We start from the raw sequence: 144,179 nt of genomic DNA, 5'->3' as shown, positions 1-144,179 counted from the left end.
ATACTTGTTTTTCTATCTTTTTCCCATTGATTTTGGGTTGTTTTTTGGGCTATAGAAACTCTATTTTTTGGGGCTGAAACTTGTGGTTTAAGGTCAATAAGGGTTGAGGGGTGGATCATCCTTCTTTACACCTTGGTTTCAAGGCCTTTACCCTTGTGTTTCCTACCTTTACACTATCTTTTTTTGAGCTTTTAAACACTGATTTTTAGAGTAATTTCAGTAGTGAAAATCATGTTCTGAAGTCCAAATTTGGAGGGGTTAGCGTCCCCTCCTTGTGTCTTGTTTGCTAGCCTAGATAGCTCTATGTGTTAGCTTAATTTTCTAGCCTTTTGTAGCTTAATTCTATCATGTTTTAGCTTCTGATTTGGACTATTTTAACTCTATTTTGAGTTGGTTAAGTCATTTGAGTCTTGTATTACATGCTTGTAGTGTAAGTCGCCTTACAAACTTGGTGTTTTAGGCCTTTAGACACCACTTGTTTGAGTTGATTGTATTGTTTTAGTGTTTTTGTCACTTAAATTCAGCAAGCACAGTCTCCACAACCTCCATCATTTCTTGACTTTTTGTTTGCTTTGAGGGTTGTTTCAACCTTAGGATTGTTTAAGCTTAAGATTGAGGTCCATGCTTAATGGTTTAATCCTCTTTTGGGGGTTCATTGTCAATGGCATGATATCTCTCTCTTGCCTTAAACTACCCCTTGTTTGACACTTCCTTCTCTTTTAGAGGACTCAACTCACAAATGGACTTAATTGGTTAAAGAATGGAAAGGTAAATTAAACCTTAGGATTGTTTCAACCTTAGGATTGTTTAAGCTTGAGATTAAGGTCCATGCTTAATGGTTTAATCCTCTTTTGGGGGTTCATTATCAATGGCATGATATCACTCTCTTGCCTTAAGCTACCCCTTGTTTGACACTTCCTTTTCTTTTAGAGGACTCAACTCACCAATGGACTTAATTGGTTAAAGAATGGAAAGGTAAATTAAAATGAGTAACTAAAACTTGGGACTAAAAGTGAGCAAGATAATAACTTGTTGTGTTCAATTGGATGTTAATTGAACAAATGGAAGCTTGAACCATTTCATACTCATTAGTGATGAAATGATTCAAGGTTCCAAGGTCAACTTCTTCCCTTGATTTTTCATGAAAGAGAAGAGGTTTGTGTCTTGTTTTGTATTTATTGAAATTGCACATCTTGAGTCACAAGCCATCATGTAATGAAATTGCTTGAATTGGTGTTTTATGGCTTAAGTTCACCACTCCTTGGATTTGCTCATGAAAAGAAGGGGTGAATTATGCAAAAAATCCTTGAAAATACCTTGTATATGCTCTATTTGTCCTTTGTTGCAACAAGATGAACCTGTGCATCAGTGGCTGGCAGGCCACTTTCATGGCTGGCAGGTGGCCGACAGACTTTACCAGTAGCCAGCTGGCCACTGATGCAAAGATCAATAATGAGTTTGTAAAGTAGAGTAGAGTGGGCAACAATGTTGGTGTTCAACTCTACAAACAGAGGCATTTAGAAGCAAAACGGTGGTGTTTTCGGGTGGAAATCGTGCATGCGCATGAACATCTCTCATTTCTTGAGGTGGAGTAGTTAATTGTTTAGTTTAATTTTTAATTGCAATTGTGTTGTAATTATTTTATTAGTTAGTTTAGCGAGTAATTCAATTTCGTGTTGTAATAATTAGTTAAGTAGTTTAGCTAAGTCCATTTGTTTTGTAATAATTAGCTTAATTAGCTTAGCTTAGTTAGCTAGTTAGCTTAAATCATTTGGACTCTCCTTTAAAAGAAAGATCATAGAAATAAACTAGGGGCATAGATGAGTCAGGTGCTCTTGCGTCCCCCGTTTCTGATGCCAAAGTGGGCCCGGTTTGTGCCTCATCCTCAAGCTAAGCTAGGCACTCGCCAGAAAGGGCGCAGCTGAAACTAAGGGCAGGGGCTAAAAGCTCTCTCGTCCTCCAAGTAGTGAAGTACCTAGCCAAATGTGAACCTCGGATGGGGAATGAAATCGAGTACTCTACCCCCTCCTCTGGGCGAGTCTGGTCATGCCCAAACTGATGTCTGAGCTAGAAAGGAAACTGACGTCTGAACCAAAAATGGAAGTAGAATACACAGTGTGTAAGGTCGATCAGCTAAATGCCATGTTGCCAAGTCAAGCTGTAGCTCATTTCAGCCAGGTTAAGCTAGAGGCAACGCCAATCAATGTCAACAGCAGACCTATTACACATCTAGTGGCACCACCATCTCTCATTTGGGAAATCCACTAGTCGGTGGCGGAAGAAGTATGCTCGAGCTGAGTATGCAAGGCAAGAGTCCACTACCTTCAGCTTATCCATTAGCCACACTTGGGGAGGGATGAAAGAAAAGAGAGATTCAAGAATAGAGAGATGTGTATTGAGAGAAAAGTTAGAAAAGGACTTTGAAAGAAAAATAGAGCATGAGTGTCGAGCGATATGAGAAACACATATGAGAAATGATGGGAAACAATACCAGCAGAAGTAGTGGGTTTCTTGCAAATTTGGTAGTCTCTCGCCGATGGAAGGCGTCTAAACCCATCAAAGTCTCGGCCAGTACCGAGCCAATGCAACTCTTGACTTCTTTCAAACCTTAGGCCATTTCAATCAGCCGAATGCTAGACCTATCAAAACTAGGGGCAAGAAGGAAATGAGCTCGCCTAAAACCCCCAAAAAAGGTCGCCTCAGTCACCGACGTCAAAAAATTGATGAATCAGGCTGAGAATATCCAGCTCTCCATTGTGAACCAAAGATCGAGCCTCGTGTAGACTAAGCCCACACATCCGTCCTAAAGCTTGGATGTGGCCGAAACGGGGTTGAGGTATGACTTCCTCATCACGTCGGGATTCCATTAGTGCTTGAGATTCTTCGATTGTTGGGCATATCTCTTGTTTCCCGAAGCTAAAGACATGTGTAATCGAGTTCTAGTATCTAGCCGCGGCATGAAGGAATGGAAAACAAAGCGGAGAATGGCTCAGCGGAAAAAGTGCATTTATGGCGAAACCCCAGAAATTTAACTTTTCCAAGCCGTCTAAAGTCGTAATCCAATCCGAGAGTGTTTCGGCAAAAAATGGCTCCATTTGTGAAGAATTTGCAGTTGAAATGAGGAAATCACAAAGCTTAACCTTTTGTAGAAGATAAGGCAGTGAGTGGAAGCCAGGTGTCAACAATCTGGAGGTCCTTCACATTGGTGGCCGACAAGAGACATTGGTGGCTGGCAGGCCACCTCTCATGGTCGGCATGTGGCCAGCAACCCCTATTTGTGGCCGGCAGTCTCTCACTTTGACTTGCTATCCACCTGTGCGTTAGGTAGTGCTAAAAGCATATGTTTTGTTTTGATCTTCGAGTGTTTTAAGGTCTTGTTTTGATTCTTTTTGGCTTTAACAAGTTTGTTATTTTGTATTTAAGTTGTTGCGTTGTTTTTTTGCTTTATCAAGTTGTATGTTGTTTTGTTTATCATGTTGTGTATTTCTTTTTGTATTTCAGCTGTTGGTCGGTTCATTACTCGATTAAGATTTTGTTTTAAATCAAAAGTGTTATCTTAAACAATTCGATTTCATGTCCATTTCATGCTACGTGGTGCTCATGATGCATAAATACAACTTTTCTTTTATAAAAACTGCAAGGTTTTTATTCTTATCATGGTTTTTACAAAAGAGGAGTACAAGTTTTTAAAGCAAATGGAACCTGTCTAAAGCTATACAATGTGCTAATGCTATAAACAAAAAGAAACTAAGCAAAAATACAAAAAATCAATGCTGGTCGCCCTAGGCTCAAGAAGCCCTTCTCGTCCTCTTCCTCGGAAGAGAAGACTCTAGGGCACTATCTGAACCTAAACCAGAACCCGAGCCAGCGTCATCTCCGCTCTCCACCTCAAAGCTCGCCTCGGCGTCACCTCCACTCTCGGAACTCGAGCCAGCATCGTCTCCACTCTCAGATGACTCCGAATGCTGACTCACTGCCTCCTCAGAGTCGCTCATCTCAACATCATCATCATTCAGAATGGGTTTTGAAGGGCTGCTCTCATCTCGGGTGCCCCTAGCTCTACCTCGGCCGCGTGTTGAAGCCTGTCTCTCTTCCCTCCTTGCTACTGGAGGAGGTACTATTGGTGCAGGTGTTATAGCTGCTGCTGGTGCCGTCGGTATGGGTGGGACTTGAAAAGACAGTTGTCATATATCAGTTACAATGTGTGTATCAGATGCAAGCATGATATGCAAAATGAGTGTATGCAAAAATCAGATACAATGTATGAATACAGTGTGTAAATACGGTGTATCGATGCAATGTATCAGTGTAGTTTGGGAAGTTTTCAGTTGAAATGTCAGTGTCAGTGTGCCAATGGAAATTTGATGCCTGGAGTGCAAACTGAAGAACTTACCAGGATACTGTGGAGACCGAGCAGCGTCTCCCTCCTTTGTACCATCCCCATTAACAAAGCTATCAGCTCGAGAGAGCCTCCTGTGTACTTGATGGATGCCTGCAAATGTATTTGAATGATCAATGTTCGCAGTAAACATATCTGAAATGAAATGTTGGGTGCAAATGTAAAGAATGGTCCAAACCTGAGTCGAGCCTCGAACCCCGACAAGCTCATGCCTAGCCGCTATGGGCGTAAGCAAAACCTGGTAAGCATCCCCAGTATGCCGTCAGCATGTTAGCGTGGTCGGAAACTCTGGCCAACCGGTCCTCTGTCTCGCCCGGGAAGCCCCTCTACCACAGGCCCTTGTCGTCCTGGTCACCCGAGTCGCTCTAGGCACCTCACAAGCAGCAGAAGCTCTCACCTCCTCACCTCTACGAGCGCCTGTCAAAGGTGGTATGAGATGCGTCTGAATGAAGGCTGCATAGTCTCCCTCTGCTCGGATGTAGTCGGCATCCAGGCCCACTATAAACTAAATGACCTCCTCAACAAATAGGCTATCTGCTGATCGCATGGACTCTGGTAGAGCCATCAGAATGATCGGATCAGGTAGTCCCACAGTCTGGTACATGAATCGCTCGCTCAGGAACTAGGCCCGGCAGACTAGGCCCTCGAGTAGAATGCAAAAGTAGGAAATGGCCCAAGCCCTAGCATACTGGTTCCGAACCCCCGCCGGCATCATAGCCCATGGTTGCCACATGATCTGCAAACATAAGTTGTACAGATGATTAGTTGTTGTCAATTGCTAAATGTGAATCAAAACAACGTTAAAGCAAAAATGACTGTGTTTTGGGTCACCTCATGAGCAGCCACGGTGTCGAAGTAGTGGCGGCAGAAGGTGAAGGGCTCGCGGGTCCTACGCTGGAGCCGACTGTGATACCTCTCTGAATAGGGAACTGCCAATGGAAGCTCCTCCATGGGCTCTGGGGCTAGAATCGGAAAATATGCATAGACCCACAGCTACAGAGAAAATGTAGTGATATGTGATCAATACAGTATGAATAGGTACAGAAAGTGCAAAGCAGAAAGCACAATGTATGAACAGATGCTGAAAGCATAAAGCAGAAAGCACAAGTATTGAACAAATGTAAAGCAGAAAATATAAGGTGCAAAGAGGAAACTCAGATGCATACCTCCTAGGCTCGCCAGTAGCCTCCAATCAGGTCCCCTATCAGATGGGAGGTCGAGCTCATGTAGCCATATAAGGTGGCAAGGCCGGCTCCGCCCCAATCATAAAAACGAACCCGAGGAAGGGTCACCAGGGCACTCAAGAGATATAAGTCGACGATGTTCCACCCGTTCGAAAACAAGGTGGTATCGAAGACGAACATCAAAAAGCCCCTAGCATACTGCTCTATCTCCTCTACCATCTCGGGCTCGCTCCCTCTAAATCGCTCAGCAAACCAAGTGTATCTGAACATCCCTATTCAATATATGGGTGGATGTGCTCCCAACAGCTCAAACCAGGCCACATCCTACTCCTCCATGTCTGTATCGAGAAGGATTGGATCACCCTCTACATCTAAGCTGGTGATCATGGCAAAGTCATAGGGAGTTATCGTCATCTCCCCTGTAGTAGAAAAGTGAAAGGAGTTGGTGGTGTCCCACCACCTCTCTGCCAGCACTCCCATGAGAGGACGACTCACAATGACCTGCGTCAGGCCAGAGTAGAAAAGGCCAAAGCCAGCCTCATCTATGATGTCGCGAACTCTAGTGAGGAGCTCATCATACCAGTCTCGGGCGGTCATAGCACCGTATCCTCTGAAGGCACGAGACTCGGCCTGTGCCAGAGAACAGATGCAATAGATAAAGGATAGATGGATTAGATAAAGCAGTGATCATAGTATAGTTGAATAAAAGTCAGTGCAAGAAATGCAAGTAAAGAAAGGCAGAAATGCATGAAAACAGAGTTCATTCCTCAACAGCAATGGCTGACAGGTGAGAAGGTGGCTCCCTCAACAGAAGAGTCTCCAGTGTACCGCGAGCAAACTCAGTGAAGCGTCTGATGCCTCCGACAGGTAAGATATGTGTTTGGGGATGGTATCTCTAAGGATCGAAAGGCCGTACCCTCAGCAGTAGAGGCTTTGGCTCGACCTCAGGCTCAAACTCTGCCTTAAGGTTGGCCTCAAGGACAGCTACCGACTCCTCTACCTCAGGAACAAGAGGAAATACTGGGGGAATCTCTGGAGGAGCCTCTTCATAGGGTACATCATCCACCATTTGAAGAATGGGTGCGAAGTAGGTAAAAAAAATGAAGAAAAAAGCTTAAAATAGGGTAAACTTGGAAAAAGTTAACCCTAGGAGAGAGAAAATGGTAGAAAAAGTCAAAGCCGAGAAAAGTGCACTAAACTCGAGAGAAACTCGAAGAAAACAAGCCTAGAATGGTGGAAATGAGAAAGAAGGGTTGAAATCAAATTTCAATTGGTTCAAAAGAAAGAGAATTAAGAGGGTTTAGCGAATAAAGTTTGCGTGGGTGTTGGAAAAAGCTTAAAAAGCTCAAATCTAGAGAGAAAAAGTGTCTAGAGAAAGAGAGAGGGAAGAATTTCGGGCATGAGGTTATGTGGAAATGAAGTGGCAAGACCTATACTTAAAGACCCGAGGCAAAAGGTCCAAAATGTCCCGAGTTTTCCATCGGTGGCCGGCATAGGGCCGGCAAGGCTCACTGGCGGCCAGCACATGGCCGGTGGCCTCCTCTTGTGGCCGGCCAGAGGCCGGTGGCCTCCCTTGGGTTCCTGGTGCTGTTTTGTGTCCTTGGTTTCCAAGAAGTGCAGGGATGGTTCACTGTTGGGTTCAGATTGTCTCTACGAAAACCCAAAACTGTGTTTTCAGTGCACGATGCTCGTCACTTGTGAACATGAACAAAGTGTATCCTTTAAACATATTGTAACTCTTCCGATAGGTAAATTGGAAGTTTTTACTGAATTTGTTTTTGTCAAATTATGCTTTTGTACCTTGCGTAGAATATGCATTTTACTTTGTTGCATAAAGCATGCATGCCACTTTGTTGCATAGAATATGCATTTCACATATGTTGTTACATAAAATATGCATTTCACAATATATATTGCATATGCATCTTGCATCTATTATGAATCATGCATAGAATATACTTCCGCTCATGTTTCACGCATAGAATCCACTTTGTTTCTCGCATGGGACGTGCCTTCGATTAACATTTTGTCTTGGTTGTTTGTCTTGCATAGAACATGCATTCTTACTGTATCGCACTTGTTAAGTTTCTTTCTTACACAGGCAAACAATGTTATATGTATGGTTCATTCAGAGGAGTTCCAGTTGAAGACTTTTGTGCATCTATCGCACTTGTTCACTTTTGTGTTTCTATTGCACTTGTTCACTTTTGTGCATCTATCGCACTTGTTCAGTTTGTGCATCTATCGCACTTGTTCACTTTGTGCATCTATCGCACTTGTTCACTTTTTGCATCTATCGCACTTGTTCACTTTGTGCATCTATCGCACTTGTTCACCTTCGTGCTTCTATCGCACACCCTCTATTGTTTTACCTCAAGAAGTACAAAGTACGTACCCGAGTGGTTGTTTCTCAAGACGCGTGCAACACGGCCCTAGACAGGTTCTACCTCGGGATATACGAAGTACGCACCCGAATGGTTGTTTCTTAGGACGCGTGAAACGCAGCCCTAGGCGAGTTTTACCTCGGGACGTACGAAGTACGTGCTCGAGTGGTTTTTTCTCAGGATGCGTGAAACGCGGCCCTGGGCGGGTTTTACCTCTGGACATATGGAGTGTGCGCCCAAGTGGTTGTTTCTCAGGATGCGTAAAACGCGACCCTGGGTAGGTTTTACCTTGGGACGTATGAAGTATGCGCCCGAGTGGTTATTTCTCGAGATGCCTAAAACACGGCCCTAGGCGGGTTTTACCTTAAGACGTACGAAGTACGCACCCAAGTGGTTGTTTCTCAGGACGTGTGAAATATGGCCCTGGGCGAGTTTTACCTCGGGACATACGAAGTACGCACCTGAGTGGTTATTTCTTAGGACGCGTGAAACGAGGCCCTAGGCTGGTTTTACCTCGAGACGTACGACGAACACGCCCAAGTGGTTGTTTCTTGGGATGCGTGAAACGTAATCCTGAGCGGTGTTTTCTTTCCTTGTCCCGTGTCTTGGCATGGTTAGAGTGTGTTTTGGATATTTTCGTTTTTAAGCTTGAAGTTGTTCATCCATATGTCTCTATCATATTCTTGATTATTATACATGCTATTGCATATTGCATCATCTCGCATGATCATAAGATTTCAAAATCACTAGCTTCGTGTAGCTTGTGAGTCCAGCTTTCAAAGTTGCATTGTGCATGTCATTTGCATTTTGTCCAAGAACTACACTGGTTTGATTCCTTGCAAAGGGATACGTAGGCAGCTTGGGGTGCAACCATTTATTTCTATTTTGATTGTTTGTCCAAGTCTTATAGCCTTGTCAAAATGAGTCATCTTCGGGCTTTGACATTCACTCATGTCATTTCATGACTCCGAGTTCTGTCAAAGAGGGGCAACTGTAGACACCCCATTTTTTTCGGCCCTTTCGACTTGGACGTCCTCGCATGCACACCCAATGATGAGTCTGTTTGCTCGCTAATTGCTCGAAGTCCTCAACGAAATGCCACAACTTTGAGCCTTTCAAACCCTGAATACTTGTTGCCTCATTTTTGGACCATGCCTTGGTGTTTCTAGCCTACAGCTTATGGTGGCCTGCTGACCATCCCTAGAGGCTACCAGCCATCACTTTTGGGCTGGCGACCACTGATGGCTGGCTGACCACCAATGTTTTCTGCAGAAATTTTATACCAGCTAGGCCAGCTGTTTGCACAGATGCATTCATCTATCCCCACGTGTAGGGCTAGATCTCCTTGAGGGAATTTCATGTTTTCTATATATAGAGACCCCCTCTCTCTTGTAGCAAGGTTAGAAAATTTTGAACTCAAAAATTTTCCTCTCTCTTTACAAATTCACTACACTTTAGCCTCCAATTTCTTAACCTTTGCCTGCACATCCTTAACCAAAGTTGATCATCTTTGAGCTAAGGTTTCTTGAGGCCTTCTTGGAGCTCTAGAAGTTGGTTTTGGTTTGAATTGTTGCTTAGAATTGAAGTTTGCTTCAAGAGGTATAATACTTCCCCTTTTACTTTGCTTTGCATACTTGTTTTTCTATCTTTTTTCCACTGATTTTGGGCTGTTTTTTGGGCTACAAAAACTCTATTTTTTTGGGCTGAGACTTGTGGTTAAAGGCCAATAAGGGTTGAGGGGTGGTTCACCATTCTTTACACCTTGGTTTCAAGGCCTTTACCCTTGTCTTTCCTACCTTTACACTATCTTTTTTTGAGCTTTTAAACACTGATTTTTAGAGTAATTTCGGTAGTGAAAATCATGTTTTGAAGTCCAAATTTGGAGGGGTTAGCGTCCCCTCCTTGTGTCTTGTTTGCTAGCCTAGATAGCTCTATGTGTTAGCTTAATTTTCTAGCCTTTTATAGCTTAATTCTAGCATGTTTTAGCCTCTGATTTGGACTATTTTAACTCCGTTTTGGGTTGGTTAAGTCATTTGAGTCTCGTATTGCATGCTTGTAGTGTAAGTCGCCTCACAAACTTGGTGTTTTAGGCCTTTAGACACCACTTGTTTGAGTTGATTGTATTGTTTTAGTGTTTTTGTCACTTAAATTCAGCAAGCAAAATCTCCGCAACCTCCATCATTTCTTGACTTTTTGTTTGCTTTGAGGGTTGTTTCAACCTTAGGATTGTTTAAGCTTAAGATTGAGGTCCATGCTTAATGGTTTAATCCTCTTTTGGGGGTTCATTGTCAATGGCATGATATCTCTCTCTTGCCTTAAACTACCCCTTGTTTGACACTTCCTTCTCTTTTAGAGGACTCAACTCACCAATGGGCTTAATTGGTTAAAGAATGGAAAGGTAAATTAAAATGAGTAACTAAAACTTGCGACTAAAAGTGAGAATGTTAATAACTTGTTGTGTTCAATCGGACGTTAATTGAACACATGGAAGCTTGAACCATTCATACTCATTAGTGATGAAATGATTCAAGGTTCCAAGGTCAACTTCTTCCCTTGATTTTTCATGAAAGGGAGAAGGTTTGTGTCTTATTTTGCATTTATTGAAATTGCACGTCTTGAGTCACAAGCCATCATGCAATGAAGTTACTTGAATTGGTGGTTTGTGGCTTAAGTTCACCACTCCTTGGATTTGCTCATGAAAAGGAGGGGTGAGTTGCGCAAACAATCCTTGAAAATACCCTGTATATGCTTTGTTTGTCCTCTATTGCAGCAAGATGAACCTATGCATCAGTGGCTGGTAGGCCACTTTCATGGCCGGCAGGTGGTTGGCAGACTTTACTAGTGGCCAACTGGCCACTAATGCAAAGATCAGCAGTGAGTTTGTAAGGCAGAGTAGAGTGGGCAATAGTGTTAGTGCTCAACTTTGCAAACAGAGGCATTCAGAAGCAAAATAGTGGTGTTTTCGAGTGGAAACCGTGCATGCACATGAACATCTCTCATTTCCCGAGGCGGAGTAGTTAATTGTTTAGTTTAATTTTTCATTGCAATTGTGTTGTAATTATTTAATTAGTTAGTTTAGCTAGTTATTCAATTTCGTGTTGTAATAATTAGTTAACTAGAATAGTTAGTTAATTCATTTGTTGTAATAATTAGTTAAGTAGTTTACCTAAGTCCATTTGTTTTGTAATAATTAGCTTAGCTTAGTTAGCTAGTTAGCTAGTTAGCTAGTTAGCTTAAATCATTCAGACTCTCATTCGTGAGAGCGTAATGTAATAATGTGTATGTTTTCCAACCCCACGTCTTTCTCCCTTTTATTTATCCATTTTTGATGGTTAGATTAGGGACATCACGTTTCAATTAGCATATCGCATGTTTGCATTCATTCGTATTGCATGCACTGAGGCTCGGTTCATCATTCTAACTGCATTGTCGTTTCAATACTTCTTTGAATACGTGCTTAGACCACATGCTATCAAATCAATTCATATGCCATGTTAAGTAGCCGAGCCTATTTTAGTTGCATATTGCATGTGTTGCATTAGTCATATCGCATAGTTAGGAATCATGTATTTTTCTAACTCTTTTGTTTTATCTTAGCTTGGAGTAGTAGGTGAGTTTTAATGCTTTAGCATACGTGTATGAGTGTAAGTGACTGCCATGATTAGCATGCTTGCCATGAGGCTAAATGCTTATTTGCTAAATTGTTTGAGTGCCTGTGGATGAAGGCTTGTTGCTTGAATTTGAATGATTCAATGAATGTACGTTTTAAGGCCACTTTGTCAAGTGGCAAATTCACAAACTTTAAGCCCACTTTTGTTAAGTGGCAAAATCAAACTATTTTCGAAAAACAAACATGAAATTGAATTGTTCCAATTCGGGAAAACTAGTCTATACCTTGTGTGTGCGTATCACATGGTAAATCCTAGCCTAATAAATCGGAACAAGAACATATAATGTTGATAAAAATCATATCATGATTAGTAGAGACCGATCTTTGATCGGGTGAGCGGGAGTACTCAATTCATGACCTTCCTCTCTCATACTTAAGTTTCTGAGCCAAGACAATGTTGGTGATGACAGACACGTGGCCTTTGACATGAGTTATGGGTTTCTTAAATTTCTCCAAAAAAAATATTTAGGCGGCGACTCTGTATCTGGCAAAGCAGTCCATTTTTGGCATTTTTGATTCAAAATCAATTTTCCAAATGATTTGTCGAATTTGGACTCTTTGGTGTTTATCTATTTCACATTGCACTTGTCACAACCTAAACATGCCCCTAAAAGTTTGGTCCATGACTGGCGTATACTTAGGCCTCAAAACAAAATTTCAATGATATGCATTCGACAGCGGGGCCTAAAGCGGAAACAAACAAATTACAGAACGTCCATTGAGCAATGCTTACATGCCAGGATTTTAATTATACACAAATTATACGTATATATACATGTCCACATCATATAAGTATATACAAGGAGTTAGCAACCAAAAATTTACATATTACTCAAGGGTTTAACAAAGGCCATCAAAAATCTGACAAAACATGCAACATCTAAGAATCAGTCAAAAAGCTTCGATTGTGGAGGCTTAACACAATAGACCCACCAAAAAGGGCTCCTGAAGTTGACCTAGGGTTGTCCTCCAAGCTGATCACCTACATAAACATATAAAAATGAAGTGAGCAAGGCTCAATGAATAATAATAATGTAAAGAGTTTGGGTGAATATGCACATGTCTTGGAGAATATTTATCTAATGTTTACATGTCCCCTTCATTATATTCCAAAATGGCCTCGAGCCCAACATAATACAAAATGGCCTCGGGCCCAACATAATACAAAATGGCCTTGGGCCCAACATAGCAACAGCTATTCTAAGTTTATAGGGTAGATGGAACATCAACATGTCTCCACCTCCCTCGGCCTTAGAGCCATTATTCATAACACATTATTTCATGATAAGGTAAATGGAACATCGACATGTCTCCACCTCCCTCGGCCGTAAGGCCACCATATATAACGGAAACAGAACAACCTTAAGTCCATTTCTTATGTCATTGCTCATACATGTATTATTACTCAATCGTTTCCATTCACTTTAAATTTATTTAACGTATGCCACTCATAAGTAAAAATAAATGGATCATAGTATTATTTATCCCACATATGTCATACACAATCATATTGCATAGACCATAGTATAATTTATCACGTTTGCGCTAAGTACAATCAAGGCACATAAACTATAAACAGAAATACAAAAATAAATATACATCATTACATTATTATTACTCACAGTGGCTCAAGTGAGCATCGGTCTCTTCCCGAAAGTGACCTACACATAGCACACATACACAAACGGATAAATAATGCATTCTTTCCTTAGTTTATCTCCTTAGTCATTTGTTCGATTTGTTAATCCATATGGAATTTTATAAGCATTTTATATGGATCAAATGTACATATTAATAATTTTAGAGGGTCAAACAGAGGCAAGAAAAGTGACAGAAATCTTTCCCATGTGCCGCATGTTCGGAAGTCTCCCACTTCACGTGCGGGAAGGTGCACCGCACGTGCGACCCGCACGTGCGTTTATTGCAGAATGCTGAAGTTGTTTCCCTTGTTATCTGCACGTGCAGCTGTGAGCCCCACACGTACGGCAGTGCCTCCCGCACGTGCGGCCATGAGCCCCGTACATGCGCACCTAGCCCTGTTTGAGCAGTCCGAAAATCCATTAAAGGCAAGCTTTCTAAACTCATTTCTACGGCTCAATTCATGTAAATTTACTTCAAAAACATGATGTATGAACATATTAAACATGAAACACAAGCTCAATGAGATCAAACTTCTTTTAATTTGACATACAAATTCTTAATGTTTATCACCCTCCATTTTCTTCATCCTTTCATAATATATATGATTATATATATATACATACATACATAGGCTCATAACATGTAAGGGCTCAAGATTAAATGACAAAATCAACTAAACATAATGGAATTAACTCTTTAATCAAACAATTATGAGAAGTCTATAGTAATTTCATACTATTTGCTCAAGCAAGGGCATACTCATAAACCTTAACTTTCAAGAGTGACAAAGCTTCCTTATAGGTCTTGATTCTATCAATTGGAGGAAGATGTAAGCTGTTTTAGTTGATTTACACTTACCTTGAGTTATATTCCTTGAATCCCCTTTCAATTTCTTAGATTCTTAAGCTCCAAGTAGAGTTCTTTCCTTCTTCTCTCTTTTCTCTTCTCTTCTCACTCCCCAGGAGATATTTTTGGTGTTTGGTTGATTATGTAGAACATAGAAGGCTTCAATATATATATATATATATATATAACAAGGTCAACCAAACTTAACTTAACGAATCAGAAAAAAATCAGTCCTTAATTAAACTGCTCGAAAGGCTCTAAAAATTTCCATTAACATATTCATATACCCAATTTCAATTTTTGAACTCATTAAAATCGTTAATTTTAGTTGCAAGTATGAACTCTAGGAGTTTAAGTCAAATAATGCTAATTAATTCATTACGAATCAAATTTTTACAAAACTTCATATAATGTCCTAAAAATCATGCTAGTCATAATCTTAAGGTCAATTTCGATTTATCGCACCTCTAAGGCTTTCAATTTGCAATCCAAAGGTCACAATTTCAACAGATTTCTTTATAACCGATAGATACTAATTGAGAAACATGTAATTTATTCACTAAAATGTGGAATTTCACATCAAACACATAATCATACGTATAATAACACATATAATGAGGGATTAAAATATACGGAAGATATAAAAGAGTAAAGTTGTTATAGCACTTGTGAGATTAGATTCAGAACCGCAGGAGTCCAAATTGTAGGGCTTCTTTCGAGTTTCCGAAAGGGGGCACGAAAAGGCGGAGCTACAATGGGTCATTGGTGATCTTGTCAAACATGTTGCCAATATGTATAACTTTATATTTCTTGACGTTTTGATTATACCCCATAAAGGGGGGCTTGTATATATTTATATATACATGTGTGGACCATGTATGTATTATGATATGTGACAAAATGTTTTGAGCTATTGCTCAATGGGCGTTCCAGTTTGTTATCATTTGCTTCCGCTAGGCCCCAATATGATATAGAATATATGTTGCTTTTGAGTTTGAGGCCTAAGTTCGGGCTGGTCATGTCCAAACTTTTAAGGGCTAGTTTGGGTCGTGACAGTTGGTATCAAAGCATGAGTTGCTATCTCATACACGAGTCCATTGAGTTTTAGGGAGTCTAGAAAAGACTTAAGTTACATGCATGTGACTTCTTGGTGCATGCAAAATGATATATAGCAACGAGATTTGTATATGCAATAATCACTAACATGCCTTTTGAAATGACTATTATCTACGTCTACTTGTGTCTCTTTTCTGTGTATTATAATTAATTGCTATGTAGATCATGGTGAGGACAAGGATGGATGATTCGAAGGATTCTACCTCCGTACGACTAGATAGAATGGAAAGGATGATTATAGAGATGGCAGAAACTTTGAGGCAACAGCAGCAGCAGCCACCACCTACACCGACACCTATACCACCGCCAGTGGTACAAGATCATCAAGCTGAGGACCGAACAATTATGCTCACGAAAGAATTCAAGAAGATGAAGTCGCCCTTATTTAAAGGGGGAATTGAACCAATGAAAGTGGAAGTATGTGTGTTGGGTATAGAAAAGCTATTTGAGGTCTTTCCATTCACCAAAGCCCAAAAAGTACAACTTGTTGCCTTCACTCTTAAAGACGAAGCACGGAGGTAGTGGATGCTCACAAGAATTGAACACCAAGGGTTAACATGGACTCGATTTTTGGAGCTGTTCTATGATAAATACTCTCAACAATGTATGTGAGACAAGAAAGTGACCGAGTTTGAGACCTTGAGACAAGGGAATAGGACTGTTGCAAAGTATGAGGCTCAATTTGCTGATTTGGCCCGTTTCGCACCACATATGGTGGATACGGACTACAATAAGGCAAGAAAATTTGAAGGAGGATTACGGACTGCTATTCTCGACCGGATCAATGTGTTGAAATTACCTATATATGTTGATGTGCTGGAAAGGGCAGTAATAGCTGAGGGTAATATTGCCACTCAAAACCGGGCCTCATAGTGGAAAGGGAAGAGGCAGAATACCCAGGCCCCAAGGGGTTCAGTGGCACCACTGAGCAAGAAATTGAATCCAGGAACTTCCAGTACTTTCGCCTCTACCCGTGACTTTGCACTAATTTGTCCAGATTGTGGAAAGAGGCACCGTAGAACTTGCTACCGGGAAATGGGGGCATGCTTCAAGTGTGGCAAAATGGGTCATTTAGCAAGGGATTGCCTGCAAAGAGATTGACAGAATGAGAATAGAACTACCACAAGTTCAGCCAATTCAACTCCAGCTCCAACCGCAAAGGCAGCTACGAAACCCGCCAATGCTAAAGATACCACTAGGCAAGGAAGAGTAATTGCGCTAATTCCAGGTGACGTGCAGAATGCCGAGGTTGTGATATCAGGCACATTTTCTGTTAATGGTTACTCCGCACGTGTGTTATTTAATTCGAGCTCTACCCACTCATTTGTGTCAAAAGCATTTGCTAGACATTTAAATAGGCCTATGGAACCACTACCTTATGTCTTAGGTGTGTCCTCACCATCGGGGGAGTCTATGGTATGTGCGTTTATTTATCTTACATGTGAAATCCTAATTGGGATGTTCGAGTAGATGTCAATTTGTTACCTCTTGATATGGCTTACTTTGACATAATTTTGGGGATGGATTGGTTAAGTGAATGTCATGCGATTATTGATTGTATGTCTAAAAAAGTTACTTTCCAACCTCCGGGACAGTCTGAGTTTATTTTCAAAGGGCAGGGGGTGATTTCTTCACCTTACTTGATTTCCGCAATGAATGCGTGCAAATTATTACAAAAGGGTTGTCAGGGGTATTTATGTAGCATCTTGAGTGGACAACTAGCAGATGGAGGCATTGATACAATTCCAATCGTTAGTGATTTTCTGGATGTTTTTCCAAATGAGTTACCGGGAGAGCTAGTTGATTGCGAAATTGAGTTTACAATTGATGTAGCGTCGGTAACTCAACCCATTTTCAAAACTCCTTATAGAATGTCACTGGCCGAGATGAAAGAGTTGAAGGTCCAGTTACAAGACTTACTCGACAAAGGGTTCATTCGCCCAAGCACTTCTCCTTGGGGCGCACTAGTTCCTTTCGTAAAGAAGAAAGATGGGACGCTTTGGTTGTGTGTCGACTATAGAGAGCTCAATAAAGTAATCATAAAGAATAAGTATCCTTAGCCTAAGATCGATGATTTGTTTGATCAACTACAGGGTGCACAAGTCTTCTCCAAAATAGATTTGCGATTCGGGTATCACCAACTAAAGGTCAAAGCCGAGGATATTGAGAAGACGACTTTCCAAACCCGTTATGGACATTATGAATTTTTGGTTATGTCGTTTGGGGTTACCATTGCTCCAGCAGCCTTCATGGATCTAATGAATCGTGTTTTTAAACCTTATTTAGATGACTTTGTAGTTGTGTTCATTGACGACATCCTCATTTACTCCCAAAGTGTGGAAGCCCATGAGAGCCATTTACGATTAATTCTTCAAACCCTTTGGGATAAGAAACTGTATGCAAAACTGAAGAAATGTGAGCTTTGGCTGCATGAGGTAGGATTCCTGGGACATGTAATAACGAAGGAGGGTGTTTCTGTTGATCAACACAAGATCGAAGCTATTGTGAATTGGCCGACTCCTACTAATGTGTCAGAGGTGTGTAGCTTCTTGGGTTTAGCCGGATAGTACCGAAGATTCATTAAAGACTTTTTCAAAATTGCTGTGCCGCTTACCCAATGGACCCAGAAGGGTGTTTTGTTTGAGTGGTCAGAATAGAGAGAGTCTGCCTTTCAAGAGTTAAAGACAAGGCTAACTACAGCATTGGTTCTTGCCTTACCATCCGGCACTGAAGGATTTGTAATTTACAGTGACACTTCTTATAAAGGATTGGGTTGTGTACTCATGCAAAATGGGAGGGTCATCGCATACGCCTCTCACCAACTTAAGCCTCATGAAAAGAATTATCCTACACATGACCTCAAGTTAGCTGCAATCGTCTTTGCTTTGAAGATATGGCGACATTATTTGTATGGTACTACATGCGAAGTCTACACCGATCATAAGAGCCTCAAGTACTTCTTTAGCCAAAAGGAGTTAAATATGCGACAAAGATGATGATTAGAACTTATCAAAGATTATGACCTGCAAATTCATTATCACCCCGGTAAAGCTAATACCGTTACTGATGCTCTTAGCCGAAAAGGTATGGGAAACTTGGCAAGTTTGCTCACAGGATGGAAGAAGTTATTACTTGAGTTGGAAATGATGAATGTGGAAATTCTGTTGCATGGTCAAGAAGCAATATTGTCGACAATGTTAGCTCAACCGACACTTCTTATAGAAATTAAGCAACGACAAGTAGAAGATGAGATTTTAAAGAAAATCTATGATGAAATAGAAGTAAAGCCAAAACTCGGCTTCATAATTGAAAATTCGGTGTTGAAATTTCAAAATAGATTATGCATTCCAAATGTGCCAGAAATTAAGAGGAAACTTATGGAAGAAACGCATGCATCGAAATTTACAATACATCCTGGTAATACCAAGATGTATCAAGATTTAAAGCAAAATTTTTAGTGGATGAACATGAAGAAGGAAATTGCGAAATTTGTTTCAAAATGTTTACAGTGTCAGCAAGTAAAGGCAAAGCACCAGAGACTGGCGGGTTTACTTCAACCCCTTCCAATCCCAGAATGGAAGTGGGAACATCTCACCATGGATTTCATTGTCGGCTTACCCCAGACTCCTTGAGGCATGAATTCCATATGGGTTATTGTTGATAGACTAACTAAATCAGCCCATTTCCTACCTATGAAAACTCAATACAATGCAGATAAACTTGTTACCGTTTATATGAACGAAATTGTGCGACTACATGGTGTTCCAGTTTCAATTGTGTTTGACAGAGACTAGAAATTTTTGTCGAGGTTTTGGCGGAGCCTACAGGATGTTATGGGAACGGAGCTAAAGTTCAGTACGGCCTTCCATCCTCAAACAGACGACCAATCTGAGAGAACAATCCAAACACTAGAAGATATGCTTTAGATGTGTGTTTTAGACTTCCAAGGAAGTTAGGAAACTTATTTACCGTTAGCGGAGTTTGCATACAACAATAGTTACCACTCAAGCATAGGAATGGCACCCTATGAAGCTTTACATGGAATAAAATGTCCCTCTCTTATGTGCTAGACCAAAGTCGGTGATAAATCGTTGTTTGGACCTGAGATTGTTCAATTGACAACAGAGAAAATTAAAACTATTAAAGAAAGGTTAAGACCGCTCAGAGTAGACAAAAGAGTCATGCACACCATTGGCGAAGGAATTTAGAATTTGAAGTGAGTAATCATGTTTTTGTAAAAGTCACACCAATAAAGGGACACCCAAGATTTGGCAAAAAGGGTAAGTTAGCACCCCGATATGTTAGTCCGTTTCAAATTAGGGAAAGAGTGTGTCTGGTTGCCCATCGTGTTGCTCTTCCGCCAAATATGGAACAAGTGCACAACGTGTTTCATGTGTCTATGTTACGAACTTACTTACAAGATCCGTCTCATGTCATAGACTACCACCAGATTGCTTTGCATGACAACTTGGTTTATGAAGAGAAACCTATTCAAATTTTGGACCGACAAGTGAAGCAATTACGAAGCAAAATGATTCCAATGGTGAAAGTGGAATGGCAAGAACATTATGGGAAAGAAGCTACTTGGGAAAGAGAAGAGGAAATGAAACACTAATATCCAGAATTATTCCTGACTTAAGGTAAAGCAAGTTTGAGGGACTAAACTTATTTAAGAGGGGGAGAGTGTAATAACCCAACCCTCATATATGCTTTAAGCCTTTCATTATATGTGTAATTATATGCTTGATGTGAAATTTCATGTGAAATTGTGTTTAATTATGTGAATTATATGATTATAGAATTATATCTGTCGGTTGTGAGAAAAATCTGTTAAAATTACAACGTTTGGACTAGAAATTGGAAGCCTTAGAAGCGCGATAACTCGAAATTGATTTTACAGTTTTGATCAACATGATTTTTAGGCCATAATATGAATTTTTGTAAAAAATTTAATTTGTAACGAATTAAATTGATTTAATTAAGTTAGCTATAGATAAACTTGATTTTGTAGGCGTACTTAAGTTTAAGCCTTGGGTATAAGAGATACATGGATTAGAGGCAACACTTAGAATTAAAAACATAAAATATCTCCTGGAGAGGAAAAAATGAGAAGAGAAAAGAGAGAGAAAGAGGGAATCAACTAAAAGCTTGAAGAAATTAAGAGAGTTTAAAGATTGAAACTCCAGGTGAGTATAAATCAACTCAAATACCCTAAAATTTCCTTCAATTGATTGTCATTAAGCATTTAAATGAAGTTTCTCACTCATATAAGTTAGGGTTTTGATATAAAGACTTTGTTTGAGAAAATGTCCATGGAAATCATCAAGAGTCATTAAATTTATGTAAATTAAAAGTTGATTATTGTATTTTAAGAGTATTTTGAGTTGGCTTTAAAGGACTCATCTTCTAATCTTTAATTCTTGCATATTGTGAACTCTCTATATATATGTGTGTGTGTGTGTATCTATTTTGCTTACCCATGAGAAGATGAGGAATTGGATGGAATATAATTGTTTGAGTCGTACATGTTTTACTAAAATGGAGTTATAATATATTTAGGGTTGAGAATCATGTTTAATATGATCCTATGTTGTGTTGTTGAAAGGAATTTTGGTTGTATTTGAGCCTTGAGATGCCTTTGAAAAGTTAGATTTTTGATGAATTTTGGATTGCTCAAACAAAGCATGCGACTGCACGTGCGGGGCCCATGACTGCACGTGCAGGATGTACAGCAACACGTGCGGGGCTCACAGCCACACATGCGGAAAACAGGAGAGACAAATTGGAGCTTATTGCAATAAAAGCACGTACGGCGCACCTTTCCGCACATACGGTGGGAGACTTCACCACGTGTGGCACATGGGGAAAATTTCTATCACTTTTTTTTGGCTCTGTTTGACCCTCTAAAATTATTAATATGTACATTTGATTCTTCTAAAATGCTTACAATTTCACGAGGATTAATGAATCGAACTTTGAGTAGAAACAGAAAGCTAAAGGGAAGTGACTTACTTGTGAGTTGTATATTATATGTAGGTCACGTACAGGATGGGACTGTTGCTCATCCACATCACTGTGAGTAATAGTAGTATAACGATATGCTTTATTCACATATTGTACTCATATGTTTTATTCAATTCCTAATCTATTTTGCTAGTGAATGGCATATGTTGTATGAGTTGTGTTTGATAGAATGATTGGAATGATTGGACAATAGCGTATGAGATATGGACCCAAGGTTGTCTTGGTTCTGTTATAAATGATGGGCCCTGAGGCCGTTCTGATATGGACTATTTATGACTCATGGCCTTAAGGCCAAAAGAGATGGAGACATGCCGATGTTCCATCTGCCCTATTCGTTTCAAATAGCTGTTGATATGTTGGGCCTAAGGCCGTTCTGTATTATGTTGGGCCCGAGGCCGTTTTGCTATGAATTCATGACTGAGGCAAACAAATATCCTATGAAATTATATGCTACGTATCTTATGCCTATTCACACGAATCTCCTTATATTGCTATTATTCCCTGAGCCTTGTTCACTCTATATTTGTGTATGTTTATGTAGGTGATGAACCTGTGGGCCAGCCCTAGTTCAGTTCTGGTAGCCTTTTGTTGACCCTATTGTGTCAAGCCGAGCAAAGTAGAGTCTTTTGCCTTTTGCGGAGTTCCCTCTTATAGCACATGGATCATTGGTGATCTTGTCAAACATGTTGTCAATATGTATAACTTTAAATTTCTCGACGTTTTGATTATACCTCATAAAGGGGGGCTTGTATATATTTGTATATACATATGTGGACCATGTCTGTATTATGATATGTGATAAAATGTTTTGAGATCATGGCATTTAGATATTGCTCAATGGGCATTCCAATTTGTTATTTTCTTCCGCTAGGCCCCAATATGATATAGAATATATGTTGCTTTTGAGTTCGAGGCCTAAGTTCGGGCCGGTCATGTCCAAACTTTTAGGGGCTAGTTTGGGTCGTGACATTGTTCTCCTACATGGATGAAAATTAAAAAAATGAATGATATGATACAAATTTCAGTGACAAATGTATCATTGGTTGATTCAATATGTTGGATGAAACTAAAAATGTCTAATTCAATTCATTTTGGGGGATAAATTTATCAATACGAAAACCCAATCAATTCTAGTCTAATATAAAGTAACACAAATAAAGTAAATATGAAACAAACTCATGCACAATAGAGAAATAGAAAAACAATCACTGCATAGAAGAATTTATCACTCAATTAGGTAAACTAAGGGAAACTTGTCGCTCGATTAGGCAAATTAAGTAAATTTATCAGTGTGAACAAAAATTTATCACTGCATAAGAAAATCTATCATTCGTTTAAACAAAAGAAAGGTTAGCAATGCATATCACAATATTTTTCAGATCTTGCAAGGATGAATTTGCCAATTGTTGTACCATATGTGTGATGTTCCATTTTGCAAATCTTGGGATTGCATTATTGTCATTTGGTTTGATGATGCTTGTGTGCTCGCATATCCAATACTGTTGAGGACAAAAAAATTGTTATAAATAATTATTTCATAAATGTAAATATTATGTCTTATAACTTGTAAGTGAGGTATTTACTTACCAAAGAGACCATCACACATCCGAAGTCTTTATCAATTTGGTTCATGTTGTTTGCTATTGATCTTGTGAGCTGTTGTTTTGCTGTGCCACATCAATCATAAAACTTCATTTTGTCAATAGCTTCGATATATTTCATGAACCCCCAATCGATTGTAGTCCCAATACCCGAATATAACAAAAGCAAACAAATCAAGAGGCACACAAGCCTGACAACATCTTCTCTATCCTTCTTCTTGTTGCTTATCAAAAGTTTGGTTATCAACTTTTGGATTGATGCACTTGTCATTTTACTCTCTGTTATTTTCCTTCTATTAACCATATCTATCTCATTTTTTCTTCCATATGCAAGATTCATCTTCTTTTGTCCATATGCAATCCCAAAAATCAACTTAAAGTCATTTCTTTTCAACTTCAGCTTCTTCTTACCAATTTCAAATGTGGTTCCATCCATTTGGTAAGTTTGCAAGATTTTTGCAACCACATCATCATATTTCATTGAATCTATTTTTGCACCTTCTTCTTTGACAAAATGTCAACTAGAAGGAAGAAGGGAGTTATAGCTCAACTTTTTCGCGCCCCCTTTCAGAAGCTCGAAAGAAGCCCTACAGTTCGGACTCCCGTAGTTCTAAATCTAATCTCACAAGTGCAATGTGAAATTGATAAACACCAAAGAGTCCAAATCCGGCAAATCGCTTGGAAAATTGATTTTGAATCAAAAATGCCAAAATTGGACTGCTTTGCCAGATACAGAGTCGCCACCTAAATATTTTATTTTTGGGGGGGAAATTTAGAAACCCATGACTCGTGCCAAAGGTCACGTGTCCATCATCACCAAAGTTGCCTCGACTCGGGAACTTAGGTGCGAGAGGGGAAGGTCACGAATTGAACACCCCTGCTCGCCCGATCGAAGATCAGCCTCTACTAGTCATGTTATGACTTTTATTTACATTATGTGCTCTTGTTTCGGTTTATTAGGTTAGCATTACTATGTGATGCGCACAAGCAAGTATAGTTTGCTCAAATTAGAACAATTCAATTCCTGTTTGTTTCAAAAAGAGTTTGAATTTGCCACTTTAACGTGGGCTTAAAGTTTGCAACTTTGCCACTAGACATAGTGGGCTTAAAACGTACATTCGTTGAATCATTCCAATTCAAACAACAAGCCTTCATCCACAGGCATTCAAACAGTTTATCAATTAAGCATTTAGCCTCATGGCAAGCATGCTAGAAATGGCAATCACTCACACTCATACAAGTATGCTAAAGAACTAAAAACTCACCTAGTACTCTAAGCTAAGAAAAATAAAGTTAGAAAAAAATGCATGATTCCTAACTTATGCCAAATGACTAATGCAACACATGCAATAATGCAACTAAGATAGGCTCGGCTACTTAGCATTTTATTTGCAACAATTTGAGAGCATGCATTTTAAACATGTATTCATCGAAGTATTAAAACGACAATGCAGTTTGAATGATGTGCCGATCCTCAGTGCATGCAATACAAAATGAATGGATATAAGCATAAGGTATGCTAATTGAAACGTGATACTCCTAAACTAACCATCCAAAGCGGTTAAGTAAAAGGGAGAAAGACGTGAGGTTGGAAGACATACACATTATTACATTACGCTCTCACAAAGGAGAGTCCGAATGAATAAAGCTAAGCTAACTAGCAACTAATTAAAGCTAAGCAAATTAAGCTAACTATTACAAAATCGAATGAAATAAATAGCTAAACTAATTAACTAATTATTACAACACTTTGAATTTAACTAACTAGTAAGCTAATTAAATTACACAAATGCAAGTAAGCTAAGTAATTAAAGCATTTAACTACTCTAATGGATGCAGGGCCTCGTCCACCAGAGGTTGCAAGCTGGAAAGATCAAGGCCTCATCCAAAAACGAGACAAAATGGATGCAGGGTTTGAAAGGCTCAAAGTTGTAGCGTTCCACTGAGGACTTCGAGCACTCGACGAGCAAACAGACTCATCATCAGGTGTACCTACAAGGATGTCCAAGTCGTATGGGCCGTCAAAAATAGGGTGTCTATAGGAGTTTTTTTCAATATTTGGAAATGCTCCTTTCCAAGTTTTGTTACATTGAAAAATTTGAAAAGAGATTGTATGTTTGAGCGGTACACATACTTTGCTTCATTGTCGTGAATTTGTTCAGTTCTTGTTTTTCTTCCCTCTATTTTCTTCTTGCCTTTTGGTTTGTGCTACTTTGGTTCTTGTTTCTTTTGTTAGAGTTTGCTTCTTGTTATTCTTGTTTCTGCTTGTTTCTGTTGTTAGTGTTTACTTATTCTTTCTTTTGCTTCTCCTTGTTTTTTAGCTTCATTCGCAGGCTCATCCTTCTACTGTCCTTGTCTTCTTTCTTCCTTTGTTGCTGTTTGCTTGTTGTTTCTGTTGTTACTGTTTTCTTTTTATTATCTTGTTGCTTTTTTGTGTCGTTGTTATCTTTCTTTTCTTGCTTTTGTCTTTTTGCAGTTACAGATCTTGTTTTTGGCCTAGATAATCTCTTACGAGAACTCACAACATCTATATGAAAGAAGGATATCAATGAATTAGGCAAACCATGCAAAATTTATGGATATACGACAAAATTTATCAGTTAATTAAGCAAAAAAATGTTATACGCTGATAAAACTTCAATATATCCATAATTCTTCTGGATTCATGAGTATTTAATTATCAATATCCCAATTCTCTTTATCTTTTTTTGATTTCACAAATGAATGCTAGTAATTTTCCTCCTTTCCGTTCTACCATCCATATCGTGGCAAGTAGTGTTTCATATCTTACATGATGATTTAATAATGAAGACATACCAGGAACACCCACCACCGGTATGTTCTTATAATGGTTCGATGGTTTTCTCAACCAATTAATTAGAACTTCTTTAATTTTCTTATTCAAAATAATCATTGTTGTAAAAAAACTGAAAGCTCAATTTTACTTTTGTCAACCCCATACAAATAGATTTCTATTAAGCTGCTGATAAATTTGGTTAATGAAGCCTTGGAAACTGGCACCACAAGAATATTTATTTATCTACCAAATATGTGAAAGCAACTGAAAGGCCTACATCATTGGAACAAGCCATCTGATGATCAGAGAAGGCACAAGGATCAGTTATCTCTTAATCCAAAAAGAATGCCGCTTTTCCTTTTTTAAAAGAAGGTCTAAAAGGAATGAGACATTAGCAGCATACCACTGCTATAGTCCTCTCAAATTTTAGACCACTGACATGACCAAAAGGAAAAGTTGAAAAAGAATATCAACACACCAAGTTCAAAAATCTATAATTTACATCCTAATCTTTCTCTCTGCTTCAAGAAAATGACTTCGGGCTGAACAATTAGGCATTAGCTCTCATATGTTGATTGCGCCCTTTGAGGGCAATGTAACGAGCTCAATTGTAAAACCTTATTTTGGTAATAAAATGACTTACCAAGAAAAAGGAAGTCCAAGTGGTAAACACCAACCACTAGTTCAGTGGTTAAAACTCGGCTTACTAACCTTGAGGTTAAGGGCTTTGAACGTAAGGGCAATCACTGATCACTTTGTACAGATTATGCAAAAAGTTAGGTTTGTACCCAAAAATGGACAATTTATGATATAATTTACTCTCTCTCTCTCTCTCTCTCTCTCTCTCTCTCTCTCTCTTTCATTCTTCATTTTGGTTATCTTTGTAAGCCGAAAAGGATACTGATGATTAGGAATTAAAAAATCCTAGTTCTGGTATTGCCTCTGGATCGATTCCAATTTGCCAGAAACCTACTTTGAGATCAAATTTGGGGAAAAAAAAGAAAAATAGACTGAGGCAAATTCTTTCCCAAAAGAGATCAAATTTGTTCAAGTTGGTGCGTCTATTGACTATTGTGCCAACCATGTTCTCCCTACATCAAAATTTTGTAAATGTATCACTACATAGAACTGGTGATGAATATGTAACTGATAAACTTATCAATTGGTTTGGTATGTGAACAAAACTTATCAGTTGATAAACTTATCAGTTGGTTTGATAAACTTATCAGTTGTATATATATATATATATATATATGTATCTATGGTTACTGTTATGTATGTGAACAATTCATTTTAGTTTTTTGAAACATACTCTCTTCTTTTGTTAAGTGAATTTTTTTATATCAAAAATAAAAAATATATATATTTATAAAGTGAAATATACAAGATTTAAACCCAATCTTGAACTTGAAAACCAACATCCTTATCAATTAAAAAACAAACACTACATATATTTCACTATATATCTATATAATAAAGTATAAAGTTATGTAGATGTGGATGGCACATTTTATTTTCTAAAAATTCCCTAATATAATTGAAATTTGCAAGTGGTAATTGAACCATATCTTCATATTTGCAAACTCAATGACTATATATTTACCATTCTAACATTAAAAATGAAAATCAACATCTAGGGTTTCGAAAATGTGTTTGACTAGGAAGAGAAGTTAGGGTTTGAGTTCCTTACATTTTACAGGCATGTTTGGTTAGAATTTTTGTTCGAATCTCCTAAGTTATCGGATTCACTGTTCGAATGGCCTGAGTTGTTGGGTTCGTTGTTCCAATTGCCTGAGAATGGAAGGGTTTCAATTGACGGTGAAGAATGGCGCCTGAGAATGTGGCTTCAAACCGGTGGAGATTCAATCATAATATGGCCTGAGAATGTAAGGATTTGAAATTGAAAGGGAGTGTGGAAGTGGTCCGGCTCAATCGATGGCCATGAGAGTCAGAGTGGCAGCGGGGAGTGGGAGGGTTTGAATCACATGTGACTCACGCTTTTGTTTCGGTGCATATGGCAAATATTTTTCCAGGAATAATATCAGTGATAATTTTGTCAGTGATTATTATCAGTTAGTTTTTATTTAAAAATAAATTTATCAATCTATTTTTGAGACCTAACATCTTGGGTTCAAATTTTGCTTATGCCTTTCAATAATAACAGTGATAAATTTATTAGTCAAAATTTTTAAATAAATAAGTCTACGTAAATAATAACAGTGATAAATATTTTTTTTTTTTGTATGAGTGATAATTTTGTCAGTGATTATTATCAGTTAATTTTTATTCAATGATAAATTTATCAGTCTCTTTTATTATTTTAAATTAGTGGGTGGCAGACATGAAGCATGTGTAATTTAGATAAGTAAGTATAAAAATAAATAATAAAGAAATTAATATCATAATACATATGTTATCTAAATTGTGGATTAATATCATAATACATACAACCATTGTTTTGTAATTTGGACAAATGTCGTAGTAGGACAAATGTGTGTGACATTTTGAAAAACCTTCTTGTCTTATAATATAGATAGTACTACATTTAGTATTTACAACAATAATGGCCATGTAACCAGTAGCGAAGAGAAGGCTTCCCCTAAACATGTTGGGAACAAAGAGGGGGAGAGAGATAAAGGGTTTAATAAGGTAATGAAACCGTAAATTTCTCAATTAGAAAAAAAATATAACTCCATTATGCTTAATAGTCATATATTTATTAGTGAAAAAATAACAAAAAGTAAAAAGGTGTTCTTAACAATCACGGAATTTTAAGCAAAATATTTGCATGTTTCATTCAAGCATCCAACCTATAATCAATCATGAATATATCATTCAAGAAGTAAAAAACTATGAAACTATGAAATACTATTAACACCAAGTAATGTATTTGCAATCTTCTACTTGAAAAAGGAGTTCATAATTCACGAAAGAATTGTCAACTATCATATCATTATAATTCCATTTTGTTCCAACAGTGATAAATGTATCCCAAAAACCATGAAATACTATACTGTTATTTGTTTCTACTTCCAACCATATACTTGGAAAGGAGTTGGTGTTTACTCAAGTATTGTCAACTATCAAATTATTCTACTTCATTGTTGTCATTGTGTATTATGTTCCAAAAATCTTTGTCCTCAAGCACTGCTTCTATTGCGTCATCAATAATTTGTTGTGTGTCTGTCTGTTTGTCAGTCAACAAAGCATCTATGATATCTGCTCTGATTTGTTGGCACTAGTCCTTTGTTAGATTAGGGAAGATGTCTTTGTTACAGACATATTCTCTCATGAGGTAACAAACTATGACACCACAATCAAGTCTGCAATAATATTGGAAAAACAAAGTTAGTAGTCATCAATGATAATTTTATCACTGTAATGTGTTTTGGTTTTCAGACACTTACGAAAGATCAACTTGTTAGGGACAATTCATTGCAATTTATGTTTCTTTATGAAACTTGTTACCTTCAATCAGTTTGGAATTACGATGTTGAAGGTATTTCTCAATAATCTTTCTTTGCAAAACAAATGCATAATTAATTGGTTTTTGACAAATAAATGCATAATAAAATTTGTTACTTTAAAATTTTCTTACCACTTTGTTTGCCTCATTTAAATGGTTATCTGTTTCTGTGGTTGGTCTCGTTGAATTGTAAAACTGCCATGAGTCATTTTCAGTATCAAGTACCAACAACGTCCAATGCTTTTCGTTGAAAATTGGGAAAAGAAGATATCTTTCCTTGAGAGCTTCTAACATCATTGTGTTCAACAATTGATTTGTTTGTCTCAGTGGTGAACAAATACTGTTTTTTGCAAATATATCGGTTTGATTACAATGCAATTTAGTAATAGTAATTTTATCACTATAACACTGGATGAATGAGAACTTATGCACTAAATATAGAAAAGGGGAATGGATGACATCATAATGAAAAACTTATATATATATATATATATTACTTACGTGGCATGATGTAGTAAATATATATTGTTCCTGCTTGCGAACTCAGCTAAACTTTGGTTTCGGTTGCTCTTCTCTCATTAAGATTTCCTTGTAGGCATTTATTGCCTATTTTAAAAGCAAAAGCAAACAAGGTTAATAAGAGAATTATTATTGTGTATTACAATTGATATGTGCACAAATAGGTATTTGATTTTACACTTCCAAAAAGTTCTTCACATTTGACTATTTTGTCAATATCATCCAAGTACAAATAGCTACCTATTTGCTTTCCTTGTAAGATTGGATCACTGCAAATATCAAAACAAAATTTATCATTTTATAGCAAAATTTATTGCTCAATTAATCAAAGAAAGGTTAGGGGAAGAAATTGAGCGTCAAATTTTACTTGATGTATCAAATCCCAATAATGAACTCAAGTACACAACATAAATAGAAATGCCCAAAGAATTTCATACCATCGATGAGACACCATGAAGATTAGCAAAATATATCACTCAACTAAACAAATTAGTAAAATTTATCAATGAATTAAGTAAACAAAGGTTATACATTGATAAATGCATGATAATATACTCAAATTTAGATTCCAAATTTGGAAATTTTAGGACCAAATCATGTTCTTACCTATTGGTTTTTGTTGTCCAAAGACTAGTGAGTTTTATCCTTGTTCTCTTTGGCAATTTGTGAAACATTGGATAGGAAGTGTCCATGTCTTTTGTTGGATGTTGTTGGCGTGTCTCCTCTTCTTTTATGGTATTTGCCTTTTCTTCAACCATTGGTTGTACTTCATCAATTGTCTTGTTTTGGTTTGCTTGTTTTTTTGTTATGTACCAAAAATCTGGATCCTTGTGCTCTCTTCTTGTTTCTCTATTTTTCACCCTTTTTATCATTGAGCTCAAGAGGCAATTTTTTGGGAGTAGTGGCTTTAACTTCAACTGCAATTTGTTGTTCTTGACTGTCAAGGTAGACATTTGATTCAACCAACATTGCAATTCTCTTATTAAGTAGCATTATTTCCACATCTTTCACTTACATTTGTGTCTTTGCTTTGTTCCTGCCTTCGTCCATTTGTTTATTGAGCTTCATGAGTTGGTCCTTAAGGTCATCATTTTCTGCTTGGATTCTTGCCTTCGCCATTTCTAGTCTTCAGATTATGAACATATTTTCTTCTAGTTTCTCAAAAGTGTGTTCATTAATTTTGACATGGTAGAGATTTGTTTCATAGGCAAGTTTCCTTTTTGGTTTTCAACTGGTGTTTGATGCTTGAATCCCGGTGAATTATTGGACCAACTTTCTGTTTGATCATTGTATCTTCTTCATCATTTTCTAGATGCTCAAAAGAATGCTTACTTCTTTGCACATGGACCAGAATTTCTTCAGTTTCATGCTGAAACTTGGCTTTCCTTCTTGCATTCTTTTCTGATTGCAATGTTGTTGATTCTCTCTTTTTTTGAGCAGCTGTTTTATGCTTGGGTTTCGGTGAATTTCTTTTTGGACTGAGACTGAATATCTTTTTGATAATTGGTTCTCCTTCCTTTGTAGATATTTCTGTGTGCTCTTGTTCCTCAAAGTTAGATGAAGTTAGGTCCCTACTTGTTGCCAATTCCGCGAACAAACTTAGTTTCATTGAGTTATAATTTTTCCTTGGTTTTTGATCTTTCTGCTCGAGTGAAGTTTGCATCTTCTCAGTTATTTGGCTTGTCTGCAAACATACTGAGAGGCATGTTGTTGCGCTTGAGAGTGAGTTCCAGCGCTCAAGCGTAGACCTGTTTAATCGCACGCGTTTTAGTGACTCCGCTCTAGCGACAAGTCTTGCGCTTGAGCGGGGTGCGCGGCCCCTGTTTTCTATATATATGTGTTTTAGTCCCTTTTTAGGTTTAAGGCTTTTAGATCTGTTTTGAGGTCTCTAGGGTTTTCTTTTGGGGTTATTTTGCTAGTTTTCCTTTGATGCTTGCTTGAGTTTTAAACTCACGTAGTTGGATAATACACATCAAAGGGTTGTTTGAGTGATCATCTTTAAGAGTGTTCTTTTTCGGTGGAATCTGGGGATTCAAGCGTGGAGTGTTTGAAGGTGTTCGAAGCTGTGTGCGGTCGTTGAGTCGACGTAGATGTTATGGAATCAACATCAATCTAATCAATTCTAAGACGAAGGTTGCGGTAGAAGATATACAAAGCGTTGAAGACAAATTGACAGAGTTTGGGTAATTTGTTTGGGTTTTTTTGTATTCTTTCTTTCCTTCATAGTGGATTGATTTGTGGCGTTTCACCCGTGGTTTTTTAATCACAATTGGAGGTGCTCCAATAGTGATTTTTTCCACATAAAAATCATTTGTGTCTATTTATTGTTTCTGAAACAACAATCTAAATCACTTTCGTAGGTGTTTATGATTTAGATTGTTAGTTTTAATTGTTTGGGAATTGGTACAATTAAATCTTGATCTAATCACGAATCACTTAGGTTTTTTAATTGGTATCAGAGCAGTTTTTATCAAAACTATAGGAGTGTGATTTTGTGTGATTGGTGATATGGATTCAATTCGCAAAGGTAACTCGACCCATAGACCTCCGTTATTTGATGGTACAAACTATTCTTATTGGAAAGCTTGTATGAGAGCGTTTTTAAAATCTATCGATGAGAAAGTTTGGCACTGTGTGATCTATGGGTGGAGTAAACCTTTTGTCACCATTGATGGTGTTGATATTCCCAAACCTCTTGATAAATAGGACGTATTCGACTATCAAAACTCGAGTTGGAACAATAAGGCTCTCAATTCTCTCTTTTGCACCGTCACACCTGAAGAGTTTCGCCGTACTTGCACGTGTGAGGTAGCAAAAGAGACTTGGGACATTCTTAAAACAATTCATGAGGGTACTACTTCTGTTAAAAGGTCAAAACTTCAACGTCTCAAATCTTCTTTTGAAACTCATTTTATGCGTATGTAGCTTGGCTTTTTTGCGCCCCCTTCAGAAGTTCGAAAGAAGACCTACAGTTCAAACTCCTACGGTTCTGAATCTAATCTCACAAGTGCAATGTAAAATTGATAAACACCAAATAGTCCAAATTCGCAAATCTTTTGAAAAATTGATTTTGAATCAAATTGCCAAAATTGGACTGCTTTGCCAGATACAGAGTCGCCACCTAAATATTTTTGGGAAATCTAGGAAACCCATGACTCATGCCAAACGTCACGTGTCTGTTATCACCAAAATTGTCTCAACTCAGGAACGTAGGTACGAGAGGGGAAGGTCATGAATACTTTTGAGCACCCCCGCTCGCCTGATCAAAGATCAATCTGTACTAATCATGATATGATTTTTATCAACATTATATGCTTTCATTCCAGTTTATTAGGCTAGCATTACTATGTGATGCGCACACACAAGATATAGACTAGTTTGCCCGAATTGGAACAATTCAATTTCATGTTTGTTTTTTGAAAAGAGTTTGAATTTACCACTTAACAAAGTGGGCTTAAAGTTTGTGAATTTGCCACTTGACAAAGTGGGCTTAAACGTACATTCGTTGAATCGTTTCAATTCAAGCAACAAGCCTTCATCCATAGGCATCCAAACAGTTTATCAAGTAAGCACTTAGCCTCATGGTAAGCATGCTAATCATGGCAATCACTCACACTCATGCAAGTATGCTAAAGCACTAAAAACTCACCTAGTACTCCAAGCCAAGAAAAGAAACTAGTTAGAAAAATGTATGTTCCTAGCTAGCAAGATGGCTAATGCAACACATACAATATGCAACTAATAGGCTCGGCTACTAATATGACATATGGATCAATTTAAATAGCATGCAGTCTAACCACGTATTCAAAGAAGTATCGAACTAACAATGCAATTAGAATGATGAACCGAGCCTCGGTGCATGCAATACAAGATAAATGGATGCAAACATGAAGTATGCTAAACAAAACATAATGCCCCTAATCTAACCATCAAAAGCAGATAAATAAAAGGAAGAAAGACGTGGGGTTGGAAGACATACACATTATTACATTGCGCTCACGAAGGAGAGTCCGAATGAATGAACTAGCTAAGCTAAACTACTTAACTAATTATTACAAAACTTGAATAAATAAATTAACTAACTATTCTAAGCGAATTAATTAAGAATTTAACTAGGCTAAGCTAATTAAATATTACAACACAGACTACTTTAATTAATCAAAACTAATTAAACAAGCACAAAAACAAACTAATTAGCCATAACTAATTAAACACGGATTAATTAACTAAGTACAACACTTTACTAATTAGCTACAACTAATTAAGTACAACAAATAAATGACTAATTTAAACTAATTAACTAGTCCAGGAAGCGAAGAAGGCCCATGCATGCTCGATTTCCACCCGAAGAACATCCACTGTTTTGCTGCTGTATGCCTCTATTACACAACACTTACACTTTTTCCTTCTCCAGATCAACTCTACCATGCTTCACAAGCACACTGCTCAAAAATCACTGGTCGCTTGCAGTCCAAAAGTGGTGGCCGGCAGGCCATCATTGAGGGGTTACCGTCCAACACTGGTGGCCTGCCGGCCAGTAACAGTGGTCGGCCAGCCACTGGTGATGCACAATTCCATGCTACAACAGAGAGAAAATAAGGCAAAGAGAGGGTATTCTCACAGATTGTTTGTACTGTGTATCCCTCCTTATCATCAAAACATCTCAAATGAATGATACACTTGGTCCTCAAACTATCAATCAAGCAATTTCATTGCATGATGGCTAAGGAACCAATGTGTACAAGTTCTATAAGTGCACAAACAAGACCAAAACCATCACCCTATCATGCATGATCAAGGGCAATGGAGATCTAGGAAACTTGGCACATTTCATCACTTTGAGTATGAAATGCCCCAATTTTCCCTGTGTTCAATTAACATCTAATTGAACACACCCAAAAAAAAAATCAAATTCTTATCTTGGCTCACTTTAAGTCCTAAGTTTTAGTTAATCATTTTACTTTACCAACCATTCTTTAAGCAAATTGAGTCAATTGGTGAGTTAAAGTCCTCTAATGGAAAGAGGGCTCAAAAACATAAACTGCTTTGGGTATGAAAAAAGAATCATACCGTTGGTAATGAACCCCCTAGGGGATTAAACCATTAAGTATGAAACCTCAATTTCATGGTTAGGCAAACAAGTGACTTGAAACCACTTTCAAAGCAAAATAAAAAGCCAAGAAAGGAGGGAGATTGCAGAGATGATTAATGCTGAAATAAAGTATGAAAAGCCCAAAATAAGTGTTATCAACACAAATAAGTGATGTCTAAAGCCTAAAACATAAGGCTTATGAGGACTATTACACTAGAAGCATGCAAAACAAGACTCAAATACAACAACCAACTCGAAACAAAATTCAAACAGTCCATAATAGAGCCTAAAACAAGCTGGAATTAAGCTATAACAAGCTAGAGAAATATGCTAACACGTAGAGCTATCTAGGCTAGCAAACAAGACACAAGAAGGGAAGGCTAACCCCTCCAAATTTGGACTTCAAAACATGATTTTTACCACTGAAAATACTCTAAAATTTAGTGTTCAAAATCCCAAAAAAGAAGGTTTAAAGTTGGGAAACAAATGTGGAAAAGCCTTACAAGCAAGGAATAAAGAATGGTGAACCATCCCCTAACCTTAAATGGCCAAAACCACCAATTTCAGCCCACAAAGACAGTTTTTTTATAGCTCAAAACAGTCCAAAAAATAGTGGGAAAAGATATAAAAGCAAATATGCAAAACAAGTTTAAAAGACAAGTATTATACCTCTTGAAGCAAAGATCAACTTTAGGCAACAATTCAAGCCAAAACCACCTTCAAGAGCTCCAAGGAGGCTTCAAGCAACCTCAACTCAAAGATGATCAACTTTGGTTAAGGAGGTGTAGGCAAAAGTGTGATGTATGTAGGTTAATATGCACAAATTTGCAAAAGAGAGAGAGAAATATAGAAAAAGAGAGAGATTTTTGTTCAAAATTTTCTAACCCTAAAAAATGGGGGAGGAGACCCCCTATATATAGAAAAACATGCATTTGGCTGAGATAAATCCTTACATACACGTATAGGGAGATGAAGCCAATTGTGCCAACAACTGGAACAGCTGTCAACAAAATATCTGAAAAAAACGGCCACCAGTGATAGCCGGCAGGCTTGGATGGCTAGTAGCCCCATTGGTGGCTAGCAGCCAACAAGGGTTACAGGCTTAAAGGTTTTTCTCCAAAACAAGGCATAGAATGAACAGGGTGTGAAGGCTCAAAGACAGGGCATTCCATCAAGGACTTTAGGCACTAAAACGAGCACATATAGTCATAATCATCGAGTGCACAATCGATGACGTCCAAGTCTTGAGGACGATCAAAAATGGGGTGTCTACAGCGTGATGATAAGACATTTGATGATTTTTATGCTAAACTTAGTGGCATCATGAATTTGTGTTTCACACTCGGTGAAAAAATCCTTGAAGCTAAGGTTGTTGGAAAAATTTTGAGGTCTTTACCCGAGAGGTTCCAATCAAAAGTTACAGCTATTGAGGAGGCTCAGAATGTTGATACCCTCAAGCTTGATCAGTTGGTTAGAAACTTGCAGACTTATGAAGCCCACCAAATTTCTAAGAAAAAACAAAAAAAAAATAGTGTGGTTTTTACTAGTGCTCATGAGACTGCAAAGACCCCTGAGATTGCGTTTGATCTAGAGTCTGAAATAATGGCTATGTTTACTAAATAGTTCAAAAAAAAATTAAAGAAAAAGAAGCTTAATTTCAAGGACCCTATTTCAAAAGATGAGAGTAATGAAAAACCCAAAACTTTTCCACCAAAAATTGCTCCAAAAACTTAAAAGAAGACTGTGAAGGGGCAAGGTGTCAAGTGTTACGAATGTCAAGGGTTTGGACAAATTGCTCTTGAATGTCCTTCGAAAAAGAAGCGGAAGAAAGTCTATACAGTGACTTTGGATGATGAAAGTGGGTCAGAACAAGAACCGAAGAAACCGAATCCGGTGAAGACGGAGATAGTACTTACATGGCATTCTAGTCTACTATCACTCAACCTTCTCCAAAGCCAGTGGAATTTGCTCATGGTCAAAATCAGCACCGTGCTTCTACCTTTAATGGGAGTAATTACTTGTTCTGGAATATTAGGAGGATGTTTCTGAGAGCTTTGCAAGCCATTGAAGAGGATGTTAAAAGCACTGACAATCCAAGTAATCAAACAGTTCTGACTACCATTCGTGAAGCAATTTCTGCCGAAGAACAGTAACGAATTGCTCACTACACAAAGGCCAAAGATGCATGGGACATTCTGAGTTAATTTCATGAAAGAGGAGAGTCATCTTCACTACCATCTATCAATTTTCATGCCTTAGTTGCTCGACTGGATGAGGTCTAAGAGAAAGAGGAGCAAAAAGAAGAGGATGAAACCTTGGAAGACAATGATCAGATTGATGGTGATGACCTACAACAAGCTTATGAAAAGCTTTACGATGAATCTCTAAATTTGTCCAAGATCAATGACAAACTCACTCTCAAGCTCAAAGCATGTGAAAACGAGAATGTCAAGCTAAAAGGAGAGATTGAAGCTGCAAAAAGGGATGTCATCAAAATCTCAAATGACAGGCATGATCTTTGCGGAAAGCTTCTAGCTTGTGAAACCGAAAGGAATGAACTTCTGAGCATCTATGCTACATTTGAAGAGAATATTGGAATCCTTGAGATATCATAAGCCACGTTGGCAGAGCTGATTGGTCAGAAAGAGAAAGAACTCAAAGTTGTTAGAGCCACAATTGATATGTGGAATAAAGGGTCAAAGACACTTGAAGGCATCATCGGGTCTCAACAAATGAGTAGTGATAAAAGTGGGATAGGCTATACTGCTATAACACTCCAAAAGGGACAGGCCTCTACATCACATGACCTGAAGACTCAAGCAAAGGGAAAGCTCAAGGGTGATACTTCTCTTCATCAACCCAAAGGGAGTAAGATTGACAAACTGGAGATAAAACCTGTGTTTATTTGTCATCATTGTGAGAGGTATGGCCACATTTGTCCTTATTATTTTTGAGTTATTTGGTAAAGTGACTAAAAATGGTAGAAATTCTAATACTCTGTAGGTTAGGAGACAACCTTACATGTCTCGGCAGAACACCAAGACTCATGAGGTTGCTCACAACGCTAAGACGTCTACCAAGACTGCCAGTTTTGCTTCCACTAAGACCAAAAAGATATGGGTTGGAAAGATCAACTTAACGTGTTTCGTTGTTCACACTGCACTAAAAGCACATGACTCACACATGTGGTATCTTGATAGTGGGTGCTCTCATTAAATGTCTGGTGACAAATCCTACTTCACATCTCTTGATAAATATAAAGAAGGAATTGTTACCTTTAGATATGGTGCCACTTCTAGAGCCATTGGCATGGGCACTATAAATGTTGCTGGTCTTCCTAAACTTAAAAATGTTTTGCTTCATTGACGGCCTTTGTAACAACCCCGACCCGTGATTAGCACTAATTCATGCTTAAGTATACCTAACAAGTAATTAAGAAGTAATCCTGAGTTAATTACACGTGCATTGCATTATCTTGTGTTTATATCTGTTTAACGTAGAAAGATCTATTCATATTTTTATTTGGTTTGCGAATTGAAGGCCTTATTGGCATCCGATTCAGAAATTGACTTGATTTATGTACTATTTGGAATTTTTAGAACATTATGGTAGGTTTAATCAAAATTCGAGAACGATTAAATTAATGTCCACTTAATTAACCTTAATTAATTACTATTAAGTGAGCCTATATAAGGCTTCTTATATGCCTTCACCCTTTTCTTTTCTTGATATTTTTAAATACATTTGAGCTCACACACACCCAAGCAAAAACGAGAGAGAGAGAGAGAGAGAGAGAGAGAGAGAGAGAGAGAGAAAAAAGAAAAATTGGGAGCAAAAGTTGGGATAGGGTAGAATTGCTAGGAATTATTGGAGATTTGCAAAGAATTCGGGAATTGAAGCTTCCTCACTTGTGCAGTCTAGACTCTAGGTAAGAGTTGTCTTTGGCCTTGTGATGTAGTTGAATAATGTATAAAAACCAGTGAATTAGATGAATTCATGTAAGGATTGAGCTAGAAAAGAAGAAAGATAAGTCATTTCATACATGCATGCATATTTATAACATTTTGAAGTTATTTTCAAAGATTTTCTCCATGCATGTTGTAATTCTAGCATAAGTTGAAGAATTCATGACATTCCTCATCAATGGATCACATTTGATCATGTCTTAAAAGCCATAAACTCAAGTGAACACAAGCATGTCTTGTTTATACTATGTTTTTACATTTCAAGTTGAATTGTCGCATGTTTGACATACTTTTGGGCCTTAATTTCATGAAATGATCTTCAAACCATAATATTTTACAAGTTCCTAGATGTTCTCCAGAATTTTGGCCCAATAAAATGAGTTTTGGGGTGTAGAATTCGAGCTTGGAGCTAGGGAGTGCAATCTGGAAATTCCAAGTTTTGCACTTCCGCTCGAGCGTCGGATTCTACGCTAGAGTAGAGACCTTGTAATCTTGCACTTCCACTGGAGTGACCAGAAGTCCGCTCGAGCGTGAAATGCATGCTCCCAGAAGTTCATGTGTTTTTACAGATCGCTCGAGCGAAGGTCAGAGTCTCACGTTCGAACGGGGATCGAGCGTCCGTCAAGCATGAAAATCAAGCAACCAGTACTTTTTCAAAGTTTGCAGATCGCTTGAGCGAAAGAAGTTGCGCTCGAGCAAACCCTCACATTTTTCATGTATGCTCGAGCGAGGAAAGCCACGCTCGAGTGTGGACCCTGTTTTCAACAAGTTTTGAAAAATGTTTTCAAGCACATTTTTGCATCCTCATTCCATCCTAGGCATTCCTAGGCCGAGATTAAAACACTATGATGAGGATAAATGTTAGAAACACACTAAGAACAAATGAAATAAGTCATGTACAATCCAAGCGTGTGTTCCAATGTATGTATCTGTCATGTTATATAGGTCACACACCTCAACTTAAGTGAATTGCCTACTCTACTCCCCTATTTGGAGCCACCGGTTATCTGTGAGTAATAACTTAGTAAAGCTATGTTCAAGTTAAATTATTTTCTGTATATAGAATAAGATTTGTTCCATGCAATGTTATGTTTTGTACTATGAATGATTGTCCAACTCTAATAAATATTTGTGGTATTTATGCTGTGATTCAAGTATGTTATCTGTACCCAGACCGGAGGTTCCTTTATGGAATTGGCAAGTTATCTGTGCCCGACTGGAGGTTCCTTTATGGAACTAGCAAGTTATTTGTACCCAGTCCGGAGGTTCCTTGATGGACCTGGCAAGTTATCTGTACCTAGCTGGAGGTTTGTTTATGGAATAACAAGTTATCCGTACCTAGTCCGAAGGTTCTTTTATGGAATTGGCAAGTTATCCGTACCCGACCGGAGGTTCCTCTATGGAACTGACAAGTATGATCTATGATGTTCTATATATACTCTGTTAGCGCTAACGGATGAACTATGAATGATTAAGCATGATTCCTGAACTCTATATATGCATTGAATGAGAACACGGATATGAATTGGTTCTATGTACGGACTTAATTATGGGGCATCATTCATTTAACCCTTTACTCTGTTATTATTCACTGGGCTCCCACTAACTATTTATATTATGTATATAGGTGAACAGGCACGTGACTAGGCTCAGAGTTGAAGACCTGGGGTTTAGTTTTGACGGCCAGCCTTCGTTCCTCCTGAAGAGGTTCCAGTTTGAGTCAAACCTCATGGCTGTGTTTTGGGGATGTATAAGTTTTTGTTCCTTTTGATTTATCAACAAGTTTTCTGTTGTGTATACATGAAGTGACTTAATTGCTGCATTTTGTTTTGATCACACATGTGGTTATGAAAGTTCGAAGTTATCAGTCCCATGTATGTCTTCACAGCTCATTGGACTATGTATATTTCATGTATTTGCTTCCACAGCCCCTATTTATATGCTATTATGTTAAGAGGCCTTCGGTAATCCAAGGATTACTGGCCGGTTACGACACTAAACCTATAGGGGCGGGTTTTGGTCATGACAGCCTCAAAGCTAATCTGTTGAGCATTAGTCAAATGTGTGATTCCCATCATGAAGTATTATTTTCAAAAAATAAATGTGAGATTTTGGATAAGAAAGGAAATACTGTCATGCATGGGGTTTGCATATCTGATAATTGCTATGGAATTGTTACCACTAATGATCTTGCTTGTCACTTGGCTGTCATAAGTAACATTGACCTATGGCATCAAAGATTAGGTCACATGAATTTCAAAAACCTAACTAAGATTGCCAATAAAGAGCTTGTGAGAGGAGTACCCAAAATGGGTAAGAATGTGAACCATGTGTGTGGTCCGTGTCAACTTAGGAAGCAAACTCGTGCTCCTCATAAAAAGGTGAACAGCTTCACAACCAAACGTCCTCTTGAATTGGTTCATATGGATCTTATGGGGCCCACTCGCACTAAAAGCATTGGAGGTAAAAGATATATTTTTTTAACCATTGATGATTATACTTGTTTTTCATGGGTAAATTTTTTAAGAGAAAAATATGATACGTTTGATGCTTTCAAGGCCTTAGTCCTTAAAATCCAAAATGAACCGGGTGTTTCTATTGGGCGTGTCATAAAAATCTGAATTGATCATGGTCGTGAGTTTGAAAATAGTTCGTTTTCGGACTTTTGTGATATGTATGGAATTAAGCATGAATTTTTTGCACTGATTGCTCCACAACAAAATGGAGTTATTGAGAGGAAGAACAGGGTTGTTCAAGAGATGGCTAGGGTCATGCTCCTTAGTAAAAAAGTTCCTTTAAGGTTTTGGGCTGAAGCCTTAAATACCGCTGTTTATGTTGTAAATCGTGTATATTTAAGACTCGGCACTTTACAAACTCCATATGAATTGTGGAAGAGATTGAAACCTAATGTAAAATACTTCAAAACTTTTAGGAGTAAATGTTACATTTTCAAAGATACAGAGCCCTTGGGCAAATTTGACTCCTGAAGTGATGAAGGTATTTTTCTAGGGTATTCAACCTCTAGTAAAGCTTTTCGTGTCTATAACCTGCGTACTTTGTCTTTAATGGAATCAATCGATGTGGTTATAGATGACACAGGTTCTCTTACTTCAGCATTAAATGAGGAAGAAAATAGTGAGTCTCCAATCCTAGATACTGAACCACAAAGTCAAGGAGAAGCAAAAGACCAACCTCAAGAAGGTGAGCCAGCACCAACTTCTAAGGTAAGTCCGAGTCCAAAGAGTGCACAAAGAGACACCTCTTCTGATGCTCCTGTCACTACAAGTGCATAATTCAAACTATCGGCAAGGGTGAAACCGAATCATCCGACTCAATAAGTGATTGGAAGTGTCTTAGATCGAATGAAAACCCGAAGACAAATTCAGGAAGAGGTATCTCATATGTGCTATGTTTCCGTAATTGAACCTAAGAATATAAAAAAGACCTTACTAGTTGATAGTTAGGTCAATGCTATGCATGAAGAGTTAGGTCAATTTGAACGTAACAAAGTTTGGACTCATGTTCCCAGACCTAGAGACATAAATGTGATAGGTAGCAAGTGGATCCTCAAAAATAAATCTGATGAAAATGGCACTGTGGTTAGAAATAAAGCTAGGTTGGTTGCTTAAGGCTATACTCAAGTAGAGGGTGTTGACTATGATGAGATGTTTGCCCCAGTTGCACGTCTCGAATCTATTCATATTTTACTTGGTGTTGCATGCTTTCTTGGGTTCAAATTATTTCAAATGGATGTGAAAAGTGCATTTGTCACGACCCGAACCCGCCCCCATGGGTTAAGGATGTAACCGGCCAGTAATCCTAAGATTACCTACGGCCTCAAACCAAAACAGACTTAACACATCAGAGTAAAGGGGCCAAAAGGGAAGCAAAATTTAAAACTTTGTCCATAGAGCTGTGCTTACATGGCACATCAAAACAAACCATACATATGTACGTTAATAACTCACAACAGAAACATAGCGACATAGGTTCTGTACAGACAGGATCATCCAAAACTAAGTCAACCCATAAAAACTATAAGCAAACATATACAAAACTTCGCCAACCTGACAAAATGTAAATACATAACAAAAGGGCGAAGACAGGTCTCGTGCGTGAGACATAAGGGCTGACTCTCTCAAAACCTTAGTTGTTCCATACAGACTTCACTGAGACTGGGTCTGGACTTCTCTTGGCTCACCTAAAAACACATGAATGAGCGTGAGCGATAGCCCAGTGAATAATATCAAATCAAATACAGAAGTTACATAAAAATGTAGAACAACATGCTCCAAACGGCCTTAGGCCCAATTCATATTTCCATTTAACAGATATATAACTATACGAAATTCAAATCAAGTGACTGTAGTTCTAAATATTCTGGCCTTTGGCCCATTCAGATTTCCATTTATGTCAAAACGGCCTTCGGCCCATTCATTTATGTCAAAACGGCCTTCGGCCCATACATTCGTGTCAAAACGGCCTTTGGCCCACTCATTCATGTCAAAACGACCTTAGGTCCATTTATTTCTATCAAAACAACCTTCGGTCCATTTATTCATATCGAAACGACCTTCGGTCTACTCGTTTACATCAAACGGCCTTCGGCCCATACATTCGTGTCAAAACGGCCTTCGGCCCACTCATTCATGTCAAAACGACCTTAGGTCCATTCATATATGTCAAAACGACCTTCGGTCCACCCATTTCTATCAAAACGACCTTCGGTCCGTTCATATATGTCAAAACGACCTTCGGTCCACCCATTTCTATCAAAACGACCTTCGGTCCGTTCATATAGGTCGAAACGACCTTCGGTCCATTCATATAGGTCAAAACGACCTTCGGTCCGTTCTTTTGTTATCAACACGACCTTCGGTCCATTTATGTTTATCAAAACGACCTTCGATCCATTTATGTTTATCGAAACGACCTTTGGTCCATTTATGTTTATTCCTGTCAGACTTTTGTCCACAATCCCAATTAGCAACTTACAAAGCATATAAGGGAATAATAATTGGTCATTCACAATCATTCAAATATCGATATTACTCACAGTGATCGGCTTGTGGATTTGCCCTAGAGCTTGACCCTACACATTTCATGAACACAAAAGGGTCACTAACAGTTCAATCCGTTCTCTAATTCACATATTCCTCTTTAGGCTTTATTCTTAACTCGTTAACTCATTTACAATGCTCAATGCATGCCTAAGAGTGCTTACAAGTGAAAGAGGACGGAAAAATTATAACACAGAATGCATTTTCAAAGTTTCAGAAAACAGGGTCCCCGCTCGAGCGGGCCATTAAGCCTGCAAAAGTGCTGGTTACATCAAAAATACGCTCGAGCCTGAAATAGGACGCTCGAGAGGAAAGCCTGTCAAAATAGCTCCCCCGCTTGAGCGTGAATTACCCCGCTCGAGCGGACATCAAGTCTGCAAAAAGTACTGGGAGCATGCATTTCCCGCTCGAGCGTCAGGTTCCCCCGCTCGAGCGGACCTCAAAATTCTGGAAAATCCAGAACTGTGTTCTTGAGCTCCAATTCGATTTTTCAGCTACATTACTTGCATGCAATGGCTCAAATCTCAAATATAATCATACCAACATGGTACCAATGCAAGATTATAACATTATGAAGCTCAATTTCTTGATTTATCTACATGCATGGCCCAAAATATGTCAAACTCAACACCAACATAACAAATCCATGCATTCAAGCTCATATCTTCTCAAATTGTACATGCATGTGATGAATTAGCCACATTCTCAACTTGGATAACCCAAATGGTGATCAAAACATGAGTTTCCTTTAACATTACATATGGATTACACACATTTGTGCTCAAACATGCAATTTCACAGTAATTTCTTACATGCATGCACATATAAAGCTTCAATTCAACAATTCCAACACAATTTCATTTCAATCTTACTCTTGATCACCAAATTAGCTTGAACACACAAAATTACAAACTATAATTCAAGAATTACTCACCTAGAGGTTTTGATCTTCTAAGCTCTAGTCAATTCTTGAGCTAATCCCAAAATTTCCAAGCTTTAAGCCAAATTGCACAATTTCTCTCCCTTTCTCTCACTAACGCCGGCCCTCACTCTCTCACAATTGAATCCCTCAGATTTTTGAGTTCATAAGAGTTAAAGGGGAGTGTAGTGCTATCATACAACAAGCCCCACTAATATAATATTTTAATATAAAATATTTTGGCACTTAATTCATCAATTTAATCAGTTTAATCTGACCAGAATCAATTTCTAATTAAATTTCACCGTAGGCTCTAAAAATTATGCCAATCACAGTGGCGTAATCAATTTCGGGTTCTGTGGCCGATAAGGCCCTCAATTTAATTTCCAGAGCAGATTATTCAAACAGATATTCCTACGGCGAACAGGTAGAATTCCAAAGTCGCATATATTCACATAATGGCATACAAAAATCATATCAAAACATATAATCACATACGTATTAGGGACCAATTAGCATATTACGAAACAAGGGCATCACAGCATTTCTAAATATGTACTTGAAAGAAGAGGCTTATGTAAAGCAACCAAAAGGGTTTGAGGACCCAAAATGTCCAAACCATGTCCACAAGTTAGACAAGGCTTTGTATGGGTTGAAACAAGTCCCGCAGGCTTGGTATGATAGACCTACTACCATTCTTCTTGATAATGATTTTCCAAGGGGTAGTGTGGACAAGACTTTATTTGTGAAACATACTAAGTCTCGTATACTTGTTGCTCAGATTTATGTTGATGATATTGTGTTTGGATCCACTGCTGATCATCTTGTGAAATATTTTTCGGATTGCGTAACACATGAGTTTGAGATGAGCATGATGGGAGAGTTGTCTTATTTCTTAAGTCTTCAAATTAAACAGTCTTCTTCGGGTATGTTTGTTTCTCAAACTAAGTATGCCAAAAACCTTGTGTTAAAGTTCGGTCTAGAGTCGGCCAAACATGCTCGTACTCCCATGAGCACCAGTCTTCACCTTTCCAAAGATTCATCTGGTACTGATGTTGATCCTACCCTATATAGGAGTATGATAAGGAGTCTTCTTTACCTCACAGCCAGTCGACATGACATTGCATTTAGTGTAGGTGTTTGTGCCTATTACCAAGCTTGTCCTAAAGAGTCTCATCTTCTTGCAGTCAAGCGCATCATTAAGCATGCTAATAGGACATTAGATTATGGGATTTGGTTCTCGACCGACACTACAGCTGAAATCACTGGTTTTTTTTTATGCCGGCTAGGTAGGGTGTGCTGATGATTGTAAGAGCACATCTGGAGGGTGTTTTTACCTTGGGAATAATTTGGTTGCCTGACATAGCAAAAAGCAAAATGCCATCTCTCTTTCGATTGCTGAAGTTGAGTACATTGCTGTAGGGAGTTCTTGTGCCCAAATGTTGTGGATGAAGCAAATGCTTCATGATTATGGTATAGACTAGAACACTCTCATCCTTTTCTGGATAATAATAGTGCCATTAATATTTCTAAAAATCCAGTCCAACACTCTCGCACCAAACACGTTGACATTCGTCATCATTTTATTCGAGAGTTAGTGAAAGAGGGCCTTGTTGTTCTTGAACACGTATCTACTAAGCATCAAAAGGTTGATATTTTTTCAAAACCCCTTAATCTTCTTAGGTTTGAGTTCCTTAGAAAGACCTTGGGTGTTGTGCTTAGTCACTAGGTTGTGACCTATTACTAGAGTGGGTGAGAGTGATCGGCTTTATGTGTACTTGGATGATATAATCTCATTGTCATTGTTTCTGTCATCTTTGTATTAAGACTCATATGAACACCTCTCATGCTACTTGCAAGATTTCATTCTTCTTTGTTCAAAGCTCATTCTGAATGCCCATGCTCATTGACTTCATGATCTCATTTTGTACACATTCTTGAGATAAGTTGTAGCAAGGGTTTCTGCACAAGTGATCAAAATTCTCTATGGACCTCTAAAAGTGTCGCTTATACATTCTCAGAGGAATGGACCTATATTGATATATCATGGATGATGTTGAGTCTCTTAACCATCTCCCATCATTTTTCACTTCCACAGTTCCTCCTTCGGTTCATTGAAGTCCGGGCATTAGGAAAAGGCTACCTCAGAGGCACCAACCAAGCCATCCTTATTGATTTCATGCTTCTCTGGTTTGGTCTCCATACTCTTGAGCGTGCATGCCACCAGTGAGTGCCCACAAGCAAGAAAAGTTTAAAATAAAATAAAATAAAAAGGGACTCATTGGATTAAGGGGGAGCCTCTGTGTTTACTCAACAAATACCTCTTGATTTATGGTGATTTGACTTTTCTCAGTGGTGTTTAGTTACTCTTGCCGGAGGTCCAGCCATCTGATCACTATGAGGATTAACTCTAGCTCTGTGGTCTCTCAAGGATTGCACACACACACACTTTCTTTGTGTGAGCTCTCATGTTTGTCTTTGAGTTGTGCATTCCCATGTAGTTTATGTTCATTAATCAATTTTTATCTAATTTGCTCATGATATTGTGGTTCATACTGTCAAAATTGCGAGTTTATGGGCTTCATGGTTAATATATTATCACATCTTAGTGTCACATTTTGGCTATTGTACTCACCTCTAATTGTTTCAGGTCCCGCTTGGTAGTGTGAGCTAGTTTTAACTGCTCAGTGTAGACCGCCCGAACTCGCTCCGTGTGCAAGGGCGCGAATTGGGTTCTAGCTACTACAGTTCGGACTCCTGTCACGGTTTTGAATCTAATCTCACCAAAGAGTCCAAATCCGGCAATTGGTTTTGAAAAATCAATTTTGAATCAAAAAGCGCCAAACATGGACTGCTTTGCCAGATTTCAGAGTCGCCACCTAAATATTTTGTTTTGGAAAATTTAGAAAACCCTGACTCGTGCCAAAGGCCACGTGTCCGTCATCACTAAAGTTGTCTCGGCTTGGGAACTTGGGTACAAGAGGGGAAGGTCCTGAAATGAGCACCCCCGCTCGCCCAATCAAAGGATCGGCCTTTACTAACATGATATGTTGTTTTGAAAACACATGTGTTCTTATTCCGGTTTATTAGCTAACCTTACTATGTGATGCGCACAGCATACAACTATAGACTCAATCACAAAAATTGGAACAAAACAACTCATGTTTGTTTTTCGAAAATGATTTGAAAGTGCTACTCGCAAGTAGGCTAAAGTGCGGATTTGCCACCCTCAAGTGGGCTTAAAACAACATGATTTTGCCACTTCAAGTGGGCTTAAAACTCACAATCATCGAATTGTTCCAATTCAGGCAATCAAGCCTCCACCCACAAGCATTCATACAGTTAAACACTTAAGCACATAGCCTCCTGGCAAGCATGCTAACATGGCAAGGATGCTAAAGCGTAAAGACTCACTGAGTACTTCGAGCCAAAACAGAAAACTAATTAAAAATCATGCATGATCCTAGCTATGTTAAGTGCCTAATGCAACGTATGCAAAAATGTAACTAAATAGGCTTAGCTTTCTATGATGGCATATGAATGTAACACTTGATAATATGCTGTTAAACACGTATTCAATAAAGTGTATTGAAATACAATGCAGTTTGTATGATGCGCCGAGCCCGGTACATGCAATACGAATGAATGATGCACGCATGCAAAACATAAGTATGCTAATTTGAAACATGCCCTAAAACTAACCAACAAAAACTGGTAAATAAAAGGGAGAAAGACGTGGGGTTGGAAGACATTCACACACACACGCACACTTATTACAACATTTGCCTTCTTGACGGAGGGTCCGAATGAAAGTGAGCTAACTAGCTATGCTAATGAAGCTAACTATTACAAATTACAACTAATTAACTAACTAGTTAACTAATTACAAACACAAATGAATAGCTAAACGCATTAACTATTAAGTACAGAATCAACGAGTTAACCATCTAAGCAAAATAGTTAAAAGGAGCCTCGGGGCGACGAATGCGTGCATGCTCGGTTGCTTCTTCCCGAAATCCCATCGCCTTGCCACTGGTTGCCTCTATTTGCATTCACTTTGATTCCTGAACACTGAACCAATTCCCAGACTGCTTCTACTCCAGAACCAGAATCACTTTGAACCATCTTCAAACTGGTGGACTGTCGGCCACCAGGGGAGGCTGTAGGCCACTTGTCAGCCACTTAAGGAGGCTATAGGCCACTTAAAGTGGCCGGTCGGCCACTTCCTCTAGCCAGTCGGCCAGTTGCTTCTACATACTCCAGTTTTGCTGCAAACAAAGTTAAAAAGGGGCAAGGCAAGGCATTTGCAGGGTATGTGTGTACAACCACCCTCCTTATCGTTTCTCAAACACAAAGGAGTGCGGTACTCGACTCTCGAGCCACCAACCAAGCATCGCAATGCACAATGGCCAAAAAGCCGAGTTTGTACAAGTTAATGAATGCACAAGTAACACACAAGACTCAAGAGGCCTCCACCCTATCATGCACAATCAAGAGGGACAATAACTAAGAAATGCGGCACGTTTCATCACTTCAAGTATGAAACGTCTCTCGTTTCTCGTGTTTGGATTAACATCCAATCCAAACACATGCAATGCAACACACATGAAAACAACATGCTTATCTATCAATGCTAGAGAGGTATGCACAAGGCTCTATCATGTAAGCAACGCATACAAGACAATGTTAAGGGACCAAGAGCACTAAATCAAGTGAAGAACATTACACATGAGGCATGCGCTATCCATCTCAAATGGTCAAACCAACTATGGACAGACCTACACCATACCAAAATAGTGGCAAAATCATGCTGGAAATGAAGCACCAAAAGCTATAACAACATGCTCAAGCATCGGCTCGCAAGCTAAGCATTTAAACACAACTCTCAAACACAATGAAAGAGTGATAAATAAGAGAGTATGGTAGAGATATAGGCACTGAAATCATATGCCAAATGATGACATATCACGCAAATAATGCAAGGATAGCATGTTAGGATCCTTAAGCATTAAAGCTAGTGAGGTACACAACACTAGGACTATACAATACAATGCTCAATGGACTAAACTAGCAGTAAACAGACCTAAGGCAGGTCAAAACAGTACCAAAAACATGCTAGGCTCACATCATAGATGGCAAGAAAGATATTCTCATGTATTAGCTCACAAACAAGGCATAAAGGCACAACTATTAAACATCATGAAAGAGTGATAAACATAAGAGTATGATAGAAGTTTATGCTCTAAATTTACATGCCAAATGATGCTATGTCACACAAATGTCACAAATAAGGCATGCTAGGGGCCTCAAAACACAAGACTAGCAAAGGCCACTACACTATGGCCATACAAGGCAAGTGTAGATGTCCCCGAACGCCCCGGGAGGACGAGTCCTGTTTTGTTCGTTTTGGGCTCGCTACAGTTCAGGACTCTCAAATTGTCACGGTTCTTAATCTGAACCAAAGAGTCCAAATCCGGTAAATCGTTTTGAGAAAATAGATTTTTAGAAAAGAAGTGCCAAACATGGACTGCTTTGCCAGATACAGAGTCGCCACCTAAATATTTTTTATGGGGGAATTTAGGAAACCCTGACTCGGTGCCAAAGGCCACGTGTCCGTCATCACCAAAGTTGCCTTGGCTCGGGAGCTTGGGTATGATTGGGGAAGGTCAGCTATGAGCACCCCCTCTCGCCTGATCCAAAGATCGGCCTCTACTAACCGTGATATCCGTTTTTGAAAATGTTATGTGTTCTTATTCCGGTTATTAGCCTAGAATTACTATGTTATGCGCACAGCAAATAAGTATAGACCAAATTGCCTAAATTGGAACAAAACATTTCATGCTTGTTTTGAAAATGGTTTGCTACTCGCAAGTAGGCTAAAAATGTAGATTTTGCCACCCTCAAGTGGGCTCTAGAAAAGATGATTTTGCCACTATCTAGTGGGTTTGAAACTCACAGTTTTAATGCGTTATCCCAATTTAGTTAATTCAACCTCCATCCACAAGCATTCAAGCAGTTATATCACATAAGCAGCTAGCCTCATGGTAATCATGATATTATGGCAACACTCACACGCATGCGGTATGCTAAAGCATAAATGCTTACCGAGTACTCCAAGCCAGAACAGAAGCTAGTTAGTAATCATGTGCATGATCCTAGTTCATGTTGAGATGGCCAATGCAACACATACAAGATGCAACTACAATAAGCTCGGCTATCCTAATGATGGCATGTGAAATGCTGCAACTAACAGGTATTCAACTTGGAATTGAAATACAAGTGCAGTTAATATGATGTACCGAGCCCGGTGCATGTAGGACAAATGTATAGATGCACGCATGCATAGCATAAGGTATGCTAATTTAAATATGCCCTAATACTAACCATCAAAAGCAGGTAAGTAAAAGGGAGAACGAATTGGGGGATTGGAAGACATGCACACACGCACCCACACTTATTACAAGTTAGCCCTCACTCGGAGGGACCGAAAGAATAATACAATTTAACTAACTAACAAGCTAATTAAATATTACAGACCACCTAATTAATTAAGCAAATTAATTAATCTAATTTAAGCAATAAACAGCCTCAGGAAGAGGGTCCAATGCGATGCGTGCTCGATTCCGCTCGGAAGTCACTGCCATGCACAAGCTGCCTTTGCTTTGACTGTTCTGCTTCTCTGAAGACTGCACAAGTCCCAGGGTTGCTTCTCTGAGTACTGTGGAGCACCACCGACCAAGTGGGAACACCACCAGCCATGTCCGGATGGTCATCGGCCATTTGTTGAGCTCTCAGCCATCAATAATTGGTCGATCGGCACTCAATGTAGTCGACCGGCCAAATATTCCTGCAGAACCTGTTTTGACAGTAGCAGAGGGCAAAACATGGCATGGCAATGCATTTCAAGCAAATGTATGCATGGCCACTCTCCCAATCATGTTATGGACTCAAGGGAGCGTGGTCCTCGACCCTCAGGCCATCAATTGCACATTTCGATGCATGGTGGCCCAAAAGGCCAAGTATGCAATTTCAATGTAAAATGAAATGCACACAAAACATACAAAGGGGCCCCAACCTCCATCATGTTTGATCAAGAGGGATGGGATGCAAACATGCAAGCAAGACTAATGCAACATGAGCATGTTGAGGTAACAAGTATTCCAAATGCAATGCAACCTAGTCATGCATACAAGATGCAACATGGTCATTCAAGCACGCAAGGTAAACATGTGACGACATATAAAGGATGGACTTAAACTAATATGGGCAGCTCTCAAGCATGCCAAAATTAGTGGCCAAAATGATGCAACAAAGGCATGAAAACACACACACAAATATGCATCAACAAGGGCCTAAACATGAAGCATAAGCCATCAACTCTTCAAAACATGAAAGGGATGGAAAATGCAAGCATATAAGCACATCATGAGGTCTGAAATAACATACCAAGTGATTCCAAACCACTGAAACAAAACAAGGATAGCATGCTAGAGAGGCCAAAGCTTAAGGCATTCAAGAGGGATTGCATGGTAGCTATACAAAGCAAGACATGAATGACTCAAATGACCTAAAACAGTCCCTTAGCACATCAAAATATGCATGTAAGCTTCACAAAGCTTAGCCAAAACACATGAGCATGGTAGTCTAAATGCTATGCATGTATTGAGGCAAATCATGGCATTACAAGGCATGTATGCTAAGCAAGCATGGTGTACCAAAACCAACTAAAAACAGAGCTATATCATGACATAATAAGCATAAATATCAGTCAAGGCATGGCCAACATGAACCTAAACATGATGCTCACTAAAGAGGTAAAAATGGCCCTTTTCAAGGACAACAAGGAGAGGGGGTGGCCATCTCCTTCTTAGGACCTCAAGGCACCATCCTCATCACTGAAATCCCTCAAGATTTCAGTGGTGAGGAGGCCCAAGATTTCAGTGGTGAGGAGGCCCAAACACAATGGTCCCGGAGCTCAACCAAAATGGCACAAAACAAGGGCCAAACAAGCCTTAAGAGGGGTCAAACAACCCCAAAGCTTAAAACACCCTTAAGAAACTATTTAGGCCAGATAAAAACAAGACTTTTCTATGTTATATGTTAAGCTGCAAGATAGGCAAAAAGACTATGCAAGAATGGGGAATAAAGGGTGAAGTTCTTACCCTTGATGACCCTCTTCACAAACAATGGTCCAGCAGCTTCTCTAAGCTCAAAACCAGCCAAAAACTTCAAGAACAGCCTCTTAGTACCTCAGTAGTTAAAAGAAGGTGTGATGGTGGGTGTTTATGCACAAAAGTAAGACAAAACACACACAAAACACAAAAGAGAGGGAGATATAGATATAGGATAGATACACAACTCAAATCCTAAAACTAGAACCCTCTGAAAATATCGTCTCCCACCTAAAAGAGGGAGAAAAAACCTCCTCTTATAGAGGATTCAATCTTGTAAAACTTCCAAGGCAAGCTAACAAGAGGGAGATCCCTCCATACACGTGTATGGAGGGGAGAAAAGTGTATGCCAGCTAGCATAAAATATCTGCAAAAGCAGATGAACAGTGGTCGGCCAGCCAAAAATGCAATTTGGCCAAAATAGATGGCCGGTCGACCATCTATAGTGCCGGCCGGCCAAACTTTTGGCTGGTGGAAGCAAAACATAGCCGGTGGCCTCAAGCCATGGCCGGTGATGTGTGGGGATGGCTTACAAGCCACTCCCTGCCCCTCCAAGGCAAAACACAAGTGTTTGGTGCAAAACCAGACACAAAACAGTCGAGTCGAGAGGTCCCGAGGCAAGGCGCGTAGTCGAGACCTCCGGGAACTCAAGACGAACACAAACAAGGATGATCACCGGGTGTTCAAGCGGTGACGTCCAAGTCTTGAGGACGGTCAAAAATGGGGTGTCTACAGTTGCCCCTCTTTGATAGAACTCGAAGGTCATAACAATGACGGGAGTGAGTGTCAAAGCCTAGAGACGACCTATTTTTGACAAGGCCGAAGGCTTAGACAAACATACAAGCTACAGATAAGGTATGCGCCCGAAAGCGGGGGCAAAATGCAACTGACAATGCAAGAAGCCGAACATAACTTATGATCATGCAAAGAAAGCTGTAACGAAGCATAACATGCAACAGTTTTAAGCAATCAACACAAATCCAACTACATTACAATGCAGAAAGGATGTAAGAGAATCATGTAATTCTCGCTATGTTTCATGCGGAGAATACAATACCTGTCCGGCTCGTCTGGTTGCACCAGCCTCAAATGAACCGTGCATACAATATCGTGCCTGAAAGAGAAAGAAAACTTAACAGGTATGATATCGTTAGCACCATGCATAACATGCAAAATGAATGCAAAATGATATGCAATATATACAAAACTATGTACAATAATGCAAAAGAAAATGCAATGTAATTAAATCATGATCCAATCATGAGTGGTTCAAAACCACACGAATGTCAAATAGATTGATGGAGGTAACAAGTCCGTCTACCATAGAAAAGGTGCCGCAACCCTCAAAGTGCGTACACATACAGAACTATGAGTGATGTAGACGGACGCAAGAACAAGTAATTGGGTGGAATGACATAAGTAGGGAATGATCCGCTAACGAAAGAACATGATCCTAATGCAGGATGCAAAAATTACACTACAATGTAATATGTATGATGGATATGGCGCGCGGGCCAAACCAAATCTTGCCTAGGAAAGGCATGGACACAAACAAACCACGTCTAACATAGAACGGTCATACAGAACTATGAGTGTATAGACGTGAAAAGTATGGGCACATACCAGTCCAAGCTCAACAAGGAAAGGCGCAAACCCTAGATGGAGGTGATGCAATGAATGCATGCAAGCTACAATGCAACATCTACAATATGCAATGGAATGGATATAGTGGATTAAGGCCTACGGCCAAACCGTATCTTGCCTAGGAAAGGCATGGATACAAACAAGCCACGTCTAACATAGAACGGTCATACAGAACTATGAGTGTATAGACGTGAAAAGTATGGGCACATACCAGTCCAAGCTCAACAAGGAAAGGCGCAAACCCTAGATGGAGGTGATACAATGAATGCATGCAAGCTACAATGCAACATCTACAATATGCAATGGAATGGATATAGTGGGATGCATGACATATGCAATATATTACAATGAAATGCATGACATATGCATGTTGTTGTTTTTTGTTTTTTGGTTTTGTTTGAAATGCATGTTGATGCATGCTGATGTAAACGCGTGACAACGCACGTCTTGTGATATGCATGACAATGCAAATGATCTTGAATGTGCAACCACGTGTGTCGCTCGAAATGCTTATGAACTCGAATGCGCGGCGACGCGCATTGCTTGAAATGCATGATAATGCATGTGAACTTGAATATGCGACGACGCGAGTCGCTTGAAATACATGTACAATGCAACTTACCAAAAGTCGTTCGGGCACGACAAGCACCGAAGGACTTGCACCTTCAGAGGATTTAAGGTCTCCTAGACTGAGCGTATTCAAGGTCTCGCCAGACCATGGCGAATGCATAACAATGCAAGCATAATGACGTATAACTCAACATGTGTTTGCAAAACAACGTATGTGGGGCAACTTTCGAATCTTAAAAGAGACAAAAGGATACAAAAGGATACACCTTGCACATATTCGAGTGCCATGCACAGAAGACACGGTCCGAGCTCAAAACGGAGGCCGGTTGAGCTTCGGAAAGGCACTGTCTTGCACTATCTTGAGAGATAAATGCCCCAAACTATACATCTGACCCAAACAAGGTTATAGGAGGCTCACCGGCCATCAGGGGAGGTCACCGGCCATCCACCAGCCATCAAAACATCTCACCGGCCAAATATTTGGCCAACCGGCCAAAAATGTAGCCGACTAGACAAATGTTGTTGAATCAGGGCAATTTTGACTTTTCGCCTTGGGTCTTTTACAATAGGGTTTCAAACCCTATTTTCTTACTTCCCTCTAGCCGAAATTTCATCCCCTCTCTCTCTAGCGCATTTTCCCCTCTTCCCTTCTCCGTTTTCTTGCTTTTCATGCCCGTTTCATCATTTGATTCGCGAAGTTCATCGCGTTTCGAACACTTTCATCCGATCGAAACTTCGTTTCGGTGTAGTTTTTTTTTGATTTCCACCTCTTGGAGTTTGTTTCTCCCAAGTTTTTCTTGATTTCATCACATTTTCCACATTTCAGCTTTTCTGGCCATTTTCCACCCTCCCGGGGTTGACTTTTTGTTGACCTTTCGCATTCTAGCCCTGTTTTCACTTTTCGGGCCATTTCCTCATTTTCTCTGAGATGGCAGACGATATTCCACGGGGCGGGACTCCCCCAGATCACGAGACCAACCCAGAGGCCAAGCTCCTCCCCTTGAGCGTCCGCCCGTTCGACCCGGCGACCTACCAGCCGGCGATCCACGTCTTGCCTCCCGACGGACTTCGCCAGTTTCAGAGCTTTGATAGGGCGATCCCTCCAGAGCTTCTCTTGCGTGAGCCTACATCTCATCTGTCCTTCGGCGCTTCCGAGGTAACATTCCTTCCTCTATTTTACTTTCCGCGACGTAGAACATTTAACCGCCAACTGCCATAGCTGATTATATTCTTTAACTGCTTAGCTCAGATACACTGATGCACTGTATACTGTAGTTAACTGTGAACACACTTGCAACTGATATCTGTTTGAAACTGACACGTGCACACACACTGCATTTGCCCTGAACCACTCAAACACGTTGGCACATCACATGTTGTAGTTCACTGCGAGCACACCAGTATTCGGTACCTATTTGAATCTGAACACGTGCACACACGCTATATCTGTACTGAACCACTCAAACACGCTGACACATCACACGTTGTAGTTCACTGTAAGCACACTGGCAACCGATAGTTGTTTGAATCTGAAAATACGCACACATGCTATATTTGCCTGAATTCTGAATGCCTTTCAAGACTGGTATATTTAGCATCGCTTCGCAATTGTTTGTTTGAAAACAGGGAGATTCCCATACCGTCCGGGGGTATGGGAACATCGCTGCCCGAGACTGGTACGCTAAGCTACCCGATACGGTTCGCCACATCGTAGATCAGGCTGGCTTCGGCGCATTCTGCAGAGGACTATCCAGACTTACCACGAGCAGGCCTCTCCTCGCCACTCTAGCGGAGAGGTGGTGGGACACCACCGATTCCTTCCACTTCTCTGCTACGGGAGACATGACGATGACTCCCTACGACTTCTCGATGCTCACCAGCATTGGGATAGGGGGTGATCCGATCCCCTTTGATACCGACATGGACGAGTGGAAGGCCGCTCAGACATATTTGCTTGGCGAGGTGCCACCCCTCGCACGTCCCGGCTTTCGTCCGATATTCCTGGTTCGAGGTCCAGTTTAGGGTCCAGTCAGCTTTGACCGAGGAGGCTCTGATGACCCAGGAGGCGGTGGAGCAGTACGCCCGCGGCTTTCTGATGTTTCTACTGGGGATGACTATTTTCGCCGACCGGGCGAATACCGTGCCCCTCTGCTTGCTCAGCGCTTTAGTGGATATCACATAGATCCTGCGCTATAACTGGGGTGGCGCCGCTCTGGCTACACTTTACGGCTACATGAGCTCAGCTTCCCGTAGCAGCGGACAATTGCTCGGGGGTTATTGGCGCGCTTGGGAGGTACGTTTCCTTTTTCTTCTTAACATTTCATTTCTGTTTTCTATTATCTGTACTTTGTACTGTACTCTGTACACTACACACACTGTGGTCTACTTTACACTGACTGTATACTGTACACACAGCACACACATACTCTGCTTTACACTGACTGTACACTGCTCACACTGTACACTCTGCTCAATACACTGCACACGGCTCTGCTATCTCTGTTTTATTCCGTATTCTACTTTATCTGATAAGCATACTGGTATTTATTCTACAGTTGTGGGTCTACGCCTACTTTCCAAGACTCGCCCCCGTGCCAGATGTGGAGACCCCTCTCGTCGTTCCATTTTCGCGCTGTTTCGACGGGAGGTGCGTGCGGAGGCCTCGGGAGACGTTTAGCTTCTTCCGCCGCTATTTTGACACCATCACTCCCGCAAAGGTATGTTTTACTTGCAGTTCATTTAAGCTTCGCTTTACACTGTATTGTCAATAATAGTAGATAACAATCTGTATTTCATTTTCAAATCACCTGGCAACCTTGGGCTCCATTGCCAGCCTGATTCGGGATCGGTTTGCCAGTGCTGAGGGGACCTCGCATTTCCAGATTTTGCTAGAGGGCCCGGTCTGTCGGGCTTGGTACCTGGGCGAGCGTTTCCTACGCCAGACCCTAGGGTTACCAGAGCAGATAATCCCGGTTCACCCTCCTGAGCATATGAGGGATACCGAGAGATTCACCGCCGAGCAGATGGCCGACTACACGATCGGCTGGGATGCGACCTGCTTCAGAGGCATGGGCGACTACAGAGAGTACGTGCAGACGTATGTTATGCAGCCTCTGAGCGGCGGCCGTCGAGTTGAGGGAAAGAGGCCCGCGGCGCCAGCAGCTAGGACAGGAGCGGGGGCTGGGGCAGGAGCATCGAGGAGAGCTCGGGTCCGCGGCAGAGGTGGAGTTCAAAGAGGGCGGGAGGGTGGCTAGCCTGCACTGCCCACTTCACTGACATACAGAGAGCAGGGTGGGGCCACCTACCAGATCCCCTTTGCTCCTCCTCCGGCTGACCATGAGTTGGTCGGTTTCCATGACTTGCCTCCAGTATGTATTACTACATTTTATGCATCTTGTATTGGCATTTCATTTCAGTTTATTTGATATTCCGCAGAATACTGATGCATCTGATACTTTTGCAGGCTTCTTCCGAGTATACCCGGCAATCCTTGGAGCTAAATGCCTCCATGATGGGGATTACAGCGGACTTTCGACCTCCTGGCCCTCTACAGTATTCCGGTATGTTCTTCTGATCACGGTCTCAAACCATACAGATAAGCTGCTTCACATAATCTGGTGCACAACACAACACTTGATAAGCTGCTCACGGCATTCATACACTGTACTCATACACTGCATTCTACACTGATAAACTGCTCACGGCATTCTCACACTGTACTCATACACTGCATTCTGCACTGATAAACTACTCACAGCATACTGATGCATTTGCCTCTTATACTTTTCAGCCTTCTTTCCAGATTCCCACTGTGGGAGGTGTTCCAGCCAGGCCTTCTGTCCCTGCCGGAGGAGATGGAGAGGGCAGAGTATTCCCCCGTACCAAGGCGGGCACACTCACGTCGAGAGTAGCTCGCGGGATCCAGTCCCTGATGACAATGACGAGGAGTCGGAGGCGGAGGCGGAGGCAGAGGTAGAGTCGTCGGAGGAGGAGACCGGAGACGGCTCGGACTCGGGCTCAGATGACAGCGCTGATGATGCTCCTAGACCTTCGTCCAGGAAGAGGACTAGGACGGACTCCCAGGCCTGAGATCCTTTGTCATTGATCCAGATTTTTGCTTTTTTTTTTTTTGTACTTTTTTGTTGGTGGCTAGGGTACCTTGTACTGCCGCAGGCAAATTTTGTTTTCAAAGCTATGTACTTGAAACAGACGGTGAAATGAAACAAACTTTTATCTAAAAGAAAAGGTGTTACATTTATACATTTCTATATATTGCGTCGCATTGCATCATGTTACATCTCAAATGAAATTGATCTGTTGTCTAAAAATTGAGCACTTGTATTGCAATAATCAGATGACTAACCAGCCGATAGCAAAAACACACCCCAGCACCCCACTGCTATTATTCTGAACACACAGCCCATGCTCTGCTGGGGATTAGACTACATACAGCCCGTAACACAGCATTCAATTCATTCTGCACACAGCAAACCCTGAACAAACAGCCCAACCTGACAGGACGAACTGCGAAGGTGAAACTAGTTGAAGTTGAAGCGCATTCAGATGCCCCAAATTTTCCCTTTTCTTCTTTTGCTTCGCATAAATGTGGAGAATGGCGCAGCATTCTGAGCATAAACGATTTTAACTTTTGAAATTAAAATAAAAAAAAAGGTTTTCAACCGAGGTACCGAGCCTACATCTGAACACAGGGAGAAAGATTCAACAAAAGGGTACACGACCTGAACACAACGAGACACACTCGGAGAAGACTCAAAACAGAAGTCGAGGTAGACAAATCAAAAGAAAAGGCACGACACACGGACGTATTTACAAAAGACCAAAAGACCTCAGATCTCGAGGAGCCATTTCCTCCGGGTATATTTACCACCCTTTCCGATTTGTGATTCTCACAGCACTCGGCCCTCAGGCTCCTTTTTTTTTTTTTTTCTTCAAAACCCTTTTCCTCACTTTTCTCTCGACTTACACCTCTCTATTCTTTATTCTCTCATTTTTCATCCCTCCCCAGGGTGGTTGATAGATGAATAGGAAGTTGTGGGTTCATGCCCAACAGTATCAGCTCGCGGCTATTCCTTCTGGTGGCGTCCAGTCGAGGTTCCGGATGGGGAATGAAGTATCTTGATCCATTCCAATTCGTGCTTCGCACTTGGTTTGATACCTCGTTGCTTGGAGGATGTGAGAGCTTTCTCCCCTATTGCGGTCAGCTTCAGTTGTGCCCTTCTTGGCAAGTATGTTGGCGATGGGGGAAAGACAGGAAGCCCAACTCAACTGTGCCCCTAGTTCATCATTATGACTATTTTTGTTTTTGGTTTTCTACTAAAACAGTTTTGACCAATATGAGAGTTAGATTAACACACTTGTTCGATTTTTGATTTGAAAACCATGCAAGTCAGGCTATGAGCACTGAAAATTTTCTTTTTTTGGGTCCTAGAAAATGGTCCAGTTCTGAAAAATAAAACAATTTTCGAGAAAACTAGTCATCCTTAGTAAAAATTCTCAAAAACTATTTTTTTTGGCAAACGGCCGCCGCCCAACGAGCGCGGAACTCACTCTCGAGATGCACAACCTCGGATCGGAGGCAATGGAAAATTGCCCCTTGTTTGAAGGACGCTGCACGGCAACGGAAAGTTGCCCCTGGTTTGAACGGCGACTCATGGCAATGGAAAGTTGCCCCTTGTCTGGATGATGCCGCAGCATATTGTAAACAGTCCTCACTAGTGATGATCACGACTGAACTTTCTCAGATACAGAGAAGACGAAGATGGTCAAAACCAATATATGGACACAGTCACTTTGAAGGTGTTGGGGGCTGGACTTCAGGATGAAGTTGCCTACGTATCCGGTTGTCACAACCGAACTATCGGATTCGGGGAGGGCAAGAATAATCAAAACCATTACATGGACTGAGGCGCTATGAGAGCGTTGGGGGCTGGACTTCAGGACGAAGTTACCTACGTATCCCAAACATGGGAATCAAGCCTTACGTAGTTCCGGTTAAGGTACACTCGGGTATTTTAACCTTCACCTTTTAGGCTCTAACTTTTGCCAAGGCGCCCGATGCAGGTTTTCGACCTTGCGAGCTTTTCTTTCCTTTTTCTTTCTTCCCTTTCTTTTTTTCTCTCTTTTGTATATTATTATTTTTTTCTTTTTTTTTTATTTTTCTCTCTTTTGTATATTTTTTTTCTTTTTTCTCTGTATATATTTTCTTTTGCTCTAACTTTTGCCTGGGTCGCCCTTCCGGGTTTTCGGCCCAGCAAGCCGCTCAAAGGGTAAAAGTGTAACAAGTCCATGCCAAATGGTTTTAGGGTTTTGAAGCCATCCGTATCCAGGAGAGTGGCTGTTGCATTGACTTACTGAAGGACCCATCTTCGGCTCTTCGAGCAAATCGGACATTTTTACCCCTAGTTTAGAGGGGTGCTTCTGTTCTAGCTTTACAGGCTTCTTCTGATGAGATCTGATCTTCTTGATTTGACTTTGGTGCCTCTTGTTCGAGGGCTGCTTCCAATCTGGCCACACAGGCCTTTCTTGATGGTCGATCGTTGAACACTCCGAATTGTGGTTCAAGGCTTTAAAACAAGGGCTCGAGTCTTGAGGCTGAGAGCGATCCTAAGCTGCACAATCTCAAGAGTGATCCCACATAGGCCTTCGCAGGACCGCGCAAAACATTTTGTTTTTGAAAGTTTTTAAAGAAGCGATAAATCGCTCGTGGTGAAGATAGTGTGGAACCAGTCTAGATCAAGCCAGGGTCCTTCTCAGTACTCACGCTGACAAGCATGATTTCAATCATTAAGGGCTTAGCATGCCTCTCTTTCTCTCAATTTGATCAAAGTTTGCAAAACCCGAGGAATTCCTTCCTCTTTGTTTTCACCGCAATGTTCAAAAAGTTTTGAAAAACTTAGGTCAAAACATGTGGAATGTACTGCTGTTCCATTCAAGTCCCCTGGCACAACTAATTCAAAATAGTAGTAAACATGGAAACATGATAGCCGCAGCTGTTTCATTCAGATTCCCTGGTTGCAACTGGCTCCACGACAGAGACAGACTCAAAAGAAAGCAAAAGGATAATTACAAAACAAAACGGTGTTCGAGGCAACAGCTCCAGAATCACCCGACATTCTATACAAAGGGGACTGACTCGCTACAACAAGACAGACCCATAAGCAAAAGGACTGACTCAGGACAATGAGACAGACTCAAAACAAAACAAAAGACTGACTCGACACCCAAACCAAAATTTACAAAACTAGCATTCGCAGATGCTCCAAAAATGCGTGCCAGACGCCACATCCAAAATACGCCGAACGCCGCCCGCAGGTGGTTCACTTCCTGATTACATACTCGCAGTATCAATATCCTCAAAATCCAATAACTGGGTAATAACAGACTTGGCTGAGGTGGGCGGGAGGATAACTTCGTTGTCGATCAAGTCTTGCACCTCATGATGGAGGCGAAAACAATTGTCGGTAGCATGACCGGTTTGCTGGTGGTACGCACAGTACAAGGCAGCATCATGTGTAGTAGGGAGATTCTTTGGGAGAGGCCGAGGCTCCAAGGGTTTAAGATGCCCCCTTTCGGCAAGGATCTGAAGCGCCTTTGACAATGGCATATAGAGAGCGTGAAAGACCCTGCGCCCTCGGGGCAGGTACTTTGAAGGTTGAGTATTCTTGCTAGACGCACTAGCGAAAGGGTCGGCAGGCGCCGCCTTGGCTTTCTGATCTTTCCCAGGTGCAGGGTTGGGAGTGGAAGAAACTGTTCTGGCATGATGGGGCCTATCCCGATTTCCTAACTGGCTTGTACTGCCTTCGGTTGGAGTGGGGAAAACATCATCCACAGCCTTAGCTACGACTGCGAATACCTGTTGTTTACTCATCCCCTTGGCTTTCAAAGCCTCGACTGCCCATAGCAGTTGTTCAATGGGATCGGCATCTGCCTTCATTTTGTTCTTGCCTCTGGCCTCATCCTGATCGAGGGTTTGGGTTGATGTTGATACGTCATTGTTATAGTTGGAGGCCACCTCGGGTTGGCTAAGTTCGATCACAATCCGTCCCAACAGTGGGGGCTCCTGTGGTACAAAATTCCTGGCATACGGTGCGGCTGGTGGCGAAGCTAACATTCCGTAAGCGAGATCCGCCACGGACCTCTGGAGGTCACCTATCATTCCCATCAATTCGAATGTCGTGGGCTCACGAGCCTGATACAACTGGGGGGCCCAGACCGGGTGCGCGACAGGCGAACTGGGTGGATGCGGTACATCAACATTGGTCTCGCTTTGCAGAGTGATTCCTTGATCTAATGCGGCTGTCATAACCACAATCTCCTCTGAATTCTGCGTCATGATAAGTCCGCTGTACTGAACGGCGATTGACGGATCAGATATCTGTCTTGCCTCAGCAAGGGGGAACACTAGCTATTCTGTATCAACTCTCTGAACTGAAAGGAAAAACAAGCAGCGTTTCAGCCCAAATGGATCAAACACAGATGTAGCCGAACAACTGTACTCTACTGCTGACCATTGTTGCCCGAAATCACTGCCCCCAAAATACTGAATCGGATACCTACAGATATAACTGATTCTCATAAACTGATACTAGTGCCCTCAGGCCTGATACTCAAACTTGCAAATTGATGTGTACGTTCCTTGTAGAGATGCACTCTAAAAGCACATAGCAAGTAAAGAGAGCCAAAACACCCCTATGGAGGGGTAGGGTTTCCCTGTCCTATTTTTGTCAGGAGCTAGGGTTTCACTATGCACGCAGCAGTTTTCAAACAACCTAACATCGGGTAAGCAACCTGTCCTTGTTTGGAATAATCACTATGGATTTCGATATGCACTAGGTCAAATGGTCGAAAAGGGTGCCCCAGTAAAATCGGGGTTTGTGTTCCCATACTGTCAGAGCCCACAACCGGTCAGCCTTATGGCATACTTTGACAAAGTCAAGCCTCCGGCAAGCCGTTCAGGAATGGCAGATGGCAAACACGGTGTCCTAGGCGCACCAATGCACATGCAATGCAAAGAGACACACAAATGAAATCAAAACAGGATATCATGAGTTCGAGTCAAGCTCTCTAAAATCCCCAGCAGAGTCGCTAGAAACTGTAGATGTCCCCGAATGCCCCGAGAAGACGAGTCCCGTTCTGTTCGTTTTGGGCTCGCTACAGTTCAGGACTCTCAAATTGTCACGGTTCTTAATCTGAACCAAAGAGTCCAAATCCGACAAATCATTTTGAGAAAATAGATTTTTAGAAAAGAAGTGCCAAACATGGACTGCTTTGCCAGATACAGAGTCGCCACCTAAATATTTTTTATGGGGAAATTTAGGAAACCCTGACTCGGTGCCAAAGGCTACATGTCCGTCATCACCAAAGTTGGCTCGGCTCGGGAGCTTGGGTACGATTGGGGAAGGTCAGCTATGAGCACCCCCTCTCGCCCGATCCGAAGATCAGCCTCTACTAACCGTGATATCCGTTTTTGAAAATGTTATGTGTTCTTATTCCGGTTATTAGCCTAGAATTACTATGTTATGCGCACAGCAAACAAGTATAGACCAAATCGCCTAAATTGGAACAAAACATTTCATGCTTGTTTTGAAAATAGTTTGCTACTCGCAAGTAGACTAAAAATGTAGATTTCGCCACCCTCAAGTGGGCTCTAGAAAAGATGATTTTGCCACTATCTAGTGGGCTTGAAACTCACAGTTTTAATGCGTTATCCCAATTTATTTAATTCAACCTCCATCCACAGGCATTCAAGCAGTTATATCACATAAGCAGCTAGCCTCATGGTAATCATGATATTATGGCAACACTCACACGCATGTGGTATGCTAAAGCATAAATGCTTACCGAGTACTCCAAGCCAGAACAGAAGCTAGTTCGTAATCATATGCATGATGCTAGTTCATGTTGAGATGGCTAATGCAACACATACAAGATGCAACTACAATAGGCTCGGCTATCCAAATGATGGCATATGAAATGCTGCAACTAACAGGTATTCAACTTGGAATTGAAATACAAGTGCAGTTAATATGATGTACCGAGCCCGGTGCATGTTGGACAATTGTATGGATGCACGCATGCATAGCATATGCTAATTTAAATATGCCCTAATACTAACCATCAAAAGCAGGTAAGTAAAAGGGAGAACGAAGTGGGGGATTGGAAGACATGCACACACGCACCCACACTTATTACAAGTTAGCCCTCACTCGGAGGGACCGAAAGAATAATACAATTTAACTAACTAACAAGCTAATTAAATATTACAGACCATCTAATTAATTAAGAAAATTAATTAAACTAATTTAAGTAATAAACAGCCTCAGGAAGAGGGTCCAATGCGATGCGTGCTCGATTCCGCTCGGAAGTCACTGCCATGCACAAGCTGCCTTTGCTTTGACTGTTCTGCTTCTCTGAAGACTGCACAAGTCCCAGGGTTGCTTCTCTGAGTACTGTGGAGCACCACCGACCAAGTGGGAACACCACCAGCCATGTCCGGATGGTCATCGGCCATTTGTTGAGCTCTTAGCCATCAATAATTGGTCGATCGGCACTCAATGTAGTCGACCGGCCAAATATTCCTGCAGAACCTGTTTTGACAGTAGCAGAGGGCAAAACATGGCATGGCAATGCATTTCAAGCAAATGTATGCATGGCCACTCTCCCAATCATGTTATGGACTCAAGGGAGCGTGGTCCTCGACCCTCGGGCCATCAATTGCGCATTTCGATGCATGGTGGCCCAAAAGGCCAAGTATGCAATTTCAATGTAAAATGAAATGCACACAAAACATACAAAGGGGCCCCAACCTCCATCATGTTTGATCAAGAGGGATGGGATGCAAACATGCAAGCAAGACTAATGCAACATGAGCATGTTGAGGTAACAAGTATTCCAAATGCAATGCAACCTAGTCATGCATACAAGATGCAACATGGTCATTCAAGCACGCAAGGTAAACATGTGACGACATATAAAGGATGGACTTAAACTAATATGGGCAGCTCTCAAGCATGCCAAAATTAGTGGCCAAAATGATGCAACAAAGGCATGAAAACACACACACAAATATGCATCAACAAGGGCCTAAACATGAAGCATAAGCCATCAACTCTTCAAAACATGAAAGGGATGGAAAATGCAAGCATATAAGCACATCATGAGGTCTGAAATAACATACCAAGTGATTCCAAACCACTGAAACAAAGCAAGGATGGCATGCTAGAGAGGCCAAAGCTTAAGGCATTCAAGAGGGATTGCATGGTAGCTATACAAAGCAAGACATGAATGACTTAAATGATCTAAAATAGTCCCTTAGCACATCAAAATATGCATGTAAGCTTCACAAAGCTTAGCCAAAACACATGAACATGGTAGTCTAAATGCTATGCATGTATTGAGGCAAATCATGGCATTACAAGGCATGTATGCTAAACAAGCATGGTGTACCAAAACCAACTAAAAACAGAGCTATATCATGACATAATAAGCATAAATATCAGTCAAGGCATGGCCAACATGAACCTAAACATGATGCTCACTAAAGAGGCAAAAATGGCCCTTTTCAAGGACAACAAGGAGAGGGGGTGGCCCTCTCCTTCTTAGGACCTCAAGGCACCATCCTCATCACTGAAATCCCTCAAGATTTTAGTGGTGAGGAGGCCCAAGATTTCAGTGGTGAGGAGGCCCAAACACAATGGTCCCGGAGCTCAACCAAAATGGCACAAAACAAGGGCCAAACAAACCTTAAGAGGGGTCAAACAACCCCAAAGCTTAAAACACCCTTAAGAAACTATTTAGGGCAGATAAAAACAAGACTTTTCTATGTTATATGTTAAGCTGCAAGATAGGCAAAAAGACTATGCAAGAATGGGGAATAAAGGGTGAAGTTCTTACCCTTGATGACCCTCTTCACAAACAATGGTCCAGCAGCTTCTCTAAGCTCAAAACCAGCCAAAAACTTCAAGAACAGCCTCTTAGTACCTCAGTAGTTAAAAGAAGGTGTGATGGTGGGTGTTTATGCACAAAAGTAAGACAAAACACACACAAAACACAAAAGAGAGGGAGATATAGATATAGGATAGATACACAACTCAAACCCTAAAACTAGAACCCTCTGAAAATATCGTCTCCCACCTAAAAGAGGGAGAAAAAACCTCCTCTTATAGAGGATTCAATCTTGTAAAACTTCCAAGGCAAGCTAACAAGAGGGAGATCCCTCCATACACGTGTATGGAGGGGAGAAAAGTGTATGCCAGCTAGCATAAAATATCTGCAAAAGCAGATAAACAGTGGTCGACCAGCCAAAAATGCAATTTGGCCAAAATAGATGGCTGGCCGACCATTTATAGTGTCGGCCGGCCAAACATTTGGCCGGTGGAAGCAAAACACAGCTGGTGGCCTCAAGCCATGGCCGGTGATGTGTGGGGATGGCTCACAAGCCATTCCCTGCCCCTCCAAGGCAAAACACAAGTGTTTGGTGCAAAACCAGACACAAAACAGTCGTATCGAGAGGTCCTGAGGCAAGGCGTGTAGCCGAGACCTCTGGGAACTTAAGACGAACACAAACAAGGATGATCACCAGGTGTTCAAGCGGTGACGTCCAAGTCTTGAGGACGGTCAAAAATTGGGTGTCTACAGCAAGCCTCAAAGCGCCAAGACCATTCCAAACAGAGTTTAAGCAAGTCAAAAAAAGGCTAAGAACCTGCTAGAGCAGAGCTAAAATAAGCTAGAATTAGAGGCACAAAGCATGATGCATGTTAAGGCTATAAAGAGGATTGCACTACAAGTGTGTGAAGCATGCAAGAGGCAATCAAACCAACCCAAAATAGTGTTATGACATGACAAATCTGTGGTAAAAACATGCTGAGATAGAGCTAACATAAGCTAGAATGAGAGGCATAAAGCATGATGCATGTTAGGCCAACAAGCATGATTGCACTATAAGTACCAAAAGCATGCAAGAGGTGGCCAAACCATCCCAAAACACAGTTATGGCAGATTCCAAAAGTCACAAAAGCATGCTCAAACTGTAATAACCATGTTCCGTATTATGCTAATTGGTCCTTATTATAAATATGATTATGTATTTGATATGATTTTGTGTGCCATTTATGCGAAAATATGTGGTTTTGAATTTCTATATGTTCACCGTAGGAATATCTGTTTAATTATCTGCTTTGGGAATTAAATTGAAGGCCTTATCGGCCATGAAACCCGAAATCGATTACGCTATTGTGATTAGCGTAATTTTTAGAGTCTACGGTGAAATTTAATTGAAAATTGATTCGAATCAAAATAATTAGATTCAGAACGATTAATTAAGTGCTCAATTATTTAATATTGATAAATTGACTTAGTGGGGCTATATAAAGGGCCATATACACTCAATCTCTCTCTTTTTGATTCATTTTGGTTGATTTTGGGCTCTTGAGTGTGAGAGAGAGCCAAATTAGAGGGAGAGTCTGTAAGGAATTGAGGGCTTGCTCAAGAAGCTTGGAAATCTTGAAGAATACTCAAGAATTTGTTATAGATTGGAAGAATTGAACCTCTAGGTAAGCATATGAGCATGAGTTCAAAAGTATAAGCTTGTAAATTGTGTATTCAAGCTAGTTGGCTAATCAAGAGTAAGAATTGAAATGAAATTGAGTTGATCATGCTGAATTGAAGGTCAATATATGCATGCATGTGTGTAATTGCTTTGAATTTGCATGTTTGAGCACAAAATGTATGATCCATGTAAGTTTTTAGTTGAAGCTCATGTTTTTTACCATCTCTTCATCATCTAAGTTGAGAATAGAAGTTATGTTCCATATGCATGTACCATCCATGAGAATATAAGTTTGAAATACATGGAATTGTTATGATGGAAACAAGTTTGGTGTAATTTGGAACATGCATGTAGATAATTCAAGGAATTGAGCTTCATTGTGTTGTAATTTGGTGTTTGTACCATGTGAGTACCTGTATATATGAAGTTTGAGCCATAATATGCAAGAAATGTTGGTTGGAATGATGAATTTAAGCTCAAGAACCATTCTGGAAAACCCAGAATTTATGATGTCCGCTCAAGCGGGGGAAGTGCGGCTCGAGCGGAAAATCGTGTTCCTAGTATTTTTGCAGACATGGATGTCCGCTCGAGCAGGGAAGTTTACGCTCGAGCGGGGAGCCATGTAATAAGGCCTTCCGCTCGAGCGCCAGACTTCGAGCTGGAGCGTAAAATTGACATAACCAGTACTTTTGCAGGCCTCATGGGTCCGCTCGAGTGGGGAAGTCCACGCTCGAGCGGGGACCCTGTTTCTGAAAATTTGAAAGTGTATTATGTGTTTCGTTTTCCGTTCTCTTTCACTTCTAAGTACTCTTAGGCATGCACTAAGCATTGTAAATGAATTAAAGGGATAAGAATAAAGCCTAAAGAGGAATATGTGAATTAAAGAACGGATTGAATCATGTGTGACCCGTATGTGTTATGTGATGTGTAAGGTCAAGCTCTAGGGCAAACCAACTAACCGATCACTGTGAGTAGTATCTTAATAAAGATATCTAGAATATGCTATTTGTCCAATTGCTTAGCTTCCTATATGTCTGTTAATTTGAATTGTGGACAAACGTTTGCTATGCCTAAAGAGTGAATGGGCCAAAGGCCAGTTCGATACGAAAGAGTGAATGGGCCAAAGGCCAGTCTGACATGAATGAAAATGTGAATGGGCCGAAGGCCAGTCTGACATGAATGAAAAAGTGAATGGGCCAAAGGCCAGTCTGACATGAATGAGAGAATAAACGGGCCAAAGGCCAGTTTGACACGAATGAGAGAATGAATGGGTCAAAGGCCAGTCTGACATGAATGATAAAGTGAATGGGCCAAAGGCCAGTCTGACATGAATGAGAGAATGAATGGGCCAAAGGCCAGTCTAACATGAATAAGAGAATGAATGGGTCAAAGGCCAGTCTGACATGAATAATAGTCTGACATGAATAATGGTCTGACGTGAATGAATGGACTAGAGGCCATTGGATATGAATGAATGGGCCAGTTGCCAGTTTGACATAAAAGATAGAATGAATGGGCCAAGAGCCAGTTTGACACTAATGAACACTAATGAAAGTATGGATGGGCCAAAGGCCAGTTTGACACTAATGAAAGTATGAATAGGCCAAAGGCCAGTTTGAGATGAATGGATTAGGCCCGAGGCCGTCTAATATGTTTGGAACTGTAGTCGCCTGCCCTATGTATACCTATATATATATATATATATTAGATAGAATATGAATTGGGCCCAAAGTCGTTTGTCGTATGTTGTTCTAATGTATCTTCTTTATTCGATATTGTTTACTGAGCTTTCGCTCACGCTCATTCATGTGTATGTAGGTGAGCCAAGAGCAGTCCAAACCCAGCCTCAGTGAAGTTTGTGTGGAACAACCAAGGTTTTGAGGAGTCAACCCTTGCGTCTCATGCACGAGACACGTCTTCGTTCTTTTGCTATCTTGTGTCATTTTGTCATGTTGGCAAGGACTTTGGATACGTTTGTATATAGTTTTGATTGGCTGACCTAGACTTGAATGATCATGTTTGTACAGAACTTTATGCTACTGTATTGTCTGATGTGAGTTATTAATATCTTTATGTATGGTTTGTTATGACGTGCCATGTAAGCACAACTCTATGGACAAGTTTTAAATTCTGCTTTCGTTTGGTCCCTTTACTCTGATGAGTTATGTCTGATTTGGTTTGAGGTCGTAGGTAATTTCAGGATTACTGGCCGGTTATGTCCTTAACCCATGGGGGCGGGTTCGGGTCATGACAGAGTGGTATCAGAGCACGAGTTAATAACTCACACACTTGTCCAAATGAGCCATAAGGTGTCTAGAAAAGACTTAAGATGCATCCATTTGACCAGTACATGATGTAAGCATTGAGAATATGTGATTATATGAGATATGAATTGTTGCACTAATATGTACAACAAGTTTTGTTTGTTATAATGCACGTACATGAACATACGAATTATGAGAAGTTGCTTATGTGCATTCGATTCTGCAAATGGATGCCTATGTGGAATATGAATGTGGTCAAATGTGTAATTATCTAGTAAGTGTTCTACACGTGATATCTGATAAGTATGCGATCGTCTGTTTTGCATATGATTAATTGTGCCTTGATGATACGTAAAATGAGAATATAACGACGTGCCTATGTGCGAATGCACCTATGTGTATCTGTGTTTATTTCTGTATTGGGCATTCCTTATTTGGCATGGCTTAATAAGAATTTGTGTAGATCACAGATAAGGTAAAGGCATACGAGTTGGCAGACTCTTCCACAGCCCGACTTGATAGACTGGAAAGAATAGTACAAGAAATGGCAAAGATCTTAAGACAACAGTATCAGTTGCCGCTACGGCTGCCACCACCAGTGCAAGAGCACCAAGTAAGTGTGTTGGAAGTCACAAAATATGTTAAGGTGCTAGACCGAACACTGATGACCAAAGCTAACATGAACCGATCTTCTGAATGGAAAAGCAAGAGACAAGGCTTTTTCTCAAAGAAGAGGTCATTTAAAAAGCGAAATACGGGATCATCGCACACTTCAAACTCTACAAGGAATACAGCACCGACATGTAATGAATATGGTAAGAAACACCGAGGAGTTTGTTATTGAATTTCTGGGGCTTGTTATAGGTATGGTAAAATGGACCATATGGTAAGGAACTGTCCCCGAACTGAACAAAATGTGAATAAATCTTCTGCCTCAGCTAGATTCGTACCAATGGTAGGAATTGCTAATCAGGATAGAGTAATCACACTTATCCTAGAAAGCGCTCAAAATATTGCGACCGTTATTTCAGGTATTTATACTGTCTATAAATGAATGCTTATGTGTTGATTGATTCTGAATTAGTACATGTGTACATCCTTGCTTGGGGTATTATTTGATTCAGGTCGGCATATTCTTTCATATCTGCTGCATGTGTATCTAGATTGGTTAGACCCACAAGATCGAGACCGTATTCATTGAAGGCATATGCTCCATTTGGGAAATTTGCGAAATACGTATTGGGATATTGATTGACTCTGTACATGCACATGTATATCTAAACCTATGCTCAGGGTGATTTGTTATACTATTGCCTTCAAATGAATAAACCATTGAAATTATGACTCTGTGATTGTGTGACTAAGTTGAGCACCCCAAATGATGAACTCTATAAGTGTGAGACCATGTATTTTGATTGGTAGAAAATTGACTGGGCTATGTGACTATATTGGGCTTAACTCGTAAACCTATGATTTGTGACTAATTTGAAACTTTTGTGTAACAGACCCTATCTGATGTGCAACCGAGGAACTTTGTTTAATGTGTTACTGTACACCATGTGCTTGCATACAAGACTTATTTGGGAACTGCTGTATTAATTATGATACATACCTCTTGATATGAACAATTGCATACATATGCAACTACACCTGAACTTATGTGGACAATGCTATATTGTACATGACTTGAAATACTTTGATATAAACGGTTGTGATGAATGACTCTGATATGACTTTGAGAACTGATAGACTTAAGACAGTCATGAAACTATCGACTATGTACCTAAGCAACGAAGTATGCCTTACAGAACCAAATGAACCCTATTTGAGAAAACTTTTATCTGATTCGATCCGATAGAACCTTTGTCTGATTTAGCCTGGTAGAACCCTCATTGGATATGATTTGATGAGACCTTTGATTGGATTGATTTGATAAGACCCTCTATCGAATTTGAACTTGTTAAGGGGGATTAAGAATTTCTTATACATAAATAACCAGGTTATTCTTGGCAAGAAAATTGATAGACCCAAAACTTGAATCCGTTTGGAATACTTGACTTACTTAGAAGACCTTATGTGGGCTATCAACAGACCGATCTAACCATGAACACCATTGAGAACCAACCTTCAACTATTGAGGACATATGTGTTAAAAACGAACTGGATTGTGCAAATCCAGTGATTGGGTGTCGTAAGGAACAATGCTTATGTGCTATCATATTCTTGCTTATTTGACACCATGGAAACCGATGACAGCAGATTGATTTGATTGTAAACGGTACTGAATATTTATCCTCGACTAATCAGAATATGTTTTATATGTCTGCTTCAGTGTTATCGGATTTTGGGAAATCAAGTTATGGTGAGTGGTATTGTGTTTGTTTTGATGACATTCTTGAGACATCCTTTCGTGCTAAGGGACGTTAAGCCTATGTAGCACCTTGTTGAGATATCTCTTTTGCCACCGACATTTTTGTACGGGTGGGTTTGTCTAATCGGTCTCGGGTCGGCCACCGACGGTCGTGAACGGGTGTGCTTTGATTCCGAGACGATTATTCCCTTGTTTTGTCCGGAATGTCATCCTTTGGTATTATGTAGATGTTATTGACATCCAAGAAACCTTGAAAAATCTTGATTATCCGTAAGTGTGTGAATTCAGTATGCCTTGTGTAAATAACTGCTCAGTGCTATTATATTTTGTAATTGGGGCTCTGAGGATGTGTAAATTGTGTTTAACATGTGATTGGTTGTTTTTAATATTACCTTTAACGCCATGGGGATTAGTATGTGAATTGCCTTATGCTTTTGACGACTATCAGATAATGTGGAAAGACTCGATAGAACAGGGGATTGAATATTGAACTGAATTGTAAACCGTAAACTGTTGAATGAATTGAGAACACGTGTATAGTGGTAGAAATCGACCGCTTCGATGTTATTGTACTTTACAATCAGTATTATGGGGATATGTGGACTATGTGCATTGTATGGATAATTGTTTCGATGCTACCTTCGTTGATTCGGGAATCAATATCTGGATCCACTTTATATTCCTAAAGACTTTTGATTGACCTTGGGTAACTATGATGAGTCACTGAACTAAATACCGAATTGGATTGTGAATTGTGGAATTGTTGGAAAATGAATTGAACTTCTGTGACAAGGAAATCGTTGAATTTGTGTCCAAATGTTTTCGGTATCAACAAGTCGAAGTTGAACATCAGATGTAGACGGGACTACTTCAACCTCTCTCCATTTCGAAACGAAAATAGGAATGTGTGGCTATGAATTTCGTTGCGGGGCTACCTTGAGCACCCAAAGTATAAGTCCTGTTTGGGTTATTGTATGAAGAATTACTAAGTTTGCCCATTTCCACCCTGTAAAATTTTCGTATGATGTTTGTAGACTAGCCACTGTTTACATCAATAAGATTGCTCGTTTGCATGGGGTCCCAGTATCTATTGTTTTAGACATGAATCCTAAAATGCGTTTGAATTCTGACAAGCCATCGAGAGGCAATGGGAACTGAATTGTGAGTCAACGCTACTTCCCATCTACAAATTGATGTATAATCAGAAAGAACTTTTGGGAGAAATGCTCTAAATATATGCAGTAGATTTTTCAGAGAATTTGGAAGATCTATCCATTGTTGGCAGACCTTGCTTACAACCACAGCTTACACTCTAGTTTTGGTGTGACACCATACAAGCCTTGTATGGAGGAAAAGGTAAGTCTCTGACTGATTGAGAACAGAGTGTTGCTTGATTTTGAAACTAAGTAAACGACTATCAAAAAGGATTGGAACCATTGAATGAAAAGTGTTTCGAATTGTGTTCGACTAAAGGTGAAATAAGTTTGGAGGACCAAACTTCCTAAAGGGGGGAAGACTGTGATAACCCTGTTCCCGTATTATGCTAATTGGTCCTTATTATAAATATGATTATGTGTTTGATATGATTTTGTGTGCCATTTATGTGAAAATATGTGGTTTTGAATTTCTATCTGTTCACCGTAGGAATATCTGTTTGATTATCTGCTTTGAAAATTAAATTGAAGGCCTTATCGGCCACGCCATTGTTATTAGCGTAATTTTTAGAGCCTACGGTGAAATTTAATTGAAAATTGATTCGAATCAAAATAATTAGATTCAGAACGATTAATTAAGTGCTCAATTATTTAATATTGATAAATTGACTTAGTGGGGCTATATAAAAGGCCATATAAACTCAATCTCTCTCTTTTTTATTCATTTTGGCTGATTTTGGGCTCTTGAGTGTGAGAGAGGGCCGAATTAGAGGGAAAGAGTGTAGGGAATTGAGGGCTTGCTCAAGAAGCGTGGAAATCTTGAAGATTACTCAAGAATTTGCTATAGATTGGAAGAATTAAACCTTTAGGTAAGCATGTGAGCATGAGTTCAAAAGTATAAGTTTGAAAATTGGGTATTCAAGCTAGTTGGGTAATCAAGAGTAAGAATTGAAATGAAATTGAGTTGATCATGCTGAATTGAAGGTCAATATATGCATGCATGTGTGTAATTGCTTTGAATTTGCATGTTTGAGCACAAAATGTATGATCCATGTAAGTTTTTAGTTGAAGCTCATGTTTTTGACCATCTCTTCATCATCTAAGTTGAGAATAGAAGTTATGTTCCACATACATGTACCATGCATGAGAATATAAGTTTGAAATACATGGAATTGTTATGATGGAAACAAGTTTGGTGTAATTTGGAACATGCATGTAGGTAATTCAAGGAATTAAGCTTCATTGTGTTGTAATTTGGTATTTGTACCATGTGAGTACCTGTATATATGAAGTTTGAGCCATAATATACAAGAAATGTTGGTTGGAATGATGAATTTAAGCTCAAGAACCATTCTGGTAAACCCAAAATTTATGATGTCCGCTCGAGCGGGGGAAGTGCCGCTCGAGCGGGAAATTCGTGTTCCTAGTATTTTTGCAGACATGGATGTCCGCTCGAGCGGGGAATTTTACACTCGAATGGGGAGCCATGTAGTAAGGCCTTCCCCTCGAGCGCCAGACTTCGAGCTCGAGCGTAAAATTGACATAACCAGTACTTTTGCAGGCCTCATGGGTCCGCTCGAACGGGGAAGTCCACGCTCGAGCGGGGACCCTGTTTCTGAAAATTTTAAAAGTGTATTATGTGTTTCGTTTTCCGTTCTCTTTCACTTCTAAGTACTCTTAGGCATGAACTAAGCGTTGTAAATGAATTAAAGGGATAAGAATAAAGCCTAAAGAGGAATATGTGAATTAAAGAATGGATTGAATCATGTGTGACCCGTATGTGTTATGTGATGTGTAGGGTCAAGCTGCAGGGCAAACCAACCAACCGATCACTGTGAGTAGTATCTTAATAAAGATATCTGGAATATGCTATTTGTCCAATTGCTTAACTTCATATAGGTCAGTTAATTTGAATTGTGGACAAATGTTTGCTATGCCTAAAGAGCGAATAGGCCAAAGGCCAATTCGATACGAAAATGTGAATGGGCCGAAGGCCAGTCTGACATGAATGAAAATGTGAATGGGCGGAAGGCCAGTCTGACATGAATGATAAAGTGAATGGGCCAAAGGCCAGTGTGACATGAATGAGAGAATGAATGGGCCAAAGGCCAGTCTGACATGAATGAGAGAATGAATAGGCCAAAGGCCAGTCTGACATGAATGATAAAGTGAATGGGCCAAAGGCCAGTCTGACGTGAATGATAAAGTGAATGGGCCAAAGGCCAGTCTGACATGAATAATGGTCTGACGTGAATGAATGGGCCAGAGGCCGTTAGATATGAATGAATGGGTCAGAGGCTAGTTTGACATGAAAGATAGAATGAATGGGCCAAGGGCTAGTTTGACACTAATGAACATTAATGAAAGTATGGATGGGCCAAAGGCCAGTTTGACACTAATGAAAGTATGGATGGGCCAAAGGTCAGTTTGACATGAATGGATTGGGCCCGAGGTCGTCTGATATGTTTGGAACTACAGTCACCTGCCCTATGTATACTTATATATATATTAGATAGAATATGAATTGGGCCCAAGACCGTTTGTCATGTGTTGTTCTAATGTATCTTCTTTATTCGATATTGTTCACTGAGCTTTCGTTCACGCTCATTCATGTGTATGTAGGTGTGCCAAGAGCGGTCCAAACCCAGCCTCAGTGAAGTCTATGTGGAACAACCAAGGTTTTGAGGAGTCATCCCTTGCGTCTCACGCACGAGACACGTCTTCGCCCTTTTTCTATCTTGTGTCATTTTGTCATGTTGGCGAGGACTTTGGATACGTTTGTATATAGTTTTGATTGGCTGACCTAGACTTGAATGATCCTGTCTGTGCAAAACTTTATGTTACTGTATTGTCTGATTTGAGTTATTAATATCTTTATGTATGGTTTGTTATGACGTGCCATGTAAGCACAACTCTATGGACAAGTTTTAAATTCTGCTTCCGTTTGGCCCCTTCACTCTGATGAGTTATGTCTGATTTGATTTGAGGTCGTAGGTAATTTCAAGATTACTGGCCGGTTATGTCCTTAACCCATGGGGGCGGGTTCGGGTCATGACACAAACTAAGCCTCAAAATGGGAGAAACACATGCTCATATAATAGGTCAATCAACACAAGCTAGCAAGATACAAAGGGGAAGGACCACCCCCACCTGTTTTGGGTCCCAAAACCCACTTTCCACCACTGAAATTCCTCTGGAATTCAGTGATGGAAAGGCCAAAACAAGATGGTTTGAAAGGCTTTAAAAGAGAGCACAAAACAAAGCAAAACAAGCCACAAAGAAGGTAGACCACCCCTAACTCAAACAAGGCCTCAAACAAACATCTTAAACACTTAAAAACAAAAGTTTTTGTAGTTGAAAGCTTGGCCTAAAACAGCATGCAAAGATGGCCAAATGCTTAAACAAAACAAAGCTTTAAAAGGGGCTAGTGTCTCACCTTTGAAGAACTAAGGCAAGACAGCAACTTCAGCAACAATCTTGGACCAAAACTAATGCCAAAACCTCAAAACAAGCTCCAAGGGACCTCAGCTCCAAAATGAAGGTGTTTGAGTAGGTGTTTGTGTAATAACCCACATTCATGTCATAGTCATGTTCATGTTCATTTACATAACTTTGTCTTGTTGAGTTTGCATTCATGAATCTTATCTTGTTTTGCTTAAGTGTTTCTTGCATGCTTTGTTCCTTCCTTAGTGTGTCAAGCCTAGGTTATGTTACGCCTAGATCATTCCAAGCCAAGGTCACCTTCAGTCTAGAATTTATCTTGGAACCCCTTTGTTCGACCTCCACCTTCGCCCTGACATATTGGCCGAGATGTCATTATCTAGGCCGAGGTGTTCATCACCAAGGCCGAGATGTTACCTTTGCACCTAAGTGATCTTGTCCTGGAGTGGTATGACCTAGACCGAGGTGTGGCACATCTAGGCCAAGGTGTGGCACAGCTTAGTCAAGTGTTGTCCTTCCTAGCCAAGGTCATTGTCACCTTAGTTGCCGAAGCTTTGTCCTTAGCCGATGTCATCACTTGCCGGAGTGCCTTATCGGGTAGCTTGTTAGATACACTTTGTCTTACACATGTCTTGTCAATCTATCACCTTTTTGAGGAGAGCCAACCAGCCGTTGCCACATGTCCGAGCTGAGTGTTAAGTCAGCCGGCAGAGGGAGAAACCTATCATTTGTTATATCCTTGTTTTTGAAGAGAAGAGAGAAGCTCTAGGAGAGGAAGAGGAGTTCTTGAGGGAGAGTGGATTTCCAAGCTTGATCCCTAGAGATCGAACTGTTAGATCCGTGTTTTAAGGTTAGATTCTTGATCTGCTCATGTTGTTCTTTATGTTCATGTTATTGCATTGCATGATTGAATATGATTTGTAAGCCATGCATTGCTTTGAAGTTCAGTTTTAGAAAGAGAAAATAGTATTCATGTGTTCTTCAAGAAAAGTCATGTTTTGATCCGAAAGTTCATGCCAAGATCCATGTTTTTGTGTTTGATTTCACATGATCTTCAAGTATAGGTATCCAGGTCCATGTTTTTGAACTCATAGCATGAAATCCTAGATTTTGTAATAAAGAAGTTATGATTTTGGCATCCATGTTCTTCATGTTCTTCACGGGTGGAAACCCAGATCTCCAGACCTCACTTCCCTAAGTGTAGTCGCCGAGATCACTCTTGCCTAGATCACACACCTAGGCCAAGCATTGTATCTCACCTTAGCCTACCTTGCATGATCACTTACACCTTTAGTTTGTCTTGTGCGCACCTCGGCATGCAACCGCACGCCGAAGCCTAGGTAACCACACCTCGGCCAGGAGGTGTGGGATCTCGGCAAAGACCTGGTTGGTACCCAGCATGTCTTCCTAACATGTAAAACAGTGTTTTGACTTCCAGCATGTTTCCCGAGATCATTTGCATGTATGTAAGACTTGTTTTGAGAAGTACGTTCAGTAGACTTTGCCATGTGTTTGTAGGACTTGGACCTTTGCTTTGATCCCGACGTCCCAAGAACTATGTGAGTGGTATTTTTAATAAAGCTATGTTACACGTTTTGATAAAGGTTTTGCTTTGCTTTGTTTTGAAAGTATTTGTTAAGCATGAATGATTACCCCTATTTTTATGTACCAAGTAAGCTTTGTTTTGATAACATTCTTGGAAAGTCCCTTGTGCTGGAGGACTCTAAACTTTCGCAGTACTAAAGTCCTTTATGCTGGAGGACTCTAAACGTTCACAGTACTATGTATGAGAGATCTCTGCCATCGATACTCTGGGATACGGATGACCCCACCGACGGTCTAGGATACGGGTGGATTTGTCTAATCGATTCCAGGTCGATTATTCCCTTGTTTTGTCTTGTTTTGCCACCGACGGTCTATGAACGGGTGGGTTTGTTTTGTCAGGAATGTCATCACCCCATGTATTATGTAGATGTTATTAAACATCCCAAGAAGATTTGAAAGGCCAAGATTTGATTGATGAACTTGATTCATCCCATGTTTTGAACAAGCTATGATATATGTATTGTTTTGACAAGGACCTCGGGAATCATTCATTTAACCCCTTTATTACTTGTACCATTCACTGAGTATCCAAGCTCACCCTCCCTATGTATATCTGTAGGTAACAAGCAAGAAGTCGGCTACGCCGAGATGTGTGTTTTGCATGAATGTTATGTCGGCAGTGAGAATGTCGACAATCTTGAAGGTTATGCTTCTTAGTTGTATTTCATGTATTTTGTATATGTCAGCTTGAGAAGCCTTTTAGTCAAGATGTAATATGTATTTTATTTTGCTTATATTCAAGTTGTAAAGCTATGCAAAGATGTATGCCATTTCATTTGACTTATGCACTGCTCTTATGGACCACTTGTATTGTAAATTATTGCTTCCGCACTTATTAGCCCCATATGTAATACTCTGATTGTGTGTGAATTTTTGAAAGTTGGCCTTCGATAATCTCGAATTACTGGCCATCACGGCACCATTCTACTAGGGGCGGAATGGGGTTGTGACAGTTTGTGTGCAAAAATGTGAAGAAACAACACTTTAAGGCTCAATAGAGAGAGAGAGATATAGAGAGAGTAAATTTTTTGTTCTCCAAAAATTCTGAACCCTCTCTAAGGGGGAAGCACCTCCCCTTATATAGAGCAATGCAAGCACAAGCTTGCTTGACAAGCTTAAACTTGCCTCCATCCCTCCATATACGTGTATGGAGGATGCATTCTATGCCTAACAGCTGGCACAGCTGGCACCAAAAATATCTGCAAAAACAGAAAAATGTCCGTAGGCCACTTCAAGTGGCCTACAGGAGGAAAAAGTGGCCTACAACCACCAAAAGTAGCCAACAGGCCCTCCCCTCCCTCTAGGCAAGGATTAACAAGGTACGGTCCAAAAACAAACCAAAATGAAGGGATCTAAGAGACCCCAAGACAAGGCACTCAGCCGAAAGCTCCCGAAACTAGCCTACCAACCACCGCAAGTGGCCTACAAGAGGGAAAAGTAGCCTACAGCTACAAAAAGTGGCTTGTAGGCCTCTCTCTCCCTCCAAGCAAAGGCACCAAGGTCCGACACAAAACCAAGGCCAAAACACAAAGGGTTAAGAGGCTCAAAGACAAGGCACCCAGCCGAGACCTTCAGGTGCTCAAAACAAGCACAAACATGCGCAATCATCGCGTGCACAAACGATGACATCTGAGTCTTAAAGTCGGTCAAAAATGGGGTGTCTACACTCAGAAGGGTGTTTTTTTTCCTTTGTTGATCTTTCTTTTCCGCTCGAGCGGACATTGTAGTGCTCGAGCACGTGTTTACTTCATCTAGTTCTTTTGCAGCGTGCGCGAGATTTTGAGAGCAAGTTTTCTATGCCCGAGCATCCTTTTCTTCGCTCGAGCAGAGAGACGCGCATAAGTGAGTCCGCTCGAGCGTTGAGTCTCACACTCAAGCGGTAAGCCATAGTATAAATTATTTCACCCATCTTTTTAGACTCAGTTTTTCCTTTCTTTTTTATTATTGTCTCTCTCTCTCTCTCTCTCCCCTAGGTCTTCGATTGCGACTCCTTGGGCTGAGTTTTTAGTCATTCTTCTTCTTTTTCCTTCTCTGATTCATCTTTGGTAAGTTTCTCTCCCCAAATTTCTTAGTTATTTCCTTTGCTCTCTCTCTCTCTTTCGGTCTGATTTGAGATTTGTTTGGTTTTTGCGTCTTGGTTTGTTTATATGCTCAGTCTATGGTTTGTTCACTCATTCACACTTTCACACAGTAGGTTTTTGGGCTTGTGGATGTCATTCTATGCTATATTTGTAGATTGGGCATGTTTTTTTTATCCATGTTAAACTGTTCACATACTTGTCTATCTGTCCAGTTTGTTTATCTGTATGCTCCATTATGGCTACTGTGTAATTTTGTTTTGGCACTTGTCTTATGACTGGTTTACTAATGGATTATGGCTATTGGTTTTGTTCCCTCTCCTTTATGCTACTAATGTTTTTTGTTTTGCTCTTACTGTTTTTTTAAAATATGGTTTTGGGGGTTTTTCTAACTTGGCTTGGGTGTCCTTGGGTTAGCTATGTCTACTGCCAAACGTAAGAAGCCCACTGCCTGTCGCCCATCTTATAACCCTGATCGGTTTCCATCCGCCGAAAAGGCCAAGTCCTTTAGAGAGGCTTACGCTTCTAGAACTGTCCATCTTGAGCATCATGTCCAACCCAACACTTTTGAGTCTTTACCTATACGTTCCTTGTTCGATCCGTTGGGGGGTGATTTTGTGCTCTCTTTCATCAGCCGCCAAAACCTTGATTGAGTCCCAGATTTTATTGTAATATTGAGGGCATTGATGATGTTGGTCCTTCATTTCAGACTTGGGTTAGGTCTAAGTCCATTTCTATTACCCCAAATCTTATTCGAGAGTTGTTAGGCATAGACCGTGTCTTTCCCATCCACTATCTCTTCCCAGTCCGCCCAACTTGTGATTTCAACGAGATGGCCACTACTTTGTGCGATACACCTCGTACTTGGGTTAAGGGAGCTTTGATCAAACAACATGAGCTCCTTCCTCGGTTCCGTTTGCTCAGCCTCATCATCTATGCCAATGTCATCGTCACAACCCATAGTTCTTATATTAATCAAGACCAAGGCTTTGTTCTCTTTTGTATTGATCATCATCATTCCATCAACCTTGCCACTCTCATTCTTCAAAAAATGATCGCCGCATTTGAGAGAAAGTCTTTAGGGCTACCTTATGGTTGTCTTCTTAATCGTCTCTTGTCCAAATTAGAAGTCCCAGTTCTTGAGGATGATGAGTTTGCCTTCCCTATTAAACCTTTCACTAAAAAGACCGCCTTTCAAAGTCGGGCACATGTTAAGGGGGAGTCTTCTAGTGCAGGTCCATCTTCTATAGGTGATGATGATCTTATGGCTAAAGAGGCTGAGTTTGATGCCACCGCAGTAGGAGCAGAGGAGCCGATATACCTCCCCGGACTATGCGTGACCAGCTTCGCCGCTTTGAGCAGTCCATGACTCAATGGTTGGTTCACCCGGATGCTCGTCAGGATGCTTTCAATGGTCAACTTGGCCATCTTGAGCAGTCAACTGCCCAAACCACTCTACAACTGGATCAGATTCTTTCATTGCTTCAGTTGCAGCCGCCACACCCATTGCCGCCAGATCATTGAGTTTGTTCTTTCTTTGGCCAGTTTTTAGACAGTTTCTCCTGTTTTGGTTGGTTTCTCTTGTTTTGTCTTATTGTCTCCCAGACAAAATGATAGTTTTTGGTGGTTGTTGCTTTTGGATATTTTTGCCTAATATTTTGGATATCTTTTTCTATTGATTTGTACATGCTGGACACAGAACATAGACATTTCAAAAACTATTGGTTTATGTGCTATATTGGAAATGCGATGGTTGTGGGTTGTTTTTTTGTTTATGACTTTCATGCATTATTTCTATTTGGATCTTACTTCATTCCACAGTTTTGATTTTTGGTCTTTGGTCGTTTTCATAGATGGATTGTTCAACATGTTTCTCAGTGTTTCTCTATCAAATTAGCATTAGTGTTTTTTTAGTTTTTTTTTTGTGTCTGTTAGGCCTTATCTTTTGGTGTCGTTAGTGAGTGTGTCTAGTGCGTGTTGTTAGGAAAAATTGTTAGAAAAATTTTGTCCGGGAATTGACAAAGGGGGAGATTGTTAGGTCCCTACTTGTTGCCAATTTTGCGAACAAGCTTAGTTTAATTAAGTTATAATTTTTTCTTGGTTTTTGGTCTTTTCGCTCGATCAGCCAAAGTTGCACTCGAGCGGCGTTTGCATCTTCTTAGTTGTTTGGCTTGTCTGCAAACATACTGGGAGACTTGTTGTTGCACTCGAGCGTGAGTTCCAACACTCGAGCGTAGACCTGTTTAATCGCACGCGTTTTAGTGACTCCATTCGAGCGGCAAGTCCTACGCTCGAGCGGGGTACGCGGCCCCTGTTTTTTATATATATGTGTTTTAGTCCGTTTTTAGGTTTAAGGCTTTCAGATCTGTTTTGGGGGCTCTAGGGTTTTCTTTTGGAGTTATTTTGCTAGTTTTCCTTTGATGTTTGCTTGAGTATTAAACTCACATGGTTGGATAATATACATGAAAGGGTTGTTTGAGTGATCATCTTCAAGAGTGTTCTTCTTCGGTGGAATCCGGAAATTCAAGCGTGGAGTGTTCGAAGGTGATCGAAGTTGTGCGCGGTCGTTGAGTCGACGTGGATGTTGTGGAATCAACATCAATCTAATCAATTCTGAGACAAAGGTTGAGGTAGAAGATATACAAAGCGTTGAAGACAAATAAACAGAGTTTGGGTAATTTGTTTAGGTTTTTTTGTATTATTTCCTACCTTCATAGTGGATTGATTTGTGGCGTTTCACCCGTGATTTTTTAATCACAATTGGAGGTGCTCCAATAATGATTTTTTCCACGTAAAAATCGTTTGTGTCTATTTATTATTTCTAAAGCAACAATTTAAATCACTTTTGTACATGCTTAATAATTCAGATTGTTAGTTTTAATTGTTTGGGAATTGGGACAATTAAATCTTGATCTAATCACGAATCATTTAGGTTTTTCAATCTTTATCCTCCTCTTCAGTTTGTGGTAGCACTTATTGGTATATCTTTTTTATCATTGTTTATTCTTCCTTTTTAGATATTTCAGTCTACTCTTGTTCCTCAAAGTTAGGTTCTTCACCTTCGTCCTCATCTTCTGTTTGTGGTAGCAATTGTTTATATATTTGTTGTTCTTCATTTGTGTGCTTCAAATTGCTCTCCTACATGAATGAAAATTATTTAAAGAATGATATGACACAAATTTCAGTAATAAATTTATAATTCAGTGATTCAAATTCATAATAAGACTAGAGGTTTGGTCCATGATAACAAGATTTTATCACTGAATCAACGAAATTAAGCAAAATTTATCACTCAATGAAGCAAACTAAGCAAATTTATAACTGTGAGCAAAAATTTATCGCTCCATATCAAAATTTATCGCTGCATAGCAAAATTCATCACTTAATTAAGGAAATAAAGGTTATATACTGATAAAACTAGTTTCTTAAATAATTTCCTAGCACAGATGAAATGCCTAAATAATTTTCTACCATAAATGTGACACTATGAACATTAAAAAAATTTATCACTTAAATAGGTGAACTAAGGGAAATTTATCACTGAATTAGGCAAATTGACTAAATTTATCAGTGTGAGCAAATATTTATCACTACATAACAAAATCTATCATTCATTTAAACAAACAAAGGTTATCAATGCATACCACAATATTTTTCAGATCATCCAAGGATGAATTTGCCAATTATTGTCCCAGATGTGTGATGTTCCATTTTGCAAATCTTGAGATTGCGTTCTTGTCATTTGGTTTGATGATGCTTGTATGCTCGCATATCCAATATTGTTAAGGACAAAAAAATTGTTATAAATAAGTATTTAGTAAATGTAAATATTATATCTTATAACTTGTAAGTGAGGTATTTACTTACCAATAAGATTATTACACATCCAGAGACTTTATCGATTTGGTTCATGTTGCTTGCTATTGATCTTGTGAGCTGTTGTTTCGTTGCGCCACACTAATCATAAAACTTCATTCTATCAATATCCTCAGTATATTTCATTAACCAATTGTAGTCCCAGTACCCTGATATAACAAAAGCAAACAGATCAAGAGGCATACAAGCCTGACAACATCTTCTATATCCTCATTGTTGTTGCTTTCCAAAAGTTGAGTGATCAATTTTGTGATTGATATTCTTGTCATTCTACTCTCTGTTATGTTCCTTCTTTTAACCATATCTATCTCATTTTTTCTTCTATATGAGAGATTGATTTTCTTTTGTCCACATGCAATCCCAAAAATCAACTTAAAGTCGTCACTTTTCAACTTCAACTTCTTAGCACCTATTTTGAAAATTTCTTCATCCATTTGGCAAATTTGTAAGATTTTTACAACCACATCATCATATTTCATAGAATCTCTTATTTTCACCTTGTTTTTACTCAATCTATCAACTAGAAGTGGAAAAGAAGTCTTTCTCAATAATGCCAAATACTCCTCTCTAAGTTTTGTTGTCTTAAAAAACTTGATAAGAGATTGAATGTTAGAATGGTAGACATACTTTGCTTCATGATTATGTATCTGTTCCGTCCTAATTTTTCTTCCATCAACTTTTTTCTTTCCTCTTGCTTTGTGGAGCTCTGTAGCTTGTTTCAGTTGCTGCTGTTTGGGCTTCCCATTGTCAATGTTAGATTCACGTTCAACTTCTAGTTGATTTTCACTTTCTTCTGTTGTTGGCTCTATAACACACTCAACTTTGTCAATCTTTTTCTTCTTTGAGAAACTACTTATTTCTCGACGATGTAATCTTTTACGATGACTGGGAACATCTGTACAAAAACATCGAACATAAACATTGAAGATTAAGAAGAATTTATCATTGAACTAGGCAAGCTAAGAAGAATTTTATCACTGAATTAGGCAAAGTAAAGAAATTCGTCATTGTATAGCAAATGTTATCACTCAATTAGGAAAAGTAAGCAAATCTATCATTCTTATTGCAAATGAACATGAAGATATGATTATTATGAAGTTGAATATCACTGATAAATTAATACTGTATGGTACACATTAAAAATAGCTTCAAGTCAAAATTTATCAGTTAATTATAGTTATGAAAGAATAAGGGAATCAAATCTATCATTATAACAAATTTTATTACTCAATTAGGCAAATTAAGTAATTTTATCATTATTATAACAAATTTTATCACTGAATTAGACAAAGTAAAGAAATTCGTCATTGTATAGCAAATGTTATCACTCAATTAGAAAAATTAAGCAAATCTATCATTCGTATAGCAAATTTTATCACTGAATTAAGCAAAGTAATCAAATCTGTCATTGTATATCAAATTTTATCATTTTTTTTTTTTTGGTACATCGGAAAATAAAAACAAACAGGAAACAAAAGAAGAGGAAAAGAAGACAAAGAAATCCAAACAGGTTGCCAAAACTCAGGGCCTAAGGTAGCCCTACCCAACCACGTCAGCAATCACTAGCCCTCGAATATCTTCAAGAGCCTCGTCCATGACAACAAGAGGCTCAACTTGATTAGCTCCCAATTTAGCAAGACCATCCGCACTGCTATTGCCTTCGCGCAAAACATGATGGATACCATAGCCACACCTTTGCATGAGGAATTTGAAATCCTTCACCAAGCTTCTAATCGAAGGAGACACCACACAACCTTCTTTCAAAAGTAAATGAACATGAAGATGAAGATATGATTATTATGAAAATATAATTATTATCACTGAATTAGCAAAAGTAAGCAAATCCATAATTGTATAACAAATGAACATGAAGATATGATTATTATGAAGTTGAATATCACTGATAAATTAATACTATATGATACACATTGAAAATAGTTTCAAGTCAAATTTTATCACTTCATTATAGTTATGAAATAAGAAGAGAAGATGAGTACGACTCACGTTTGATTGGCATGTTTGTTGAAGATGAACTAGATATGGAAAGTAGATGTCCGAATCGAAATATAGATCGAAACAGTGGAAGATTTGTTGGGGATCTGTTCGGAATTGGTATGAAAACAATTGGTGATTTCTTTGGAAATGATAGGAGATTCGCCGAAAATCTCTTCGTTTGTTCTGATCTCCAAATCGGAAATCTCCTCAGAATGGTTTCCAAATCTTCATACGTTTGTCTGCAATAGAACCCTTGAAAAAGGCGCGTGTGTGTCAAACGCATAGGGGAGAGTTCGTGACGGCTTCTTTGCTTCACGCGTATAGTGTGATATTGAGGGGTAAAATTGAAAACGAAAATAGGCCAAGACTTGACCTGTATTAAGCTATTTCCATGGGACTGGCTGGTAAGTCCTCCATAGAATAGCCCCTATTAGTTGGTTCAAATTATCATGGACGTCTAATGAGTTTTTAAGACAATAAAAAAACAAATTGCCCAATTTGCAAAACAAAAAGGCCCAATTACCAAAAAAAAAATGACCTGTTAGAGACAATCAAAGGGTGATTTTATTTGCATCCAAATAATAATTCAATACGTCTAATTAAAATTTTGAAATTTTATTTTTATCGTATTTTAATGTAAATTTACTAATAAGGGCTGTTTTGGGTGAGGCCCTAAATATATTTGTGATGTGTAAATGGCTTCACTAGTCTCCAATTTTGAGGTCCTTGGCATGCTATATTTGTGATGTATACAGGATATGGCATCATTTAGTATGTAATTTCAGAGCTTATATCTTTGCCATACTTCCACTTAAACCACTCTTTAATTGTTTTTGAGAGTTGAGCTTTGTGCCTTGTTTGTGAGCCATCATGCTTCTCTTGCTTTTTGTGCCTGAGTTTCAACATGATTAGGCTACTGTTTTGGCATGTTTAACCTCTGTCCGGGGTTGGTTTGGTCATTTAGGCTTAGTATTGTATGCCTATAGTGTTATGCTCTTTGCTAGCGTCAATGCTTTCGACTCTGAGCATGTCTTGCATGCGTCATTTTCATGCTTTGATGTCATTTAGCATCCTATTTCAATACTGGAATATGTGCCATTGCATTCCATCTTTCATTTGTTCTATCACTTTCGAAAGTGGTCTTAAGTCCTTTATTGGTTTGAGCACGAAATTGAGGCGTTCATGCCTAATGGTTTTAGCCTTCTCTTGAGGGTTTCTACTAACCAACGGCATGATGCTTCTTTCATGCTCAAGAAACTTGTGGCTTGGTCCGTCTTTTCAATTAGCGGACTTCTCACTTTTGGACTTGACCGGTTAAAGGACTTATCGGTAATCTAAAATGAGTAAACAAAATGAATCAAAGTAAAACATGTCAAAATAACATGTTTGTGTTGCATTGCATGTGTTTGGATTGGGCATTAATCAAAACACAAGAAATAAGGGGCGTTTCATACTCAGAGTGATGAAACGTGCCTCACTTCTTAATCACCGACACCCTTGATCGTGTATGATAGGATGGAGGCTCATGGAGTCTATTTGTGCATTCATTGACTTGTACAAACTTGGCTTCTCGGCCATCGTGCATTGCGATGCTTGGTTGGTGGCCCGAGAGTCGAGTACCACACTCTTTTGAGCATGAGAAATGATAAAGAGGGTGGTTGTACACACATATCCTGCAAAGACCTTACTTTGCCTCTGTTGTTCCCTATTTACAGCAAAATTGGAGCATGCAGAAGCAAGTGGCCAACGGGCCAGAGCAAGTAGCCTACCGGCCACTTTAAGTGGCCTACAGCCTCCTTAAGTGGCCAACAGTTCTCAGGCTCAGAGGTGGTCAAAAGTTGTTCTGGTTCTGAAGCAGAAATAGCCTGGAGATTGGTTTGGTGTTCAGGGATCAAGGCGAATGCAAATAGAGGCAACCGGTGGCAAAGTGACGGACTTCGGGAGGAAGCGGAGCAACCGAGCATGCATGCATCCCTCGTCCCTCGAGGCTGTTTAATTGCTTTATTAGTTAGTTAATGTGTTTAGCTAATTAATCCAATTTGTAATATTTAGCTAACTTAGAATAGTTAGTTAATTTCAAGTCATGTGTAATAATTAATTAGCTAGAGTAGTTAATTAGTTATTTTGTAATAAGTAGCTTAGCGTAGCTTAGCTTATTATTCGAACCCTCCGTCGAGAGGGCAAATGTTGTCATAAGTGTGCGTGCGTGTGTAAATGTCTTCCAACCCCACGTCTTTTTCCCTTTTATTTTCCCGCTTTCAGTGGATAGATTAGGGCATATTTCGATTAGCATACCTTATGCTTGCATGCGTGCATCATTCATTCGTCTTGCATGCACCGTGCTCGACGCATCATTCAAACTGCATTGTATTTCAATACACTTTCTTGAATACGTGTTCCAAAGCATGTTATCAAGTGTTGCATTCATATGCCATCTTAGATAGCCGAGCCTATTAGTTGCATTATTGCATGCGTTGCATTAGGCATCTTTGACATAGCTAGGATCATGCATGATTTCTAACTAGTTTTCTGTTTTGGCTCGGAGTACACTATAAGTGTTTACGCTTTAACATACTTGCATGAGTGTGAGTGTTGCCATGTTTAGCATGCTTGCCACGAGGCTATTTGCTTAAATGTTTAACTGCATGAATGCTTGTGGGTGAAGGCTTTATTGCTTGAATTGGAACAATTAATCAAATGTAAGTTTTAAGCCCACTTTACGGAGTGGCAGATCATGTTGTTTTAAGCCCACTTGAGGGTGGCAAATCCGCGTTTTAGCCTACTTTCGAGTAGCACTTCCAAACTATTTTCGAAAAACGAACGTGAGATGTTTTGTTCCAAATCGAGTGATTTAGTCTATACTTGTATGCTGTGCACATCACATAGTAAGGTTAGCTAATAAATCAGAATAAGAACAAATGTGTTTTCAAAATAACATATCATGTTTAGTAGAGGCCGATCCTTTGATCGGGCAAGCAGGGGTGCTCATTTTAGGACCTTTCCCTCTCGTACCCAAGTTTCCGAGCCGAGACAACTTTGGTGATGACGGACACGTGGCCTTTGACACGAGTCAGGGTTTCCTAAATTTTTCAAAAATAAAATATTTAGGTGGCGATTTTATAATCTGACAGAACAGTCCATGTTTGGCGTTTTTTGATTAAAATCGATTTTTCAAAACGATTTGCCGGATTTGGACTCTATGGTGATTTATCAGTCTTACATTACACTTTGTGAGATTAGATTCAGAACCGTGACAAGAGTCCGAACTGTAGTAGCTAGAACCCAATTCGCGCCCTCTCCGAAAGGGGGGCTGCGCGGAGAGAGTTCGGATGGTCTACAGTTTCTGGACCATTCAATATTTGAAAATGATAACCAAAGATTGGAATGGGACTATTTTGCAACATGAGTTTATTCATATGCGTTGTTGTGCACATATTCTTAATCTCGTTGTGAATGATGGGTTAAAGAAATGGACGATTTTATTGTCAATATTAGACTTGCGGTAAGATATGTGAGGTTTTCTCCTCATAGGCATGATGTTTTTAAGAAATATGCGGCCACACTCAAACTTGATTGAAAAGTTCTTGTATGCCTAGATGTACCAACTAGGTGAAACTCTACCTATTTGATGTTAGAGGCTGCCAAAAAGTATGAGAAGACTTTTAACCGATTGAAGTTTGTGGATTCTAACTTTGAACCTTATTTCAAAGATGTTGATGGTAGCATAAGTAGATGTCTGAAAGAGTTGGATTGGAAAAAATATAGAATTTTTTTGAGATTTCTAAAATTATTTTATCTTGCAACTAAGAAATTTTCAGGGCCTCTCTTTGTTACTTCCAATGGTTTTTACAAGGAAATGTTTGTTATTGAAAGCAAAATTAACCAATTAATTTTGAAGGAGGATGATACTTTGAGTACAATGGTAAAGACTGTGAAACAAAAGTTTAGCAAATATTAAGAGGATGGAAGTAAGATCAATTTGTTTTTATGTTGCAGTTGTTCTTGATCCTACCAAAAAAATGACATACTTGGAGTTTTGCTTTTCAAATTTATTTCTTGGATATAATTAGGTGGAAGATATGGTAGACAAAGTTAAGAGTTGTTTAAGTCGTTTGTATAGTCATTCTGTCACACTTTATCCTTTAAATGAGAAACTTCCAAGTGTGAATGAAGTTGTGAATATGGTATAAGATGATGATGATGATGATCCCTATTCTTTAGTTGACTTCCAATTTAATTCCTATTTGGAGGGGCGATGCACTAGTGGATCTAAGTCGGAATTAGAACAATATTTATCTGAGGTTAAACATTTTGCAAAGAATCAAACATTTGAGATTTTGGATTATTAGAAGGTAAATGCAACCAAATATAAAGTGTTATCACAACTTGCAAGGGATGTGTTTGCCATGCATGTTTCTACCATTGCGTCGGAGTCGGTTTTTAATGCAAGGAGCATATTCTTAACCCATTTCGTAGTTCACTCTCGCCTTCTATGATTGAAGCTCTTGTATATACTCAAAATTGACTTCGAAACAACCTTCTAATTTCTCTTCGAAAGGCGATGGATAATGTGGAGGAATTTCAGCAATATGACTCAAGTAATATGAGAATTTATTTATCTTCATTTTGTTTGCATTGTTCATTTTTTAATGTAAGTTTTATTAATCTTCTATTGTTGACTCCTAATTAGGTACTTTGGAATCAAGCTCATTTTCAAGTTCAACCTATAATGTTGATGCTATAATTGAACTCTAATATCCATTTGCTTATTAGTAATTTTTTCATATATTCAACATATTTTCTTACTATATTAAGATGCAATACATAGACATTTATTTATCATTTCATTACTTTATTCGTCAAAGGAATTATGAAGATTGAAGATTAAAATTTATATTTTTCAGTTTATTTTTGTGCAAGGTTCATCAACCTAATGCATGGAATTGAAATTTTTGAAAGTTGGATTGGATGTGATTTGATATCTTAGAAATATTTTTATTTTATTTCATGAGTTTGAATTGAATGAAATTTGACAATAATTTTTTTTTCTTTTTTAATTGCATTTTGAATGAATGTAAGTTAATGAATTTTTATTGTTGTGTTTTTTTTTTTTTTATTGCATTTTGAATGAATGTAAGTAAATGAATTTTTATTGTTTTATTTTTTTTATTGTATTTTGGATGAATGTAAGTTAATAAAGAATTACTTCTTTTTTTTTTATTTGGGTTAAAAATGATGAATGTAGTATTTTGAATGATTTGTTTGGATTACGGAGAATTTGTTATGTTTTTTATTTTATAAATTTTAATTCATTAATTATTAATGTTTGAGCATTTTAAAAAATGAAAGGAAAATGGTCCAAAATAAATATTGACAAAATGAAAAAAAAATAAAAAAAAGTCTTAAAAATAAAATTTTGAAAAAAAGATTAATTCGCAAACCGCCCGCACATCTACAAACCCTATACTCACAAACTGCACTGCAGGCGGTTGCGGTTTGACTTTTCACCAAACTGCATAAATACAGACAGGTCTAAACCAAATCGCATATTGTCCCAAATCGAACCGCGGACACCCGCAAAATTTCCAAACCCTATCTTAACATGTTTTTTAGGAGCACACAGTAACAAAATTTTTCTCCAAATGTATTCAAGGTTGTATCAATTTATCTTTATTTTACTAAAATACTTCCTACTATTAATTTTTTTTTGTAGCATTTTCATAAATTTTAAAATACTTTTTTTTTATACAAATTCCAATATTAAACAATGTCAAAAGAACAATTCAAATATTGACATATTAAATGATTTGTCCCTAAAACATTGTTTAATATGAAAATTTGTATAAAAATATTTTAAAAATTACAAAATGTTTTAAAAAATAAAATTACTAAAAAAATATTTTAGAATTATTCTTCAATGTTTTTATATTCCAAGGACACCCATATACCATACTTCACAGTTAATATTTTTACAGATTTCGTTAAATTTACCTATTTCATTTTATTTTATTAAATGATTGTTAATATTTGTTAAATCCTAAATAATTATTATTTTTAGGGAGAATTGCAAAATATAATATAAACACAAAATAATTACAATATCAAGGAAATACAAGTAATTTATGTATTAAATTATGCAATTAAGTCTTTTATTTGCACTTCTTTTCCACTTCTTTGCAATTGTCCCTTGTTTTTATACATAAAAATAAAAATTTTGTATATAAATTAAAAGATATATTAATGTGCATCCATTTAAAGGATATTACAAAGACTATAAAAAGATTATATACTTGTGTTGCATACATTATTGTAAATAATATATAATCTTTTTCAACTCTTAAAATACTATAAAAATACACATTAAGAGCATTTCCAACGATATACCAAATATTTTATCAAATTTGAGTAAAAAAAGCAGAAATTTCCTATCTGATATCAGTCACTCCAATAGTGAATTTGTGACTGTCATCAAAACACGTCGTCCAGGGAGTCAATCGACTGGTTGACCGGCAAGAGCAAATGAAAAAAAAAAAAAAATTGCAACAAAGGTAGTGTACTCCCAACTTCAAGCCATCAGATTAAGTTGACAAAATGCAACATTTTTTAATTAAGAGAATAAATTGGTATGAATGATAGCTTGAGAAGTTTCTGGTGCAGATGGTGGTTGAAGACTATAGATTGTGAAGATGGTGGCAAGACTATTGTGAAAGAGATGCTTCTTTATGAAGTTGATTCAATTATATTGAATTTGTTGAAAGAGTGGATTCAAGAGAGGTTGAAGAAAGGGAAAGAGTGTCTCCAAAAAGCAAAAGAAACTGAGGTATGTTTTTTGATTTGTTTCTGCTAGATTTAGGCAACTCTATTAAGTTGCAAAAAAAAATTACAGGAAAATTTTCTTGAGAAAAATGAGCTAAAAGGAAATGTAAGGAAAATAAAATATACTGATGAAAAATGCTTCCTACAAAAAAATTGATACACATTTTTCTGCAAGATCAGAACACATGAAAGAAAGGAAAGCAACTTTTACAAAGATATGATATCGAAAGTAGTTTTTGAGAGTAACAGAATTGAAATTTGTGTTGGCAGACATGGAACCTAAAATCCAAAACAGAGCCATATGCACAATCAGTGAGGGAGATAATGAAAGTTGCCAAAGAAACAGTGGATTCATTCTTTGAAATTCCATTAGGAATGTCTGAGGATTTAGTTCATGAGCTTGCTGATGGCTTCGAATATCTCATCCGGGAGTATACTACCTTTGTTGAAGAGAAAAATGGCAGATGAGAAATAATAAGATTTGAGAGGGAGATTTATATCGAACAAGTGGGCTGAGATACGGCAGCACGGAATATGGTGTTGGGCCATGTGAGGGCCGAAGATGCTGTGCGTAGCCGAACTGCACCAACACAGCGCTTTGACCCGTTACGTTGGGCCGACCTGAGGGTCGCACAGATTATGGAAGCATGCAGGTGTTTAGCCGAATTAGGATCACGTGGAACCGGATAATATTTGATTAGGTTTACACAGATGTGTTGGGCCGAGCTATAGATGGTTCGGACTGATGTGGGGACTGAAATGGCCCACGAAATCGCTATGTGAGGCCGAGATGCCGAACGACACGCCCACGTCTAGTCGGTTCGGGTGGACCCGTTTGGTTTTGCTTGGCAGTGCCTATCCCTCATAGGGTTTATGTTTCACCAAATAATAGCTCGATTTAATATTCCACGTGGACCAATTATAAAGAGAAGAGAATCTACTACTGGGATGCATCAATACCATTTGGCGATGCGACAAACACTGTTTAAAGGTTTTAGTCTCTACACGTGTAAGAAATGTAGAGGGAAGCATAGCTGCCTGTCTAGAGAAAGACAACAGAGGTAGTGCACCCACAATCTCTAAGGCTGCATGGCCAATCTTGAAAAGAAGGAGCATGCAGCCGTTAGAGGTAAGCCATTTTTTACATACTCTCTCTCTCTTGAAAGTGCCCTGCCTTTGCTCTTCTTCTTTAAGTGTTCTAACTTGATCGTCGGAGGGTTTATCCGGCAGCATACCGCCGAGTAGCTCACAGTCTTTCTGTTCTCAGGTTGAACGACGTTACGCAAGGCTTAGACTAAAGGAGTACGGAGAACGACGAATATTTCGTCCCCGTACAAGATTAAAGACTGGAATGAAAATCCCTTGATTTTTGGGCTACCAATGCTTTAATTGAATGAATGAAGATGCACAATGAGTCCAAAATTATAGAGAGAGAGAGAGAGAGAACAAAGAACGACGCGAGGGTAGAGACAAATTTGCTTCAGAAGCAAACAACTTTGGAATCCTATTGACAGTCCAAACCATTGCTCTATTCTGAGAATTGTTCAAGTAACAAGATGACCAGGAGGACAACCAGCCGAATGTTCGACCGGTCATCCTGTGTGTACCATCCGCAACGATCCTACACAGTGTTTTGGTAAAAAGTGCCCTAGATCCTCAGTTTGGTGAAACATTTGTTATTTTCTCAATTTGATGAAACCAATGAAGCACAAACAGAGAGATTTGGTGCAGCGTTACAGACAGCCTAACAAAATCTTAAATTTAAAAATTATTAAAAATCTTTAAATAATAAATATATCTAATTTAACGATTATATTAAAAATAAAATTTATTATAATCAAGATAAATTGATACAACATTAAATATATTTGTTAACATTAACAACATATTTAATATAATCAAATTATATGTATTTATTATTTAAATATTTTAATAAAATTTCAAGTTGCACAGAATAATGTATAATTAATATTTTATATAAAATTGTAAAATTTTGTTAATGCATACCCTTAAGAGGCATCTTAAGAAAACTTTAAAATTTTCATACACAATATATAATATTTTAAGCTTTTTAACATGTGCCCTAAAGACACACATTAATAAAATCTAATATTTTATATGCATGAAAATATTCATTATTTATGATTTAATAATTTTTAAAACCCATTAAATAAAATAAAACATAATTCATTACTAATTTACCATGTAAAACCTCTTCACTACTTATTTTCCATCTAATTGAGAATTTAAATTTGAATAGAAGTATGATTTGATATGAACTAATCATGTTCTTTCATCAAAATCCTTTTAAATAATCCTTCTTATCCAAAATTTCTGTTTTCATAAAATTTAATGAAAAAATTTCAATCTTCAATCCTTTATTTTTATAAATTTTCATCAAACTCAAATTTAATTATCAATTTGATAAAAATATATATATCTCTCTCTCTCTTAATTCGATAACTAATTGATAAAAGGATTGAGGACAATTTTAAGTACTATAGATTGGAGATATCTAACGATAATGCTAGACTAATCATATTTTTATATAATAAGATTTAAATGTGGAAAAAAAAAAAAACATACAATTGAAGAGAAGTAAAAAATTGAAAATGGAAAAAAAATGTATGTTCCCTCAGAAAAACAAGTAAATAAGGATTCAATCACAGATTGATCAGAATTAGCATGGTCATCAGACTTACAAACATCATAGGGAGCATTAAAAAGATCAAACCCTTATTTTTCTAATCACAAAAATTATAGTAATAAATCAAAATTAAAATTAAAATTAAATAAAATAATAATATAAAAAAAAGTTATGAAGCTCAGATAGATGTTGGATAGAGTCTATTCCCAGGCCTTAGTCTCTAAAAACAAGGCCTCATAATGAGCTGGGATTAACATTTATCATCATCGCACCATCGTACTTTTTAGATCTCGAATTTCACAAATTAATTACTAAAAACACAATGTGAATAAACTAAAGATACAATTTTTTTACACAAATTCTCACTTTTCTTTCATTTCCTCACAAAGTCGAAGATCCAAATTCAAATCAATATACATATCTACGCCGTTCATATATATATATATATAGAGAGAGAGAAAGAGAAAGAGAGACCTGGGCTAAAATTTGACTTATACAGAGGCAAGAGGTGAGTGAAAGGTTTGAAGTCTGCAGAAAATTATATAAAGAGATAGATTGGCTAGGGCTAGGGTTAGGTATTAAAATGGGGACGTCGAATCTGTGATTTTACATATATGGCCTTGGAGGTTTAGTTTAATTACTGGACTGGGATTAGCGCAACTCTCTTAATGGAAAAGTTAGGCCTGTTATGGGTTGGGTATAAGTTTAGGCCGTAAGAGTCTGGACTTGAGCAAGCCTGTTGAGACTCGATCTTTTTTTGGGGCTAAGGCTTCGCTTGGTTTGCTTTGAAAGCCGACTTTTTGATGGGCTTTGTTTGTCCCACTGAAATACAAAATAATGTGCTTTTTAAAACCTGTTACGGGGGCTTTCAGTGTGGGTTTTTGACTTTTTATAACTAAAGCCTCGTTTGACAACATCAGTTTTTAGCTTAAAAGTCAAAAAATTAATAAAAAAAATTAAAAAGTCAACAACTTATACTAAAAACTTAAAGATTTCATTTTCTTTCTACTTTTTACACATCTTTTCGTAAAAAATTAAAAAACCATCCTAAATATACTAGTTTTTTTTACATAATATTTTAGCCAAAAAACTAAAAAGTTACTAAAAAATTCTATTCCCAAATGAGGCCTAAAACCTAGTAAAAAGGAGTCATTCTACTTACACTACAAATCTAACCCTAAAATTCAAAAATCTTTTTTATTTTATTTTGGCATAATTTCTAACAATATTGTATAGGACAGAATGTTGCGCAACTAAGAAACAACATGTAAATAAGATGAGTATTACTGAGATGAGAATGCTAAGGTGAATGTGTGACAAGACTAGAAAAGATTAGAATAAATATATTTGGGAATGGGTAGGAGTAATATTGATAAAATATAAACTGAGAGAGAATAGACTGAGATGGTTTGTTTATATACACACTACAACATATAAGACTTTTAGCGACCAATTATTTTGGTCTCTAAATGGTTTTTGTGACAAAATTAAATTTGTCATTAAAAAAGTTACTAAAAGTGTGTCTAGAAAAGTCTTTAGCGACGAATTTTTGAAAGTGTTGCTAAAAATGACAATTAGTGACTAGTTTTATATTGTCACAAAATGTTTGATTTTACAAGACTATGGTCGCTAATACTTCGTCACAAAATGTCCCAATTTGGTTGTGCAAAACAAAATAATGACATTTTTAACGACAATGATATTTGATCGCTAAAAGACAAATAACTTTCTCTACAACACATTTTCGTTGCTAAAAATCAAAGTTGGGATAGCTAAAAATGCATAAAAATTAAATGTCATCCAATCATAAAAAATAAAAAGAAAAAAATTGACATCCACACATCAAAGACACTCTATTCCCAAATCATAATGAATATATAACTCTGAGTATATTCAAAGTTTTCAAAATTAAAAGTTTCCAAAATACTTTCAAAAAGTTTCCAAATTCAAAGTTTCTAAAAATTGACCTATCAAGTTGCAAACTCAAAGCTAGTATCCTTGTCAACTGGTATGTCATCACTCATCCTGGAATGGTGCAGTAATTGATATCCCATTCTTCACATATTTTTAAAGGACTTGCAGAACAAGATAATCATTAGAAAATTACACCAGTTCACATTGTTACATTCTAAACTTTTTAAATATACAAGGATCATTCACCTAATTAAGAAACTCATTTTTTATTTACTCTGTTTAAGAACAGGAAACCTTGCCTAAATACATTATACATTATTTTTGCCTCATCCTTAGATTTAGTATTGCAGCGTGAACTGCTTGTTGTCATATTGTAGGTTCTCTCCATGTAGGTTGTTGATTGGATATCCATGTTCACTTCCTTGTCAGTTCTTTTTTTTTTTTTTAATTAAAAATAAAAAATTGATAGATCGACAGACTGAATTTTTGGAGAGTAAAAGTGATGCAAATGTATAAGCATATTAATTAAGTTGATACAATCAAATTATAATTAAGCTTCAAAAACACTCACAGGTAAAACTTTCAGAGTGCATTTCATAATATTTGGATCGGCAATCCTTCCTTGACTAGGTGCCTGCACCCAAAAAAAATGCAAATTCAATGATTGGTGGTTAAAAGCTGCAAGAAAACAGAGTTGACATGGATCTGAACAAAAATAATTCACAGTTGCATAAATACTTTGGCAGTAAAAGTCCGAAAGAAGAAGAGAACACAATATTCAGATTAAGTCTAGTAGGCCTCGAGAAATGAAGACTTTATAGTTTGTTTTCCACAAGGCACAAATCAATCATCTAAACTGAAATTATTACATAAATTGGAGCTCTGTCAGAGGTAGAAAAACATAAAAGAACAAAGGACTATTATATGCTTGCAATGATACATATACATTCATAACCGCATTGCCAGGGAAAGGGGTGTCGTTGCATTCAGAAGAGAGAAACTAATAAAGCAATACAAAAACCATTCATTCAAAAGAATTTGAAAAAATATATAAAAAATTACTCATTTTAAAGACATGTAAAACAAACAAGTACTTAAGACTTCATTTCAACGGTTCTCGTTCTTTTAAAATAAATACAAGGAGCAGTGGCAGAGTTTCTATCCGAATAAGAGATCCTAGGTTATATCCTCCTCAATTGATCAGAGTCCCCTTAGATTGTAATAAAGAAGCTTTCTTCTTTAGCAATTTTACACAAGAAGTTAAACCATACTAAAAATTTCAGAATGCTAGACACTCTCAATAAAAGAGTTTTGTCGCCTAACTTATAACCAAATCTTATTACAACCCTATAATTTAGTATCTGTGCAAAAGAAACCACTCATATAAAGGGCACAAGGTGGAAATCTAATCTAGAATGACAGCATATATAACACAAAAATACAGATTCAAAATAGTAAACGAACAGGTGCAAGAAAATTTCTAATATATCAGATAGATTAATCCCATATAGTTGTATTACAGACCTATGGTTGTAAAGAGATCAAACAATTGAAAATAACAATGTTTTGGCACAGTAAGGAAATACCATCCATGTCATATGGGGTGGAAGGAATTGCAAGTAACAAAATGAAGCAGCAGTCAATCCTGCACACAACAACAACAACAACCACACACACAAAAAAAAAAAAAAAAAAGAAAAAGGACAAATGATAAGCAAGCAATCTAAACAAGAGAAGAATACATTGGTAAGGGAAGATTCTATCCACAAATCACAGACCTATAACGCCTGAAGCAAATACATTGGGGATTGAAACATTTGTGTAGATTTTCAACTGTCATAACTACCACCTTCGGTTCAAACTCATTAGAGAGACGAATGTTTGAAGACTTGACATCTCTGTGAATGACCGGCCGAGAACATTCATTGTGCAAGTAATTTAGGGCTTCAACAATTTCAACAGCTGGTTTGAATCTCAATTCCCATGACAATACAGCTGTTTCTTTGCTATTACCTATCTCAGAGATCAACCAATTAGCATAAATTTCCCATCCATCCTTAAGTAGGCCTGTCAATCCGAATCCGATATTGGTCATAAAAACAATCCAAACCCAAAATCGATCCAATTCTGACAAATCTGATAAAAAAATTATCTGAACAGAATTTTTGTTAATGGATTCGGCTTTTAGATTAAATCCAATCAGTTGACAGGCCTATTACATAGTAATGGGAAGAAGAATATCTCCAGAGAAGATTTACCATGTAGGTTTTCTTCTAGATTTCCTCCAGACAAGAAATCATAAACAGATATTAGTTCATTGTCTTCAACACAAATCCCAAGCAGAGGAGTGATGTTTTTATGCTTCAATGAGCTCATGAAATTTCTTGTGTTTCTGGACAGGACTGTTCAAACTATCATTTCTCGAATTGCAAATCACTTCATGACTGTGTCTTGGAGTCTCCGAAGGCTCAGAATCACCAAATTCAGACTGGTTATCTAGTAGTGATTGATCTCAAACAAGGTAACTTGGCTTCGGATCTCCTTTGCAACGTAACATAATCCAAAACAAATTCAAGAATCGTTTAGACTACGTGCATCTTACTCTTCTCAAATCCCATTTTAACAGAAGTCTCGTGCTTTTTTTTAAGTAGCTTTTTAAGAGAGAAAAATTGTACCTAGAAGGCAGTTACTGGAAGACCTTCTGTAAACAACCTTGCCATTGTAGGATTCAACATCATCTTAATTTGTATGATAATTATATTATCACAATATCTTTAATTAAGCAATATAGGGCACACTTAACAAGATTAAAAGGTTTCTTGATCCTTCAGCAACGTCAATGTCCAACAGACCATATACTCTAGAGAAATACATGTCAATATTTTATCTTGGTTTTTGGCTTCATTCTTTCTTTTGGGCCCATGAAAATCTATGCACATTACGATGTACATAAAGTTCCATGAATAATGTCAAACCAAGTGAACAGGTCATACCAATCACTTTTGCAGATAAAAAGTAAAGAATATAAAACATAAAATTAGCTAAAAATATATCAATACTATAAAAATTGAACAATAATTAGATAAACATCTCAGAGCAAAGCGATAAGGCTTGTCGAGTTGATTTTTAAGAATTTTTATTAAAACTTGTTCTTATGTTTTTTATGGTTTTGCTAACAATAACACTATTATAGATAGCAAATTATTTTAATTTTATGTTGATGGAAGAGGATTTTCATTTTCTGATTAATTTTGTTTTTCTTCAATTTTCCTGTGTTTTCTCGGTAACCAAACAGAGCTTCTTTATCTGCTAGATTAGGCACATGAGGGTATATAACAACTAAAGCTGTGACTATAAGTAATAGGGTAATTCGAATCCAATTTTTGAATGAACACAGAGGAGTATATATATAGATATGTACATGTATATATGCTGTGTCTGTGGAGAGAGAGAGAGAGAGATTGAAAACACACCAAATCGCTATTGAATCCAAATCACTACGATCTCTGTTAGAAACCAAATCAATTTACTCAAACTCATATATATCTACAAAAAATTTAAAGAAGACGAAGAATAAATGATAATATAAGATCTCAGAATAAGTGTATATGTGTGTGTGTGTGTTTGTGTGAAGCTAAAAAAAAAAAAAGGTAGAAAATCTCAGAAAATTGTGCATCAAGATGAAAATTGTGCATCAATATCAAGATGAAGAATCAAACCACTGCTTAGGAATGGCCCGGGCCGGGGCCGGGGATCATACTCCCCGTCCCCGGTCCCCGATGGTAACAATGTCCCCGTCCCCGGCCCCGATCCTCGACGGGGGACCTATCACCATCCCCACCCCCGTCCCCTGACGGGAATCGGGTATCCCCGACCCCGAAATTCCCCGCTCAAAGGAAAAAAAAAAAAAAAAAGAGAGAAACCGAGATCGTCGGATCGACATCAACATCAACAACAACTACAACTACAATTTGTTTCATCTGATCATCATCAACATCAACAACAAACAGTGAGATAAAGAGAGATAAATAGCAGTGAGATAAAGAGAGACATCAACAAACAGAGAGATAAATAGCTATGAAACTCAGATCTCGGATAGATTTGCTTCGTCTTCACCTTCTCCAAGAGTGCTCGGAACTGAGAGAAAAAGAGGCAGCAATGGAGAAGTTGTAGACGATGGTAGCGGGATCGCCTTTGAAGACCACGGTGGTGGCGGGATCGCCTTTGGAGACCACGGTGATAGAGGAAAAAGTAGATTGGTGGAGTGAAGGGGAGAGAGAGAGAGAGAGAGAGAGAGAGACGCTGAGAGAGGAGATTGGTGGCGAGTGAAGAAGATCGGCGGTGGAGGGAAGGGAGGGAGGCAGGGGTAGAGAGAATGAGTGAGGGAGAGAAATGAATCACCAGTGAGGCTGACATGAAAAACGAGATTCAACCCTAAACACACAAACATACATATATATATATATATATATATATACGGGGATGCTCGGGCATTACTCGGGCCGGGGCCGGGCAACCTATCCCTCTTCCCGACCTGAAATTATCGGAAATTTAATTTTTAATACCATTTTTAGTTTTATGGCATCTCCAATGGTAGTAGGCATTTTATCAATCTAAATATTATTATAAAGTATATATTTTATTTTTCCTATCAACTGTTTTATGTTTTTACTCCAACCATGCTCTTTATTTTAGCTATTTATCCAAATACTATTAATTTTATAGAATGTCACATCAACAACAAAGATGGAGGGAAATGATCCTAATGATTGAATACATTTTGCCTAGCGTTGAAGGCTAGCTACATGTAGCTAGTGAATATGAGTTGAGCTAAAATGCCTAATCATATGCCTAGTGCATTGGAGTTGAAAAAAGTGAATCACACTAGGCATTTTAACTAACAAGTATTATATACCTAGTGCATTGGAGATGCTCTAAGTTTTTGGAGAAAATCCGTTTTAATTGGGGTCAGATTTTTGTCGGGCCGGGTTCAAATTGTCATCCCTGAATTAAAATCTTATATTTATTTATTTTTTAAAATTTTTTGAAGACTAACCATCAAAATGTATTAGATAAAACTCTTTAGTACAGCTTATGTGCTTGTTGGATTACATTCCTTCCTACCTTAAACATTCTTCGGATCTGTCTTTTATTCTGATCTATTATACGAACATGATTTTTTGAAGATTTTTTTTTTAAGGAGGTATAGTTCATAATTTTTGATTTGTTTATTATTTAGGTATATTTTGAACGTAATTTGAAAAAAAAAATATAAAATATATTAAGAATAAATTATAACCTTAAATATTTTAATAAAATATACTGAAAAATTAAACATATTTAATATTTTTTAAATACAAATAGAATCCCCGTCTTCAAAATGTCCAATTTGAAAAAGAATAAAGCTTTGGACCCCCAGTGGGGGTACTGGGGGTCACCTCCCATTGGTCCAAAAAAAAAATAGTTTTTTTTTTTTTTTTTTAAGTTTTCAGCCAACCCCAGGCCGACACGTGGCACTGGGGGTCACTGGGGGTCATCCCCAGTGGGGTCTGTAGCATTGCTGTTTGAAAAACTATTAAAGCAAATCAACAGGATCTTCTCCGCTGGCTTCATATTTTTCTAATGTTTGTTATCATGAAAGAAAAAAAAAAAAAAAAAAGAAAAAAGAAGAAGAAGAAGAAGAAGTTAACAAAAAAATATTTGTAATAATCAATCAAAAAATTAATTGGACGAAAAGTATTTTGTACGTTTTAGTCTTTTTAGAAATTTTCTTTTACCCTTTTAGTTTTTAAAAAAGTTAATACATTAGGAAAGTTGTTAATTTTTATTTTTTTTTGTTTTGGTGAGTGAAAAAAAACAGACGGGACATTTGGCATTTTTACAAAATAACAAACGACTGAATAATGATTGATACTTTTTTTTTTTTTTTTTTTTGAAGATTTCATAATTTTTTTTAGATCTCAATCATTGATAGTGTAAGTTCCACACATATATGAGTCAGTTTTATATATACATCAATTATTGAGATCTAAAAGGGATTATGAGCATTCCTAAAAAAAAAAGAATCCCAAATATTTTTCCAAACAACTTAGAAACTTTTAAATTTTTTAAACAAAAATAACGTTTTTTTAATGGCATGCCAACACGCCCATAGTCCCACCAAACCTAGACAAAAAACCAAAAATAGACCTAACCCGATATCAGTGGTCATTTGTTGCTTCCATGTGACATTTGTGATCAGTTTAGGTATCTATCTATGGTGGTGTTTGGCAAGTTGGGTTGGGGCTAAAATAGTCACAAAAGACAAAACAGGCTATTTTAGCCACAACAAACAAAACATCACATCCAACCCATAATCATTACACTCTTCTCTCACAAAAAAAATCAAAAAAGCCAAAAAGCCAAAAAGCCCTTCCCAAACCAAACTTTTTAGTCCAGGCTAAAATAGTCAAAAAAGCTAAAAAGCCAAAAAGCCAACCCACTTCCCAAACGGAGGCTATATCTATCAAATCTATTTATATTATTATTAAGTAAATATTAGATTTAGTGTCAAAGTCTTCGTATCACATGATAGTTTTGTTTAATTTAAAATAAAAAATTATTATTTAGGAAAAATTACATATACCCGTCGAAATTTAGCTAAATTACAGATACCCCCTGAGGTTTTAGAAATTACAAATTTCTCCTTGAATGCTATAGTTGCATAACAAATTAGAGGGTAATTTGTTATGAAATACAAATCTCAAGGGGCAAATTGTTACGAAAATACAAACCTCAGGGGACGGGATGTAATTTCCGAAACTTCAGAGGGCTATCTGTAATTTAACTAAATCTCGAGGGAGGTATATGTAATTTGTCCTATTATTTAAAAGCCTGTCACGTGACAGTTTTATTTAGTTTAAAATAAAAAAGTATTATTTAAAAGCGTAAGTAAAATTTGAAAGTAAGATCTTAAATTTCATTAAAAATATTCTTACCACTTAAACAATATATATATTATAATATTAATTTTTTTTATTATTTGTTTTATATCCACATATATATCTCGCAAAAACTAAGGTGTATGAAAGTTTTATGCCAAATTATGTTTCCCTTTGGGGAGTTATATATTGAAAACTTTCTGTGTTTGGGGCTTAAGACCATCAGTTTTACTTTTTGTATTATTTTGGCGCTGTTTGGGAAAAGCCTAAAGAGGTTATTATAGTCTAAAAAAAAAATTTAATCAAAAAGCCAATTTTGCAGCTTTTTCAAAAAAAAAATATATATATATATATATAGGACTGCACAGCGGCAGTGTAGGCTGTCAGCTTTGTCACTTGTTCCATCAATGAACATTTTACGATTTTACCCCTTGATAGCAATTTAAAAAAATATTTTTTTAGGGACAAATTTGTCATTTTAATTTCAAACATCATTTCAACACATTTTTTAATACAGCAACTCAAATAAAATCCATCTTATCTTCCCAAACACAAAAACTAAAATAGCCTACTAAAATAGCCAAAAAGCCAAATAGCTTACTAAAATAGCCACTTCCCAAACGAGGCCTTTTTGTATCAATATTCTCGCGGGTGTTTTGGGAAGTTGCTAAAAAATTGATTTTTGTCTTTTTATCAAGTTTTTTGGCTTTTTTAAAAATGATTTGGAAAGTTGGTAAAAAGTTGACTTTTTTTATTTTTAGTTTAATATTTTTTAAAAGTGTCACATCACTCCAAAATGACCAAAATATCCTTACTTTTTGATTTTTGAATTAATTAATTAAAATGTTCCAGAGGGTAATTTGGTAAATGTGGGTGCTGCGTTTTTGGGTCTTCCCAAATGGGATTTTCTGCGTTTTGTGTGTGTTTGGCATTTTGGGAAAGCTCTCAAAAAGCTGCGTTTTGGGAAGGTTGCCAGAACGACACTCAGTCTTTAATTTTGATAACATGATAATATATAAATATGGGAATGGAAGATAAGGCAATAAGTGAGATAGATGATTCGTGCTCGGCCGAACTTCAGTTTTTCCACCAATGAAGTCTTGCCACATGGAGCCTCAAATAAACATATAAATATAAAAAACACAAAAATATAAATAAATAAATAAAATTGATAAATTACATTGATCTCTTTTGAGATTTAAAGAATACACAAGTATAAATGGTAAACTATATTAATCGCCCTTGAGATTTAAGAAAGAAAAAAGAAAAAATACAAGTAGCCCCACAACTTTAGCAAAATTACACCAATCTTCCTCTAATAGTAAAGTTAAAAGAACTGAAACTATGTAACTATTGTGAAAACACAAATCTAAATAAGTGAAAATAAATATTTCAATGCTAAAAAAATGACAAACATTATTTTTTCCCATCCATATGATTAATGAATTATTGATGAAAAAGAGACTAAGTGTCATGTGAATTAAAACTTTAAGGGAACTTAGGCCATGTTTGTTTGGGCGGACGGGATTAGCATTCCCATGACTAATAGTCCTAGGGGTACAAATCCATTGGATTATGTATCCTATCTTAACTAATAGTCAAGTTTAAAATAATTAGTCCGTACTTCAATTGTTTAATCAAACATTGGATTAGTAATTTTATTGGACTATTAGTCCAATCCCAAGCTCATGTCCACCCAAACAAACATGACCTTAATGTAATTATGTCAAAAACTGTAAAACTTGCTATATTTTCTTCAAATCTTAGGAAAAGTCCGTGTAATTTACCCAAAACTAAAAAATAAATAAATAAAAAATACATCCCTTTTGATAATTAATTCCAGCTTTCAAAAAAAAATTTAAATACAAAAAAGTTACAAAATCAACACAAAAGGATGTGGCTATTTGAGTTTTTCTGCAGAAATGCTATGTACCAATAAAAAAGAATAATGATATAAAAACATAAAAACCTTACATAATGATGCAATATATTTGTATTCATACATTTTAAACCAAACAACCCATCAAAGCAACTTATTAATTCAAAAATATTATTTCCACATTATTCTCGTAGAATTTTATTTTTCATAGAAAATATCAAGAAAAATGTCTAAAATTTGAATGTGTACAAATTTAACATGGTGTGGTGCATACCACATTCTCAAAAATCTTATCAACATATTTCAAATTATGTATGCCCAAAAATGATATATTTTCCGAGTACGTAAGGTTATATTTTTTTACACCTAAACTTCCTCATTCTGGCCATCATGTCCACATTTGCCCAACTCATGTCGACATAATGGCACTATGTTGACCATAAATATCACATTGTTACACTATATAAGCCTCAAGAATGGTCATCATTAAGGCAAAGCCAATGGTCCATTTTGTTTTTGTTTTTTCTTGCGTATAGTACTAGAGCTCTCATTTCCATTTTTTCTCCTCTTGTCAAAATTCATGTATGAGATGAAGTTGGATCTTTTGCCACAAGATTGCATAGGTTACATTCTATCATTTGCGTCTGCTCGTGATATCTGTCGGATGTCCCTTGTCTCCCCAGCTATGCAAGTGGCTTCTGAATCTGACATTCTATGGGAGAAATTTCTTCCTTTAGATTATGAGGAGGTTCTCTCAAGATTAGTCTCTCCAATTGTGTTCAAATCCAAAAAAGAGCTATTTCTTAAGCTGTGTAATCCAGTTCTGATTGATAAGGGTGAAAAGGTTAATTCACTAGCTCATCTGGTTCACTCTCGATTTAGAATTCTATGCATCATCCATAACCAATCAACACCAATTATTTTTAATCATGTGCCTAAAAATGTCATACTTCTACTTTGGACTAGGGGTGTAATTTTGGCTTGGCTCGGCTTATCCGGGTTCAGGCCGGGCCTTGCGGGCTTTCGCCAAAAAATCAGATCGGGACAGGCCAGTCTACGGGCCAGAAAACTAGGCCCAGGCTCAGGAGTATTCGGCTTTTGGGCGGGCCAGTAGGTCGGGCCTTGGGCCAGGCCCCTGAGCTTGCACTTGGGTTCGGGCTTGGGCGGGCCTAAACAATTTTTTTTATTTTTTCCATTAAAAATAACACTGGACATCGGGCGGGGCGGGCCTTGGGCCAAATTTTTGGACAGTCCTTGAGTGGACCAATGGGCCGGGCCCATGGGGCCGGGCCGGGCCGTGCTTCGAAACGATAACCCATGCCCAAGGCCTCGGATTGGGCTTGAACTTGGGCCTAAACGGGCTGGGCCCATCTCGGGCCGCCGCCGGTCGCGGGCCAAAATTACACCCCTACTTTGGACCTTCCTTTTTCTGATAACTTGTTTCTCTTTTTCATTTTTCTCTTTGCTGCATTTATTATTATTAAATATATATTGTTAAACTCATTTCCAATAGCAATCTGACTTGTGCTATAGTTCTGAGAGATCAATGTGTTCAAATTTTGTCACAATTGTTATTTTTCTATCATTGTTTTGTTAGTCAATTTGTCTTTCCAGATATAAAACGATACAACTAATGATCTTATGCATTTTAATATAAATATGGATAATTACACAAGTCGTTCTCAAGTATGCACTTGATTTGATTTTTGTCCATAATATTTGATTTTGTCAATTTGATATCTAAATTGCAAAATGTGAGTTTAAATAATTTTCAACGCTTATGCTGTATTAATTAGTTAACGAAATCTAGGATATTTTTGAAACTAGACATAAATATGCAACAAAATTAAAAGATTAGGGATAAAATATAACTATGTGCATACTTTGGAGATTATGCATGTATTTTATCATTTTAATTTTGTTAAGAATTAATGTAAATTTAAAAAAAAAATCCCAACTTTCATTAATCAATTTGGACATTGCAAATGCTAAGAACCATTCAAAGCCAAGTCTTATAATTTGAACCAACGGGGCCAGGGGTGAGAGACTGGTATGTTTGGTTTGAGTTTGGGAGATGAGTTTTAAAGATAAAAAATATGAAAAGTTGTTTGGTTTGTTTTTTTCAAAAGATATTTTGAAAAATTATTTTGAGAGAGAGTTTTGAAAAAAGTGATTGATTTGATGTGTATGAGAGAGAGATTTGTTTGGAAAACTTGTAAATCAAACAAGTTTTGAGAAATTTTTTTGGAAAAATTTGTTTGCTTTGATTCCTTTTGAAAACTTATTTGTAGAGAATTTTTCCAAAAATTTTTGGAAAACAAAAACCAAACAAGGCCCAGAGGCAAGAGTTGAAGAACATTGGCAGTGCTTCTCTGGCTTCAATCTATACAACATGTTACTTGTTACAATTACCGCTTGGCGACTTTTCTTCCACACCCCTTAATGCTATATTTGGTTGGAAGATTTGAGTAGGAATTTAGAAAGGGAAATAGAAATGAAAAGGATAGGTAAAATGTGAATAAAATATACTTATATTTCACCTACTTTCTCACACTTTTTCCTTTAGAAATAGAAATAGAAATAGAAATAATTTAGAAATAGAAATTATTTTGAGAGAGAGTTTTGAAAAAAGTGATTGATTTGATGTGTATGAGAGAGAGATTTGTTTGGAAAACTTGTAAATCAAACAAGTTTTGAGAAATTTTTTTGGAAAAATTTGTTTGCTTTGATTCCTTTTGAAAACTTATTTGTAGAGAATTTTTCCAAAAATTTTTGGAAAACAAAAACCAAACAAGGCCCAGAGGCAAGAGTTGAAGAACATTGGCAGTGCTTCTCTGGCTTCAATCTATACAACATGTTACTTGTTACAATTACCGCTTGGCGACTTTTCTTCCACACCCCTTAATGCTATATTTGGTTGGAAGATTTGAGTAGGAATTTAGAAAGGGAAATAGAAATGAAAAGGATAAGTAAAATGTGAATAAAATATACTTATATTTCACCTACTTTCTCACACTTTTTCCTTTTCATTTTCAAACCTCCCAACTAAACACAGCTTAAGAATAGGCTAATATATATATATATATATATATACACCTTGTATTTGAATCCTTTAAAAAATAAAGTTTTTATAATTTGAAGATTAAATTGACAAAACTAAAATATTAGGAATTGAAGTACATACTTTAAAAACTATAGGTGTAATTAGTGATAATGGTGTTGTGCTTTTGTTTTATAATACAGATGTTGTGGTTAGATAAACTAACAGGCAAAAAAAGTTGCATGTTAAGTGCAAGAGAGCTTTCAATTACATGGGCTGATCATCCTCTCTACTGGTCTTGGAAACCCCTTCTTCAATCTAGGTTTGTATTAGTTCATTATTCCTCAACATTGTTTTTGTTTTCAATATCTATTATATATGAAATTGATTCCAAAATTTATGAAATTTTTGGTGATAGCATTTTTATGTCTACAATCTCGTGGCTAGTTGGTCATAAACTTTTCATGGGAAAAATTAGTTAAATTAAATATCATGTTAATTTCCATTCCAACAGATTTGCTGAAGTTGCTGAGCTCATATCCATTTGGTGGTTAGAAATCAATGCCAAAATCAACACTCGAATGCTATCACCAAACACATCTTACAAAGCCTACCTCATCGTAAAATTTGCTAATCGTGCTTATGGGTTAGACTCCCTCCACTCAAAGGTATCCGTTGAAGTCAGAAACTACCGAACGAACAGAACAATTTACCTTCGCCACCCTGATCGTAAAATACAATTGTCCGAGCGTCTTTACACATTGTCAAGTGTTTACACAGGCAATGAAGATCCGGTTCCGTGCAAACGAGAAGATGGATGGTTAGAGATTGAATTGGGTGAATTTTACAATGATGGAAGTGAGGACGAAGTGAAAATGAGCCTAAAGGAGGTAAGTGGTGCACATTTGAAAGGTGGACTCATTGTTGGGGGAATTGAGATTAGACCCAAGAAGGAATAATGTATTAACTTATAATATTGGTTCTTCTTTGCTTTGCATCATTTGTAACTTCATTATGAAATGTAATGTCTTATGGGTAAAGGAACTAACCTTAGTTCTGTATAATGAGGTGGTTTGACAAAATTTTCTCACAATTAAAAAAGCTATTTACCAAAAACAAAACAAAACACACATCAAATTCAGCTTTAGAAAAATTAGGTTTATTATGAGTTTTTTGAAGTGAAAGTAAATCAACTGAACATCTAGAAAAATTTAGGATAAATTATATATACACCCAAAAATTTACTTAAAATATTATAATTGTCCCTTGTAAATTTAAAAATTATATCTCATCCCTTAATTTTTTTAATCGCAAAACAAGTAACCCTTTTTATAAATCAACCACTAAGTCAATTAATAATTTTTAATTATATTAGCAATATATTTCAATTAACAATTCCTAATAATTTCATTATGGTATTAGAAGATATTTAGAATCTTATTTTTTCTAGCAACCTTGTTAAAAGACAAATTTTGACATAGAGATATTTATAATTTTCAAAACCACATTAGGCGATCTATATATTAAACAAATCTCATGCGGGTGTATTTATAATTTATCCAAAATTGTACTAAGCACACACATTTGGGGCAGCCACTACAAACTCCAAATTTTCAACATTCACTTGGGGTTTGTTTAATGCAACTTTTTGGGAGCTACAACTGACAATTAAAAAATAAAAACCAAAAACATTTCTCCCAAACTAGCCAATAATCAACTACTTCTTCTTCTTCTTCTTCTTCTGTTTTAATAGTTTATTTAAACTATTTTATCTTTTCCATCAAACACTTCAGCATAAATTCTCAAAAAATATATAAATTACACCAAAGTGTCATTATTTCATAAGGTTTTTCCACTTTCATTGCAAAATGTTTAGATTATCCCATATGAATTCCATTTTTTTCCTTTTTATATAAAAATTATGTAAATTCTCAAAAATATATATATATAAAAATTAATAAATAAGCTGCACCAAACAGGGCCATTATTTCATCAGATTTTTCCAGTTTCATTGCAAAATGTCTAGATTATCCCATATGAATTCCACTTTTTTCCTTTCATATAAAAATTATGTAAACTCCCACAAAATGCACAAGTTTTCTAAATGCTTTTTTGCCGATTCAACCAGACCTTATTCCAGTTTCTCACCATATTTTCAATCATATACAAACCATCTTCTACAATTTGTGAAATCAATCCTCCATCGCCTGATGCATAACTATTGTTGTTATTATAATTCATCGGATTATCTTCTTCTTACCTATTTTTTATGATAATAATGGACTTGTCTTGCATATAATAATCTCAAAGCATGAACTTAATCCCATCTAATTTTGCAACCTCTAGCCCTCAGGGTCTCAAGTATCTCGGGAGAAAGCAAGAATCCAAAAGAAGTAAGCAACTTCACCTTTTTGATTCGGACGCAGCAGGCACGAAGCGCGAGCTCAAGCCCTTTCACTGACACATTCGTGAGGTTCACGAGCTTCGCATCTTGTAGACGGGTCAAATTTCCCATCAGCATGCACAGCCCGACGTCTGAGATTGTGCAATAGCTTAGATTTATCTGCCACCAAGAAGTTTAGTTCAATATTTATAATATAAAAATAAAAATAAAAATAACTTATTTCCGGTGAGAAAAAATAATCAGCTATGAAATTGCGTGTCAAATTGTCAACAAACTCGGAAATATGGAGAATTTGAGACCATACCAGATAGCAATGAACTTTCAAGATTGATAACCACTTAACCCTAAAAATGAATTTCGAGGGACGTTATTGTTTCTTTTCACATCCCTTATTATTTTTTTAATTAAATAGTTTTTAAAATTTAGTAATTATTGGAACATGATCAGCAGCAATCAACTGGGAATTCATACCCTAAGAAGCACGATAATTCTAAGAAGGTGGCTTTCTGTGTCAGACACCAACGCTCATATAAATGGGTCCTATTTTTAATTTTTTTAAGGACCCAGGCATGCTTCAGACACTTGGAGGAGAGATGTATCTATTGCTTAGACACATATGAAACTAATTGTAAATTTGAACAAATATAGAAATTAGTGTCATGTTGCATTTTTCCTATTATCTTTGAATGATTGGTCTTTTGATAATGTGTGCCCTTAGGGCACATTACAATCCTTTTAAGCTTCTTTACATATGCCCTGCAGGCACACCTTAACAAAATCTTGAATGATATACGCATTCACATATATGCCATGTGACAAATATATAAAGGTATATATTTTATTTTACGTGTCATGTCCTGTATTTTTTAGAAAGGGGGACTTACATATAGATCTTAATAAGTGGACTTTATTATCCAATAGGTCCTATGATAATTAGTAACATTTTTCATCAAACACTATTAAAAAAAAGTCAATGATTGTTAATTTTTAGTGACAGTCTGAAAATTGTCACTAAAAATGTCACTAATTATAAGTTTTAACGACAGTTTAAAAAAATCGTCACAAAAAAAATTGCTAATTTTTAACTTTTAAAGACTGTTTGAAAAATTTATCACAGAAAAACGTCACTAATTGTAAGTTTTAGCGACAATTTATAAATCGTGACAAAAAAAAGTCACTTATTGTTAATTTTTAGCGACATGTGCAAAAAATAGTTACAAAAAATTACTTACTAGGATTTATTTTTAATAGAATTTGATGGAAATTAAGTCCAACTATAAGCAAGACCTATTGGTAGTTTACCCTTTCAAAAATTGTCATGCCTCTGTCGGTATGCTCATGTTCCTTCGTTCATACCTTCAGGCAAGAGCTAAACCCCCTATATTTTATGGGATTACTGGTACCTGGAGGGACTAACTATAAGTTCCAACTTCCATGGAATCTCGCGAATGAAGAACGGAACTACTCCTAACTCCAAGAATACATAAAGTCCCAGCCTAAATTTCCAGACAACCAACATGGCCTTACTGTGTCTGGTTCTTTTATTTACATAATTACATGTAAAAACATCACATATATTGTGCACGTGCATGTGTTGGGAAGAGCCATAAAAGAAAATTTTCCGTTGAAAAGCAGGAAACCAAACCTGTCGTAAATTCCTCGAGTAGTAGGCAAGAGCCCAGAATCCCGAATCATTGATGTACTCACAATGTTTAAGATCCAATTCCGAGAGGCTTTTGCACCCAGCTGCAACTGCTGTCAAACCCATGCTTGTAATCTTCACAATACCACGCAATTCCAAGTCCGAGAGTTCCTTCAGATGGCTCAAGTATTGCAGTCCTCGGTCAGTAACCTTGTTGCAATAAGACAAATTTAGCTTCTTCAACTTCTTGCACCCACTTGATAAAGCAGCTAATCCATCGTCACCAATTCCCATACAGCTGAAACAAAATTATAATGGAAATACAGCATAAAATAAAAACAAAGATGGGTAACTGTTTTAAACTAAATGTAAAATGAGGTATTGGATCAAGTTACCGGTATAGGTCAAGTTCATGAATCTTTTTGCAGTTTGAAGCAAAATAAAACAATCCCTTGTCTGATATGTTCGTACAAAGTCCTAATTTCAAGCATAAAAGCTCTGAACATTTGGACAAATAATTGAGTCCTGCAGAAGAGAGAACAAATTAAAAAAGAAAAAAAAAAGATCACATTTAAATTATGAACTTGCTCAAAGTGCCAAATGTAGTGGAAGATTGGAGAGGTCAATGCACACACAACACCAAAAAGTATGTTACAGATATGCATATAAAAATTATGGTTCATTACACTTTACCCCCTCAATTACCATTGAATATAATCTTAACCCCTCAACTATAAAAATAGTTTCACTTTCACATTCTCTAGATGGATGTATATAATCCTAAAATTTAGGATCTGGAAACTATTGAATTATACATAATTCCTATAGTAGTTAGGATTATGGAAAACCATACAAAATTTAGACCACTTAAAAGTTTACCTGCATCATTTACACCAGAGCAATCTGTGAGATCAAGCTCCTTGAGTAGCAAGGAACACGATCCAAGGCTTTCAAGACTCTTCTCCGTGAGCAAATTGCAAGACTCTAACTTAAGGCATAAAAGATTCCTACAAGAATAGGCTATTGCTGAAATTGCCGCATCAGTAATAGAATCACAGCATGTCAGATTGATGATCTTCAAATTTGGATTGGCAGACACTAGCAGCATTAGGCCCATGCCCGTCACTCCTTTGCATTTGCTCAAGCCAATATCAACCAAAAACTTGCAATTGGTGCTGATGATTTGGAAGCTAGAGTCTGAAACTCGAGCCCCGTCAACTCTTATTGTATTGAGATTCTTCAATTCTTTCAACCAGCGGAGAAGGGTCGCGGAAAGTTCCTGGTGCATTGCAAATTTTGGATTTAAACCAAAATAACATCACAAGTGAAGAAAGAGTGATTATATGGCCCGAATGGAAATTTACTCACAAAAAAACAAAAACCCGCATATAGCTGCCGCAGATCTCTATGTCCTCTAACTACTGAGACTAAGCCAGATGAACTGACTTTGTCACACCTTGATACATCCAGAACCTGCAATTACAGCAATGATCCATTAACAGAAATCTAAAATATATCACAGTAATTTTGTCGTGACATGTTTAATTTGTTTCTATTGCTCATTTGCCACCCATTTATATGCATGAACAACATTTTGCATCAATGTAATATATACAGAGATGTCAATGTTCTTAATGGAAGTAACATATCAAGAGGCTTGCAATTGAGTTTTCATGGTGAAAATCACATCTTTGGCCAAGCACAATCTAACAATTTGCCAACTACTCTAGCGATACATTCAATAAATGAAGGATAGTATCAAATGGCTTAATGAGTTTTTCTTCTTTCTTTCCTTTTACAGAAAAATATTGACAAGTCAATGATTTGATCCGTAGGCAATAGCCTTCATTCTTTGAAAAAATGTCAATACACTAAACAATGATCCATTCATTTATATCACATAAAATTTATTGTAAAATTAGTATTTCTGCACCTATATTTAACATAAAATTTATTACAAATGATGAAAAGATCTCTACATTGAAAATCCCTTTTGGGGTTGTTAGGTTGAAGAAGATACATAGGAAAAGAAATGAAAACTTCAGGGACCAGAGAGTGTTTTCTAACAAAGAATACAAGTTTATCATATATTTCCTTATTGTGAGTTAGTAATCAGAAGAACATGAGCGAAATTTCTTGAAAACCTAATATAAAGATAATAAAAGCAACACATAGCTAAAATATTAAAGTCAAGCATGTTTCAAAAAAGGGCTACCACCAACTCCTAATGGGGGTAACGTCTCCACTCTAGAAGTGTGGTTCTACGGTTCATAGTAAGACTCTTGTCAGAATCTCATTCCTGTCAAAATAAAATTGCATTTCCAAATGGGATGGATCCACTCAAACATGAATATCAAAGAGAAGCTATCAGCATGAAAGAAGAGTAGTAGAGAATATATATTTATCCTAAATTTTGACTTTCCTTTTAGGAATTAAAGAATGAAATTTTTCTGATAAATCTTTCACATTGGATTAATGAGGATCGACGAACAAAGATATATATGATTAGTGATGATTATAGCTTTTATAATGAGAATTTCTACACCTATATTTAACAGTTTAAGAGCTAGTATAACACAAACATTTAAAGTAAAGATTAGAACTAAGGAAAAATTATTTCTAATAGTACATTTATACTAGCCTCTTCATACACACAATGAATGCAAGTAACCACCAGGAGAACGTGAAGTTTAGAAACTACCTCTGAGTTTGATAATTATAAGTAATTGTGGAGGAGTTTACAGTTCTACCCTTCAAAAGTTTACAAGAACTCATTTCAACTTTAAAAAGGTAACTTTTCTGTAATAATTCTAGAATAGGATAAAAAAAAAGAAAAAAGAGAAAAGTTTTACACAACTTCGTTCACGCAAATGGAGCTATTCCCCTCATTCACCCAACCTTAAACTCTTCCATGTGTCCCCACCCCCAAAAGTGTGACATTTTAGCATCAATGCTAAAACGTTTGAAATGGCATCACACTAGAAGCATGTTAATGGATCAAATTATACCAGCAGAAAATTTTCAGAAATGAAATACACATATCCAAATATTGTGCATTGTAACAACGTCAAACTGTCATATTGAATTTTGAAATTCCTTTTGTATCACTTTTTTCATTTTCTTTTAGCCCTAATAGTTTATTTTTCATCTTTGTTGGTTTAAATACTTGTTATAGAGAACTCTCTTCATACTATAAATTTCACAAGGCTAAAGTTGGGCAGTTAAATGAAATTCACACTCATTATTTATGTGTATGCATGTAATCTACACTTGCACATTCTTGCACTCACAATCAGCTCATTATCAACAATTTTCTCAATCACAAACACAAAATAGAAATATGAAAACAAAATCACAAAAACTGATGACAGACCATTTTTTAATGAAAACTAATTGGTGGATTTGATTAGCATATTATCCAAAATCCAAATGCTCATCACAGACCAATTTTTAATGTTCATCAAAAGTTGAAAACAACCTGAAGTGAAGGACACCCATTTCCAAGAAACCTTATGCCATCATCATCCACCAAACCACACCCCACCATTACCAACACCTCCAGCTTCTGCAAAGTCCCAATCGATCGAAGCGACTCACTCGTCACCTACAAACAAGCCCACCCATCAATCTCCGCATACAACACACTATACCCAATAAGGTATCAAAATTTTAAACTTCTGACACCGATATTGATGGATACATCAGTACATATAACTGTATAACCAATATAATTAAATAAATCCCAAGATTTTGAACTTCTTATACCAATATTTTACTGACATATAGAAGATTTTGTACTTTTGATGCTAATAACTACCAAATCAAACCAAGCCTTTTATAAGTCTCATAAAATGGGTCTACTATATGAATCCTACTTCTCCCACTAGACCACTACCGACCAATATATATATAAATGTATTGCTTGTTGCTGATATATAGATATGTAACATCATAATATACACAGGGTTAGAGAGAAAGAGACATACTACCTTTAGATATGAAATGTCAAGATGTTTCAAGTGTGGACATTTCTTGGACATCAAATCAATCCCAAGATCAGAAATCTCCAAACACCATTTCAAACTAAGCCTCTCAAGCTTTTCACACCCAACAGCTATCTTAGCCAAACCAACGTCCGTCACACCCAAACATTTATCCATCCTCAGATCCCTCAGCCCCGCCGCACATGACAGTGCCGCCGCCTCCCTATCACCGAACCCACAACAAAACGACACGTCCACCGCCTCCAAACCCGGACACGCCCGAACCATCATCTCCAACCCGGAAAATCTCAACCCGACGGCCCGGCTCAGCACCAGCCTCCTCAGCCTCCGGGTCCAGCCCCCGCCACAACCCAGTAAAACCGCCACCGCGCCGTCGTCGATCCGGGGACAGACTGAGAGATCGAGGGCTGAGATTTCTGGGTATTTTCGGAGGAGAGCCGGGAGGAATTCCGGGCGGAGGACCCGGAGGGTGGTGCGGTGGAGCGAGTCGACTCGGAGGAAGGATTTGCAGACGGAGCGGAACGATTTGCGGTCCGAGTCGTCGGCGAGTTGGTCGAGGACTCGGAGGAGGAGGTCGTCGGTGAGGAGAGAGAGAATTGGAGGGGACTCCATTGGGAATTGTGGGAAAGAGTAGGGGTTTTTTGCAAAAATTATTATTTTCTAGGTGGGGACGAACAAGAAGTAGAGCAAGTTAAGGTTGAGACCCAGAGATGAGTTGGAGCGAGACGGATCGAAACGAAACACTTTCATTGTTTCGGTCGACAAGGGTTTTTTCGGTTTCGGAAGGTTGTCGGATAGCTTCAATGTACAACTCGTACTTGCAGAGCAAGGTTGAAGTTACATAGAGAGAAAGTGAGAGATTAGAGAGAGAGAGAGAGAGAGAGAGAGAGATATGGTGGAGTGACGTTTTTTTAATCTACGGTGTATCAATTTATGAGTGGCCGGTCATTGGTTGCCCAAATTCGGAAATGGTCACGTGATATGGCACGTGACTACAAGTGTTGAAATGACTAAAATGGTACACGCCTTTAGTTTTTAATTTTTCATAATTTTTATAAAAAAAAATAATTACAAATTAGATATACTCTACAATAAGAATTACTTATACATAAAAAAAAATTATGATTTTAATAATTAAAATTTATAAACTTTATAATTATTTTGAAAAAACAATGAATAATATTATATATATTAATTAATGTACTAACTAATATACTAACAAATGATGTGGCATAATTTGAAAGGTTTTATATATTTGTAATTTATAAATTAGGTGCGATCAGTGATAATATCATAACACTAGTTGGTATATTAATGTGTACATTAATTGGTACATGTAATATCATCAAAAAACAATTCCACTGCCCCATTGTTCAATTATTACCCCCTTTTTTTAATATCTTAATCAAATTATTTTTATCTTTTAAATTCACTTAAACTAAATAAACTTAAAGTAAAAATATTTGTGAATAAAACTTTACAAAAATATTAAATACAAAGTTATAAAAAAATACAAAAGAGTAGTATTTTTTTTTTTTGTATTTAATGAATTTTTTTCAATATTTTTTATAAATATTTTACTTTTTCAATATATCTAAATTAGATGTATTTAAAAAGTAAAAACTTCATATTAAACACATGAAAAAATGAACTAAAGCAAATAAAAAATTTAAAATAATTTTCAAAAACTAAACCAAACTGAGTATCACTTGTATTTGGACATTAGATCAGTTTCCCTTGTCATTATTAAACAATTTTATATTTAAATTTTTAAATAATTTGATGAATACAATTAGTAAAAATTTGTTTAGCAATAATTGAATGTGAGCTATTTAAGTATGAAGAATATTTTCTAAAAAATTCACACATAATGGAATGTATGTTTAATATAGTAAAATAGATAAATAGTAATGTCAAAATTATAATATGCTACGTTATAATATTGAAATGTTAAATTTTGATAATATTGTATAATTTATGTAAATATCATTTTCACACATTTACACAATTATTTATTTATGTCTAATCGACACTTTCATGTTCTTTTTTTTGTCCTAATAGATGAACATATGATGACTTTATTTTTTATTGGTAGGTGGATATACAATCATATAATATCACAACTACCACATATTTTCTACTACATAGATAACACGTCGACAAATAAATGGATATATAGATGGCGTATATAGATAAGTGGATAGATAGGTAACGTGCACATATTAACAAATATGTAAAAGTAATATGATCTTTTAATACCCACCCAAAAAATATGATATTTTAAATTGCTTTATACTTTTGAACCCAAGAGAATAAAGCTTATAACTGCTGCTCTAAAAATTTTGAAATTAAATTTAGCCTTATCGTGAGCAGTAAGTTAAAAGTTTATTTATTTATTTATTTGTTTATTTTGACGTTTAAAAAAAAAAGTGCAAAAAAGTAAAATGTGATATAATCCAAAAAAGTCATAAAACTAAAAAATTAATTTTTAACGGTATTGTCAAAATAGGTCATAAAACCCCAATCCTCTTTAATAAATCTTATAAAATTTTTATTATGCATTATGCGATAATGTAATTTCATAAAAATAGGAACAAGATTCATTTTAATAATATGATAGGTAATACAAAAATAAATACAAAAATCTTTAAAAAAAAATTGTCAATTTAGGTTGGATTGTTATGCATTATGCAATTTCATAAAAATAGGAACAAGAGCCATTTTAGTAATATGATAGGTAATACAATAATAAATACAAAAATAAAATTTAAAAAAAATTATCAATTTAAACTGGATTAATTTTTCAATAATGATGGAGAAATATAATAAATGTACCAACAAACATAATACAAGATATATGTATTGATTCACTATTTAACATGTAGTTGTAACTATTATTTTTAACCAACATGTAACTATTATTAATTATTCTATTTAGTGTTATTTTAAAAAAAAAAATGGGGGGGGGGGAGAGGAAATATCAAGAGGGTGTTTGGGACTAGTTAAACAAATATATTTTTTAATTTTTTTATAAAAAATGTATAAAAAAATAATATAACTAAAAAAGATAAAATAAAAATAAAAAATACATTTTTGTAAATGATGTCAAATAGTGGCGAACTATTCATTACTATTTTTTTCTTTCTAAAATTGAACAGATGCTTATATATCCATTATGAGGGGTATTTTAGAAAGAGCACTCACAAAAAAAGGAATGAATTTGGAGAAAGTGACCCTAAATCGTTGGATAAGAATCACGTAATAATCCAACGGCAACCGGACAAGAGAGAGAGAGAGAGGATGGAGATGTGGTGGTGGGTGAGTTAGGTCATTGTTTAGTGAGTGGGGCTGGGGTCGTGGTACGTGATCGTATAAATCAAATGAAAATGAATGAGGGAATGAATAAAGGGCGGTTTATGAAAAAGGGGGGCGCGAAGCTTCTGGGAAAGCGGTGGTTGCGGAGAATATTATTTTTTGTCCTTTATTTTATGAATAATAAATTTATACGGATTAATTAATATATCAATTAATATATTAATAAATAATATAATTTAATTTTAAAAATTTTATGCCTTTATAATTTGTATAATAAATGAGATTTATAATTTTAAAATAATAATATTAAAATATATATTAATATATTATTTGATATATATTAATTAATCGTGTAGTATCATTCTTATTTTGTTTTTGTTTCTGGGAGGGTCCGGGTACGGGATGCGGGTCCCACTAACGTGCATCGACCGTACCTATCTCCGTCCGTTCATTCATTCAATCAATATATTTCCCTAATAAAGTCCGAGAGAGAGAGTGTATGTGTGAAGACTGTTGTTGTGACATAATTGACAAAGAGGTGGGGTGGGAACCACGAGAAATTATTGGTCAAAACACTTCTTAAACATTTGGGCAGCCTTTGATTTACTTTTTAAATTATGATTTTATATTTAAATTATGATTTAGATCAAATACGTTAACTAAATATAGTTTTAAAATAAGTTCAACAATTAAAAACATAACTCAAGTAATAAATTTAAATTTTAAAAGTTTTTTTGAAAATATTATTATTTTACAGGTTTTTTCTGTTGTGAGTTGTGATTATATAAAATAATGTAAAAAATAAAATATAATTTCATATATAAAATCGCTATAAAATTTAAACGACAAATCTATCATATAAAATTGATATTTGGTATAGAATAATTTACGAAAAAATAAGAAAAAAGAAAGGCAATTTAACATTAAAAAAAAATCTTAATATCCTTGAAAGAATTAAAAAGAAAAACGTGAAACGTAGGGATCTTTTGAGAAGTGAGTTATAATCCACTTCTCAGATTATAACACACTTCTCTCTCTCACAAAAAATTGATTATAATACCTTTTAACTAAAAAGTTGATTATAACCATCTTCTCAAAATAGCCTGTAAAATTGATATTGAGTTTGTGAGTTCATATAAAATAGGTAACATCAGTATAATTTAAATTAAGTTTGGATTTGTGTAGAACTCTATATGTAATTAAGAAAATACAAACTGATGTGACTTTCTTAGAAAAAAAGTAAGACCTTATAATGTGTCACCTGAGCATGAAAAAAATATTATTACTTTTAATAATATATATGATATAATTTTAAATTTTTTTAAAAATTTCTCTCTTCTATTTTATTATTATTATTATTAATCAATCAATTAGTTACTTTTTTTTCTTTCATCTCTCTTGTTTCTTTTCACATTCTTTCATATTCTATACATCAATTAATAATATAAATAAATAAAATACAAATCATCCCAAAACTATTTTCAAAACTCATTTATCTTTTCAAATCATGATTTAAAAATTCAAAATACAACTCTATACTTAAATCATAATTATAAAATTAAATCAAACGGACTCTTGGTGTTTTTTTATTTTATTTTAAGTAGGACATTTGTAATCTTTCCTCGTTTACTTATGTTTTAAACTATTTTTTTTTTTATATTTCAATAAGTTTTATGGTTGATATAATTATTAAAATATCTCTAATAATAATAGGGTGAAACGTATATTAATATTCACATTAACAGTGTGAATATTTCATGATGTGAAATTGTCAAATTTATTTAATGTGAATGCTCACATCACCAAGTTGTTGAGAGTTGAAAAAATATTTATACGAGTATGAGAATTAGAATTTGGAGGATCAAATATCAAAAATAATAACTTATTTGAATACATAAATATCTTATAAATTAATTAAAATATAAGTATTTGAAATAAATTTTTTAAATAAATTTCTCTTCAAAATAATTGTTATTAATTTAATAAACGGAGAATAAGACTTGAGCACGGTAAAAAAGTAAAAAAATCATATAAGTTCTCATATCATTTTATTTATTTTTCACATATCTTTTGATAAAAAGTCATAAAATCAAGTAAAAAAAGTAAATAAATAAGAAAAGAAAGAGCGAATCCCTTGCCAATCGAGCTAGCTCTCTTGGTGAGTTATTATTTTTAAATCATACCACTAATGAATTAGGAAATTATTTTTTTAAGTATTTGTATTTCAATTAGTTCATAATATATTATGGTATTTCAATAAATTTGATTATTTAGACATTCGATCAATCAAATCTTAATTATCATAGTTAAGATATTTTATAGATAATTTTATATTTACAAATATTTTTTGAACGCAACAATCTCATAATATGAGCATTCACATTTTTTTTTTAGATAGGGGTGAACATTCATATTTGATAATGTAAACATTCACATCATGGAACATTCTTTCTATCAATGTGAATATTATTATTAAGAGTATTTTGATAATTATGTTATCCATAGGACTTATTATAATATAAAAAAAATAATTTAGACTAAAGTAAAATATAAATAGATACAGAGAAATTTATGAATAAATACCCCTTAAACTTTTTTGTTAATTTAAAAAAAATAAAGTAATAAATATTAATATGTAAATAGGATGGAATTGAGATCTTATAGCGTCTGAATAAGTAAAGATTAGAGACATGAAAATAAATGAAGAGAAATTTATTTGTCTTATAATTCCTATTTTAAATCTTTTCAAAAGTAGAGAGATTGAAAGAGGGGGAAAAAAATTAAATACTATTTTGTTGTAATACCAAAACTACTCTTTTAGATATAGAAGAAATAAAAAAAAAAACACTTATAAAAAAATAATTTAATAATATAACATGATATAATTTTATTTATTTATTTAATATAAATTAATCAAACAAGATAAGAGAAAAATTAAATATATATTTTTCTCTCAATACATAATATTAGAGCATTAAGAATCACGGAAAAATTTAAGAAAAATTGTAAATTAGTGATATTTTTTAAAAAATAGTTACAAATTTTATAAAAAAATATATAATTTTAATTATTAAAATTAATAAATTTTATCATTGATTTATAATTCTCTTTCAAAAATATACACCAAAGTGCAATTTTTCCAATAAAATAAAATATCCCATCACATTACTTTTTCTATTTTTTAAAATATTTTTTTATAAAAAATCAAATAACTAACTAAAATTGCGTATCTAGATAGGATTTTTTTAGTGCACCCAAACAGGACTTGAGATTTTAAAGTGATGTTTTGGGAAGATAGTAAAAAATTAATTTTTTTTGACTGTTTTAACTTTTATAACTTTTTGTGTAAAACAATAAAATTATAATATGACTTAAAAAAAAAAACTGAAAAACTATAAGAAAAATTTAAAAAGTCAATCTTTTCAAATTGCTCAAAGAATCGCCTGCAAGAGCACGCGACAACTTTGGTAGAGGAGGCCGCACACCACACCACAACCACGTTGGATTCTTTACGCTACCGTTTTGTATGTGTCATGTGATAGGAAATATATAAATTGACAAAATCATAAATAAACTGTTGGTCAATTTATTGACTTATTTTTGTTAGATTATTTTTTTATATATATATTTTTTTGGGCATATTTTCTCATAACTAGAAAAAGTCAACTAATAAATTATACTCAAAATAAGTCACTTTTTTTATTTTATTTTATTTATCTTTACTGATATTTTTTAAAATTATGTTTTTTTTTTTTGCCAGAATCTAAAAGGTATTGTTTTAAAAAAAATTAAAAAAAGAAGAAATTACAAAAAATATTTTAGGATTTGACCCTTATAACAAAATAAATCATGAATTTTTAATTTGGTTCATTTTTTGATAAATTCTCTTTTTAAGTATTTTATTCTATCTAATTCATATTCTTTTTTAGTATTCCATTAAGTTCTGTTTAATATAATATGACTAAATCATCCTTTCTATTTTTTTTCACATATTTCTATTTTGAAAGTAATACATAACAATAGTCCTCATTTTATGGAGAAAATCTCTCCATCATTCTAAAAAAACAATCTTTTCCTTATTTTATGGAGAAAATCTCTCGTTTATTCTAAGGAGAAAATCTCTCCAGCATTCCATAGGCAAAATTTCAAATTGTGAATTTTAAACCTTTTTATAATTTGAAAATTTAAAAAATAATGTAAAAAAAAATCTAAATGAAGATCAAAATATAATGTGAATGTTTACAGTAAACAACAAACATACAATTAACTTTTGAAAAAACAAAACACATACTACAATTCAATGTGAATGTTTACAATAAACAACATATATACAACTAACCTTCTAAAAAATAAAATTCATACCAAAATACAATGTGAAAATTCAAAGTCTCTAATTAACATACAACTAGCCTTAAAAAAAAAACAAACAAACAAACAAACAAATAAACTCATACCAATATAAACATTTACATTGTAACATGTAAAATATTAAAAAAAAAAAAAAATTTAAAAAGTAAAAATTGACTATTTCAATTGTTCAGTAACAAAAATGATTGCTCAACTAATAAGCATAATAACAAAAACAACAAACACACAATTAACTTTCAAAAAAACAAAACTTATATACCAAAATACAATGAGAATGTTCACAATTTACAATTAATATATAACTAGTTTTTTTTAAAAATAAATTCATATCAATGTGAACATTTACACTGCAACATGAAAACATAAAATAAAATTAAAAAAAGTAAAAATTGACTATTTCAATTGTTCAATGGTAATAAAAATGATTGTTCAACCAACAAATATAGTAAAAAATAAAATAAAATACAACTGACTTTCGAAAAAAATTTCAAAAAAAAAAAAAACTCACACCAAAATATAATGCGAATGTTCACAATTTACAATTAACATACAACTAACCTTTAAAAAACTAAATTCATATCGATATGAACATTCACATTGCAACATGAAACACAATTGAAAGAAAAAAAAAATGACTATTTCAATTGTTTAATGGTAACAAAAAATGATTGTTCAAACAATAAGTATATTAACAAATAACCAATGATATATGAACATTTACATCTTGTAAAATATATAATTATGTCCATATCTATATTCCAACACTTATTTCACAGACTTTCAAATAATGTGAAATGTGAACATCCATACTGATTAACAAAAAAATAGAAACAATGGCAGTAATAGAATTAGAAATCTAAAAAAAACTCAATCACTCTAAAAATAAAAAAATATCACTCATATCCTCATCTTCATCATCATCTTTATCATTATCACTATCATTTATAATTTATGCAATTTCACCATTCCACCAATCCAAATCAAACCAAACCCACATTTGAAGAATATGTTTATAACAAAATTGACTGGACATAAACAAAGCTTCGACAATGGAGAAACATAGAATTTCAAACACAGAGCAACAATGGATGAATACAAAAATTTGAACACAAAGTTTTACCACAACAATGGAGGAACATAGTAATATTTCACCACCATGGGTAAACCAGAGTTTCTAAACCTTACAAAATAGAAAGTTTCAAACCCAAGCACAATAAAACAATATCACAAATGTGAATGAATCTAGTCAAAAAGAAAAACATTAATGATGGTAACTACTAAACTAGAGGTGATAACAAAAAGGAAATGTATATATCATTTTTCTATGTAATACATATCAATAATAGACATAAGGGTATAATAGTCCAACAAACAATATAAATCAGGAAAAAAAAGACTTTATGGAATAAAAGTTTAAATATATAGGACTAACTAGATTATAATTTTCCTTGGTGGACATATTGGGTTAGAACACCTCCAAATGAGATCTATCAATAAAAAACCCTTTTAATTTTGATAATTTAAATTCTAAATTATTTATTTATTTTCAATCTTAACTATTTATCAATTTTCCTTAAATAAAGTAGATAAAAAGATATTTTAATTATTAAATTTAGTGAAAAAAGACATTTTAAACATTTTATATATATATCTATATAATAAGTCAAGAGTGTTTTTGAAAATGTCTTAAAAATGTATGTGAGATACATTTTGATCCCATGGTTTAGATCCATTCTAATAAAAATCAATGGTTGAGATCAATGGTTTATATCAAAACAAGAGTGTCTCAAAGGTTTCCCGCCCATACCCTCTGTCTCCCCCTGTCTCCCCCATACCCTCTGTCTTCTTTCCATTCCTACTCTCTGATGAGATGTGAAGCTTGACAGAAAAATACTACTGCACTCTTAACTGCTGGAGAGAAGCACATACGAAATTGAATTGAGAAGGTTGGAGAGAAGCACATGTCAACATTTTATTGAATTCAAACAGAGGTGGGCTGAATTCTAACAGAGGTGGGTTGGAGAGAAGCACATTTTTGTTCCTGAACTGCTGGGTTGAATTCAAAATTATTGAATCCATATATGCTGGGTTCCTTTCCTTTCTCTTATGCTTTCTCTCATTTTTATTCTCTCATTTTTGTTCTTCTTCTTGAATTTATTTTTTCCCTCAGCTTTTGCCTTCATCAAAGCTTACCGTTGTTCACTCTGGCTCCAAGTGAAACAGGAACTTCAAACAGAGGTAACTCGGCTGCTCGGTAAAATGAAACCACTTAATGATACATGCTGGTTTTGCCGATGATTAATATATGATTAACTCGGCTGATTTTTCTAATAAATTTTTAAATCCTCCATCTGCGTTTAATTTTCATCTGCGTTTAATTTTTAATTCCCCTGCTGCGTTTAATTTTCATGCGCATTAACTTACAGTTTCTTCTTTGTTTGGGTTTTCCAGCTTTCTGTTCAATCCTCCATCTCTGTGTCTGTGCCTTCTTCATGAACATATGAAATAATATGTAACCCATCAATTAGATATTGGATATTGGATATTGGATTTGATCGTGTGTTATATATATAGATATATATCTATAGTTAATACTCTCTCATATCTTGATGATGATCGTGTGCATATGCATTGGTTTCAATTGGAGTATATAATAAGTCAAGAGTGTACATATGCATATAGATATATATATATTAATCATCTATGATAGAAATATAATAAGTCATTGATGATTTAACCAATGGAGTATATAATAAGTCAAGAGTGTACTCATTAACCAATCTACTATAACGCAGAGTCTGGAGTAAATTTGATCATTAAAGTATTTAAATACTTTAGGATACAATTTAAAATTTATAGGATACAATTTTCTATCATAAAATATATTTATGATCATTAATAGGATACAATTTATAGGATACAATTTTCTATCATACAATATATCATAAAATTTATACTTGAGATTTTAAAATTTTCTACAAACAGAGGTGAGATTTTGATCATTAATAGGATACAATTTACAATTTATAGGATACAAAATAGGATACAATAATATATTTAAATACTTTTATATTTTGATCATTAAAAGATAGGACTCCACCATTTCGTTTCATTTGCTCCAGACTTGAGATTATAGTAGATTGGTTAATCTGATGCTTTAGTTTATGATTAAGAAAATATTGATTAAGAATATTTTCTTAGTTGATTAAGAACTTCAAACAGAGGTGTTAGAGGTTGAAAAACATATTTTGAAAAACATGATGATGTTTACCGCTGTGACTTTCTATTTTGAAAATGGTCCCCTCGCAGAATGGTGTTGGAGGTTGAAAAATGTGACATATTTGGCACAATGACATCTGGAAAAATGTGAGTTGAAAAACATATTTGGCACATAGTATTTTAATGATTAAGAATAGCATTTTAAGAAAATATGATTAAGAAAATATTTATACCAGCATATATTTTCTTAGTTGATGATTAAGAAAATATTCACATATATTTTCTTATCATCAATGTAAAATATTCACATTAACAGCATATATCATCAATGTAAAATATTTATACTTAATGACTACCAGCATATATCATCCAGAGTGAAGTTCCCCTTGCACCCAATGACTACTCAGTAAAATATTTATACTTAATGGCTACTCAGTAAAATATATTTATGATAGAAATATATTAAATTCTTATAATATATTTTTAATGAGTAAAAATGTATGTTATTTTAAGTATGAATGTTCATTTATATTAAATTCTTATAATATTTATACTTTAGTTTATGATTAAGAAAATATTGATTAAGAATATTTTCTTAGTTGATTAAGAACTTCAAACAGAGGTGTTAGAGGTTGAAAAACATATTTTGAAAAACATGATGATGTTTACCGCTGTGACTTTCTATTTTGAAAATGGTCCCCTCGCAGAATGGTGTTAGAGGTTGAAAAATGTGACATATTTGGCACAATGACATCTGGAAAAATGTGAGTTGAAAAACATATTTGGCACATAGTATTTTAATGATTAAGAATAGCATTTTAAGAAAATATGATTAAGAAAATATTTATACCAGCATATATTTTCTTAGTTGATGATTAAGAAAATATTCACATATATTTTCTTATCATCAATGTAAAATATTCACATTAACAGCATATATCATCAATGTAAAATATTTATACTTAATGACTACCAGCATATATCATCCAGAGTGAAGTTCCCCTTGCACCCAATGACTACTCAGTAAAATATTTATACTTAATGGCTACTCAGTAAAATATATTTATGATAGAAATATATTAAATTCTTATCATATATTTTTAATGAGTAAAAATGTATGTTATTTTAAGTATGAATGTTCATTTATATTAAATTCTTATAATATTTATACTTTAGTTTATGATTAAGAAAATATTGATTAAGAATATTTTCTTAGTTGATTAAGAACTTCAAACAGAGGTGTTAGAGGTTGAAAAACATATTTTGAAAAACATGATGATGTTTACCGCTGTGACTTTCTATTTTGAAAATGGTCCCCTCGCAGAATGGTGTTAGAGGTTGAAAAATGTGACATATTTGGCACAATGACATCTGGAAAAATGTGAGTTGAAAAACATATTTGGCACATAGTATTTTAATGATTAAGAATAGCATTTTAAGAAAATATGATTAAGAAAATATTTATACCAGCATATATTTTCTTAGTTGATGATTAAGAAAATATTCACATATATTTTCTTATCATCAATGTAAAATATTCACATTAACAGCATATATCATCAATGTAAAATATTTATACTTAATGACTACCAGCATATATCATCCAGAGTGAAGTTCCCCTTGCACCCAATGACTACTCAGTAAAATATTTATACTTAATGGCTACTCAGTAAAATATATTTATGATAGAAATATATTAAATTCTTATCATATATTTTTAATGAGTAAAAATGTATGTTATTTTAAGTATGAATGTTCATTTATTTTATTTACTTAGTTTCACATGGTTGCGAAAGTTCATTTATATATATAAGTATGAACGTTCATTTATTTAAGTATGAATGTTCATTTATTTTATTCACTTAGTTTCACATGGCTCCATGTATCTCCTTGCACCCAACAATATCACTTATTTTTTAATTGAAATCAGGAACTTGAACTTGAAACAGGAACTTTGCTCGGCTGCTCGGTTAGTTAATCAGGAACTTGGAGCCATAAAAAATAAAAAGCTCGGCTGCTCGGTTAGTTTATTGCTTTGGTAACGTTTGGGTGCAGCTTCTGTTATTATTTTGCTTTGATATTGAGCCAACTGTGTTTTCAAAGAATTCTACTCAATGTGTTTACTGAGAATAATTTTAATTGTCCACTGTTTTCAAAGAATTCTGTTTTCAAAGAATTCTGCTCAATTAGAATAATTCTGCACAATGTGTTTTCAAAGCAGAATTTCTTATCACCAAAATCACCAAATTCTGCTCAATGTGTTTACTGTCAACTGTTTATCACCAAAATCATAAATTTTGGTTCCGCCAAAAATTCTGCTCAATGGAATTTTTAAATTAGCTTGGTGTTATACACTTGAAAATTGGTTTCAAAAAAGGTTATTGACACATATTTGAAGACATGTTATTGAACTACTTGATGTTATTGAAGACATTTTTCTAATTATTGAACTACTTGATATTTGATGACATTTTTTAAATTAGTTATATGGGTAATTATGATTTATTATTTCTTTTTTTGGAAAATATATTAACTTTATTATTTTTTAAAATTTATTTTAAGTTTTATATTTTGAATTCAATCATACAATTTGCTATTTTATTTTCTAAAACAAAATACTTATATATACACATACACTATATGGGATTCTTTTTAACTTGATATCCTAAATAAGTACAAAAGTTGCCTACCCCTTTAAATCACCACTGCAATGTTGGACACTAGAGATCCCACAACAATAAAATTGAATGAAACTTTTGTGACAACCATGCCACAAAAAAATTAGGAAATTAAATTGAATAAACCACTATACCATAACGATCTGTTTGGAATGTGTTCAACACTCCAAAAAGAAAAAAAAAAAAAAGAAAGAGAGAGAGAGAGAGAGAGAGGTTTATTACACAAAAAAATTTAAAAAATTGTATATAAAATTAGGTAGGAAATTAATGAAAATGTGGTTTGACTTTTTGCTTGGTTTAGTTCAGCCTCTTGAATGTGTTCAACACTCCAAAAAGAAAAAAAAAAAAAAAAAAAGGTTGTGGAGAATCCAAGCCCCCTTTTGGCTTTAGAGATGATTTTTTTATGACTCAAAATTATTGGTTTGAGATATCATATTCAAAAGAAACTTGACGATATATTTTACTGAGTGCTTTGATTTTTCTATGTTTGTTATTTAAAATGAAATTCAGTGCTCTAAAAAAAAATAGATGATCTTCACAAATCATGTGAATCTGTGAATCTAAGTGCCTTTGATTTTTTAATATTAGGTGCATTATATAAAAAGATTTTGTATATATAAATTGTGCATAAATTCAATTTTAAAAAATTTGGTTTGTTTGTTTACTTAATCATCAACAAAGAAATTATTAGGTGTTTACAATTTTTTTTATGGTTTACTTAATCATCAACTAAGAAATTATTCTGTCAGGGTTTACAATTTTTTTTTTACTTGCTCTTATATTTTGATTTGCAGTATTGGTGAACATTAAAAATCTTATATGTTTATTTCTTAATTTGCATTAACATTAGGGAGAGTTGTTATTTATTTGAATTTTGTAGATCATGTAATACAAGCAAAAATGTTACAAGTTATATATATATATTTTTAATGTTTTGACAAAAATACAAAAATAAAATTTTGTAGATCATGTAATACTAGCGTATTTTGTAGATCATGATATACAAAAATATATATATATTTTTAATCTTAAAATTATTTACATCGTGCCTTCTGTCAATTTTGATTAAACATCGTGCCTTCTCTCATAACTATTAAACATTGAGGAAATGTGTCTCTCATCACCAAATTTCTGTCAATTTTTAATCAGAATTATTGTCAATTTTTTTAATAAAAAAATCATTAAACAGAAATTGGTTTGCTATTAAAAAAAAAAAATGTTATACACATTGTGTTTACTGTCAACTGTGTATAATAGTTGGTACAAAATGTATTATTTAAGAAAAAAATATATATATTTTTAATCTTAAAATTATTTACATCGTGCCTTCTGTCAATTTTGATTAAACATCGTGCCTTCTCTCATAACTATTAAACATTGAGGAAATGTGTCTCTCATCACCAAATTTCTGTCAATTTTTAATCAGAATTATTGTCAATTTTTTTAATAAAAAAAACATTAACCAGAAATTGGTTTGCTATTAAAAAAAAAAAAAAGGTTATACACATTGTGTTTACTGTCAACTGTGTATAATAGTTGGTACAAAATGTATTATTTAAGAAAAAAAATATATATTTTTAATCTTAAAATTATTTACATCATGCCTTCTGTCAATTTTGATTAAACATCGTGCCTTCTCTCATAACTATTAAACATTGAGAAAATGTGTCTCTCATCACCAAATTTCTGTCAATTTTTAATCAGAATTATTGTCAATTTTTTTAATAAAAAAAAACATTAAACAGAAATTGGTTTGCTGTTAAAAAAAAAAAAAAAGTTATACACATTGTGTTTACTGTCAACTGTGTATAATAGTTGGTCTGTCAATTATTTAAAAAACATCATGTCAACCAAATTCCTATCAATTTTGATTAAACATTAACCAGAATTATTGTGAACCAAATTTCTCTCAGAACTATTAAACATTGAGGAAATGTCTCTCATCACCAAATTTCTATCAATTTTTAATCAGAATTATTGCCAATTTTTTTAATCAAAAAAAACATTAAGCAGAAATTATTTTCTCATCAAAGAATTACTGTCAATTATTTGAACTATTAAGCACAAATTTGGTCCTTACACATAAGGTTGGTCTCAAAATTATTTGGCTATTATACACAAGAAAAACGTAATAGATCCAAAATTTTCACTAAATCAAGGATGAACAAATTTTTTTACCAAATCTCCAATAATAATACTTTTAATCTTTTCTGATAAAATTTTAAAATAGAGTATGGATAGGAGATGGTTTTCTTTCATAAAAAATAGTATAGATAGGAGATGGTTTTTAGGATAAGTTTGGAATTTTTTTGTAAAGATTTGAAGAAGACCATGAGAGTAAGGATTGGAGTATTCGTATCAGATCAAACTTTTAATCAAATTTGATGAACAGAGAGAGAGAGAGAGAGAGTAAGTTAAGTAATTTACTAATCATAACCATCATGGTTTGGTTGTCCTGACTCCTTTACTTAGGGGCTTCTATTCTCCCTTTTATTTATTTATTCCTTCCAAAATAAAAACCTAGGCTTAGGCGCCCATAGGATTGTTTGACAAAAAGGCATTATTCATTTCTATTCAACTTACTAAACCATCAAGCAGATCACTAATCACTGGAATGCTCAGTTGAAGAACTCTACATGCTCAATTTTATTTTTCAAAAATAGATGCAATCAACCATGATTTAGTCACCTTTTTGATGAAAGAACATTTCATTTAGTGGGTCACACATGTATGCAAGATATAGAGAGAGACATCACTACGATATACTTTTACACAAAAATTGTACCATTCAAACGTAGTATATTTGTTGTGTGATTCTAAAAAAAAAGGGACTGTTTTTTTCATTTTTTTTTTGAATATCTACAGTTCCTAATTAAAAGAAAAATTTGAAAGACTTGGCATGTTAACATTTATGTGTAATATGGCAAAAGAGTTTATGTTTTTATTTTTTATTTTTTTTTTATTTTGTACAGATGATAAATATTTTTATCAATTTTTTTGAATATTTTTTTATAAATATTTTAGTTCTCTGTGTTGTACAGATGATAAATATTTATGTGTAATATGACAAGAGCAACTAGAGCTCCTAATTAAAAGAAAAATTTCAAAGACTTGGCATTTTAACATTTATGTGTAATATGGCAAGAGAGTTTATGTTTTCTTTTTTCTTTTTTTGGCACCTTTTTAAAGGAGTATAGTATTCTATGTTGTATTTCAAAAAAATCTGGTGAGTGTATATATGTGTATATTACTTTAGTTGTCTTTATGAAAAAAAAATGTATTAAACTTACAAGTATTTAACTTAACCCAACTATTTAACATTATTTGTTTTGCTTTGAATCAAATTCACCAAGTATTTAACTTAACCCACAAAAATGTATTCAACATTTATTATAAAAAAATAAAAATAAAAATTGTACCATTCAAATATAATATATTTGTTGTGTGATTCTAAAAAGAAAGTGATTGTTTTTTTTTATTTAATTTTTTTTTGAAAGACTTGGCATTTTAACATTTATGTGTAATATGGCAAGAGATTTATGTTCCTTTTTTTTTCACATTTTTAAGGGAGTATAATATTATATGTTGCATTTCAAAAATTCAGGTCAATGCATATGTGTGTATTACTTTAGTTGTTTGATGAAATAATTATTCATTATTGCTTATAAAATTGCTTTCTTATGTGGTGAATTTTTTTTTTGGCATAAATTTATGTTTGGACTTTCCAAATCATAAATGGTGAACTTCAAAATATTTATGATTATAATGGGTTTTAATTTTGGTTTTAATTTCATCTCTATAAAATTGAAGTCAATTAAGAAAGAGAAAAGTTCAAATTCGGACAATTATTGTGCTCAAGTTTTAATTTATCATTTTAATTTTAATGTGATTGTTAAAAAACATCTATTCTAAATAACATTTCATTTTAAATGTTATTTGAATTTTATTTAAATAACATTTCATTTCCAATTTTTTGCTAATTCCTAATTTTTATTGTGCTCAAGTTTTAATTTATCATTTCATTTAAATAACATTTCATTTTAAATGTTATTTGAATTTTATTTAAATAACATTTCATTTCCAATTTTTTGCTAATTCCTAATTTTATTATTGCTAATTTTTTGTTTCTTTGTGTCTAAAATTATATAACCAAACATTTTTAGGTTGAAGTACAACAGTTATGAACAATATCACTATTTTTGGTCAAGTAAGTTTTTTTTCTTCTTTTTTCTCTTCATATAAATTTAAGTACCTCTCTTATAAATTTAAGTACAACAGTTATGGACAATATCACTATTCTAATTATATTTTTTCCTCATACTTTATAGGTGGATGGGGACTTACACCGAACCGTAATATCACCTCCCTTTACTAATTTTCTTATTTATGTGTATAAATTTTTATTTATCACTCTAAAATTTTTGTATGTATAGGTTCGATTTCTTCAAGAAAGAAATGTTAATGTTGTTATTCGCGATGAGCGTGACCTTAATACTATTCGCATTCATGAGGTAAGCCTAAAAGTCGCTTCAACATTGGACATGTATTTTTTTATCATTTTAAAAATAATTTATAAATATATTCTACTTATTTTTTACAGGCAAAGGCAAAGGAAAAAGACAAGGCAATATCAAAGGAAACAAAAAAAGCTATTCCTTATGGCAAAGGAAAGGAAAATGCACATCCCATGGTATGGTTTCTCAACAGTTTTTAAAAGTTTCTTTTTCGAATATTATATAGATTTTTTTAGGAATTGCATAGTGTCATATACTATTTTTTATGTACATTTTTCAAAAGTTTCTTTTTCAAAAATTTATTCAATTCTTTTTATTGAATGTGAAATGTTTTTCTGAAGCATGTTAAAGTAAGCATTTGTACAACATGCTAATGCATTTGTATAAACATTAATTTGAATTTTTAATATGTTTGTCTATTTGTATGATAAAAATATGTTGCATTGAGACAATATGTTGCATCTACAACATAGCATAATAAAAATAAAATAGAAGAAAACGAAAAAGGAAAATAAGAAGAAAGAATAATTATGTGATGAAAAGGAAACTACATAATATAATTTTTTTTTAATTTTTATTTTTCTTATAAGAAGTTCTTAAGGAAAGAAGAAAAAGACAAAAATGCATTTTAATACAACAGAAACAACAAGAAGAGAGAAAAGGAAAGTACAAGACATTACATGCTAATATTCACATTTTACGTACCCAATGATTTAATATTTACCTTTTCAACGTACATTTTGTAAAGAGATGGGTAGTGTCTTAAAATCAATAAGTACGTGCATAGTGAGTTTGCAGTTTTGTGTTTTCAAATTATTTTTCCCTTCCTTTTTAAATTTCATTGGTTCTTATATGACTAACAACTTAACCGAGTGAAGAGAAAAAGTTAGTTAAAAGGAAGAAAAATTACATGATGAAAGGGAAGCAAGTTAGTTAATCTTCACATTTTATGCACATTCTTATATAATATTCTCATTTTAGGCACACAATGATAATGTGTTATCAAAAGCTGCATTGGCCCAACGTGCACGGTGAGAACGTGAAAAAAATCAAAAGCCATGTTCTGCATACCAATTAGGACAACGCCTGCGACGAGAACGAGAAAGAGAAAGATCGAAGGAATGTATTAACCCAAGACAACCTTCTTTAACACCAAATTGGTAAAAAGAAAAAGAATCTTTTACCCAAGACAATTTTGAATTTTTTACTCTTACTATTACCACTTTATTATATAGATTTTAATTTGTTCACAATCTATTTCTGTAGGCCTCCTCCTACAACTCCATGTAGAAATGTTGGTGTGGTCATCCGTGATGAGCACGACCTTAATGTTATCCGTGTTCGTGCGGTAAGTACAAAATCAAGTCAAACATTGTATGTATTTTATTTATATAAGATTATATAAGATTTTTTTTAATCTTTTCAATATTTTATTTATATTTGTTAGGCAAAAGATAAAGAAAAGGTCAACCCAATGTCTAAAGGAAAAGAAAAGATGGCTCCTTCCGGCAAGAGAATGACAAATGCATGTCAAGTGGTATATATTCTTTTTTAAAAATATGATGCAAAACTAATCAAAATTTTGATAGTTAAAATATATGAGTGTGTAAAATGAATTTATTGTTTTATGTTGTTTTTGTATAATGATTGTAATATGTTTTCCTGTAACTTGCTATTATTTGTATGTATTTTTCAAATTTATTTATTCTTATTTATAATGTACCATCCATAAGTTGCTACTTATATAAAGAGAATAGGAAAAAAGAAACGAAGAAATAAAGAAAAAATATATAAAGAAAGGAGAAACTAAATAAGATAGGTTTTTAATTCTTATTTAATATATAAAATAGAAAACAAAAAAAGGGAAAGGGAAAGTGAAGAAATAAGAAGATAGAAAGGGAAGAAATAAGAAAAAAAGAAATAAAGATAACACTATTAAAGGTATAAAACAAATAAAATATAAAACAAAATTAAGAGAAATGGAAGAAATAAGAAGATAGTTTCATTTTAAACACAAAATATTCACATATTTTGTTTCAATGATAAAATATTTTCTTTTTAGGCACAAAATGATAATATAATATCAAAAGCTGCATTGGCCCAACGGGCACGGCGAGAGCGTGAAAAAATTGAATTTCAATGCTTGCAACGAGAGCAAGAGGGATTAGAAGAATGTGTTCAAATAAGACAACGTTCTTTAACACCAATTCGTCGCGATCGCACTCACTTGGAGTGGGAAACAATAACTGAAGATTCTCAGTCGGCACAAAAACGAACAATGGTTACCTATCATCAGACATGTTCGTTTTCTATGCCAAGCCCATCTTCAAATTCACAAAGGAATCGGTAAATTACTGTGTCTACTCCTATAAATCGATTTCTTCAAGCACATCTTCAGATTCTCACATCTTCAATACATACTTTTACTCATACCGTTTTGTTTTACAGAATTTTATTTATACACAAATATTTGTAGGTCTACTCCTATAAATCGATTTCTTCAACAAGATCTATGTACTGATGATGAATTAGAAGATCTACCTACGAGTATATCAATTGGCGCCCGGGCACACAAAGAATCTTGCCGCCATTATCTTGGCAAGATGGATGTATTATGTCCTTATTGTTCAGCCTTACATTGGATGGATGAAATATTGACAAAATCATCTATAAAGCGTCCCTTATTCGGAACTTGCTGTTTGGAAGGGAAGATTAGGCTGCCTTTACTTATTACACCCCCTCCACCACTTCAGGCATTGTATGATGGGAATAATGATCAATCAAAATCCTTTCGAAGTTATACTCGAGTGTACAATGCAGCCAATGCTTTTACAAGTCTTGGTGCTACATTGGATCCTAGACTACTCAGTGGAAGGGGCCCTACATCATTCACAATTCATGGGGAATTGCGACATCGAACAGGATCACTACAACCACAACCAGGGCAGGATGCGAGTTATGCTCAGCTGTATATCTATGACCCTTATTCAGCTTTAGAAATTCGTAATCGTAGAAATCCTAACTTGAGAAGGGATGTTCTCAAAACTATTCAGGATAGTTTGTTGCAAGTCAATGCATTTGTAGATAAATATCGCCAGGCTCATGCCATTTTACATCAATTAGACTCGGCAGGACACAATCTACCTGCTCATCTTCATTACAGTTCAACAACTGATCGACGTCGGTATAACCTACCAACTACAGATGAGATTGCAATTGTAATACCAGGTGATGGAACAGAGGTAAATGGAATGAGAGATATTATTTTACATTTCCGAGGAAATAATGAGTTGATGCAAATTAATGAATGTCACCCAGCATACTTGCCATTACATTATGTTCTATTATTTCCATATGGTGAGCTTGGATGGGAACCTGAGTTGAAATTGTGGAATGTTCAGTATGATCGACCTTCAATTGATCGACTTACTCAAATGAATTTTTATAGTTATCGTTTGTTTGAACGACCCACAGAGTATTCAACAATTTTGAGAGGTGGGAAACTATTTCAAGAGTTTTTGGTAGATGCTTGGGCTGCAACTGAGCAAAATCGATTGACATACTACAAGCTTAATCAAGGGAAACTTCGGGCTGAGCTTTACCAAGAGTTGTCAGATATGGATCCAGATTGTGTGCGACCTGGACAAATTGGTCAAAGGTTTGTTTTGCCATCTTCATTTACTGGTAGTCCTAGACATATGTTTGAAATCTTTCAAGATTCAATGGCTATCACACGATACAACCAACACCCAGATATTTTTCTTACCATGACTGCAAATCCCAATTGGCCAGAAATTACTTCAGCATTATTGCCATATCAAAAACCTATTGATCGTCCTGATTTAATTGCCCGTGTTTTTGAGTTGAAGAGAAAATGTTTGATGAAGGAGATAGAAACAAATAAAGTGTTTGGAAATAAAGTTGCACATGTTTTTACAATTGAATTTCAAAAACGAGGCCTCCCTCATATGCATGCACTTTTATTTCTCAAGGGCCCAGACAAAATTCGGACATGTGCTCAAGTAGACAAATTGGTGTGTGCAGAATTTCCAGACCCAAAAGACGATCCAATGCTTTTTGAAACTATCAAATGTTGTATGGTACATGGACCATGTGGTGCTCGAAATCCGCAAGCACCATGTATGGAAAATGGTAGATGCACTAAGAGATACCCTCGAGCTTTCACAGAAACAACAACTATGGATCAAGATGGATACCCTATCTATCGTCGTCGCAATAATGGTCAAGTACATACTGTAAGAGGGCAAGAAGTTGATAACAGGGATGTCGTACCATACAATGCATATCTTTCAAAACTTTTCAACTGTCATATAAATGTGGAAGTTTGTGCCGGAATGAGATGTGTCAAGTATATACATAAGTACATTTATAAGGGTTATGATCGTACAACGATGGTGTTAGGAATGATAAATGAGATTCAACAATATCTCGATGCAAGGTATATTGGACCTCCAGAAGCTGCTTGGCGAATATTTGGTCATCCTTTGCATGCAGAGATGCCAACAGTTGTACGATTGGCACTTCATTTACCTGGAATGCATCGTGTTGTTTTTAACCCAGAAGAGTCATTACAAACGATTCAATCTAGAGCTGGTCAACAAATGTCAACTCTTACTGGCTTCTTTGCATATTGTGCTGCCAGTGAAGATGAATGTCCATTCACTTATCAAGAATTTCCACAACATTTTGTCTGGCTCAAGTCAGAAAAGAGATGGAAATCAAGAGAAAGGGGATATGCAATTGGTAGAATGTACTTTGCTAGCCCTAATTGTGGTGAAAGATTTTATCTACGTTTGTTACTAACCGTTGTCAAAGGACCAAAGTCGTTTCAGTCTTTACGCACAGTCGATAATGTTGTGCATGATACATTTAAATTAGCATGTATTGCAAGGGGGCTTTTAGAAGATGATGAAGAATGGATACAATGCTTGAAAGAGGCTGTAGTCATAAAAACTGGATATCAATTGAGAAGATTGTTTAGTATTATTCTCACCCAGTGCTCTCCACTAAATCCATATGTATTATGGAATCAATTTTCAACGCATATATGTGATGATCTTGCACATAAGATTTGTACATTGTTTGTCATTTCTAAACCAACTGAGGCTCAAATTGAAGATTATGGTCTCCATCTTTTGAATCAAATGCTTCATGAATCAGGCAAAAGTTTAATTGACTTCCCACCCATGCCACAACCTACTGCAAATTGGAGTGCAGTAGTTGGTAATCGATTGATAGTTGAACATCAACAACTGCAGAGTGAGGCAGAACATGCAGATCCACAAATTACTATTGATTGTCTCAATAATGGACAGCGGAATGCTTATAATACAATCACTTCTTCAGTTTTTCAAAATAAAGGAACTGTTTTCTTTCTGAATGGGGGTGCAGGAACAGGGAAAACATTTCTATACAATACGATTGCATTAAAATGTCGTAGCCTTGGGCATATCGTTGTTACTGTGGCTTCGTCTGGAATTGCATCACTGTTACTGGTAGGAGGTCGCACTGCACATTCAACATTTTCCATTCCGTTAGATGTCTTGGAAAATTCACTTTGTGGGTTTAGCAAACAATCATTACAAGCTGAGTTATTTAGAGAAACAAAACTCATAATTTGGGATGAAGTTCCTATGCAACATAGACATTGTGTTGAGGCGGTTGATCGTACATTGAGGGACATTTGTGATAGTGAAAAGCCATTTGGGGGTATTACTGTTGTTCTTGGAGGAGACTTTCGACAAATCTTACCAGTTATACCCAAAGGAGTTCGTGAGCAAATTGTGAATGCATCATTAAGACACTCTGTTCTATGGAAGCATATATATATCTTGACTTTGGATTTGAATATGCGCTTGAATCATGAAGGCCATGAAAATGCTAATTTTGCAAATTTCTTGATGGAGGTAACACTACTTTAACCTGTATTATATAGATTTTAAATTAATAAATTGTGTTTACACTTACTCTTTTATTGATTTCACTTTTTTTTAGATTGGGACCAATCCTCAAGAAATCGTTAACCTTCCATCAACAATACACAAATGTCAAGATTTGAATGAATTACTCTCTACAGTTTATCCACAATTGAATATGATAGAGACGTCAACCCCAACATTTTTAACTGAACGCACAATTCTGTCTGCGCGTAACGATGATGTCAGTGACATTAATACTACTGCGCTGAATATCTTTCCAGGGAGGTTATATACTTATCTTGCAGCAGATAAAATGTCTGAAGATAATGAAATTGATCCTACCATTACAAATAGATATCCTAATGAATATTTAAATTCATTGGATCCTCCTGGGTTGCCAACTTTTAAGTTAGAGTTGAAAGTGGGTTGTCCTATAATATTGTTGAGAAACATTGCACCGAAAGATGGACTATGTAATGGTACAAGATTGATGGTTACTAGGTGCGGCACTCGCATAATTGAAGCTCAAATTTTAACTGGAGAAAAGTTTGGCAATTTGGCATTCATACCAAGGATATCTTTGACACCATCTTCTTCAGAAATGCCTTTCCAAATGACAAGACATCAATTTCCAGTCCGATTGGCATATGCCTTGACCATTAATAAATCTCAAGGACAATCTGTGAAATTTGTTGGGGTTGATTTGCGTATACCAGTGTTTAGCCATGGGCAATTATATGTGGCATTGTCTAGATGTACATCATTTGATCGTATAAGTATTCTCCCTCCTAAAGATAATTTGGATTCTACTACAAATATTGTTTATCCTGAAGTGTTGCTGTAGTACTCTATGCAGATTAAATGACGTTTTATTATAAGGTAACCACGTAGATTTATTTATGTTGATTATATAACTTTTTAAAAAATTTCAATTTAATAATAATTTGAAATTTGGACTTCTGTAGGATTGGACCGAAAAATCTATGGAGCTTAAAAGGAGAAATACGACTACCTTGCTTCGATGGGGATGTAATAAGGTAATTTCAATCTGAAAGTATTTTGACATGTATATTTCCAACACATGTACTAATCTATATTTTTTTTGTTCCACAAATTACCAGATTGTTGTGCATATTCCTCATTGGGGATACATAAAAGTTGATACAAAGACTTTTTGGAAAGTAATGAGGAGGAAGTTTGGGCAAACGCATATTTGAAGACATGTTAGTGACACATCTTTTGTAAAGCATACATCTTTTGTAAAGCTTTAACCTACTTTTTGTAAAGTTTTAACCTACTCTTTTGGTGTATGACAGTATAACTTTATTTCTATTTTTTGTTCAGTGTTTACACTTTTTTTTACTGCCTTTTATATTTTGATATGCAATATAACTTTAAATCTTAAATGTTTGTTTCTTAATTTGCATTAAGATTAGGAAGAGTTGTCATTTTATTTGAGTT

General features: G+C 36.3%; 6 protein-coding genes, 1 long non-coding RNA gene and 2 other non-coding genes across 19 annotated transcripts; 3 read left to right on the top strand and 6 right to left on the bottom strand.

Annotated features, from left to right (window-relative positions):
- Positions 1-28,585: 28,585 nt before the first annotated feature.
- Positions 28,586-89,833, bottom strand: LOC114294016 (uncharacterized). Of its 4 annotated transcripts, XR_014330347.1 has the most exons (9): positions 87,429-89,833; positions 86,968-87,178; positions 86,052-86,319; positions 85,416-85,573; positions 85,193-85,312; positions 84,608-84,686; positions 29,826-29,916; positions 29,630-29,734; positions 28,586-28,985 (listed from the first exon to the last, which is right to left on the bottom strand). XR_014330347.1 is itself a non-coding variant. In XM_082870214.1 (3 exons), exons 1-3 carry the CDS (start codon positions 87,700-87,702, stop codon positions 86,301-86,303), a joined length of 504 nt encoding a protein of 167 aa, XP_082726340.1. In that variant the 5' UTR covers positions 87,703-89,833; the 3' UTR covers positions 85,835-86,300. The 4 variants fall into 4 exon arrangements, 1 of the variants encoding a protein (XP_082726340.1); XR_014330346.1 differs by having other exon boundaries at positions 85,193-85,573; XR_014330345.1 differs by lacking the exon at positions 84,608-84,686.
- LOC114293803 (protein kinase STUNTED) lies at positions 86,808-103,240 on the bottom strand. 7 transcript variants are annotated; one of them, XR_014330348.1, is made up of 6 exons: positions 102,913-103,240; positions 101,055-101,337; positions 100,575-100,809; positions 100,383-100,441; positions 99,368-99,430; positions 86,808-87,181 (listed from the first exon to the last, which is right to left on the bottom strand). XR_014330348.1 is itself a non-coding variant. In XM_082870217.1 (5 exons), exons 2-5 carry the CDS (start codon positions 101,170-101,172, stop codon positions 99,423-99,425), a joined length of 420 nt encoding a protein of 139 aa, XP_082726343.1. In that variant the 5' UTR covers positions 101,173-101,337; positions 102,913-103,240; the 3' UTR covers positions 99,252-99,422. The 7 variants fall into 7 exon arrangements, 4 of the variants coding, with proteins under 4 accessions (XP_082726343.1, XP_082726341.1, XP_082726342.1 ...); XR_003640197.2 differs by having other exon boundaries at positions 101,055-103,240; XR_003640195.2 differs by having other exon boundaries at positions 100,575-100,863; positions 101,055-103,232.
- LOC114293814 (small nucleolar RNA snoR53Y) lies at positions 96,864-96,953 on the bottom strand. Its single transcript, XR_003640206.2, has one exon. It is a non-coding gene; the product is annotated as a small nucleolar RNA snoR53Y (small nucleolar RNA).
- LOC114293811 (small nucleolar RNA snoR69Y) lies at positions 97,053-97,158 on the bottom strand. The gene has a single exon (XR_003640203.1). It is a non-coding gene; the product is annotated as a small nucleolar RNA snoR69Y (small nucleolar RNA).
- Positions 103,241-106,850: 3,610 nt separating the features above from the next.
- Positions 106,851-108,110, bottom strand: LOC145790929 (uncharacterized). The gene is made up of 2 exons (XR_014330349.1): positions 107,428-108,110; positions 106,851-107,213 (listed from the first exon to the last, which is right to left on the bottom strand). It is a non-coding gene; the product is annotated as an uncharacterized LOC145790929 (long non-coding RNA).
- A 65-nt stretch (positions 108,111-108,175) lies between these two features.
- Positions 108,176-111,717, top strand: LOC114293807 (F-box protein PP2-B15). Its single transcript, XM_028237934.2, has 3 exons — positions 108,176-108,439; positions 110,839-110,957; positions 111,150-111,717. Exons 1-3 carry the CDS (start codon positions 108,176-108,178, stop codon positions 111,592-111,594), a joined length of 828 nt encoding a protein of 275 aa, XP_028093735.2. The 3' UTR covers positions 111,595-111,717.
- A 1,014-nt stretch (positions 111,718-112,731) lies between these two features.
- On the bottom strand, positions 112,732-119,613 carry LOC114293804 (F-box family protein). Of its 2 annotated transcripts, XM_028237932.2 has the most exons (7): positions 118,671-119,613; positions 118,160-118,285; positions 116,050-116,154; positions 115,561-115,960; positions 115,077-115,206; positions 114,685-114,979; positions 112,732-113,198 (listed from the first exon to the last, which is right to left on the bottom strand). In XM_028237932.2, exons 1-7 carry the CDS (start codon positions 119,295-119,297, stop codon positions 112,953-112,955), a joined length of 1,929 nt encoding a protein of 642 aa, XP_028093733.2. In that variant the 5' UTR covers positions 119,298-119,613; the 3' UTR covers positions 112,732-112,952. The 2 variants fall into 2 exon arrangements, with proteins under 2 accessions (XP_028093733.2, XP_028093734.2); XM_028237933.2 differs by lacking the exon at positions 118,160-118,285.
- An 11,198-nt stretch (positions 119,614-130,811) lies between these two features.
- Positions 130,812-139,129, top strand: LOC145791795 (uncharacterized). Its single transcript, XM_082872236.1, has 9 exons — positions 130,812-130,826; positions 131,537-131,608; positions 136,429-136,472; positions 136,594-136,617; positions 136,699-136,776; positions 136,866-136,955; positions 138,046-138,127; positions 138,227-138,316; positions 138,842-139,129. The coding sequence occupies exons 4-9, from the start codon at positions 136,598-136,600 to the stop codon at positions 139,127-139,129; spliced, it is 648 nt and encodes a 215-aa protein (XP_082728362.1). The 5' UTR covers positions 130,812-130,826; positions 131,537-131,608; positions 136,429-136,472; positions 136,594-136,597.
- A 2,683-nt stretch (positions 139,130-141,812) lies between these two features.
- Positions 141,813-143,615, top strand: LOC145790928 (uncharacterized). The gene is made up of 2 exons (XM_082870212.1): positions 141,813-142,706; positions 142,795-143,615. Exons 1-2 carry the CDS (start codon positions 141,945-141,947, stop codon positions 143,560-143,562), a joined length of 1,530 nt encoding a protein of 509 aa, XP_082726338.1. The 5' UTR covers positions 141,813-141,944; the 3' UTR covers positions 143,563-143,615.
- Positions 143,616-144,179: the final 564 nt, after the last annotated feature.

Source organism: Camellia sinensis, chromosome 5 (assembly GCF_055761805.1).
Source record: "Camellia sinensis isolate YWXY chromosome 5, ASM5576180v1, whole genome shotgun sequence".
Lineage (NCBI taxonomy): Eukaryota > Viridiplantae > Streptophyta > Magnoliopsida > Ericales > Theaceae > Camellia > Camellia sinensis.
Note: the sequence above shows the minus strand (reverse complement) of the source record. Positions and strands in the feature narration are given on the sequence as shown.

Bases quoted from the DNA above. Each gene is read 5' to 3' on its own strand.
- LOC114294016 (XM_082870214.1), bottom strand. From the start codon at position 87,702: ATGCGTTTGACACACACGCGCCTTTTTCAAGGGTTCTATTGCAGACAA. The intron at 87,179-87,428 runs GTGAGTCGTACT...TTTTGAAAGAAG, and splicing joins AACAAACATGCCAATCAAAC to GTTGTGTGGTGTCTCCTTCG.
- LOC114293803 (XM_082870215.1), bottom strand. From the start codon at position 101,172: ATGAGCTCATTGAAGCATAAAAACATCACTCCTCTGCTTGGGATTTGT. The intron at 100,864-101,054 runs GTAAATCTTCTC...TCGGATTGACAG, and splicing joins TCTAGAAGAAAACCTACATG to GCCTACTTAAGGATGGATGG. The intron at 100,442-100,574 runs GTCTGTGATTTG...TGTTGTGTGCAG, and splicing joins ATTTGCTTCAGGCGTTATAG to GATTGACTGCTGCTTCATTT.
- LOC114293807 (XM_028237934.2), top strand. From the start codon at position 108,176: ATGTATGAGATGAAGTTGGATCTTTTGCCACAAGATTGCATAGGTTAC. The intron at 108,440-110,838 runs GTTAATTCACTA...TTTATAATACAG, and splicing joins TGATTGATAAGGGTGAAAAG to ATGTTGTGGTTAGATAAACT. The intron at 110,958-111,149 runs GTTTGTATTAGT...CCATTCCAACAG, and splicing joins AAACCCCTTCTTCAATCTAG to ATTTGCTGAAGTTGCTGAGC.
- LOC114293804 (XM_028237932.2), bottom strand. From the start codon at position 119,297: ATGGAGTCCCCTCCAATTCTCTCTCTCCTCACCGACGACCTCCTCCTC. The intron at 116,155-118,159 runs GTTGTTTTCAAC...CTGTAATTGCAG, and splicing joins ATGGGTGTCCTTCACTTCAG to GTTCTGGATGTATCAAGGTG. The intron at 114,980-115,076 runs GTAACTTGATCC...ATTTTGTTTCAG, and splicing joins CATGAACTTGACCTATACCG to CTGTATGGGAATTGGTGACG.
- LOC145791795 (XM_082872236.1), top strand. From the start codon at position 136,598: ATGGGGACTTACACCGAACC. The intron at 136,618-136,698 runs GTAATATCACCT...TTGTATGTATAG, and splicing joins ATGGGGACTTACACCGAACC to GTTCGATTTCTTCAAGAAAG. The intron at 138,128-138,226 runs GTAAGTACAAAA...TATATTTGTTAG, and splicing joins ATGTTATCCGTGTTCGTGCG to GCAAAAGATAAAGAAAAGGT.
- LOC145790928 (XM_082870212.1), top strand. From the start codon at position 141,945: ATGCTTCATGAATCAGGCAAAAGTTTAATTGACTTCCCACCCATGCCA. The intron at 142,707-142,794 runs GTAACACTACTT...ACTTTTTTTTAG, and splicing joins TTGCAAATTTCTTGATGGAG to ATTGGGACCAATCCTCAAGA.